General features: G+C 43.1%; 3 protein-coding genes across 4 annotated transcripts; 2 read left to right on the plus strand and 1 right to left on the minus strand.

Moving 5' to 3' along the window:
* Positions 1 to 14,913: 14,913 nt before the first annotated feature.
* Gpr45 (G protein-coupled receptor 45) lies at positions 14,914 to 16,035 on the plus strand. The gene has a single exon (XM_042695617.1). It carries the CDS (start codon positions 14,914 to 14,916, stop codon positions 16,033 to 16,035), a length of 1,122 nt encoding a protein of 373 aa, XP_042551551.1.
* Positions 16,036 to 31,436: 15,401 nt separating this feature from the next.
* On the minus strand, positions 31,437 to 95,790 carry Tgfbrap1 (transforming growth factor beta receptor associated protein 1). 2 transcript variants are annotated; one of them, XM_042695518.1, is made up of 12 exons: positions 95,772 to 95,790; positions 67,987 to 68,688; positions 63,056 to 63,250; positions 61,781 to 61,935; positions 54,240 to 54,322; positions 50,404 to 50,745; positions 47,911 to 47,968; positions 45,260 to 45,403; positions 43,027 to 43,173; positions 41,960 to 42,119; positions 35,292 to 35,725; positions 31,437 to 33,208 (listed from the first exon to the last, which is right to left on the minus strand). In XM_042695518.1, exons 2-12 carry the CDS (start codon positions 68,672 to 68,674, stop codon positions 33,032 to 33,034), a joined length of 2,583 nt encoding a protein of 860 aa, XP_042551452.1. In that variant the 5' UTR covers positions 68,675 to 68,688; positions 95,772 to 95,790; the 3' UTR covers positions 31,437 to 33,031. The 2 variants fall into 2 exon arrangements, with proteins under 2 accessions (XP_042551452.1, XP_042551451.1); XM_042695517.1 differs by lacking the exon at positions 95,772 to 95,790 and adding an exon at positions 90,948 to 90,973.
* Positions 95,791 to 96,190: 400 nt separating this feature from the next.
* Positions 96,191 to 109,052, plus strand: CUNH2orf49 (chromosome unknown C2orf49 homolog). The gene is made up of 4 exons (XM_042695485.1): positions 96,191 to 96,335; positions 99,219 to 99,385; positions 102,285 to 102,657; positions 106,064 to 109,052. Exons 1-4 carry the CDS (start codon positions 96,237 to 96,239, stop codon positions 106,118 to 106,120), a joined length of 696 nt encoding a protein of 231 aa, XP_042551419.1. The 5' UTR covers positions 96,191 to 96,236; the 3' UTR covers positions 106,121 to 109,052.
* The last annotated feature ends 7,464 nt before the right edge of the window (positions 109,053 to 116,516 follow it).

Consider the following 116,516-nt stretch of genomic DNA (forward strand, 5'->3'; position numbering starts at 1 on the left):
ATGTACAGGACACCATGTTGAAAACAAACTTTACAATGTCGGGGTAGGGATGGTGGAAGGAGTTGGGGAGGTGGGGAGGAAAGTGATGGTAGGGGGAAAACAAAGGAGGTAACATAACAATACTTGCTACAAAATGTACTCATTACCCTACTCATGTAACTGTAACCCCTCTGTACAACATTTTTACTATATATATATACATTATATATACACTACTATATATATATATATATATATTTATATATACTATATATACTATATATATATGGCTGAGATCTGAGGATAGTGGTTCAAAGCCAGCCCAGGCAGGAAAGTTCATGAGACTCTTATCTCCAATTAACCATCAGAAAACTGAAACTGACTCTGTGGCTCAAAGTGGTAGAGTGTTAACCTTGAGTGAAAAAGCTCAGGGACAGCACCCAGGTCTTGAGTTTAAGCCCCAAACTGATAAAATAAATAAGCAAATAAAATTATATCAAGTCAATGATGAGTGGATAGATGCATGACTTCAAACCTATAAAGCCATTCCTTGCTGATGGATGCAAGAACTTTCTTGACCCAACAATTACCCTGGCCAGACTAGCCTTGCTCTAGCCCCTTTCTTCCTACTCAGGATGATAATGTGGTATCCACCTTTATCTTAGTCAAGGTTATCCAGAGAAACTAAATGAATAGGATATGGCCTAGACTCTATCCATAGATAGATCTATTTATCTCTAGCATCTATAATCTATCATCTGTCAATCCATCTACCTATGATCTTTCATCTCCCTGTCTATATCTATATCTATTATCTATTAATCTATCCATCTTCTATCATCTATTTATATCTCTCATCCAACATCTCTATCTTCATCTGTCTCTATCTGTCATTATCTAATTATCTATCCACCTATCTGGAGAGATAAAGAGAAAAAGAACCAGAAAGAATGAGAAACAAAGCAAGAGTGTGTATAAGAGAGAAAGACCAAGTCTGAGAGAGACAGACTGATCATGGTCTAGCCAAGTTGATCCATATAATTTGCCACCACCTCCTACCTCCCCCTGGTGAGCTGAAATGAGGGTCTACCCCATCCTCAACTCCTTCCAGTATAACCCAACCAGCCTTTCACTACTCTTTTCCCTAAGGTGGATGAGACTCTCATCTTCCTTGTTTCCACAAATTTCTTATCGAATGCCCCCCAAAGTGCCCCCCCAGACTTTCTCTGGAGATCACAAAACTATTTTTCCTCCCAAGCTCAATGAATATTTTATGCATGTTTTATATTAAATGTTTGAGTAATGCAAAAGGTTCCTTGCATGGCTTTTATTAACTTCCTCATTTTGAACAAATGCATTGGGTATTGGGTTTCTCTGACTTCAGCTGGCCTTGCCTCCCCCTTTCCTGCAGGTCAGGAAATCGGGAACATGCTGTCCTCTGATACTCCCAGGCGAATTTACATCAGATAAACAAAATGACTGAGGCCAGCAGGGAATAATAAGGCAGGTGGTGTCCAGTGCTTTAATTACTTCCTCCAAGGAACAGCTTTCCATTGCTGGGGGGATGCTGTGTGGACATGGGACCTCATACTGTTTAGAAAGGGAAAATGAAACAATGCAAACAGTGCATCATCCAGCCTGATGGCTCATAGGAATATCGCTATGTCCTTGCTTGTGGGCAGTTAAACTTTCCATTCTTACATGACAGCACTCTGGCTTATTCTGTTCTTATCCCCACCCACGAAAAGCCCCAGGTTAGAGCTGAGACCATTCCCTCTGTGGTGGAGAGCCCAGGTTTCCTAACTTCTTCCCATTCTCCCTGGGCTTTTTCCACAGGCACTCTGAATGGAGAAACTAGACTGAGAACAAGTGAGCTTCCTGGTGCTGTGTTTATTTTCCTTTCCAGGAGTGCAGGCTCTTACAGATCAGTAAACTCTGAAGCATTGAGGCTGAGAGCCCTGGCTAGACAATGGGCCCATAGAGGCCAGACCATCAAGGATTGGGACTCATGTAGGCTTACTCCCAAAGCCTTGAGTCTCTACTGCTCTGAGGATGGCGGTGGGTGGTCACCACCTTGTTTCCTTCTTTTTCTCCCTCAAACAATCTGCCTCCAGGACTGGAATTCTCTACCCTACACCCTTCCCCCTCAACCATGTACACACATCTGTCCTGCATCTTCATTCAGAATAAGATGAATTTTTATTTTCTTTTTCTTTTTTCTCCATTAATTAATTAATTAATTTTGGTGCCCATACTGGGGCTTGAACTTAGGACCTGTGTCCTGAGCCTTATTTTATCCCTCAAGACAGATGCTCTACAAACTTGATGCTCTACAAACCACATCTTGCTTTTTGCTGGTTAATTGGAGATAAGAGTCTCGGGGCCTTTTTTGCCTGGCTTTGAACCAGGCTCCTCAGATCTCAGTCTCCTGAGATCTGTAGCTAGGATTACAGGTATGAGCCATAGGCACAACTTTGAATTGTTATTTTCATGAAGTAATTCATCCAGAATGAATAAGTAAGGTTTGTCATGCATTTCTTCTCTTCTGAATCTACTAAGGCCCAAGGAATGACACCAATTCATTTGCCCTGAAACAATAAATGTGTGGCTATTCCAGGACAGGGCAGATTGGGTAATGCCAGGTGCCATGTAGGTGGGAGTGTATGAGTGGGAAGAAGTTCTGTTGCTTTTTTTTAAAGAGCCTTAGAAACTGTTTTCAGGAGGGCACCACTGTATTCTAAGACTTACCTGGGAGTCATTTCCTGGGGGAGAGACCTCAGATCTGTTCCCTCTGAATCTGGGACAGGAAGTCTGTCTCATTGTTTCTTTGTGTGCATAAGGGTCTGGCACATGTGGAGAACCCCCCTCCTCAGTGAATCCCCATGATTCAGTGAAGGTCCCATATGCTCACTCTACACACGGTTACAGAGTGAATCCAATATGCAGAAGCCTATGCTGTGGGCTACGAACCCACAGATGAAAGGGAAATGGATGTAATGCCTGCTCTAATGAAACCCCTAATGAGCTTAGCAGAAAAGCAGGCACTAATTCGGGAATTGCAGGACAGTGTGAGTGTGACCTGTGGCAGGGGACTGACCCCTGCCTGGGGCCCAAGGAAGGATGGGTTGAGGCTTGGTGGGATAGAACAAGCTAGGCACTTCAAGGAAAGAGAAGAGCATGTACAAATTACTGGCGGTATCCAGAGCTGAGTGTCTAAGATATTCCATGTGGCTGGAGAATGTCACAAATGGGAGAAGGATATTTGGATATTTGGGTTATGTCCTAAAAAGTCATGATGACTAACTTTACAAGCTTGTCTTCACTGCACCCCACAGTAAGAACTAGATTTCACATCAAGCCCAGGACACAAAAATGTGAAACCACATCACAGACCTCACTGGTCCTGATAGTACACAAAAGATGCTACTTACTAAGACTCCATTCTATTGGAGGAAGGTGGTTGTGTTTGCTGTTGTTGGCAATTAGTTTTGTTTTGTTGAGGCACCACCTCACTTTGTAACCGTGGCTGGTCTTAAACTTGCTATTCTTCTTAGTCTTCTTCCTTAGCCTCCCTCGTATTGAGATTGCAGATTGCAGGCATACACTACCGTACCCAGCTTCTTTTTTTTGTTTTTCTTTCTTTTTTTTTTTTTGTGGCCAGTCCTGAAGCTTGAACTCAGGACCTGGGCACTGTCCCTGAGTTTCTTTTGCTCAAGGCTAGCACTCTACCATTTGAACCACAGTGCCACTTCTGAGGGTTTTTTTTCCCAATATTTCATTGGAGATAAGAGTCTCATAGACTTTTCTGCCTGGGCTGGCTTTGAACCACAATCCTCAGATCACAGCTTCCTGAGTAGCTAGAATTACAGGCGTGAGTCACCAGTGCCCACCTTTCTTTTCTATTTTTAACATGTTGTCTATGATCAAATAACCTGACTTAAGAATCTTCTAATGAATTTCTACACCATTTTGTAAATCATAGTTCAAAATGTGAACTTGATTCCAAGATTAGAAGGGAGTTCAAAGCCAGGAGTAACTTAGTTTCCTTTTCTTGATAGAATGAGTGACACTGTAGCTGATACAGAGGATGGTAGGTATTTGCAGGGACTATCTGGGACTGTAGATGGTTATAAGCCAGTTTCAAGATGAGCACAGATGAAAGCAATAGGTTGGTATTTGGGGGTGGGAGGTAGTACTGGAGCTTGAACTCAGGGCCTCAAGCTCTTGCTTAGCTTTTTCTGACAAGGCTAGCACTCTACCACTTAAGCCACAGCTCCACTTTCATTGTTTTGCCTCCACTGGCTTCAAACCTTGATCCTCAGATCCTAGCCTCTTGAGTAGCTAAACTTGTAGGCATGAACCGCCAGTGCCTAGGTTGGATTGACTTATGAGGTTCTTATTGAAGAAGTATACCTACAACTCCTCATATTTCAGCTGATTTGCTGGAGGAGTGGAGATGGAAACAGGGGAGACGTTGGGATAACTGTCCCAGGGCAATTGCCAAGGTGCAGCAAAAGGGAGAAAAATCCCTCTTTGGCATGGAGGCGCTGGATTCCATCTGAGAATTGAGTCCCACGGACTTCGGAATTTAAGAAGTAAAACAAGATTGGGTTCTTGGACTGTGGGCTGAGAAGATTCTAGAACCTTGGAATCAAGAGGTCTCCTGGGGAGTATAAATGAGAAATGTAGGCAGATCCTGGGTCTCTCTTGGTTTCTGCTCTGGAACCATCTTTCAATGCAAGTAAAGCCAGTAAAATCTGGACATAATCCAGGTCTGGTCATCATTTTCTCTGTGCTCCAGATCTTTAGATAATGTTACTCAGTGGAGGTTAACTCAGAACAGGTGTGTGTTAGACCTGATCGTCAAATGTGATCCCAAGCAACCTGGCCTGAGCCACTGTGATGGCAAATGAACCTTTTCTCCTGGCCAAATTGTGGGAAACCCATATGAAAACCTGGGGGGATGGCTTGCCCTGTGGCTTGGCTGTGGCCTGCAAATGTTTCCCATCTTGGCTCCTTTTGAACTACATGTGTTCCACATTCAGGCAAAGACATGTGTTTGATGTTATTAGAAATCTGAACGATTAAAATACATTGGAAGTTATTAGAAATTGGAGCAGCTGGTATTGAAATATTCTAGCCCTAGGTTTAAATTAGTAAGTTGGTTTACTTGATAAGGAGTGGTATTAAATTCCAGCTTCCAGTTCAGCAAAGGATTTGGCTGCTGTCCAGAATGTGGCCTGCAGTAGTAGGTCTGCCTCCCCCTCTTTCTTCTTTCTTCCCTTCCTCCTTTCACCTCTGTTTTCCACTCCAACACATCAAATCCAAGAAAGTCCCAAATAGAAATTGTTAGTCATTTTAAAAATTGGTTTTTCTTTCTTATTAGAAAAATAAGATATGTTGATGGCAAAAAGCTTACTGCATATTTATCAGAGTAATGGATGAGTAAAAAAATGCATCTATTGGTAATTACTGAGTGACTACTGATTTTCAGAGACACTTACGGGTCCTATAGCAACAGTCATGAACAAAAGCAGCAAGACCCTGCCTTCAGGCCCATTGGTGTTAAGTACTAAGAGATAGAAGGGGTAGTGGGTGGCTATTTATGCCTAATACTATTTCATCTCAGGACATGGTATGGCTACACAGAAGAAGCAGAAGGAAACTGACTGTACAGCTCACCCTATTGCAGGCTCTATCTTGGAATTGTATTAGTAGCTTTCCATCATTATATCAAATACTCAAAATAATCATCCTAAAAAATGAAAGGTTTACTGGGGTTCCAAGTGTTTGTTGGCATTGTTGTTTTTAAGTCTGATGAGGTAACACACCATGGCAGCAGTATATAGCGGACCAAAGTACTCCTGTCATAGATTGTAAGAAAGGGAGAGGAAGAAGAGACCAGGGCCCTTAATCCACTTCAAAGTCATCCCCAAAGATCTAAAGACCTCCCTCCTGCCTAGGCATGTGCTCCCTCCATGTCTACAACCACCACCATCACCACCACCGCAGATGGAAATCTCATGATGCCCATTTTCAAAGGAGGAAATGGAAGCTAAAGAATGTGCCCAGGTTCCAAGAGGCTTACCAATGCAGAGTCAAGATTTAGCCCAAGAGCTGGGCACTGGTGGCTCACGCCTGTAATCCTAGCTGTTCAGGAGGCTGAGATCTCAGGATCGCAGTTCAAAGCCAACCCAGGCAGGAAAGTCCATGAGACTCTTATCTCCAATCAACCTCCAGAAAACTGGAAGTGACACTGTGGCTCAAGTGGTAGAACACTAGCCTTGAGCTGAAGAGCTCAGGGACAGCCTTCAGGCACAGAGTTCAAGCCCCACAACCGACCAAAAAAACAAAAATGTTTTAACTCAATACTGTGACTTCAGGTACCAAGAGCATCTCTTCTGCCCCTGAATGGCTGGCTGTTTGAATGGCTTTGCCTTTCCTCAAGCAGAAGCTTGCTTGTATTGAAATCTTTGTATTAATAATTACTTCCCTAGGATGGAATTCTAGGGTGGAATTTCTATGCCAACTCTTGACATAACAAAAAAAATTATTTCAATTATGAACAAATTGTTTCAGATGCTTAGAGGACCGACATACATGATGGGAGTCAGTTTTAAAGCAGTAACTGCCATTGGTCTGATGGGGTCTTTGAAGTGGGACCTTTCCTCCTTCCTCCTCATATAGTTTCTCAGGACCTTCAAAGACCTTCAGCCACCCCTTACTCTAGACAGACAAGTTACGCCATCTCTAAATACAAATAACCTTTACCTCTAGGTTGCTGTGCAAGTTAAATCACACAACCAATTATGTGAATATCTAGCCCACATGACGTTCTTGGCAGAGTGTGGCTAATACCATCATCAGCTCCATTCAAATTATCATCCTGAGCTGCTCTCCTCTTCCTGAGCCTGCTTTCCTCCTCCTTGCCCTCTGATACTCAGATACAGTCATGCATCACTGACCTTGAGATGCCTTCTGATTACTTAATGCATGGGCCTGTGGGGGCCATTTAAAATTCAAAATATAGCAAGAATCACCTGAGTTGGGGCTTGAGTTGCAGCCCCTGGGACCTCACTCATGGTACTGATCTAGCAGGAATCTGCTCATCTAAAATGTACCCCATTTTTCTATTCAATCCCCATCCTGTGGCTTTCTTTTCTTTCTCTGCTTCCTTCCTTATTGAATCAAACTACCAGAGGAGATCAGATGTTCTGATAAAATAAAAAATAAATGTAGACTGGGTGTGTGAGGGCCTGCCTAGCTTTTTCACTCAAAGCCACTTGAGCCACAGCTCCATTTCTGGTTTTGGGATAGTTAATTGGAGAGAAGAGTCTCAAAGACTTTCCTGCCTGGGCTGGTTCTCAGAGCTCAGCCTTCTGAGTAGCTAGGATTACAGGTGTGAGCCATTTATCTTCTTAAACTTGAGATACTTCACCTCCTATCCTGGCTGATTCCTACTGTGGCTCCCTTTTCTATAACTGAAACCCCACAGTGCTGAGTATAGTGACTCAGAGAGCGGCCGAGGAACCTATCTTCTTTAATGGTCACCTTTATTTTGCTCTTCAGTGTCCCTTGTGATAAAAGCACTGTTGATCCAGATCAACAACAGAACAGTGACTGAAACACTAAATTAAATCACTTAAAACAGGTTGCTACCAGATGCCAAAACATCTCTGATCAGATTTACCCTCAAGATAACACATATTAGGGGTTGGGAAGGTGGCTCGGTGATAGAGTGCTTGCCTTGCATGTATGAGGCCCTAGATTAGATTCCTCAGCACCACATAAGCAGAAAAAGCTGGAACTGGCACTGTGGCTCAAGTGGTAGAGCGCTAGTCTTGGGCTGAAGAGCTGAGGGACAGCACCTAGGCCCAGAGTTCAGACCCTATGACTGACCAAAAAAAAAAAAAAGATAACACATTAAAAAAGCAAAATATTTTGCATTATTTGTTCCTTTGTTTAAGCATGTAATTAGTCTTTGTAATGATCATTGTGGAAAAACATCCAATTTTACAGCTTAGACAGGAAAACAGAAGGAGGATTCACTGGCACTAGTGAATACACGCACCAGTGTGTTAACATTCAATGTAGCCTAATCCATGAGGATTCTTCTATGTGTATCAGAGTTCTCATCCTCACTGGATTTATGGTGAAAGAGACAGAACCCCTCAATGAAATGTATGAACTTAATTTATTAATGCCCTTCTTTTTACTGGCATTACCTGTGATTACGTATGATTCTAAGGGGAGGCAGTATGCTGGTATTGGGGTTTGAACTCTGGGCCTTGTGCCCTCCCTTGGACTTTTACTCAAGGTTGGTGCTCTACTACTTTTGCCAGTGAATTGGCAATGAGAGACTCACAACGTTTTCCACCTAGGCTGGATTTGAACCTCAGTTCTCAGATCTCAGCCTCCAGAGTAGCTAAGATGATGGGTATGAGACCCTAGCCTCTGGCTTCCTGTGATATTTTGTCATTCGAGGGCAGATATAATCACCTCAATTTCCTAGATCAGAAAAGTTAGATGCAAAAGTACTCTATGATACTTTGGTCTACATGAAGGATATTTCTGAATCAGAAATCAGATTGCTGATTTTACAACTCAGTCTGATGAGTTTGGATAATTTCACTAAAAGATGAAGCCATTCTGGACTTGTGCAGCCAAGTCAGTTTCTAGACCTGGAAAACGGAAGATTGGCTGGGCCTAGATGTCCTGGTAGCATCACTTAAATATTGACACTTGCAGAGCAGAGCCTCTGTCCTAGCTGGTCTGCTCTAAGACCTCCTGGCTTTTTACATTGCCTGTTCCCCTTTCAATTTGATATATACCACACCCCTGGTATGGGAAGATATGTGATATGTCATTCTATGATGACTGCCTTTAAGGACAAACTGTGTATGCTTAGGAGTTCAATGCTGTCATGTAAAGGCTTGACCCATTTTACTCATACCACCACCCAACTTTTACTGAAGATATGCTGCTTTTTACCAAATCAAAAATTTTCACTTTATCACTTCAGTTAAACATACTCACTTTTACCTTTGTTTGAGGGCACATTTGCTTCTGTGTGTGTGTGTGTGTGTGTGTGTGTGTGTGTGTGTGTATCTGTCCATCTGTCTGCCTGCCTGTCTGTTTTGTGTTTCCTGAGGTGTTGTGCCTGAGCTTTTTTTTTTTGTCAGTCATGGGGCTTGAACTCTGGGCCTAGATACTGTCTCTGAGTTCTTCAGCTCAAGACAACCACTGTACCACTTAAGCCATAGTGCCACTTCCAATTTTCTGGTGGTTAATTGGAGATAAGAGTCTCACGGACTTTCCTGCCTAGGCTGGCTTTGAACCACGACCCTCAGATATCTCAGCCTCCTGAATAGCTAGGATTACAGGTGTGAGCTACGAGCGCTTGGCTCCTGCCTGAGCATTTTTACTCAAGACAAGCATTATACCAGTTGAACCACAGCTCCACTTCCGGCATTTTGGTGGTTGATTGGAGATATAGTCTCATGGACTTTCTTGTCTGAACTACCTTCATTCAAATTGGGATCCTCAGATCTCAGTCTTCTGAGGAGTTAGGATTACAACCATGAGCTGCAGGCTCCTGGCTACCATTTACTTTTGGGAAGGCAGATTTTCACAACATTAAGAACAAAGAAACATTCGGCAGGTCAAGCAACTTATTCCATCTGCTGATAACATGGGATTGACTGCTCCTCTCTGTCATTTTGCTGAGCTGCAAAATGTATGACACAGGAATTTTAAATTTGGGGCTTTGATTTTTTTTTTTCATTTTTTTAAAAACTGAAGCTAGGTGCTGGTGGTTCATACCAATAACCCTAGCTACTCAGGAGGCTGAGATTTGAGGATTGCAGTTCAAAGCCAGCCTGGGTAGGAAAGTCCATGAGACTTTTATCCCCAATAAATTACAAAGAATGCTGCAAGTGGAGCTGTGGCTCAAATGGTAGTGCACTAACCTTGAACAAAAAAACCTCAGGGACAAGACCCAGGCCATGAGTTTAAGTCCAGGATTGATCATCAATACTACTACTAATAATAATAATAATAACAACAACATGTGATTTTACTTTTTGACTATGCCTGGTCAAAACCATATGTTATAAATGCATGAATAAGGTGAGCATACTGTAATTTGACCTTAAAGACCTTAACCAAAGAGAAGTTTCCTGTAAGCACAGAGGAAAAAAATGAGGTTATCAAGTAGAAAGCAGATAGGACTTCCAAAGAAGAAAACCATGAGCTCAAATATGTCCTCTTGGTGGTCCTTTTTATCTAACTCATACACAGTCACAAGCCATATAGAGATATTTCACATAACAATGGACCATATATATGATGGTAGTCTCATAAGTGTATCATCTAGTGACATCCTAGCCATCTTTGTACAAGTATACTACATGATGATGCTCACAAGACAGCACGGCCAGGATTCATTCATTTCTCATTGTTAAGAGACACATGACTACTTTAATATAGCTGAAGGCAAAGCAATGAGAAAATAATCTGTGTCCCCTGGGTGCTGTGGTTCTGGAACTGTTTCCTAGGGTAGAAGTCTCTGGTTAGTCAGGTGTGCTATTCAGCTCATCTTGAGCCCTTGCCCACAGCATTCCTAAGTGATTTCTGCCTGTGCTACTGCTCACCAGGACCAATGGATATTACCCAGGTAACATCATTGAGCCCAAGCTGACACTCGCCTCTCTCTCCCGATTCAATGGTCATTCTAGTCACCTTGCATTTTCAACTATCATGCTTTTTATTGAAATCATTATATACCTATCAAAGGGAAAATAATCGGGTGAATATAAGAAAATTTAGTCAAGTGGTTGATTAGCGTGATGTTTGTAATGTTTAAATTTTATTTTACTCTTCCATAATTTTCAAACATAGTAAATGTCAAATGACTAACAACTCGAAAGCAACTCCTGCTTGAAGGACCTGTTGCCAAGCTAAATGAAGCCTGCACCCTTGAGCTGAAGATAAGTTAGCAGCTAGCCTGTGTGGATATTCCTATGTGCATCCTTCAGCCCATCTTCCAGGAACATTTCTTAATAATCCTCCTCCACTTTACAAATGATCACAGGCTCCAAGACATTCAGTAATGAAACCATCAGTTTATAGGAGCTATTGGGATTGAGGACTGGACTTACTGACCCTACTAGGTGCTTAGCATTTCTCAGAGATGACTGAAGGATGAGGTTAGTACCATTCTTCTGTGAAATATTTAACATCTACATTGGAAAAATCATAAACTCAAACAGGTTTGAGAGAATCATCCTCCATGAAGTCCAGGTTACTGATATTTATCTCTCCTTCCCTAAGCAAACAAACAGGTGTTAATTGGAGAGGGAATATTGAGGACTTTGCTGCCTAGGCTAGCTTCAAGCCAAGATCCTTTGAATTTCAGCCTGAGCAGCCAGGATTACCTGTGTGAGCCACTGACATCTGGGGGTAAATAATGATCTTCACTAGGCAAAAGTAAGAGCACAGCTGATGTCAGAATAGATGCAAAAGGGTGAGAGCAAAGTGGGTAAAGAGAAAAGGTACTGATTGTCTACCTCATAGCGCATGAGGTACCCTCCAGTCTTGAATAAATACCTTGTAGACACTTAAATATATTGTTAAAATTGCAATGGTGCTCAATTTTTTTTCAAAAAGACTGTTAAGAGCAGACTAGTGAGGTAGAATAGAGCATGCTAGCCTATCATCTTTTCTGTCGTGAGGCCAATAGATATTGTCTAAAGTAAGTAAATGAAGAAATGAGATGCAGTCCTAGCTACTTGGGAGGCTGAGATCTGAGGATTGTGATCCAAAGCCAGCCTAGCTAGGAAAGTCTTGAGACTCTTATCTCCAATTAAACACTGAAAAGTTGAAGTGGAACTGTGGCTCAAGCAAGTGGTGTGTGGAAAAGCTAAGGGATGCTGTGTAGGCCCTAAGTTCAAGCCCAAGTACCAGCACAGAAAAAAAAGGAAAGAAAAGAAATAAGAGGCAAGCTAATCAGTCAGAAAATAGGCCAAGAGGTCACCTCTGAGGGGTGATGGTAAAGATGAAGATAAAAAAAAAAAAGAGAGAGAGAGAGAGCCGGGCGCTGGTGGCTCACGCCTGTAATCCTAGCTACTCAGGAGGCTGAGATCTGAGGATCGCGGTTCAAAGCCAGCCTGGGCAGGAGAGACCGTGAGACTTCTATCTCCAATAAACCACCAGAAAACCGGAAGTGGCGCTGTAGCTCAAGTGGTAGAGCGCTCGCCTTGAGCTGAAGAGCTGAGGGACAGCGCCCAGGCCCAGAGTTCAAGCCCCACGACCGACAAAAAAAAAAAAAGAGAGAGCGAAAAAGAAATCCAAACATTCCAATGAAAATGAAGGCAGGACTAAATACCATGAATGTACTTGTGGAAATATAATTGTGATTGTTTGAAAACTTGATAGAATTTGACATAGATTTCTGCATTCTCTTCCCTGCCCCCTCTCTCATATGATGGGGGCCCAGCCTCCCAGGCAAGGGCCTAGTAGGGAGAGGACAAGAGACCTGGAGGTGCAAGAGGAATACCCAACACATCTTTGTTGCCTTTGGATGTACCTGGAGCTTCTTTCTACACACCCCTTACCACCTGCTGCAATTGTGTGCTCCTTCCTAGCTAAGGTTTCTGGCTGAGTGACTGAGGGTTCTGGGGCAGCACTGGTCAGGGTGTTGGATTAGCCTTCCTGGCTGCCCGGCATGACCAGTTATAATAGAGAGGTGGGAGAGAAAAAGACTTCAAACATTCTTACTTCACCTGCAGGCAGATGTAGTGCCATGCAAATGTGTATGTGTGCATGTTTACATCACATGCATCAGGCAGGATCCATTGTACTACTCTAATTGGTTTACCTCAGGCCTCAGATGATAACAGTGCCATTTTCTGAGAAGCCTCTACCATTCAAGCATAATAACATTGCTGTGATTCCCACAGCTGCTTGATATGCAGGCCTGATTGGTGTCTGTGTGTTCTGGATGAGCGAGTCCTACTGCAGAGATTAATCAATGAGCCAGAGAATGTCCAGGCCAGGATGGATAGATGAGGCAGATTACATTTCGCCACGCTCTGGCAATCTTACTACAGACTAGAGCTTACTGAACACCATTATGGCCACGTCTTTGAGAAAGATATCTCCCTTGTTGTGTTTCCAAGAACACTATTTGAGCTGCACTACAGTTTCCCAAAAAAATTACCACTAGGAGAAACTGGACACAGGAGCTAACATTTTTCATGTGAAGTTACACTTATCTAGAAATAGAGATTAAATAAATATGCTTAAATTTTTAAAAATTAAAACACACAAATACATGATGAAAATTTCCTGAGAGGGTAGAGCTTAAGTGTTCTTACCACACATGCACACACAAATCTTAAGGTGAAATGCATATTTTGGAAGGTGATGGGTATGTTTATGGCCTTGACAGTTAAGGTACATACTATCACCTGTGACCAGTGAGATGTAAATATGTAAAACTTTTTCATACCAGTCAACCCCCAAAAAACAGTTTTATTAAGCTAATTAGAAGCAGTATCAACTGACATTCATCTACTCAACAAGATCTACTGGGTAAGTCCTATCTATCAGGCACTGTCATAAGTGTTGGAGACAGAATAGAGAATCAAATAAGCAAAAGCCCCGCCCTGCCTGAGCTTCATTCTATAGGAAATTGCCCTGTCCAAGGCCCTGTTTGTCAGGCAGTTTAGGGGTGTGGGGGGAGATGGGAAGGGATGGGAAGGGTAAACAAAGGAGGAGGCAACAATGCTTGATAAGAAATGTACTCATTATCTTGCCCATGTAATTATAACTCCTCTATAGGTATTTTCACAATAAAAAAAAAGAAATCAAGTCACTGCATAAATGCTAATTATAAACTAACTTACTTCCTTAATCTTCTAAAAGATTAAGATTCCAAGGCTACTTGACAAGATTCAATGTTTGTGACCAAACTCCTAAATAATGACAGATAAATGAGTCATTGTTTCTACTCTACTATACTTCAGTATTTACCATAGATTGGTTCCCAGAACCTTGTAGAGGCCCAAACCCCTGAAGCTCAAGTCCCTCAGAGAAAATGTAAATAATTGTTGCTGGGTTTAGAGAATGACAATAAGAAAAATATATATATAACCTACACCTGCTGAGTTAAGAGGAGATGTTTTCTTCCAAATGTTTCCTATTCTGATTGGCTAAATATGGAGATGTGGAACCCATCAAGGAATGTCTGTTTGTACCTGTCAAATTGAAATGTGGGCTGAATTCGTTGAGTCTTACAAAATCTAACTCCCTTCTCTCTTGTACTCTAGCTCACTCTAGGCTACAGACAGTGTCTGTGTAAGAAGCTGAGAACGTCATAGGCTGCCACAGAGATGATCAGGATATGACTCATGAATCCAATATCCCAGCTAGTGCTTCCAAAGAAAGACTTCTCCCTATGGACACTGGCAACTGGTGCCTGTAACCCTAGCTATTCAGGAGGCTGAGATCTGAGAATCACAGTGTGAAGTTAACCTGGGCAGAAAAGCCCATGAGACTCTTATCTCTAATTAACCAGCAAAAAACTAAAAGTGGAGGTATAGCTCATGTAGTAGAGAGCTAGCCTTGAACAAATGAAAAGCTAAGGAAGAGTGTGGGGCCTTGAGTTCAAACACCAGCACTGGCATAAAAAAAGAAATAAGAAAGGAAAGAAGAAAGGAAGGGGGAAAAAAGAAAAAAAGGGAAGGAAGACAGCAAGACAGCAAGGAAGGAAGGAAGGAAGAAAGAAAGGCTTCTTCCATCAACTCCAAGGCCTTAGAGATCCTCGGACATCAAAGAAGAGATGTACCTGGCAGACAGAACACGAAAGCCACCCAAGCGCTGAGGGACACCCAATGCAGCCATTTCTGTCCCCGGTCCAAGTTTCTCTCCATGATGGCCTGTAACAGCACACCCACCAAGACTTACGAATATCTGCTGCTGAACGTGAGCAACGCTTCGGACTCCCAGCCCACCCCGCTGTCCACCCCGCTCAGGATCTCGTTGGCAATAATGATGATGATGATGATGGTGGTTGGATTTCTTGGCAACACGGTTGTCTGTATCATCGTGTACCAGAGACCCGCCATGCGCTCTGCCATCAACCTGCTGTTGGCCACCCTGGCCTTCTCAGATATCATGTTGTCCTTATGCTGCATGCCTTTTACCGCCATCACTCTTATCACTGTCCGCTGGCACTTTGGGGATCACTTTTGCCGCCTGTCCGCCACGCTCTATTGGTTTTTCGTCCTGGAGGGCGTGGCCATCCTGCTCATCATCAGCGTGGACCGCTTTCTCATCATCGTCCAGCGCCAGGACAAGCTGAACCCCCGCAGGGCCAAGGTGATCATCGCGGTGTCCTGGGTGCTGTCCTTCTGCATCTCGGTGCCCTCGCTCACAGGCTGGACGTTTGTGGAGGTGCCCGCGCGCGCGCCGCAGTGCGTCCTGGGTTACACCGAGTTTCCAGCCGACCGCGCCTACGTGGTGACGCTGGTGGTGGCCGTGTTCTTCGTGCCCTTCGGGGTCATGCTGTGTTCCTACATGTGCATTCTCAACACCGTGCGCAAGAACGCGGTCCGTGTGCACAACCAGTCCGACAGCCTGGACCTAAGGCAGCTCACCAGGGCCGGCCTGAGACGGCTGCACCCGCGCCGGCAACAGGTCAGTGTGGACTTGAGCTTCAAAACCAAGGCCTTCACCACCATCCTCATCCTCTTCGTGGGCTTCTCGCTCTGCTGGCTGCCACACTCCATCTACAGCCTCCTGTCTGTGTTCAGCCGGAGGTTTTACTACAGCTCCTCCTTCTACACCACCAGCACGTGCGTCCTGTGGCTCAGTTACCTCAAGTCGGTCTTCAACCCCATCGTTTACTGCTGGAGGATCAAGAAATTCCGCGAGGCCTGCCTGGAGTTGCTGCCCCAAACCTTCCAAATCCTTCCCAAAGTGCCTGAGCGGATCCAAAGGAGAATCCAGCCAAGCACAGTTTATGTGTGCAATGAAAACCAGTCTGCCGTGTAGCGGAGCAGGGTAGAGCCAGCCAGCCACCTGGTGGGTTCCAGATCCAAGCTGGGAGTTCCTGCACTTTAATTGTTGTCTCTCTTCTGTGTCTTTGTGTGTGTGTGTGTGTGTGTGTGTGTGTGTGTGTGTGTGTGTGTGTGTGTGTCTGTGTGTGTGTGTGGTGATTCTCGAAGCACAAAGGTATTCATTCGTTACCAGATGAGCTGGGATATCCAAAGTTCACATTTTCACAAGGTGAAGTTTTGCTCCTCATGGCAGAAGCATGTGTGGGTGGTTAGACTAGTTAAGGGGGAGGTAGGGAGTGCAGAAGTTGGACAGAAGATAAAGGAAGAGGAGGAAAGGAGGAGTGAAGGGCAAGGCAAAAACTGGGCATATTTTAAAACAACCCAGCTTTGTCATCTAAGGGCCTCACCTGCTCAAGAGTAGCTCTTTGGTGGCGGATTCAAAGCGTAAGTAGGTGTCATCTCATGGTCACTAATAACTCTGTTTGGCACCAGAGTTCTTGGAAGCTGTTATGTTTATGAGATCTGATATCAAATAGTGATTGACAACTCTGCTAATTATCCTTTCTAAAGAGGCCACCTGCAGCTGACTCACACCTGTAACCCTAGCTACTCAGGAGGCTGACACCTAGAGGATCATGGCTTGAAGCCAGCCTGGTGAGAAAAGCCTATGAGACTCCATCTCCAAAATAATCAGTAAAATGACGGACTGGAGACACAGCTCAAATAATAGAGTACGAGCAGTGAGCAAGAAAGACAAATAAAGAAAGCCAGGCATCAGTGACTCACACCTGTAATCCTAGCTACTCAGGAGGCTGAGATCTGATGATCATGATTCCAAGGTAGCCCAGGCAAGAAAGTCCATGAACCTCTTATCAAAAAGCTGAAAATACAGGTGTGGTTCAAATGGTAGAGTGCCAGCCTGCAGGGAGTATGCTAAGAGACAGAGTCCAGGCCCCAGTGCCAGTATAGAAAAAGACAGACAGAAAGGAGGAAGGAAAGAAGGAAGGAAGGAAGGAAGGAAGGAAGGAAGGAAGGAAGGAAGGAAGGAAGGAAAAGCAGAGCAAGAGCTCTAGACTAAGTTCAAGCTGTAGAACCTACACACACACACACACACACACACACACACACACATACATATAAATAAAAGAAACCAAAATCACACTGAGAAATAGAGTGATCCCTGTACTTTTGAACTCCTTAGTGTGACAAATAAAAGGTCTCAGTAACACCAAGCTCAGAGGATGTATAGGGCAGCTGTAATGAGAAGCCCACCTGAGCACCTCCCTGGCTAGCCTGACCATCTGCCCCACCCTCTCGCTCCACCAGCCTTCCAGCCTCTCTTCAGTTATCTTTTCTGGTGTGCTAAAACAAACACCTCATCCCTTGAGCAAGTATTTGTTGTCGTTTGCTTTCTGAATCAGATGCTGCCAGTCAACTGGGCTTTGTTCCTATGGATACCTCGGCACTCCAGAGCCTTTGTAAGGCACTAAACCCACTTTGGTACTACAGTTGTTGCAGAAGCAAAAGTCCCCTCTCCAAAATGGCGTCCTCCATCACTGCCCTTCCTCCCAAGTTGCGTCCTCACCCTCACTACCCTCTTCCTTTGTTCACATCCACTGCCATCATCAGAGCCTCCTTCCCTGAATTGGACCCCGGGGAAAAGCTATTGAGAGAGTATCTTTTTGTTTGTTTCTTATACTCAGTCACACAGCACCATCAGGGACTTCTGATGTGGGAGGAGACTTCTGAGAGTCCAGAGCACAGCACTGGCTCCACTGAGCTCTCTTTACTGAGTCGAATCTGAGGAAATTAAGTTAATCTGATTCTAGGTTTGATCCTCCCAAGGTCTAGTCAGTGACTTTGCTTGCGTTGCCTCCTCCCATGGGTCTCAGTTTTCCCATTTGCCAAGTGAGAAAGCAATCTAGATGACCTCAGTCTCTCTCATTCTAAAATAGTTCTTTTCTACCTGCTACCAGATCCCCAGCATTCATTTACTCTGCCACGCAGTGAGCATTTATTAAGTGCCTGTGAGAAGTAAGGCCCTCCCTGTGTGAGGACATTAATTGAGGACTGGGATGTGCCCCAAAGCAATCTCAGGATAGTGATGACCAGTCTAAGAGCACAGAAACTCCATTTTTGCTTCATTTCTTCTTTATTTCCACGTTGTATTCTAAGGCCAGGACTCCATTCTAGCTCTCCATTCCTGTGGGACAGAGATGTAATGAAGGCATGAAAAAGGGGGAAGTGAAGAGAATATAGTTTACATTAATCACAGTCCCACAGAGGGTCTTTCAACAAAATAACTGACACTTATTCTCACCCACCATGGAGTGGAATGGGTTGGGAACAGACAATGAGTATGTGGATGATGAAGGCTACCCATCATCCTGGGCCCCTAGCAAGGCCATAGGACAAGGCTCAGCAGTGCATAAGAATACAATCAGACCACTAAGAGGACCACACCCGTGGCATCTCCCCTCCTGCAGTTATCTGAAATGGTTTTTCTTCAGGAGCTTTGAGCAAAAAAGAAATCACAAAACTAAATGAATGAAGGTACCAAAATTCATATCCATTCACGTTCTGTGCTATATGTTGGACAATAACATATATGTTTCAAAGTAATAATTTTGTATATATTTTAAATAAAGTATAATTACTGTTTTGGTGTATAAGACCATGTTCTTGCCAAAATTCACCAGCCAGTCAGGCTACCATAAGCACACTTTGCCTGGGTAATTTATAACAATAGAAATGTATGTTTTATAGCTTTGAAGCTGGGAAGTCCAAGATGAAGGTTGGTATCTGTTGGGTAGGTCTCTGCTTCCTACATCAGCTTGTCACTATGTCCTCAAGAGAGCTCCCCCACATCACATTTGTGTGTGTGTGTGTGTGTGTGTGTGTGTGTGTGAGAGAGAGAGAGAGAGAGAGAGAGAGAGAGAGAGAGAGAGAGAGAGGGAGAGAGGGAGAGAGAGAGAGAGAAAGGTACCATGGCTTGAACTCAGGGCTTCGTTCTCACTCAGCTTATTTGCCTACCGCTGATTCTCTACCACCTGGGCCATGCTTCTAGCCCAGATTTTGATAATTATGTTGGAGATGAAGGCTCAAAGACTTTTCTACCTGAGCAAGATTTGAACTGTGATCCTCTGATCTCAACTCTTTTAGTAGCTAACATTATGGGAAAGAGCCACCAATGCCCAGAACAACTTTATTAATAGGATCTTAATATGTTGCCTACCTACCTTAAACTCCCAACAGTCTCTTGAGTGCTGTGATCACAAATGATGCACCACCATGACTGTTTCAAGCATCTTAGATAAGTATGTTCATCCCATCCACAAAGGTGGACCCCTTCATATCCTAATCATTTCCCAAAGGTTCCTCCCCTTTAGCATCATCCCATTAGATCTGAAGTTGAATTTTGGAGATACCAACAATTTGGCTCCTATGTCAAAATGCCTTCAAGACGTTTAGGCCCTATAGGTTAATGGAAATGCTGAAGTTTAACCACAAAGCCAGGCACAGGTGGCTCATGCCTGTAATCCTAGCTACTCAGAAGACTGAAATCTAAGACTCAAAGTTCAAAGCCAGCCTGGCAAGGAAAATCTGTGAAACTCTTATTTCCAAGTTAACCATCAAAAAGCCAGATCAGAAAAAACTAAAGGGTAGCACCCAGGCTCTGACTTCAAGCCCCAGGACCGGTACACACAAAAGAATTAAAGATAGATTCATTATGTCACAATATAAAGACCTTTTCCTCATCCTTGTGTAGATTAATGTTTCAGAATTCAGTAAAGGTAATACCCACTGATGTCAGGAGCATGGATTGGGCTTTAAAAATTAAAAGGCTGACCAATGGTCTCACCTGCCCACCTTCACTTCATTCAAAACTCTGCTGGACTGTGGGCTGGCTCTCAAAGCTGAAAGGAATTGGATGTATGCAGGAGTGCCTAGTAAAAACAGCCTTATGTGCATATCTGCTCTTCTGAGAGTCATTCCATGTCCACAGCAGATACAGGAAATCAGGAAGGATATTGGGAGCTGTTGATTGATTAAACAGATCAAACTGCAGTAGCAAAGACAGCCAATACTACTACAGAGACTATGAGCAAAGCAGATAGATACACATTAAAACTCCAGGGCTGCTGTATGGACTCTCTGTTAACTGGCTGTTCAGGACCCAGCTTCATTCTGTCTAGTTTCCCATCATCCTCTATGGCAGTGTCTTTATAGGATTATGGTCAGTCCAAGCTACAACCACTTCCATGCTCCATTAACATGGCAGGGTGGGGGTGGGGGTGGAGGAGGAGAGTCTCACACATACATCTCACAACACACAACCCACAAGTATGGGGAAGCGTGTGCAAATGACAATTTCATACAAAACTGGTCCTACATAGTTGCATGACCATGCCTATAGGGCTGCAAAGGAGGCTGGGAAATGGAATGACTGTATGCCCAACTGCAACTTGATTTCCCTGGAATAAGATGAAAAAAATAGATTCCCAGCAATGTTTGTGAATGAATTGCATAATTTAAAAAAAAAAAGCAAGAGCTGTGGAAATAGCATAGCCTTGAGTGGGAAAAAAAAAAAAAAAAAGCAAGAGCACAAAGTCCTGAATTCAAACTTCAGTACTGGCACAAAAGAAAATGAAAGAAAGAAAAATCTGTTCTCACATCCAATATAGCTAGGTGGCAGGGGCTCACACCTATAATTCTAGCTACTCAGGAGGCTGAAATATGAAGATCATGGTTCAAAGCCAGCCCAGGCAGAACAGCCTATAAGACTCTCTTCTCCAATTAATCACCAAAATGCCAGAGTGGAGCTGTGGCTCAAGTTGTAAAGCACCAACCTTGAGTTAAAAATCCAAATAAGAAGCCAGGTGCCTGTGGCTCACACATGTAATCCTCGCTGCTCACGAGGCTAAGATCGGAGGATTGAGGTTCAATGCCAGCCCAAGCAGGAAAGACCATGAGACTCTTATCTCCAATTAACCACCAGAAAATGGGAAGTGGTGCTGTGGGTCAAGTGGTAGACCACTTGCTTGAGCTGAAGAACTCAGGGACAGCGCCCAGATGCAGAGTTCAAGACTCACAACTGACCAACAACAACAACAAAAAAAGCCAAATAAAAGCAAAAGACCCTGAGTTCTAACCTCAACACCAGTACACAGGCCCATGTACACACACACACACACACACACACACACACACACACACACACACACAAAAGGGGGGGAAAAAAGAAAAAAGGGATTCTAGAACACACAGAATTCTGAAGTCCTAAATACAAATTTTGCAAATGAACCTTTCTTCCTGGCAAAATAAGCGTACTTCTGTCATGTCAGTTGGCCTCTCTTTTTATCCTTCAATCTCTATAGATAAAATCCGAGGTACAATCCAGGTGCCATTGGCTCATGCCTGTAACCCTAGCTACTCAAGAGACTCAGATCTGAGGAGTGTGATTAGAAGCCAGCCCTGGCAGGAAAGTCCATGAGACTCTTATCTTCAATTAAGCATCAAGAAAGCAGTAAGTTACACTTACTGTACCTGTGGATCAATCGGTAGAGGACTAGCCTTGAGCACAAAAGCTCAGGGACAGTGCCCAGGCCCAGAGTTTAGGACTGGCACACATACACACACGCACACACACATACAATCCTAGGTGTAGAAGCAAAAGTTGCATGCATTTACATCCTGGAGTAAGGAGTTAAAGGCACCACATTCAACTTTTTAGACACAAATAAGAGGAGACAAAAAAAGGTAAGCTGACTGAAAAATGTGTAGCCACAAAGGGATGAACTTTGCCAAGGTAAAAAAAAAAATAGAGAGAGATAGATATACTATTTGTAGCAACACTGATTGCAATACATCCTAAAAATTTGATTATGTTAAAGGAAAGAATAACTTCAGAGGTTCGGCTATTGATTGGTGGAGACTAGTTGTTTGCCTATGGTGGACTGGACTGGGGACACACCAGCCCATGGAAACGGAAACACTTAAGCAAAGGAAGGATCTGGTGATCATTGTTGTTAGCATCTAGAATCTATACACGTGAAAGGAAGTTGAATGCAAAGTGTAGCAGGTGCATGCCTCTTCCTTGCCTCCTAGTGTTCTTCATCCTAGAGGTGCCAATACAAGGCATCTTGGGAATAGGAGAGGTGTCCAAGAGGAAACCAATAGGGGGCTGCAAAACACATTTGTAGAATCTCATTAATCTCATAGGAAGAGAAAGAACTTAGATGTATGTGGAGGAACAGCTTAGATCTGCCAGAATATGACCTAGAGCTCCTGGTATACAAGTTCAGCCTCTCCTGGGGTGTTCAGATAAATGTCCAAGGAACCCCCACAGCTCAGATTCATTAAGAAAAACAAATTACTTGTTCTGGGTCTTCATGTTCCCTCTCCACACCCTTTGCTGCCGCCTCTGGCATCTACTGTCCCTTTGCCAATCACTTGTTTAGGGGGAAAAAAATGACCAAACTCATTTAGCATTTTTTATAAGAAAGCTGCCTCTTATGCAGGGTCCTTGGGGGAATATATTTCCTGTTTCCTCCCTAATTGAAATGCAGCTGCCATAGTTCCTCATTTCAGAACTTTGTGGTGCATCAGGAAGCCTTTGAATGCTTTATTTGCACGGCAAAGAGAGAGGTCACTGGTTACCACAAAAGACAAAGACTAAACACTAAAGAATGCATAACAAAAAGTGGGAAGCTTCATTTGCTTTCAAGAGTGTACAGAAGACAGGAGAAACCTTATATGAAACTCGAAGCTTTTTCTCCCCAAGGCTTCCAGATTGTCCCTAGGATATGGTGGGCCTCCAGGAAGTAGGTAGTCGAGGCTAATAAAAAGCACTTCAACCCATACAGGGACTTGGGAGGCAGCCAGAGGCTAGCCCCTTAACACCTGCCCAGGTGGCTGTGGGAAGGGAACTAGCCAGGCCCTGATAAGTGCTAGCTGCTTCCTCCAGTCTCTGGAGAGGTGCTTCACAAAACTATGTCACATTGATTTTCCTTTGTTTTTTCTTTTCTTTCCCTCCTTCCTCTTTTTTTTTCTTCCTTTTTCTTTCTAAGAAGTTCTGGGGGATGAATTCATGGCCTCACCCACACTTGCTTGGCTTTCTTAGCTGGCACTCTACCACTTGAGCCACACCTTCAGTCCTGCTTTTTGCTGGTTATTTTTCGGAGATGGAGTCTAGAGAACTTTTCTGCCTAGGATGCCCTCAAACCTCAGTCCTCTTTATATTTCAGCCTCCTGAGGAACTATGATCAGATGTGAGCTACTGGCACTTGGCTGCCACATTAATTTCTAAATCTCTTCTACACCCCCATGGGAACCTACTTCTATGTATGCACCCTCTTCATTTCCCAACCCTCTTCTTTGGTATCCCATATACCAAATATACCAATATATCTCAGATTGGGTAGTTTATTAGGGAAAAAGCTCATTTTGGTCCATAGTTCTGTAGGTTGGGAAGTCCCAGTGCATGGCCCCAGCATGTGGCTGGCTTCTGAGGAGGGACCAACTCATAGTGGAAAGAAGGGCATGCAGAAGACACTAAGGTAAGGGGAAGCCTAGCTCTACAACTACCTGACCCCATGGGAGCAAGAGGTTACATGCAGAGGATGACTCACAAGGCCCACAACCCAAACATCTCCCACTAGATCCCACCCATGGACAGCCTCTCTGCCCTAGGACAGCCTTACCTGTTCCTTCCAGTAGAAACTTCCATAATGGTTCTTCTCCACGTTGACCACCTCTCCTTCTGCCTCCAGACAAGCTCTAATATGTCTCTGTGTGGTCCCTCATGGCATGTAGAGTGATGAAGAACCACTGGCCTCCCCCATATTGTAATTATTCTACTGAACACTGTTTTAAAACAAAGTATTCTCCAAATAAGTAGGCCAAACCATTTTATATTGCATGCCCCACTCCCAAGTCATTAAAAACTCTTGGTCTTGGCTTTGTAAAGGCTAAAATGAGTAGGAACATGTCTGTCAGGTGGAAATGTTGACACCTTGAGTGGTGGGCTTTTTGACCTTTTCTACAGAACATATACTTACTGTTTTCTTTATCGTTCAGGCCAGCCTGGAACTCACTACGAAGCCCAGTTCTGGCCTTGCCTCCATCTTCCAAGTGGGAGGATAGCAGTTGTGGACCACCACACCCAGCTTCACAACCACTTGTTTACTCTTTTGTTCATTACCCTCCAGTCCCAGCTAATACCACTCTCTGATTCTCTCTCAGCTCTGATAAAATTGATATTCTTGACCCATTTCCAAGGGTCTGTAATCTCACCCTCCTCCAGGCCGGGCTCTGGTGCTCCCTCTTCCTGGATGGAGCACTTTCCTTCCACCTCCCATGCTCAGGGCTCCTCATCAGTGCCTTTCATTTACCCACACCTCCTGCTTTCTGACTTTGTCCTGCTCTGCGGGTGCTGTTTCCTTGGGCTGGTAGCTTACCAGAAGACTGAATGTGTCCTCACATAAGTTTCCATTTTATGGAACAAATAAATGAATGCATGAATATATAAATGCATGAATATGTGAATAAATGAATACACTGATGGAAAAGGGAAAACTGGTCCTTTCCAGTTGTACTAGCATATTTGGTGAGTCCTTTAATTCCTCCCTGGCCTCCCTCTGTAACAAAGCTATTTCTAATCCTTTAGTTACAAGGATGTGATAGAAAGGTTGGATTAAGTCATGATTGCTTCAGCTCTGCTCCAGGAGAGCACACAGCCACGCCACACTTAAGACAGTCATCTTTCTGCTCACAAGAGCTTTCTATCTATTTATTTATTTTTGCTGTACTGTGGCTTGAACTAAGGGCTTGCATTTGCTAGGCAAGTACTTTACCATTTAAGCCATACTCTCAGCTCTTTTTGCTTTATTTTTTTTTGATATTTCACACTTTTATCCCTGTCAGATTCAGACTGTAGTCCTCCTAAATCTGTGTTCCACATAGCTTAGAATACAGGTATGTGCCATCTATACCCAACAACAAGTGAATTTTCTATGTCAATGTAACTGGGCCACAGAGTACCCAGTTTAAACATCGTTTCTGCAGATGTCTCTGACAGGGTTTCTAGGTAGCATTAGCATTTCCACTGTGGCACCAGTAAAGGGAATGACCCTTCCCTGTGTAGGCAGGCGCCATTTAGTTTGTTAAGGGCATGAATGAATAATGGCAGAGTAAGAAGGAATTCATCCCATTTTCTAGGCCCCTTCTTGCTTGACCTGAGATGTCACGTTTCATCTTCTGCTCTCAGACTGGGAACTTGCACCATTAGCTCCCCTGGGACTAGCCTTTGGACCCAGATTGAATCATATCATCCACTTTCCTGGGTTTCCAACTTGTAGATAAGTTGTAGGACTTCTAGACCTCCAAAGTCATGTGAACCAATCTCTCAAGCTCTCTCTTTCCCTCACTCACTCTCTCTCTCTCTCTCTCTCTCTCTCTCTCACACACACACACACACACAAAACACACATGAATATGTCTTATATGTCCTCATTTTCAACAGAGACCTGACTACTACTATGAGCATCCTAACATTGCAATAATAGGTTGGAGACAATTGATCAATTCTGTTCATTGCTGAAGAAGCAACTCATTTTCCAGTATTTGTTTACATGCAAAATATTTTTTAAAAAATTACAAAGTAGGTGTGAATCAAGCACAAAGTAGAACATTCCACAAACTCCTGTCTACTTCCCACATTCAGCAGTGTGAAATCACAATTATGAAGTGCAGATAACGGTGGCTTTTCAGGATGTACTCACATTCTGTGAGACAGGACCACCAGATCTCCATTTCTGTGGTGTCTCCCACAGAGATTACTCAGGCCTGCAATGCAAGTTCCCCATGGTAATGTGGAAAGGAAACAGACTAGCTTTAGCTTGCTATGGACCTATTCTTCCCTTATACACAGAAAAATGGTGCATATTAGCCCTTGTCACCCCAGACCTGGGTAGATACAGTCAATACTACCTGCAACTTCTCTTCCTTCTTTCCCAGGAGAAGTGAGGCAGAGAAATAACTTATTATGGTCCTGCAACCAGGTCTTCAGACTGTCAGCACTCACTCCTGGATACAAATATGGGGTAGGGCTCTACTTGAAAGCAGAAATGGGAGCCATCATAGCTGGAGAAACCATCCAAACCAGAGAGCTGGGAAGAGTACATACCTTCGCTCCCCAAAAGATACAATGGAGATTTCTAGAAAGAGGTTGAGAAAAGCATTAGGCAACATGTAGACTCTTGCTAAAAGATCTGCCATTGAAAATACCTGCTTTCCTGTAGCAAGTTTGGGTCTGTAGGTACCTGCCCTAGTTCTGACTCTTTCTTGTGGTACTGTGGCCCATTACTGATTCAGCTCTACACAGCCCTCTGTCATCAAGTGTTACATTCTAGATGGGGGAGGGGGTTGTGCCCTTCCTCCATGGCAATCACTTTGTGCTGATTTTGAGCCCATTTTCTAGCGCTTGCATCAGACCATTTATGAGCTTTATTGGTCTGTTTTAACCCGACAAAAGTAATCAGTCCAATGAATGGGTGGGTGTCCTTTAGATGGGTGGATGGAGGGTAACGTGTTTATAGGAACATATAAAATAGCAGTTTTGATTTTATATATAATGAACACATGTAAGTAGTATGCACCTGTGCAAACTTGGTTATCTATAGTATTTAAAAGCCATGAAATGGAATGAGATTGATCACTAGAAATCATGTCCCATGCTACAATGTAGGGATGAGCCTTGAGGGCATTATGCCAAGTGAAAGCAGCCAGTCATGAAAGAACACTGAATGACTCTACTCAGGTGAGGCATCTGGAGTACGCAAACTCAGACAGACAGGAAGAGGAATGTGAGTGCCAGGGGCTTGGGGAAAGGAAACAGAAAGCTTTGTGTTACCTGAGAATAAATTATCAGTTTGGGATGATGAGAAAGATTATGGGGATGGTGAGTGTTCCCTGTTGCAAAACAAGGTGGAAGCATGTATGCTGCTAAATGGCTAATGAGGCTTGGCGCTGGTGGCTTACAACTGTAATGCTAGCTATTCAGCAGGCTGAGTTCCGAGGATCACAGTTCCAAGACAGCCCTAGTAGGAGACTCATCTCCAATTAATCACCAAAAAACCAGAAGCAGAGCTGTAGTCAAGTGATAGAATACCATCCTTAAACCAAAAAAAAAGCTGAGGGACAGCACTGTGGCCCTGAGTTCAAGCCCCAACATAGGCACCAAAAAACAAAAACAAAACAAAGTTTATAAAACCCACATGGTTCTAATAAATAGATAATGCTTTAGAATACACCCATGTCAGCAATAATAGTCATCTGTTTTTTAGATATGACAGTGATTTCCTGATTTTGTTTATCCATGTAAAAGCATATATTCTTGTAAATTAACTGACATAAAAAAAGGATAGAATATTTCAAAGTATATTTTATTCTGCAAGTAACAGCTGAGGAAATACTCTGAATTCTCAAGAAAACAGAAGTTCAGCATTTTGGTCAATGTTAGTGAGCTCAGGTCAGTAGTCTGTAAGCCAGTGGCATTATAGAAAAGATAATTTAGGGAAAACATACTGGGGTTTCTCTATGACAAGCTGATTATGGAGGTGAGTGAGAGAGGAGAGGGCCTGGCTCCCCAAATCCCTCACACACATCAGGTAAAGCACCTGGCATGCTGGAGGACAGAGGCAGACAGAGCCAGCTCCCCAACAGCGACACGCAAACATCGGGCATCGGGCATCCGGGCTCCCATCCCACCGAGAGCAGCGGGGAATCTGCTCCCAGAGCTTAGTGGGACACAAATGGAATTGAAAGGAGAAAATTGGCATTTCAAGTGAGACAAGTGAAAAGCATTCTGTACTGAAGGAGGATTGTAATGGTGAAGAGCTCACAGAAGTCAGAGATTGAAGCAAAGGGACTCTTAGGCTGGAGGGGGTGCTGAAGTATGGAGTGGTCGGAACACAGCTATAGAAACTGGTGTGTGTAGACTAGCCCCGCCAGCAGAGCTGGAACAGGCATGTGGCAGTATTGGAGTTCCTCTCCTCATTATGGACGATGCAGTAAAATCTGGGAATGCTAACGCTCCTCAGGGACACATCCACAGTGATACTGAACAGGATCCCCTGAGCTGGGTACTAGGAAAGCTACCTTGAGGCCCCAGATCCTAGTATTAAAAACTGAGATTAGGGCTGGGTGCTGATGGCACATGCTTGTAATCCTACCTATTCAGGAGGCCCATATCTGAGGATCACTGTTCAAAGCCAGCCCGGGCAAACAAATCAAACTCTTTTCTCCAACTAGCCATCAATAAGCTGGGAAGTAGAGGAGTGGCTCAAGTGGTAGAGTGCCCACCTTGAGCAGAATAAGCCAAGGGAAGAGAATGAAGCCCTGAGTCTAAGCCCAAGTACCTGCACATACGCACACGCAGATGTGCAGACACACACATACAGAAAGTTGAAATTAGGCCTACTTTCTCTCCTCAGAATTCAGAATAGAACACCTTTTGTTTATGGATGAGATTATCCATCAAGGTCAAGGGCAAAGGTCCGGCCCACAGTTGAGTGTCAGAGGCCAGTGGTACCCAGGTTCCCCAGCATCTAACATTACCTTTCAAATCACTCTGAAGCCCCTACAGTTGCTTTTTAATCCCTTCTTACCACATGATCTCATTTAACTAATTTATGACTACAGGCTGCAGACTGAATTACAGCTATTTGTTTCCTTTCCCCAGTTACAAGTTGAAGAAAAGCAGGCTTCATTAATTCAAGTGCTTATCTCCAAACAGCATGTTAACAAGCTTTTCAATGGTGCCCCAGCCACTGAGTTTTCTGAGAAGGTGAAAAGGCTCCTGGTCCATATGGTCCCAATTCTTGTACATTTTCATTTGCAAGCGCTAAGGTTGACAGATCTGCTAGGAGCAAATGGGGTGTTAGTTAATATCTAATTACTCCTAACACGAGTCACAGCCCATTTAACTGAGGCAGACGCCAGTCTTAGCTTCCACAGACTATCTAGGATATCCATTTACACTGTCAGCCACATGGCCTTGTCTGCCTACGTAAGTTTTACAATGCAATGTGAATCCAGGTTGGTTTATAGTCTAACCACTCCCTTATTCCCTAATATGCTAATGGGCCTTGGGATAGCAGTGAGTTAAGATGAGAGACTATAATTGCTGGCTCATGGTTTTCTAAAAGTAGTAATACTAAGATTTGAATAACAGAGCTTATGTCTGGTTATTACTGTTTGGTTGGGAAAGTGCCAGGAAGGGGAATCTGTTGGCTGCTTCTATCTTACTGACAGAGTCCCTGAAGCCCAAGGAAATGTCTGGAACAAACAGCACCTGTTTCTTCAGTTTGAAATACGTTGAGTCACGACAGCTTGGCTCAGAGCATATCTCTGAGACATACTTGGTCACAGCAGCTAGAATGGGGTTAGGATAGTCAGGAAGTCACTTGGGTTAACATAACCTTCCCCCTTCCTCAGGGGCAGAAGAGATCCTGGAACAAGACCATGAGGAAGTGTTGTAAGATTCTCCAGAATTGCTCAGACCTACTTTGAACAATGTGCTGGAAGAGAAGGAGAATGAATAAGCTGAGATCTGATTATATTCCTTAGATATACTTAGGGCTAAAAATGCATGGCAACTGATTTATTTAACCTTTTGCTTAAAGGGGAAGTATGGAAAAAGTCATCAGGAAGCTCACCACTGGTAGTTCACATCTGAAATCCTAGTTACTTGGTAGACTGAAATCTGAGGATCATAGTCCTAAGGCAGCCTGGGCAGGAATGTCTACGAGACTCTTATTTCCAATTAACCAGCAAAAGCCTAAAAGTGGAGCTGCAGCATAAGTGGTAGAATATGTGCCTTGAGTTTTTTTGAAAAAGTTAAGGGACAGCGCCCATCCCCCAGTTCAAGCCCCAGGACACACACACACACACACACACACACACACACACCCATCCCCCAGTTCAAGCCCCAGGACACACACACACACACACACACACACACACACACACACACACAGACTCAACAGGAATCTCTCCTCAGCATGGGATTAGGCATTGGCTAATTCATCTGAAGGCAACAAATGACTAGGAGCAATCTAAAAATATGTAGGAGATAAAATGGTGGAGAAGTTCAAATTCCATCCAGTCTGCAGCTATGTTCTAGAACTTCTCAAACTTAGGTACCATGTGCGTGAAAACAATCACTCCATCAAGATGATTTTATTTATTAAAAAAACACTCCAGAAAAAAAGCAAAGAATTAAAAGGATTTTAATAAAATCAACAAGTTTACATTTGTACATCTTGTATATTGGAACCCAGTGGTGGGGAAGGGGTTAATGATAAGAGTTGCAGACACAAAAGTTTCATGGACAGCAAGCAAAAAAGCAAGGGCTAGTTTAGCTGCGTAGGGGGTACCCATGGGAGAGCGAGACCCCATGGCTGGGACCCTGTGGCCACCTCCCTGCATTCCTGAAGTGACAAGGCAGCTTACTGAGCCTGTCAGCATGAGAAGTGCTGGCTCAGTGCTCAGGTCCAATGCCACAGCCTATGTGACACTCCTACATTAATACCTGACAGGCAATGGTGGATAAACAGTTCATAAAATAGTACTGCCCACAGAATATTAATGTAAGCCCGAGCTCCACTCACACGGTTTAAGCCAGAATGGTTCCGTCAAGCTAATGAGAGGGAAAAGGCCTCAGTGTCAGTTCTAATTGCTCCATTCAATGGCACAGTTGCAGAAAAACAGCAAGAGAAAGAACCATGTATTAGTTTTACAAAACAGGATTTAAGAAAAGAACCTCGTGAGAGCGAGGCAGGTCAGAGAACACAGATTTTAGCATGAAATGATTTTGCACATTTTCACAGGGTTCTGTTTGTGTTAAAGGATTTGGTTGGTAAAAAACTCCTCCACTTTAATTCTCATTCTTTGAATGGATGACAGACGTTTCAAACAACTGATCAAGGTCCAGAGAAAAGAAAAGGGACTAGTGTTCCCGAGATTAAAAGTGAGCAAGCATGTGCCTTTTCTTTATTTTCTTTTTGTGCTGGTACAAGGCTTGAACTCAGGATTCTCACACTTGCATGGCCTTTCCACTCAAGGCTGAGGCTCTACCACTTGAGCCATACCTCCACTTCCTTGCTCTTTACCCAACTGCATCATTTTGTGTGTAGGGCAAACAGTGTTTTTAAAAACACAACACTGGGCTGGGAAGGTGGCTCAGAGGTAGAGCGCTTGCCTTGCATGCATGAGGCCCTGGGTTCAATTCCTCAGTATCACATAAGCAGAAAAAACCGGAAGTGGTGCTGTGGCTGAAGTGGTAGAGCGCTAGCCTTGAGCTGAAGAGCTGAGAGAGAGCACCCAGGCCCAGACTTCAAGCCCCATGACTGACAAAAACAAAACAAAACAAACAAACAACAACAACAAAAAACCCAACACCGCAAGTACAGGTAGCTTGTCTTCTTTGAGGGTCATTAGCCCTAACCCACAGGTCACAATGGTGACATACACCCAGATATACCTTGGTGGGAGCAAGGGACCCTGCTCTAGATCGACACCAGTTTACACAGCACACAGGTGCGCTAAAAGAATTCTTTAGCCAACTGAGACATAGTTAGGAGGAAATGACGTTAATCCCCTCCCAACAATGCAGGGAGATTTTGCTTCTTGGCTCACTTAGAATCCCAAGAGGAAAAAAAAAAAAAAATGATTATTAAAACAGGAAACATTTTCTAACGAATGAGCAGTGAGTGAGCTCTGGGCTGATGGAAAGGCTCCTCATGTCAACTTTCTGATGCTTATTCCGAAGCATCACTGCACGGAGTGTGTTGTCTTTACAGAGGGGTCCCCGAGGAGTCTACCATCCCAATGAGGAAACTCAGAGGAGGGCAGTGGAATAACAAGAGCATGACAGGAATCCCACATGGTGATGGTTACACAGACATTTTCTTCTGAGGGCTCAGGAAAGCTCAAGGCAGGGGCAGAAAGTTCTGGGAGGTAAGGAGACCTGACAGGACCTCCTTATCGGGTTGTGCTGGGAGCAATGGCGCCTTGGTCAAGGGCACAGGCAGCTACGAGGGAGGCCAACATCAGCCTCTCTTCAGGAAGCACGCTTGATACAGCTTATCACATTTCCCTTTTAATTTCCCAAATCTTCAGTAGGAGGTATGTTTTAATGAGGGAAAAAAAAATCCCTAATGAGTATGAAAGAGGAATTTCTAAATGACAGCAAAACTGCAAAGACAGTATGAACTTAAATAAAAAACGTTTAGTGGAACATATCCATCATGGTGTTTCCAACTGGCAGCTGATGTGATTGGAAAGAACCCGCCCTCGCCCTCACCGTTCCTTTCTTGACTGGCTTTTAAATAGATCTCCATTTGCCAGGCAGCAGGAAGCACAGGAATTTACCCCAGAGTCAATGTTTAGGTAAACAGGCAGCAGCTTCAGAGGTTGAAAGCTAGGTGGGACAAAGGAACAGAAAATACAACCCTAAGTTCAGCCCCTCCAGGGGCAAGTGTGGAGCCCATGTGGACGGAGAATGCTGCTCTTCAGGAAGGCAAGGTGCCCACTTCCAGTTTCTGCCTCTGGACGCTTCCCTGAGCCTGATAGGGCTTCTTCTCCAGACACACAGAACAACACCTGTCCAGAGCACAGGCATGACTGGAAGTGTGTCTGCACTGCCCAGATTCCCTTCTTACCAACACTTGTGCTTCCCATGACTGTTACCTGGACAGGCGACTCCCTATCTGTGTGTTTGGGAAATTTGCAGGGATTTTCCATTTACATTCATACCCAGGGTGGTCAGCAGGGAGGTGTCCTTGCTTCTCAGGGGTCGGGATAGTGTCTCCTAGTACACAGATGTCTCTCTCTGTCTTCATGCTGCCACGCATGCAGCTCTCTACACTTGCATCCAGCAGGCTGGGGAAAGAATTCAGAGTCCCCCTTGCACCCTGAGGCCAAGCTTTTCAAGTCCGGGTGCCAGGGCTGGGGGAGCTGGGGGTGGCGTGTCTGCTGGCAGCACAGTGGGTGTGCACAAGCCCTCCATTTGGGTATCTGACAAACACAGGTTCACCAAAGGGGTTCTGGCAGAGCTGGCAGAGCTTTTTGTCTGAGAGCTTGATTGCACTTCCCTTCAACTTCATCTGGAAACAGAAACAGACAGTGAGTATGCCAGTACGGAATTTACCCACCAAGACCGTTTTATATCAACTTCTTGAAACAATCCACAGGAAACGGAAATAAACAAAACTATTCTTAGTAACCTGAGAAGTAAAAAAGCTACAAAACCACTTTTCTTAGAAAATTTACCATGTTGCCAGGTGCCAGTGGCTCATGCCTGTAATTCTAGCTACTCAGGAGGCTGAGATCTGAGGATTATGATTCAAAGCCAGCCCGGGCAGGAAACTCCGTGAGACTCATCTCTAATAAACCACTAGAAAACCGGAAGTGGTGCTGTAGCTCAAGTGGTAGAGTGCTCGCCTTGAGCTGAAGAGCCAGGGAAACCGCCTAGGCCCAGAGTTCAAACCCCACGACTGACCAAAACAACAACAACAACAACAACAACAAAAACTTACATGTTGCTGGGCACCTGAGGCTCACATCTCTCACATCTGTAATCCTGACAACTCAGGAGGCTGAGATCTGAAGATGACAGCTCAAAGCCAGCCTGGGCAGACAAATTTGAGACTCTAATCTCCACTTAACAGGCAAAAAGCTGGAAGTGAAGGTGTGACTGAAGAAGCAGAATGCCAGCCTTGAGTGAAAAAGCTAAGGGAGAGAGCTTGGCATACACATGCACAACACGAAACCTTGCTTGTCTAGCCTATCTACTTAGACGTCACCCTCCAACATTCTCAAAGCTGTTTCCACCACGCCTCCTGACATAGGTATCAGCCTACTGGATCCCTATATGTCACCTAATGTCCTGGCCTTTCCATTTACAAGTAAGATAAGTAAGGCACAAATTGGGGACTTGGGCAAAATTATTAGTTCATTAGTGCCACTTTCCTGATGGACCCTGGGAAATACAATTTCTTTTGGAGGGTCATTAATACAACTGAGCCTAACGCTGTCTATCTTATCTCATCTGCTAAATAGGACTGGAGTTTGCAAGTTAAATCCTTCTGTATAATTCACTTGTGTCAACTCGGTAGCACTTAGTGACTTCTGCATTCATAGTTACACTTATCATTTAACAAACATTTATGTAATGCTTTCAACACACCAGGCCTGGCTCTAGAAAAACTAAGACATGTAAATGCCCTTTAAGAACTCAGAGTCTAACAGCAAATAGAAACAATTATATGTAAATAACAACAAAAATATGAACACATACACACAGTACACAGGTTTTAACATGGAGAAAAAGGGCAGCCCGTACTTCAGGTTGAGTATTCATTAAGCATAAAGGAAATGGTAAGGGAATTCCAAGTGGTAGGACAGGGCTAGGGGGTAGGAGACAGCATGCCATGTGCTAGGAAGCATGGGGAGATGGGAGGGTCAGAAACAAGGAAGTAGACTGCATCTCCCAGGCCAAGGAGCAAATGAAGGACTTAATGTGGCAGAGAACATGATTCTCCCTTTGCTAGCTATGTGGAGCATTCACAAAGGCTACAGCTCAGGGAGAGGAAGCAGGTTTCTTTCTTTGTGCCAGTTCTGAGGCTTGCTCAAGCTATCCCACTATTCAGTCAAAGAGAGTGCTCTACCACTTGATCCATAGCTCTGCTTATGGATCTTTGCTGGTTAACTGCAGAGTCTCATGGACTTTCCAGCATGGGGTGGCTTCAAACTGCAATCCTCAGATCTCATCCTACTGAGTAGCTAGGATTACAGGTGTGAACCACCAGTGCCTGACTGAACATGGGTTTCCGAATCAGCCCAGAATCAACCCTGAGCAAGTCTACGCACAGACCATCTGACTTGTCTGTGCCTCAGTTTCCTCTTAATGTAGATAAGACTGATAAAGGGCAACAACACAATGCCATGCAGTGTTTGTTCAGCAAGCGCCACTCTTCTAGCATTATTTTCCTTCCCTCATCTTTCCTCATACACTCCACTCCTTAGCCAAAGTGTCAAAGCAGGAGGAAAAGGCAGCCCAGCCCAGCCTCAGTCTGTGTCCCCAGACCTCAGCACCTAGTGAAAATCTCACAGAGACAGAAACAGAGAAATTAACCAAGACCATTCCTCAGTAGCTAAAAAGCTGACCTCCCATGAAAGGCCACTCACCTTGTCATATGTGTAGATCAAGTTTTCCGACCTTGCCAGGCCAAGGGCTACCTGTGTGGTCCTCCTGGTATGGATACTGTCTCTCACAGCCCCCATCAGGAATGGGCAGAGCAGCTGCACTGACCAGGTGCCTGGCAGCAGCTGCAGCACTTGGGTAGCGTCAAATTCCCTGGCATGACGGTTGAGCAGGTCCACGGCTGGCATGGCCAGCTCATGGGCAGAGGGGCCGGCGTGGAGGTACATGGCGAGCAGCATGTGGAAGAGGCGCTGGCGGCTGGGTGCGTCCTGGCCCTCGGAGCCCCACAGGCAGTAGTCTTCGGCTGCGGAGAAGTCCCCCAGCTCGTGAACCAGGATATGCAGGGCCTTCTCGTGCTCGCGCAGCTTCCCGTGGAGGATGGCGCGCTCCATGGGCAGCCCAGCACCCTGGATCTTCTCTGTCAGAGAAAAGTGTTTCTCAGAGATAGGCAGGTTTGGTGAGGGCCTATCACGTATGTACCCATGGGCCCACAGCTCCCAGCCTCAGAAAGGACAGGCGAGACACTGCTAAATACTGCCACTTAGACCATCAATTGAAAGGCTGCCTTGTGTTGTCACCTTAAAATTCTGGGTCTTAGTAAAATAGAAGATAGACTCCACTGTGAAGTGTCGGGAATAAACAAAACATCGATGGTCTTGGAAGGCCACAGTGAATCAGTGTGTGCAGCAAACTCATCACTCACTCCCCTTTCCCCAGTCCCATACATATCCTTTGACTAATGTAGGAGGGCACTAAAGCCACCAGTTATCCGTCTGTGACCTAAGATTGGGTCCCAGAACCTCTTCCTGTGGATATCAAAACCCCAGTGCTCAACTTCTTCACAGAAAATGGCAGGGAGTTTGCAAACACCTGCACCGTATTCTACACCTTTTAAATTATCTCTATATTGCTTACAACATTTAACACAATGTACATGCTAGGTCAACAGTTACACTGTATTGTTAGGGAATAATGACAAGGAAAATCTCTACTTGTTCAGTTCAGTCCTATTTCTTTTTGGAATTTTTCTTTTCTTTTCTTTTTACAGGTACTGGGATTTGCGCTCAAGGCCTCCAGGTTGCTTAGCTTGCTTGCTTGGCTGACATTCTACCACTTGAGTCATGCCTTCAGTCTGGTTTTTTGCTAGGTAATTGGGAAATGGAGCCTTATGGCCTTTTCTGCCTGGAGTGGTTTTGAACAAAGAGCATCTGGATGGGCTGGGAAGGTGGCTCAGTGGTAGAGCATTTGCCTTGCATGCATAAGGCCCTGGGTTCGATTCCTCAGCACCACATAAGCAAAAAGAAAAAAGCCGGAAGTGGTGCAGTGGCTAAGTGGTAGAGCGCTAGTCTTGAGCTGAAGAGCTGAGGGACAGCGCCCAGGTCCAGAGCTCAGGCCCCATGACTGGACCAAAAAAAAAAAAAAGCATCTGGAAGCCTCTTGAACAGCAAGGATTACAGACATGAGCCAATAGTGCCTGGCTCTGGAATATTTGCTATCCAGTTGGTGGACCTATAGCTGTAGAGCCCATGGGTAAGAAGGGCCACCTGAGTATCTCCTTAAATATAGACATATACTCATTTCTCCTCCCCCCCATTCCCATTAAAAACATATTTCACTGAAGGGAATGTAGGCTCATGGTATAAAAAATTTCCATGTCTACATTATTCAACAAGAAGTTGAAAAAGAAAGAGTCCAAAAGGTTTTCTTGTATTTGTCCTGTAATTAAGCTTCTAGATTATAGGAAAATGTAACTTATAGCAGAGTCAGTCCTGACAAAGGCCCTGCATAGTAGGCCGAGGCTGGCCAAGTTGTTCTGCTTGCTTCCTGCCACACCCCATCTATAAAACAGAAGGCTAGCATAAGATCCTTACCTACTGCTAAGTGGGTATTCCACGGCTGACTCTTAGTCCAGGTCTAAGATTAAACTTATAGTTACAGGCATTGAGCATGGAAGCCTGGCTACATAAGGGCAGTCCTTAGGCCTGATGCTCAAGATAGACATCACCTGTCCCAAAGCAAAAGGCTGGCTATTTACAATGCTTCACCTAAACACTAGACGAAGCCACAACAGGTATCATCACCCCGTGAAATGTCAATGTATAACTACCACAGCCTGCCTTATCTGAGGCACAGGGGAAGGTTCAAAGATGGATAAAGTAACTGTGGTGATTCAGTCATCTATACTGACTGCTGGTCCCCCTGTGTAGATAGATTGGACAGGAATCCTATCCACAGCTCTAAGCCTGACACAGCTCCAGGCCACCTATAACCAGCCTGGGGTTCTGCCATGGCATTGACATGGCTCCAGGATGTCCTTTGCCCTTCCCAGGCTCATGTGTTGGAAGCTGGGACCTTACTCTGGGAATGTGGGAGGTAGTGGAACCTTTATCATCCAGGGATCACTTCCAGAAGAGATTAGGGTTACGTCTCAAAAAAAGAAATACACTAACCTCCCAACTAAGAAAAGTCCAGGACCGGATGGATTTACAGCTGAATTCTACAAGGCCTTCAAAGCAGAACCCACACCAATACTCCTCCAACTCTTCAATGAAATTGAAAGAGAAAGTTCACTACCAAACTCTTTCTATGAAGCCTTCGTAACCCTCATCCCCAAACCAGGCAGAGACTCATAAAAGAAAGAGAACTATAGACCCATTTGTTTGATGAACATTGATGCAAAACTTCTCAACAAAATTTTGGCCAATCGACTTCAACAATTAATCCAAAAAATCATACACCACGATCAAACAAGATTCATTTCAGGGATGCAAAGCTGGTTCAATATACGCAAATCTTCATCACATCAACAAGAACAAGGATAAGAACCACATGGTTATCTCAATAGATGCAGAAAAGGCATTTAACAAGTTCCAGCACCCCTTTATGATGAAGACTCTGGAAAAACTAGGAATCCTCGAACATTCCTCAATACAATAAAGGCTGTAAATGAAAACCCTACAGCCAACATTATACTTAATGGCGAAATACTAAAGTCATTTCCTCTAAACTCAGGAACGAGACAAGGATGTCCACTCTCTCTACTTCTCTTTAATTTAGTATTAGAATGCCTAGCTACAGCAATAAGACAAGATGCAAACATAAAGGGGATCCAAATAGGGAAAGTTGAAGTAAAACTCTCCCTCTTTGGAGATGATGTGATCTTGTATTTAAAGAATCCCACGGACTCCACTCCCAAATTACTCAAGCTGATTCAAAACTTTGGCAAAGTAGCAGGGTATAAAATTAACCCTCAAAACTCAACGGCTTTTCTGTATGCCAACAATGAGAACAGCGCAGCTGAAATCAGGAAAGCCCCACACAAAAAAATAAAACACCTAGGAGATAACTAAAGAAGTGAAGGATCTCTAAAATGAAAACTTTAAAAACCTGAAAAAGGAAACCAAAACAGAACTTAGAAAGTGGAAAACCTCCCATGCTCCTGGATTAGAAGGATCATCGTGAAAATGGCAATACTTCCCAAGGCTATCTACAAATTCAATGTGATACCTATCAATATTCAAACCTCATTCTTCAATGAAATAGAAGAAGCAATCCAAAAATTCATATGGAACATAAAAGACCCCGAATAGCAAAAACAATCCTCAACAGAAACAACAGTGCTGGAGGAATATCAATACCAAATTTCAAACTCTACTATAAAGCCATAGGAATCAAAACAGCTTGGTACTGGCACAAGAACAGACCTCAAGACCAATGAAATAGAATTGAAACCCAGAAATGAACCCACAGATCTATAGCCATCTAACCTTCGATAAGGGAGCTAAAAAAATTGGTTAATCAGTTGTAGAAAACTAAAGCTAGATCCTTATATATCATCCTGCACCAGAATCAACTCCAAATGGATCAAAGACCTCGGAGTCAAAGCAGACACCCTGAAAACATTACAGGATTGAATAGAAGAAACCCTAGGTCTCCTTGGCACAGGCTGAAATTTTCTTAATAGAGACCCAGAAATACAACAAATCAAAGAAAGGTTGGACAAATGGGATTGCATGAAGTTGCAGAGCTTCTGCATGGCAAAGGACATAGCTAGCAAGATCAATAGAAAGCTCACAGATTGGGAGATCTTCATTAGCCATATAATGGATAAGGGTCTCATATCTAAAATATACTTGGGACTCAAAAAATTTAATTCCCCAACAACAAATCCTCAAAGAAGCAACTGCCCAATAAATAAGTGGGCTAAAGATTTAAAGAGAACCTTCTTTGAAGAGGAAATAAGAATGGTCAATAGACACATGAAGAAATGCTCAATCTCTCTAGCAATAAAAGAAATGCAAATCAAAACAACATTGAGATACCACCTCACCCCAGTTAGAATGGCTATAATCAAGAACTCTAATAACAACAGATGCTAGGGGTTCCCCAAAAGGGAACCCTTCTGCATTGTTGGTGGGAGTGTAAACTTGTTCAACCACTTTGGAAAGTAGTATGGAGGTTCCTCAAAAGACTCCACATAGAGCTCCCCTAAGGCCCAGCAATCCCACTTTTGGGCATTTACCTGAATGATCACAAACAAGACCATACTAAAGATACCAGCACAACTATGTTTATTGCAGCATTATTTATCATAGCTAAGATATGGATCCAACCCAGATGCCCCTCAGTAGATAAATGGATCAAGAAAATGTGGTATATATACACAATGGAATTCTATGCCTCCATCAGAAAGAATGACATTGCCCCATTTGTTAGGAAATGAGACTAGTAAAAAATTATATTAAGTGAAGTAAGCCAGGTCTCATGGTTTCTCTTATTTACAATAACTAGTGTATGTCTGAGACAAGCAGAAAGGTCAAAGGTACATATGACCAGATAAGATGATGTTAAACGAAATGAACCCCAAGATAGGGACATGAGTGGTTTTTTTCTTTTTTGCTCGTTTCTAAGGTATTTATAATGTACCATGTGATTTTTTTGTTGCTTTGTATATTCCTCCCCCACGGTATAACCTCTGCTTTCACTGTATTTGATGTTGGTATAATTTGTGGAGGGGAAGGGAAAAAACAAAATGTTTAAATAGGGATACAGGTGGACCCATTGTAACAATGAGATGTACAAGACACTATGTTGAAAAACGAACTTTACAATTTAGGCAATGGGGGGGGGGGGTGTAGTTGTGGAGGTGGGAGGGAAGGGATGGTAGGGGGAAAACAAAAGAGGAGATAACAATTCTTGATAGGAAATGTACTCATTACCTTGCTCATATACCTGTAACCCCTCTGTACAGTATTTTTACAATAAAAAACTTATTTTTTAAAAAAAGAAATACACTAGCTCCTCCCTCATCTCTCCGTCTCTCTGGCTTCATGTCTTTCCATGTGACTTTTCTCTTTCTCTCCTTTCTACTGCTCCCATTTCTCTTTCCTTCCTTGTCATCACCATGAGCTCCTGCCATAATGTCATCTGTTATTAGACTCCCACCAGAGGCCAATTAATTAATGAGGTCATCCAATCTTGATCTCATGGTCTTTTTTAAAAAACTGTGGCTAAATGAGACTCTTTGCTTTAGAAGGTAGCTAGCCTCCAGTACGTTGCTATAGCAATGAAAAAAAATCTAATACAGGTATAAATATCTAATGTTCTTCCTACAGTGCCTTGGGGCATACTTCCATTTCCCAGTCTTTGTTTTGTTTTTGAGAAGTATAGGGTTTCAAACTCAGGGCCTCTAAGCACTCTACTACTTGAGCCACACCACTAGCCCTTCCTAGCTCAAGTTATTTTTCAGATAAGTATTACGTTTTTCCTCAGGGCAGTCTCAGACTTCAGTCCTCCCACACCTATCTACCTTACAAGTAGCTAGAATTGCAGGCATGTGCCACCAAGTTATCAGTCACATATGCTAGCCTAGATTTATGCTCTATGACTACTCAAACAGTCTTTCCTCTAGGAGGTTCCCTGAAACCTCCCAACCCAAGGTGTGGTTTGCAGATCCCACCTACCAAGGGGTGCAGACCTTTCCTACATCCTTGTTAAACAAGTCTCTGAGGACCAGAACCAAGCCTCATCCATCTTTATATTGTCAATGCACAGGGATACACTCTATGGACTCAAAAGCTGGCAAAGTCATGGAGAGTATGTGATTTTTATAAAGAGGTTTATAAAGCAAAGAGTACAATTGAGGAGGATATATGTGGGTTTATGCAATCACTATGCTATGTCATTTCCCACAAGAGACCTGAGCATCCACAGATTGATACCCTAAGGAGTTTTGAGGGATGAGGGTAAAGCTCAGTAGTAGAACATTTAGCCTAAAATACACAAGGCCCAGAGTTTGCCTGCACTACAAAATACCAAAACAGAATACCAACTCCTTAGAGCTTCTGGAACCACTCTCTAGAACACTCAGGGACAAGTGTACTGGAGTCACCAAAAAGGCTAAAGATGCATGAGAGCTTCACAGTCAAATGCACCAAGTTAAATGAAGGTAAGACTGGCACACCTGCACACATCAGGGCAGCTCCAATATCCCCAGCGCTGTCCCTGAGAGCAAGGGTACAAGAAGCTCACGCCTTCTAGGAAGGCTGACTCCAAGTCAGCACACTCAGGATTCATCCTATGCTATCAAAATGATGAGCTCCACCAAGACCAATCTGTCTGCACCTGGGGAGAAGGATGAGTGCATCCTCACCTATGAGAAAGTGGACTCGGTACAAGTCAGATTTCTGCAGCAGGTGCCGTAGCTTTCTCTGTGTCTCGGTGGCTTCGCCGCCCTTGTCGCTGCCAGACATCTTTTGCTGAAGCACCTCTTCCAGGTAGAGGACAGCCAGGTGAGTGTGGTACTCTTCTTTCTGCAGGAAGCAGGGTTCCAACAGACAGCATTTGCCAGAGGGAAGACTGTGGATCTCACCCTCCAGCCAGTATTCCCACAATCAGGCCACTGTAGAGGAGGGTTGGGCAGATTCTCCATCATGGACATGATACCCTTACTGGACTAGACATCTCCAAGAAACCTCCACACCGAGAAGCTGAGTTAACAACCTATGTTGCTGTATATAGTTGAGATGCTGAATGACTCCCAGAGCTGCCTTTGTGGTAAAGACTTGGTCCCAAGGTAGTTGAATCTTCAATAGATGAGACCCTTGAGGAAAGTCTTTAGGATCATGCAAACATTCTGGTTTCCTCTTCCTTTTCTTTCCTGGCTATGAGCTGAGCAGTTCTGCTCCTTCACGTGCTGTGCTCTGGCCTCACCATAGGCCCCAAACCAACAGGACCAACTGATCACAGATTGTAACCTCTTAAAAACCATGAGTCGAATCACCCTTTGGTCCTTATAAATTAATTGACTCAGGTATTTTGCCATAGAGACAGAAAGCTGATTAACACACATCCACATATCCACATACACACAAAAGGATTACTTTGTGAAAGGGCCGAACATGGGATGTCGGTGTTCTACAAAGAGGGGCAGCTTTTCACACTTCCTTTGAAAATAACAAGATGGGAAAGGGAGAAGGAATGTAAGTGGAGTGGACATGAGATGAAAGATCCAAGATCTGGCCTGGCCCCTTTGGTATCTTTCGCAAAGCCTCATATTCCCTCAAGACTATCAACAAGTACACTGAGTAGTGAGGAAATTAAAACATGACATTATCATTTCTGGAAAGCTGATAGGCAGGTTCCCTCTTCTACATTACCCGTACCACGTCCCTGTACCCGTACCCGTCCACACTTTGGTCTAAGTTCTAAAGAACTCACCTGTAGATTCCTGTCGATAACGAGGTGTTCCAGATATTTAACCAGAGCTTTAGGGTATTTTTTAAGGCAACTGATAATATCATCTGGATTAAAACTGGTCTTCTGCTGGTCATCTAAAGGTCTCTTGGTGAAGACTTGAACTCCAATCTGAAGGAAGAACAGCAATTCAGTTAGCAATTAAGCTTTTAAGTTGCCTTTATTCATCTTTATTTTGGTCACTGGACATTCATGCTTTGGATCAAATCATCATGGAAAAAGGCAGTGGCTATAATACATAGGAACAGTGTCTGCCATGCCAATCAGGCCTCAGCAAGGTGGTTAAACAAGGTGGCTATTGAAACAAACAACCCAGCTTCAAGTCCTGACAAGGACCACCTTTGGTCCTTTGCAGAAAGCAGACAGAAAAGTGGCCTACACTAAGAAATTCTCTGTTCTTCAAAGATAATTGGAAAATTAAAGAATGCATTTACTGATAAGATTTTGACAAACTACAGAGCACTCCTCTGCAGTAATAAGATCATCCCAAACACTAACTGTTCCTTCTGAAGAATAAGTGAAAAAAAACAGAGAAAGCACTGGAAACTCAACACTTGCAGCGAATTGTTCTCTGAACAATGACCGTGTACTTGGTGGATTCTTTATTCAATTTAAGCCTCTGAACAAGTTTCCTGGTTGCCTTCCTGTGCTTTTCCCATGCAGTGCCCATCAAATTCTGCTTTCTAAGGAAATATAAAATAGAGAATGAGATCCTTCTTTGCTCTGTGGACACTTAGGTGTGCACATCCTATCACATGCACATATGTGTGTGCATGTATACATACACATCATAATACTAAAAATGAAAATATGCAACAGCTATTAAAAGTATGCATCTGGGGTCCTATAAGCCTAGATCTCTATCTCTACCATGTGAGGTCCAAAGGGACTGTTTCTTAACCTCTCAGAGACTCAGTTTCCTCAACTGTAAGTCATGCCCAACTTGTATATGTGTGTGTGTGTGGGGGGGGGGGGGTTGCTGTGTCTTTCACCCAGGCCAGGTGACAGGTCCATCCTTTGGTGCACAGAATTCCATGCATGGGTCAGTTCTGTCCTCTGGGAAGGAACTGCTACTTTCAAGGCACTAGACAGGATGCTGGAGTGAGGGTGACAAGGTGTGTTATGCAGGTGTGTGAAGAGACTAGGAGGGGTGGAGCAAAAGTCCACCAAGCAACATCCCTGATTTCCAGTGGCAGCAGAATACAGGACAGAGCATTCCTGGGCTGCCTCAGGCAGATGGATACCAAGCTCTCCATTTAAGACAAAGACCCCTCAACATCAGAGAGCTCACTGCACCTCTCCCAGAAAACAAAGGATACATGTAATTTTAAGATGGTGAAAACAGAAATGTCTGCTGTTTTTGCCCAGGTTATCTATAGGACATCACTAAGGATTTTGTTATTCTGGCCCAACCAAGCTGCCTTCCCCAACAGCCCACAGGCAAGGGTTTTTTTCACTACTCTCATTTCTCAGCCTCTAAGGTGGATGCTTGTCTCCATGCCCCAAACTTCCAAGTAGAGGCAGTAAGAAAATGGAGAAGAGGACAACAGTCTTGTGGGCCTGGTGAGGCCTGGGGCTGCCACCTGCCAAGGCAATGGCCTGATTCTGCTCCAACAGCAGTGCTAGCCTGTAGCTGGGGGTGGGGAAAAGTGGATTGGAGAGAACTGTGTTTTCAGGAAGACACAGGCAACAGAAGCTGGCGGGACTGCTGGCTTTCCACCATGCTGGCCTCTTCAGAAAGAAGTTCCAGCTGGCATCTCCTAGAAGTTCAAAACACCCAGTGGGATTCACACGGTTCAAAGGGAGGCATTTAAAGAAGACTACAGAAATGTAAGCTTCTTCTAATTAATTCAGTGAAGGGTTCTCTGGGTCTGTTTCTAGGAAGCACTGTGAGAAAGAATAGATTTATAATAGCCATGTGCAGGTGGCTCACGTTTATAATCCTAGCTACTCAGGAAGCTGAGATCTGAGAGTCGCAGTTTGAAGCTATCACAGGAAGCAAAGTCCATGAGACTCACCTCCAATTAACCACCAAAAAGCCATGGAGCTGCAGGCTCAAGTGATAAAGTGCTAACCAAAAAAGCTAAGGGAGAGCACCCAGCCTGAGTTCAAACCCCAGTACACGTACACACACACACACACACACACACACACACACACACACACACACACACAAATGCATTTGTAAAGCACAAACCTCCTCACTTTTCTGCAAGACCCAGTCTGCATAGGTCCATACCAGCTCTCGGTCTAAGCAGAAGGTTAAAAAATCTACAATATATTCATACAGATCTGAGCGTGTGGAGTCCTGGACATCCCCATCCACGATGTTCACCCACAACTAGAACAAATAAAAAAAAAAAAGAGAAGGGAAAAACCTTAGGATATTGTATAGCTTCTAACATAAGCTTAGAAAGGTACTATCTGAGCCATATCATCAGCGAAAGACTTCTTAAAAGAAGCCCACTAAATAGGGTAGGAAGTACAAATCTATCATTTTCACATCAGTACCAAAATTTTTATGATATGGATTGAGTCTCCCTTGATGGAAAGAAATGCTTGTGATCACAAATGTTTCAGGTTTCAGACTATTGTAAGATTTTAGAATAGAGGCATGCACACATGAGGATTCTTGGGACTAGGCCCCGAGTCTAAATATGAAATTCATTTATGTTTCATGAATACACACATAGCACAAAGGCATAATATTTTATAAAATGTATAAATATTTATACAGTATTTTACACAATTTGGGACATAAAACCAAGTTATATGGTGTGACCTTTTCTTTTCTTTTTTTTGGAAAGGGTCAGTCGTGGGGCTTGAACTCTGGGCCTGGGTGCTGTGCCTCAGCTCTTTAGCTCAAGGTGAGCACTTTGCCACTGGCGGCACAGTGCCACTTCCAGTTTTCTGGCGGTTTATTGGGAGATAAGAGTCTATGGACTTTCCAGCCTGGGCTGGCTTTGAACCATGATCTTCAGATATCAGCCTCCTGAGTGGACAGGATTACAGGCGTGAGCCACTGGCACCCAGCCTTAGTATGGCCTTTTCGACTTTCAGCATCATATTAGTACTCAAAAAGGTTTGGATTTGGAAGCATTTTGGATTTTCAGATTAGAGGTGCTTAACCTCTGCTAGTTCTTCAACACTAAATTCTCCAAACCAAATAACTGAATTTTGCATACATTGAAAAATGCTGGGTTTTTTTTCCCCCTAATAGAATGCTTTCACATATGGCGATTTATTCCATATAATTTCAAGTTTGCAAGTATCTCTATATAGCTATGCTAATTTTATTACAATGCTTTTATCAAGCTGAAATTCTAAAAACACCACCATGTTTTCAAAAATGAAAATTTTATCTGTGATACACAAATCTATTCTTGGCCTTGGGGGTATGTGTTGATGGGAATCGATTTTCTTTTTACTATGCTCTCCAATTACATTACTATGATAGTTCCTCAAAGCAACCGAAGACTAAATACGTGTCTGGCCTGGCCAAAGTCATCGGGTTGGTGTTACTTGGACTCATGTGGCTGGTGTTATCTTCCTTCACAAACTAAAACTCTAAGGAAACTAGTGCACAAGCAATAGAGTTGGGAATGAAGAACAGAGGGAGGAAGAAGTCCCTTGAGGGGATGGGAAGATGCTTTTTCTTTTCTTTTCTTTTCTTTTTTAAGATGCTTTTTCTTAAGATCAGTGAGAAGCTGTTAAGATGCAAGATGAGAGGCCAGGCTACTAAATGAAATCATGCCATTAGATAAAGCAGAGCATTCTGCCAGTCTCCTCGGAGTACTTGTCCCAACATCCCAGCTCCATCACTGAGCAGGGTGTGGCCTTGATCAGCTTCAGTCCTGCCATTTAGTTGCCCACAATGGTTATTGTCATTTATTATATATTTAACTGTCATTTGTTGTCCCAATTTTCTGATAAGGCAGGGATGTCATATGCCTTGTAGCTCAGGAAGAAATCACAATTTGAAGGGGCATTGGTGGCTTATGCCTGTAATCCTACTCAGGAAGCTGAGATCTGACAATAATGGTTTGAAGCCAGCCTGGGTAGGAAAGTCCATGAGACTCTTATCTCCAATTAACCAGCAAAAAGCTGAAAGTAGCTCAAGTGGTAGAGCACTAGATTTGAGCAAAAAAGCCAAGAAGCCCTGAGAGCAAGAGGCTTTGAGAATGAGAGGGCCCTGAGTTCAAGATTTAATACCACCACCTCAAAAAAGTCCTATATTCAAGTTGAAAGAAGAGTGGTTATTAGCAGCTGGATAGGGAGAGGAAAGTTGGGGTCAGAGGCAGGCTGCATATGAAGAACCAAATGCAATTAGAGACAAGAAACATGTCTTAGTGTTCAATAGCCCAGTTGCATGAACTATAGTCTATAACAGTTTATATTTTTTAAGACTAAAGAAGAATTTGGAGGTTTCTAACACAGAAAATGATAAATGTTTAAGGAGATGGAAATGCTAATCACTTTGATTTTATCACTACATATGGTATGCATGTACTGAATTATTATACTATATCCTACACATGTGTACAATTATGTCAATGAATTATTTTTGCAAAAGAGATCAATATTTTCTGACTTTTCCAATTTTGAAAAGTTTTATCTTGATAAATGTTCATTTTACAGAAAGACAAAGAAAATCCTTAGCCAATATTCCTCAAGAAATTCACTGCCTAAAACATTTATTATTTTTGTTCTACATAAAGTTCTAGATTAGGCAAAAGTGATCTCTATCAACCTTGTGCTTTTTTTTCTTTCTTTTTTTTTTTTTTTTTTTGGTAAGTAACAGTCCAAAGGTACTGATTTTAAAGTGATGCTAAAATACTTAAGACTCACCTGAACTGCAGCAGCATCTTGGTTATTGTAATGATAGAGTAGTCCAAGTGCAAAGTACCTAGAAGAGAGTAAGTTATTCAGCACTGTCCCGTCCCCTTTCTGCCACAGGTGGAACCCACCCCACATCCCATCCTCAGCCCCTGGTTCTACTGAACTTAGAGTAAAACAACCAGTTCCAAACAACAAAAGAAACCCTGTTTGTTTAACTTATTCACTAAAAAGTATAATCTAAGGCAGGTGCTGATGGCTCATATCTGTAACAGGACTCTGAGAGCCAAGCATTACAGTTCAGAACCAGTCCAGACAGGAAAGTCCATGAGACTCTTATCTCCAAGAAACTTCTAAAAGTTAGAAGTGAAGTTGTGGCTCAAGTCGTATAGCACTAGAGTTGAACAAAATAGCTGAGGGATGGCACCCAGGTTCTAAGTTCAAGCTGACCCCCCCACCCCCCCCACACACACATGAAGTATGCTCTATTGATCCTCAAATAGGGTCTGATTCTAATCTAAGAAAAGCCAAAACAGAAAACCATAATAACAACATTAAAAACAACACTGGAGGCAGCGGCGGTAGTTGTGAAGGTGGAAGGGAAGGGATGGTAGGGGGAAACCAATCCTCAGTAGGAAATGTACTCATTACCTTGCTCATATAACTGTAAACCCTCTGTACAACATTTTTACAATAAAAACCGTACAAAAAAACCCCACTGGAACTGTCTTACAATTTGCTTCAAATATTAATTAAATTTCCTCCCCCAATCTCAGCTTCTTGTATAGCATGGGATGATACATGTATGCTACTTTATTTAGATATGAATTGAGAAGGAGTTTCTAGAAATTTTCTGTCTGGGGTGGCCTAAAATTGAGATCCTCCTGATGTCAGCCACCCAGGGTATCTAGGATTGAAGGCGTGAACCACTGGTGCCAGGCAATTATTTCAAATTCCTACCAAAAATCATAGACCAAAAAAAAAAACCCATTATTGCTTACACAGGACTGAAGCTCACCCATTCCATGCCCCTCATTTTAAGGGGAAGAAAACCCAGACCTACAATGGTTAGGCACTGTGGCCACCTGCCACAGAAGAAGAAAATGCTGGTCCCAATCAAGCCAGTCATTGTGAATTCACTCCCCATGGACACGAGGCAGCGGTTGTAATGAAGGCAAAGTGTGAAACCAGGACTTTGTATCAGGGAGACTAAGCAGCTCCCTTTTCACCTACATGTACAGGTATCTACCTCATCAATTTGATTATCACAGACTTCACTGCACTGCATGAGGCATCTTTCACAGGTGCAATGTAGGTTGACAATAGAGGCAAACATAAAAATCCCTTTATTTAAAATGAATGCATTTCCTTACTTACATAACTGTAGCCCCTCTGTACATCACCTTTACAATAAAAAAATTTTTTAAATGGATAATGACTGAAGAGATGGAAGGCTCCATTGAGGGTGATGGGTACCCCCCTGGGAGGGGAGTGGCTAATGAGGGGATAGTAAATGAGGATAATTTATTTTTGCATATTTGAAAACAGATCAGTGAAACCTGTTAAAACTGTTTGGGGAAAGGGAGCAGGATGGGGAAGAGAATAGAAGAAGGGTGACTGACACTCAAAGCGTGTGCAGAAATGTCACAAGAGAATCTCTGTACAATTTCTACGTGCTAATAAAAAAATCTGTTCATTTAATAATAAAGCACATGCAGCTTCCACAGTCTCCTACATTCTTTAAAAAATGAGCAGGAGTCAGGCGCCAGTGGCCCATGCCTGTAATCCTAGCTATGCAGGAGGTTGAGATGTGAGGATCATAGTTCAAAGCCAGCCTAGGGAAAAAACTCTGGGTGATTCTTTTTTTTTTTAATTTAATTTTTAATTTTTTTTTTTTTTGTCGGTCGTGGGGCTTGAACTCTGGGCTTGGGCGCTGTCCCTCAGCTCTTCAGCTCAAGGCGAACGCTCTACCACTTGAGCCACAGCACCACTTCCAGTTTTCGAGTGGTTTATTGGAGATAAGAGTCTCATGGACTTTCCTGCCCGACCTGGCTTTGAACTGCAATCCTCAGATCTCAGCCTCCTGAGTAGCTAGGATTATAGGCGTGAGCCACGGGCGCCTGGCTGGGTGATTCTTATGTCCAATTAACCAGGGAAAAAGCCAGAAGTGAAGCACTGGTTCAAGTGGCAGAATGCTAGCCTGAGTGAAGAAAGATAAGGGAAAGCATCATGGCTCTGAGTTCAAGCCCCGGGACCAGCACACAGAAAAAAGAATGGGTAGGAGACCCCTAAGATAGAATGATAACAAGGTTTTCTGAGGAGTACAAGCTGCCTGTAGTCTCTGTCTAGTCACCATGGGGACCCCTGGCAGACCAAATGTCACTGGCTAAGCCAGCTTCCCAACAGTGTTACCAGCAGAAGGCCTGGCCTCCACACTGGATGCCCATGAGCTGGGCTGGAGCCCTTATAACCCTCCCTGGGAGGAGAGGGAAGGACTACACTCACTTTTTGTGCTTTTCCAGCCAGGCAGCACTGTCGGTGAGGAGGCAGAAGTTTTCAGTGACCAGGAGGTCCAGCAGGCTGTCGTGGTCTGCCTCTGCATAGAGCTTGAGCAAGGCTGTGTCGATGTCTTCTTTGTAGCCATTGGCCACCTCTGTGCTGCGGACCTCATTCAGGTAGCTCATGAGAAAACGCTTGCACTTGGCCATCTTCTCCTGGTCGCCTTGGGTGAGCTGGTTCAGGTCTGCGTACTCATGAAGAGGAGGGTGAGACCGGGTGAATGAAGAGGAGGTGGGCAACAGGAAGGGGTAGAGAGAGATCAGCTCCCGGACATCAAGCTGGCCGCTTCTGCAATTACAGTGTCAAACTAAATGAAGCAAAAAGAGAGAAAGAGTACACATAGGCACACAAACGACACTGGAGGGCGGTGCCATGGCACACAGTCATGGGGTGGATGTAGGGGTGCATGTCAGAAAGACAACCTAAATTGCAAGTACCATGAAGGACTACCAAACTGGATGCCTCCACATAGTTCCGAAAAAGAACAGAGGGACAATGGGGAAAGACACGTATACATACAATGTGGAAGTGCAACACCAAGATATCTAGGCCACTGGGAAGCCCCTGATTAGGCCTGGGCTCCCTCAAAGCCAAGGCATAAAAAGCTACACCGAGGATAACATGGTATCTGAGTTTGAACAAGTCAGTATCATGATTCCTTCCAAACCAATGCTCTCCTAACATTAAATTGTTAACAGATTGCTGAACGGTTTTTTTAAAAGGTACTTCATAAGAATCTAACTTATAGGGGGGCTGGGAAGGTGGCTCAGTGGTAGAGCACTTGCCTTGCATGCCTGAGGCCCTGTGTTCGATTCCTCAGCACCACATAAGCAGAAAAAAAAAAGCTGGAAGTGGTGCTGTGGCTCAAGTGGTAGAGCACTAGCCTTGAGCTGAAGAGCTGAGGGACAGCGCCCAGGCCCAGAGTTCAGGCCCACGTCCAGATCCAAAAAAAAAAAAAGAATCTAACTTATAATGTTCTCAGTGACAGTCTGAACATGAGACAGAAGTATTCGTGTGGCCATTTCTGTTACGACATCTGATAGAATTTCAGAGCAAAACAACGGACAACACTTTGAAATGGTCTCCATACAGTTGTACACATTGTAATCCCAGTCCCTTAGGAGGCAGAGCAAGGAAGATCAAGGCTAACCCAAGCAAAAAAATAGTATCAAGCTGGATGTGGTGGCTCGTGTCTATAATCATGGCTAATGGGAGGCATGGGTAGGAGGATCATGATCTGAAACTAACCCTGGGGAAAAACTCAAGAGATCCTATCCTGGAAAAAAAAAAAAAAGTAAAAGGGCTGAGGAGTGTGGCTCAAGTGGTAGAGCATCTATCTAGAAAGCACAGGGCCTTGAGTTCAAAGCCCAGTACCAAGAACATTAAGGAAGGAAGGAAGGAAGGAAGGAAGGAAGGAAGGAAGGAAGGAAGGAAGGAAGGAAGGAAGGAAGGAAGGAAGGAAGGAGAGGGAAGGCAGGGGAAAGAAAGAGAGGAAGGATGGGTAGAGTATCAACCTTCCCAAGGCACAGGAAGCCATATTAAGTGACCTCCCTGTCTCTAATCCATCGCTAGGTCCTTTCCTACCTCCTCTCCTCCAGCCCATTGGTCTTGTCTAGTCTCAGCAGTTAATGGTAGCAAGCTATAGCTCTCTACCTCAGCCAATTTAGACTCATCTGGGGGAAAACTCTTGAAACAGAAGCAAGAGCTGTCCCCACTCCAGATGCATGGGAAGATGAGGAAGGCCCTGTGGCCATCACTGCCTGCAAAGTTTGCTACACATGTCTTCAGTCCATCTGACTTCATCCTCCGCTGCACCAGCCTCTGCCTCTGGCCTCTACTACCTCCATTCCTCTCTGCACCCTCACCCTCTCCTGACCTGCAAGGGTTTGGATAAACTTCAGAGCCCTCAAGACAGCAGTCAAAGCTCTTTCTACAATGATCCCACACTAGCTTTCCACTTGTGCCCCTCTCCTCACAGCCAGCATATCAACTACATCTGCTGACCTCACCAAGACTGATGTCATCTCTCAGCTTGGGCTGTTCCAGGGCCTTTGCCTAAAACAGAGGTTCTTAGCAGGGCTTGAAGGACCTCCAGCACAACTGAAAACTTTTATCACGACTTGGAGTGTGCCACTGATGTCAAGTGGACAGAAATCATGGCTGCACCTAGCTTGGCCCCATGAGATCTGAGGTGCCCTGTGCTTCTTGTTCTGCTTAGGCCAAGTTTGCTAAATGAAAGATGCGCTACACCTAACTACCTACAGAGTGAGGCAGCTGCAGTCTCCAGAAGAGGAGATGGCATAGGGCCCACGACATAAAGGATATATGCTTTTCTTACTGGTATCAACCATGACAAACTGGCAGCGTACCTTCTGGTTCAGTCTTGGAAAGGAGCCTGAGGACAAGTCCCAGGGCAACAAGGGAAGAATCCTGACTTACTAGCAACATGAACCTTGGGCATAGGAAGGGGACTCATCTTTGTCTGAGGAGTCGCTCAACCAAACTCCTGACTTATGCTAAGCAGTCAGTGTAAAGATAAGCTTCTAAGAGTGCGGAAGAACCTGGACTTTGTAATAGAGCAAGTGATCAGTCACTGTGGACAGCAGCTCATGCTGAGGTCAGATGTGTAGTGGATGGTGCTCCGGAGACAGCTCTGCTCAAGTCCTTCCCAAGATACAAGTGAACTATCTGGTAACCCTTTTCTTGGTTAGATGGCTCTACTCTACATTGCTCAGTCAGCTCTGGTGAAGCAATGTGAAAAAACTTTTTATTCTAAAGGCAGAGCTCTAGTGAGACATGTGAAGGCTATGGTAGCCGGTGTAACTTCCTCTCCAGCAAGGACTTGCTGAGCAGTTTCCCATCTCAGGGAGCACCAGGAGTAAGAAGCAAGGGCAGCAGGAAGACCAAGTGTAGTGCTGAAGGTGACAGGTGAGGGTGAGGAAAAGCAAGTAAGAGAATGAGAATAAGAAGACAGTGAGCAAGAGAAGAGAACTCACATGAGATCCCACAGGGCAGCTCTCTACAGGTGCAACACGAATCAGAAGGCCAGAAGAATCTCCCTAAGACTAACTCAACTCCCTACGAGAACAGATCAGGAATATTATTATTTGTAGTGTGTGTGTGTGTGTGTGTGTGTGTGTGTGTGTGTGTGTGTGTGTGCGAGCACGTGTGTGTGCGCTAGTACTGGGGCTTGAACTCAGGGCCTGGATACTCTCTTAGTTTTTTTCACTCCAAGCTGGCACACTACCACTTGAGCCACAGCTCCACTTTCAGCTTTTTGGTGGTTCACTGGAAGTAAATGTCTCACGGATTTTCAAACCACCATCCTCAGATCTCAGCCTCCTGCGTAACTAGAATTATAGGCATGAGTCACTGGTGCCCAGGTGGAATATAACATTTAAAGTCATCATTTCTCTTAGCTTTTTCTGAACTCAATTTCTAGCAAAAATCTCTGGATAGGATTCCTTAGAATCCTTCCTTCGTGTTACCAAATTCACTCCTCTGAATCATGTTGTCCTGGCTCAGCAACCTGTACCCTTTGCAGCCTTCCTGGGGCTCTCCTCGGCCCGCCTCCTAAGGACTGGGGATTGTTGGATACATAAAGGGTGGGGTGGATCCGAGGAACTGGTGAGGGCGATGTGAGCTGAGGTGAGCCCCACCACTCTTCCCCGCAGCTCCATCTCACCATCTAACTGTCCATGTTTCCCATCATGACATCACAATGAGACTCTGGGCACAGGGGGCACTGGAGTGGCAGGCTTGCTACCAACACCCCAAATTACCTGAAGAGCTCTTTAGCTTCCAGGAACTGAAGCTGTGCAAACTGTATAAAGCCCGCCTGCTGTAGGATCCTTCTGTACATTACCTGCAAGGAAAGACACGTTTGATCTCTGAGCCATCTTAAAACCATTACCAAAGGGGGACACCCACAAGTCAAGCTACTTGATAATGACTACAAGGATATATGATGACATTATGATTTTCAAAAAGAAGTATATCCAATTATATATAGTCATTCTCTAGCATTAAAGAGGGACTGGATTCGGAATCCCTATAGATAGCAACATGCAAGGATACCTATGTAAAACAGCACACTGCCTCCACACAACCCCTACACATCCACCAGCGCTGTCAATCATCTCTACATGAAATGCAGCACCTAACACAATGGAAATGCTCTGTAAACAGTTGTTACACTGTATCATTTGGGGAATAATGATAAGAAAATTATCAGTACACATGTCATTTTTATTTATTTTTGCAATACTCCAGATTGAACCAAGGCCTTCATACACACTAAACAATCTCTGAGCCACATCTCCAGTCCCCCACAATTTATTTTTTTCTGAGTATCACTGATCTGCCGTTGATTGGATTCATTGCTCTGGAAGCTACAGCTGAGGAGAGGCTGATTGTTTTTTGTATACACACACAGACACACACACACACACACACTTCACAGATTTTTTTTCCTGAGTCCTTGTGTATACCCTTCTCCTCTACCTTCCTCCTCATTGACCCACAGGGTCTCCTTGGTGGCTTCTACCTCTAGCTGCTCAGTTGACTACCACAGCTCCGGGGGCCTGGTTGTCCAAGTGCTGCCCATTCCCCCACACTTCTGGAATAGACTCTTCACAGGAGTATTTCTCAGATCATCCCTCAGACACAAGGCTGGGCTCACATAACCACTGAAGAGATACAGATATCTAGACTTTCTCAGCCGAGGCTGGGCAGGTGCCATACTTCGAAACGTCCTATTTCCTGGTGACATCTGTGCTATGCATATAGCTGACTAAAGTTCCTGCTATAAATGTGCCAGTCCACCTGAATCTGACCCACCCAAGACCATGCAGTCCTCAACCACAGGACCCCTGTTCTGATAACACCCAGCAACAGCCAAACACACCTCAGAGACTTGCTTGTGGTACCAATCCAACCTCCAGTCTCAGTGCCAAGCTACCATGTCTGAGTTCTACCCAAGCCTGATCTGAGACAGCTTCTGCACATGTCTCTTTGCTCTGTTCTCATAGATTCTGTCGCCACCACTCAAGCTCTTGCCACCTCCCAACAGAGTGCCTGCGTTTCAGCTGCCCTCTCATCATGAATTCCTCCCCTGCAAATGTGGGTTTCATTAGCTATACAATCCTTGAACACATCATGAATCTTCGTACCCATAACACTGGCCTCACCTCTGCCCTATACGCAGGGTGTCTGAAGGACTGACTGCCTGGTTTGCTGCTAGGGAACCCCACATGCTCATTTTAAAGACAAAAGTTCTGCTCAGAGATGATGGAGAAATTACAGTAATAAATGGTTTCGGTGTGTTTTGCTGTGGCTGGGTGTTACCATGGGTGAATGCTAGAATCATATCCAAACCACAACATAGATATTCTCAACTTTCCCACCCACACAGAAACGGTTCAATTTACATTCTTACAAGTTACGTACAAAAACTCATTTTCCCCACACTCTATTCAAACTCATACATCAAACTCTTGCTCTCTCATTATCTGATAAATAAAAAATATATGGGTGAATTTTTAATGTGCACATGAGTGAATCAAAGCATTCTTTCATGTCTATTAGACAAACAATTTCATTCTAGTTCTCTGTTGGTCTACTCATCTTTCACTTCAGTATTCTAAGAAAGTTCTTCACATCCTAGAGAAATTTGCCTTCTTTCTCTGCTGTAAATTACAAATACTTTTGCTTTTGGACTTGTTTACAGTAAGTTACCTTTGACAGTAAGGATAAAGCCCTCATGAATAGGATCCATATGCTTCTAAAAGTCCCTGGACAGCTTGCTTCCCATCTACACAGCTATAAACTAGGAGCCTCACCAGAAACCAAGCCTACTGGACCTTCATTTGGATTTCCAGCCTCCAGAATAGTCAGAAGTAAATTCTTGTTGTTTAACTGACCCCCAGTTTCTGATATTTTGCTATAGCAACTTGAACTGAATGAGAAGAAGAAAATATAAATGGCTAATAGCCCCATGAAGAAATGTTCAACATGCCATAAAGGAATTGCAAATCAAAACCACACTAAGACTCCTTTTCATCTCTGTCAGAATGGCAGTCAGCAAGAAAAGAAACAACAAATGCTGGAGGATTTAGGGAAAAGGAACCTTCATTCACTGCTCATATAACTACTATGGAAATCAATATGGAGGGTTCCCCAGAAAACTAAAAATAGACTACTTATGACCAAGGCATACAACTTTTGGACATAAACCCAAAGAAGTATAAAATGCAGATATAAGAAATATACCTGCATACCTATGTTTCTTGCAGCACTTTACAATAGCCAAATGATGTAATTAGATAAGGTACCCAATAATGATGAATAAAATAGATCTAACATATACACATATACACACAAACTGGAATATTACACAGAAATAAAGAAAAGTAAAATCATGTCATTTTTAGGAAAATGGATGCTACTGGAGATCATCATATTGAGTTGAGAAAAAGCTAATAGGAAAAAAAAAACAAGCAAAACAAGATACCCTGTTTTTGCTCAGAGACCTAAACACATAATACATATTCATAGACACAAACATAGATATATGTCTTGTATACATAACTATACATGTATAAACACAGAACATAAGTTCAATTAAGGAACTACTTAGGAGTAAAAAGGGAAAAGAAAAAGTGAATAACTTTTTGTAATAAATTACAAGTACAGAGGAAAACAGTATACAGACCTCAATTAAAGCTGTTTATTAATAAGGGGTTGGGAGGAAGGGAAAGAAAACCTGGCTGTGTTGGGGGTAGATACATTAGGAGGAAGTTGGATTAATGAGAGTAAAAGAAGATGAATATGGCTAAAATAGATTGCCTGCATGTATGCAAATAAACAATGAGGAAATGGAGTTATGGCTGAAGTGGTAGAGTGTTAGCCTTGAGCAAAAACCTCAGGGACAGCACACAAGCCCAGGTACCAGGACTAGCACAAGGGAGGGAGGGAGGGAAGGAGGGAATGAGGGAGAGAGAAAGAGAGAAAGAGCGGGAGAGAGAGAGAGAGAGAGAGAGAGAGAGAAAGGGAGGGGGGAGGGAAAGGGCAAATGAAGAAAGGAAGGAGGGAAGAAAGGAAGGACAATAAATAAACTGAAACTGTATTAGGAGGGAAAGGGAGAGTGATAGAGGAAAGAAAATTAATTAGATTACATTGTATACACGTGTGGAAATGCCACAATATGACCCTTCCCATACTAACAGATAAGAAGTGGTGGTGTAGTTTTTTCCAATTTTTATTCCCTTCCTATAGAAAAAGGGAGTAATTAGTTCACAGCATTATTGGTCATAAACAAAAGGGAGAAGCAACTCAAATGCCTATCACAGGTGACCTGGATAAGCAAAATATGGTATTGTGTCCATAAAATATCCTTCTTCAGAAAAGAGATTCTGACATATATCACAACATGGATGAATCCTGAAGACATCATGTGGAGTCACAAGCCAGTCACAAAAGGAAAACAGCATGCCAAAAGCCTACAAATACATAACCAAATACTCAACAAGGCAGCCCTACAAATCCGAAAACAGGAGCCAGGAGGGACAAGCCAGCGCCAGTGACAGGGCCTGGGAGGTGCCCCACACTTGGGGTAGGGAAGCAGAGAGAGCAACAAAAGACTGAGATAGGGAAAGTCAGAGTCCCCACGCCCTCCTGGAAACTGCTAAGAAGCTGGCAATTGTACAAGGACAGCAGTGGAAAGTGGAAGGAGAACCACATAGACGCTCAATGCCACCCCTGGACAGTGCAAAACAGAAAATAAAAAAAAGAAAGCAAAGCCCAAATCTAGGCATCGAAGTTGCTACTGGGAAATTCAGATGATTATTATTGTATTATATTGTGGTGGTGGGGCTCTTCAACTCAAGTGGAGTGGTCTACCACTTGAGCCACAGTGCCACTTGCAGTTTTCTGGTGATTATTTGGAAATAAGAGTCTCATGGACTTTACTGCTGGGGCTGGCTTTGAACCACGATCCTCAAATCTCAACCTCCTGAGTAGCTAGATTATAGGAATGAACCACTGGTGCCTGACTATGCTTTTTGGTTTTTTTACTACAGTGCTTTATAATGGTGCACTGTAGAAAGTTTCTCAAAGGTAGGTGAGTCATGAATTTTATATGTAACCCAAAGGGTCTTCAAGGTGATTTCTACAGAAGCTAAAATCCCAGAGGATTGAGGTTTGAAGCCAGCCTGGATAGAAAAGTCTATGAGACTCCATCTCCAATTAAAATGCCAGACAGAGGCCTAGCTCAACTGCTGAGCAAGCAAGCTCAGTGAGAGCAAGTTCAAACCCTGGAACTGGAAAAATAAAAATAAAAATAAGGAAAGTGGTACTGGTTAGTACTAAGTTCTTCTGAGGAGAAAAAACAAAGTTTTCCAGTGTCACACAGAGTGCCTGACACAGGGCAGGTCCGCAGCTATTTTCCTTGGTGTCACCTCCTGAGGCAGGTTAGGCACACGTCCATGAGAGAATACTAGGCCAGAGAAGTAGCTGGACCAAGCTATAAATCCTACCAGGATATGAACTTCCCATGGGCACCAATGGGCCTGAGGTATGTTAATCAAAGAATCTGGTGTGTGGGGAAGACAATCATTACACAGTAGTATGCAGGACGAGCTGCAGACACACATGCAGAGACAGATCAATCCCACAGCAGTGTCATGCGGGATGCATGCGGGAGAAAGGTCATCCCACAGCAGCACACAGGATGAGCTGCAGGAGCACAGAGGCGGCTGTCAAAACAACTCAGGGAAAACAGAAGAAGGTTCTAAATGCCTTCATAACAACAGAACTGAGACTAAAGACTGACCTGAATAGACTTGTGAAGAAGTGTCTCTATAGCCCAGGTATGAGTGTAGAGCAAAACAGGGAGAAAGCAGCAAGCAGCAAGAAGGAAAAAGAAACAACACAGAGCTAGTAGATGGGACAGAAAAGGGGCTCGTTGCTTCAAGTACTATCTGTGCATCTACTCTTGGAAAAAAGAGTAGAGGAGGAAAAAGCAAAAATCAGATAGAATACTGAAAGCCTCTATATAAGAAAATGTTACAGACTTAGAGTGCAGCGCACGTGATGTGTGTGTGTGTGTGTGTGTGTGTGTGTGTGTGTGTGTGTGTGTGTGTTCTCGGGTGTGTAATGAAGGGTGGTGTCTCCCCATGTACATCATGGCCCTTGAAGGACCTACATGGTGAGGGGGCACTGAACACAACCCCTCTTTACAAAAGAACATTAGCCAGATGCAAACAGTGCAGGAGATCTGACTCCGACCCTGTGTCTGCCCCCCAAGCAGGGTAAGGCTGCCACTACTGCCCTAAGTGCAAGTGAACCTCTGTAAGTGCCCTGCACAAAATCTGGCCCTGCACTGACAGTCACTCTTCTTTTTGCTTCTGCTGCCCCCTGCTGGATGCTCAGATCAGTTTTCTTCGGCAACAGTAAAGAACACAGGAAAACTTCATCAGTGTTGACAAACAGATAAAATACCTTCTGTCCAACCCTAGCAACAAGCGACACACCTTCTTTGTTAAAACCTGCCCTGCTAGATATAAAATTCAATGTCAAAATCTGCCCTTTCCTTTGCAACTGAGGCCTAAACATATCTTCTGTCCAACAGTATTCCCAGAACTAACTTTATTCTGAGAACTTTTAATGACCAAGTAGTAAGTCATATGAAGTGCATGCACACATCAAGATTATGTTTAATTAGTCTCAAATAATAGGTAGAGTAACCTAAATGTGCCAACATCTGAGTGAGTAGCAATTTCTGCAAAGTTTGATTTCTATCAGTTATATTTAAAACACCAATTACTCTTTTTGTTGTTGCTGGTCTTGGGGCTTGAACTCAGGGCCTGGGTGCTGTCCCTGAGTTCTTTTTTGCTCTACTACTTTGCCATAGGTCCACTTCTAGTTTTCTGCTGGAGATAAGAATCTCATGGACTTTCCTGCCTGGGCTGGTTTCAAACCACAATCCTCAGATCTCAGCTTCCTGAGTAGCTAGGATTACAGGTATGAGTCGCTGGTGCCTGACTTACCAATCACACTTTTAAAGGTAGTTTCTTATGCATATTTTCTCCTAGGGCTGGTATGAGTAGTGGCTCATGTCTGGAATGCCAGCTACCCAGTAGAGGGAAATTGGGAGGGTCATATTTTAAGGCCATCCCAAACCAACAAGCTGGATTTCAAGGTGCACATCTATCATACCAGAGATACAGGAGGCCATACATAAGCAGGAAGGTTTTGATCTGAGATCAAACTGGGAAAAAAATGCAAGACCCTATCTGAAAAATAATTAAAAGCAAAAGAGGGGTGGAGGCATGGCTAATATAGTAGAATACCACCTTAATGTATACAATGTACTGATTTCAAATCCAAAGTCTCACCAAAAAAATTTTTTTCTCCCCACTGAGCATGCTGCTGTATGCCTATAATCCTAGCAGAAGACTGAGGATTCCTAAGGCAATCAATCAGCTGGGTTCCTGAAATCTAAGGACTTTGTCAATGTAATGGGCAAAGTACTTCTTACAAATGACAGAGCTCAAAATTTTAACTGAACCCCATCCAAACAAATACAAATTCTGAAATCAAAGACCAATTAACCCAACTTCATTCTTCCATTTATAAGAACTACATCATTGATTCTACTCAGAAGAATGTTGATTAGAAATACATTCAGCTTGGGCTGGGAATGTGACTTAGTGGTAGAGTGTTTGCCTAGTATGCATGAAGTCCTGTATTTGATTCCTCAGTACCACATATACAGAAAAAGCCAGAAGTGGCTCTGTGGCTCAAGTGGTAGACTATTAGCATTGAGCAAAAGAGGCTCAGGGACAGTGCCCAGGCCCTGAGTTCAAGCCCCAGGACAACAACAATGATGAAGACAAGAAGGAGGGGGAGAAGGAGGAGGAAGAAGAGGAGGAGGGGGAGGAGGAGGAGGAGGAGGAAAAAGAAGAAGGAAGGAAGGAAGGAAGGAAGGAAGGAAGGAAGGAAGGAAGGAAGGAGGGAGGGAGGGAGGGAAGGAGGGAGGGAGGGAGGGAGGGAGGAGAAATGCATTTAGCCTAACAAGGACCAGAATCACATTCAAAGTTGAAACCTGACCTATCTGCCATTGCTGTGCAACCTTAATGGAGCTATTTAGCTGCTCTGCAACCTGTTTCCTTGCCTCTAAACCACAGATATGTTGAAAGAAAGAAATCATAGAAAGCCATGTATAGACTGTGTAGAGTCTAATGTCGAATAAAGTCAATATATGTGACTTAATTCCAGATGTTTTGTAAATGGCATGCTTTCCTGGGACTAGTCAATTACCAACCTGAAATTTTTCTTTTGGAATGTTCCTCCGGGCTCCTTTCGCTAAAACCAAAGCCTCCTCCACTCTGTGGCTTGCTAGCAGATCCTGTATTTGTTTTTCCAGAGGCAATGGGACCAAGATATAAACTCCTTTACTTGTGGCAACAATCACTCTTCCTGGGAAGAAATGTAATATTACTGGAAAGGAAAAAAGCACTGCTTGCAAGAACTCATGCAGCTTTCCTCAGTCTGGATCATTATCTGGCTTGCTTATCAATTTCTCCAGTTTTGCCAATAGAATTCCTGCAGAAACTGTAAGTTAATGCCTCCTTTTCTCCTATAAACTTGTCAGGAAAAGAAACACTCTTAGAATTACATTTCCTTAGCATTTTTTAAATAAGTACTAGTAAATTTAAACTCAGTGTAGGAGATATGCAACACAGACTCCGCACAAGTTTCAAAGCTAGCCTCATACAAAATTTGTTAGAAATTCTTTTCCTTTCCTTCCAAATTAGTTTACATACACTAAGCTTTATTTCAATATTCTGAATGATGAAATATTTCATGCTCTCCTTCCCCCCACCCCAAATAGTTCCAAGTCTTGCTATTTTCTTTCTCATTTCTCTACCATCCTACCAGATCACCTGGCTCATGGCCAGCATCGTCACCTCTGTACCTGTGAAAGCCTCAGGTGGCCTGTGGAAGGGTCAAGACTACAATGCAAGACTAACTCCTGCTATTGAGCTTTCAAATTAAATTTGAAACTTTCAGCTAAGTATTAACTGTTCACAGGAAGCAAACAAGCTCATCGGCAAAGGTGTCATTCCTTGATTCCCCTCTGTACACACCAAGCACTGTGGCCCTACTCTGCTGCTGGGGGGCTGGAAGCTCATATTGGTGCTTGTTCACACACACCTTTCTACCAGACAGGTCTTCACATCACACTGCTTGCCTGACTCTTACACAACCTGAGTTTGGCTCAAGTACCATCTCTCTCATGAGGCCCTTCCTGCTACCTCCAGGAAGTGCATCCTCCTCTGCTCTCTTAGGAGCCTTATTCCATGTCTGTTGAGATATAAGCCATTGTAACAGTGCATTCGAGTGTCAGTCTCCCTGTAACCCTACAGTTGCTGCAGCTGCTGAGACACAGGGACTGTGTTAAGAATCATTCATTTGTGGATCTTCCATGCTCAGCATGAAGCCATTCCAAATGGGTCCTTAACATCATTTACTGCAGATGTATCAAAAAAAAGGTTTAATATGTAGATTTCATTAACATGTCTATGTCAACAGGTACCTTCAAAGTCCTGCAGGATATGGCCCTCCTTAAAGGGCAGGGTCTGTTTTTGCTGTTGATCCAACATGCTATGGACTGTGATGAACTCAGCATCAAGCGCAATGACATATGGGAAGCAGATGGCTGCCCCTACCACATTCTCCGACCAGTGCACGGGGGCCCGCTGAGAGATCCCAGCCACCGTTGCAAACATGCCTAAAAAAAAATCAGGACAAAAGCGTTAGCAAATATTCAAATAACACTAACTTCTTCCTAAAGATACATCTGAGTGCAGAATACCTCCTCCCCTGCTTATATTTCAAGAAAATCAATAAATCCAGGCATCTATTGCTCATGCCTGCAATTCTAGCTACTCAAGAGGCTAAATGTGAGGGACATGATTCAAAGCCATCCCAGGCAAGAAAGTCTGTGAGACTCATCTCCAAATAACCACCAAAAAGTCAGAAGTGGACAGGTGCTCAAGTGGTAGAGCTCCAACCTTGAGTGAAAAAGGTAAAGGACAGCACCAAGGCCCTGAGTTTAAACCTAAGTACAGCACAGAGACAGAGAAAGACACAGAAGGAAAAAAAGGAAAAGGAAAGAATGAAGGAATACACTCAGGTACAAATAACCCTATTGGACTTTGGCAAAGATAACTACCTTACCTAGAACGTCATATCTGCTTCAAAAATAACAAGGTTTAAAATGTTTCCTCTTAGCCAACATGCATTTAAAGTACACATCCTCATGGGGGGGAGAGGGAGGGAAGCCACTTTCAACCATATGTGATGCTTTCTTTCAGCTGGCTAGCCCTGTGTTCCAGTTCCTTGTCCCTCCCATATTCTCCCACACACTTACTATGTGCTCAGCACTCCACCAAGTGTTCTTTCGGGAACTGGCCATACACTGAGTAAAGGTTTAACTTTGCATATAACTGGGTATATTCCTTTACTATGGAATAGTTGTATAACCTACCATAATGAAGGAGTTTTACAATGCAAACAATGAACATGGTTTTACAAGGAAGCCTCATAGCTGAGGCTAATAGGACATGTCTAGGCAGGAAGATAGATGGATTAAAAATAATAAATCCAGACACAGATCCACTAGCATCAAGGAATAAAGCCATCTAAATAAGTGAGGAAAAGATGGCCTTTTCAATACTTTGTGAGATGACTAGGAAGCCATATAAAATCCATACTTTATGTAAGAAATGAGACTGTAAAGTAAGAAAACAGAGGTGAATTTAGAGGATGAGGAACTATTCCTAATGGTACCAGTCCAGAAGGAACTGAGAAGGGCTCTGGTGGCTGACTACTGTCATCTTAGCTACTCAGGAGGTTGGGATCAAGAGGCTCATGGTTTGAAGCTAGTCTGGGTATAACAGACTGCAAGTCTCCATTTCCAGCTAGCTAGCACAAAGCTTGACTGGAGGTTCAAGTGGTAGAATGCCAACTAAGTGACGCCCTGAAGTCAACCCTGACAACAGGAAAACCAATAATAATAATAATAATAACTTTAAAAATTGAAATATTTAAAAAATTGAAATGTTAAGATTATATTATATAAACTTTTTAAAGCAGCTTTGGGCCTGGCACCAGTGGCTCATACCATAATCCTAGCTACACTGGAGGCTGCGATTTGAAAATTGCAGTTTGGTGAGACAGAAAAGTCCCTAATTAAACACCAAAAAAGCTGGAAGTGGAGCTGTGACTTCAGTGCTAGAGAACTAGCCTTACCTAGGCCCCTGAGATCAAGCCCAGTGTGCATGTGCACGCATGCGCGCGCGCGCGCGCGCGCGCACACACACACACACACACACACACACACACACACACAGCGCCAAAGTGAAGCTACCATTTAGCTAAGAAAGAGGAAGATATATTGACATACTGTTTATAAGCTTTCTTTAAAAATGAAAGATAAACCCACAAAATACAGGTCATGAGTGAGAGAAGGAGAAAGCAGGTGGGCAGAACATACATTCATCTTCTTTTGAGTAGTCCTTGCTATATCTACCTACTTTAGAAATCTGTTTTATGTAATGAACAAATAAACAGAACTAATTTCCTGAAATCTGAAGGTAAAGTGAAGGGAATCAATGTAACTGCAGCTCCAGTTGTTGGCAAAACCACACAGAAGGGAACTAGTCCAAGTGACTTGAAACACAGCAACTCTTGATTGCTAATGTCCTAAGGACAAAAGGCACCAGCACCAATCAGCCTTTTCCCGGTAATTACATTGTGGGGACAGCAGGCTGGCACTGCAGTTCTGATCCACGCACTGTGGGGTCAATCAAAGCAATGCTTACAGGGTAGAAGGAAGTGGGATTTTTGATGTGTGTGGCTGAAAGGAGACACCAGGATGCAGATGGGTCCTCTCCACATGATGTTAGGATGGAGTTATCTTCAAAGTATGGACTTCTTGGCACTGACTTCCAAAATGCCTGGAAACCAGCACCCTGGCACCCAGAACCCAGGCTGTAACAGCAAGCTCCTGGGAGGAATGGCTGGAACTAGATCTAGGGTATCAAGTACATGAAAAGAACAGCACACACCAGAGAGCCAGGGAGCTATAGGATTTCTAGACAGTCAATGGGCTCAGGAGTCCACCTGAATAAGTCCTCAGGCACTGATGGAAACAGCACACCTCCAGCACTAAACAGTTCCCAATGAGGCTATTAAACAGACAATTGTAGAAGACAGAAGTGATAGCCTCATGCTGCCTTTTTATAACAAAGGACTTGGGGATAACCAAATAATCAAAGAGGAGAAAGTTTGCTTAACTGAAGCATTCTCAAGAATACACAAAGGAGGAACCCACAGAAACACAATGTTGCCCATTGGCAGACCCAATGGGTCTAGGCCATGACCATCAATAGCTTCCCTCAGCATGAAGGGATCTGAAAAGGCCTTGGGTAACCCCTGACAGAAGTACAGTTGTCTTGGCTCCCCACAAAGCAAGCAAAGAAAATCTCCTAATTACCCATTGCAAAATCCCCCACAGAGATCACAGGGCCTAGAGAAGCTCATTGAACAATACTAGGGGCCAAACCATCAAAAGCCAGAGTCTGAAAAACCATCCAATTTCGTCAGCTAAAAATTAAGGGAAAATAAAGAGGGAGAGGAGGAACCTAAAGAACAAGAAAATTAACATCAGATCTATGAACCAATGGCTACATAAGGCTTTGGTTGGAACTGCTACAAATATATGGGAAAAACACAAATACTTAAACATAAGTGTACATGTGTATTATGTACATCTATTATCCATGATAAAATAGAATAAACGCAACATGCCTTGTACATTAGATAACAAGGAACTACTATCATTTTTTAAGTTAGAATTAGTATTATGGTTTTCCTTTCCTGCATGGGTATCTGATTCTTTGAACTATATACCTTGTCCACAGATGAAATGCTAGGATGTCTGGGGTCTGCTTCAACATCAAGCAGGGGGAGTACAGCAGACAGATGTGTAAAGAACTGACAGTGACTGAAGGAGGGTGGTGGCTATCTCAGGTTTATTATACTATTCTCTGTACTGCGCTGGGAAGGTGGCTCAGTGGTAGAGGGCTTGCCTTGCATGCATGAGGACCTGGGTTCAATTCCCCAGCACCACATAAGCAAAAAGGAAAAAAGCCAGAAGTGGCACTGTGGCTCAAATGGTAGAGCACTAGCCTTGAGCTGAAGAGCTGAGGGACAGCGCCCAGGCCCAGAGTTCAGGCCCACAACCGGACCTAAAAACACAAACAAAAACTATTCTCTGTACTATGTAAGTTTATATAGCTTTCCATAAAAAAAACATAATAAAAAATCTGCACTCTTTTGAAGGAAAGCGTGGTCAGAGCAAATAATTTTTTCAAAAAGTAAAAATCTAAGCTGGGCATGGTGGCTCATACCTGTAATCCTAGCTACTCAGAATGAACAAGGTTCCAAACCAGTCAGATCAAAAAGTTCTTGGGACCTCATTACAACAGTAAAAGCTAGCCATGATGTCATGTGCCTGTCACTCTAGATAAGTCGGGAGGCTGAAATGAAAGGCTGAGATTGGAAGAATCATACATCGGACAAAAAGTTCATGAGACAACATCTTAATGAAAAAAGCAAGACTTGCAGTCAAAATAACAATTATGTATTCTGACCCTGACAAATGGAGCTTTGACTTGGTAGTAGAGCACCTGCCTAGCAAAGCCATCAAGAGACTGGGTGACCATCACTCATGGTTATAATTCTAGCTACTCAGGAGGCTGAGTTCTGAGGACTAAGGTTTAAAGCCAGCCTAGGCCGAAGTCTGTAAGACTCTTATCTCCAATTAACCAGAATAAAGCTGGAAGTGGAGGTATGACTCAATTGATAGAACTCCAGTCAAAAGTGAAAAACCTAAGCAAGAATGTGATACCCTGAGTTCAAGCCCCAGAATACTGGCAGAAAGAGGGGGAAAAAAAATCTTAGGAAACAGGCTTGTAAATGTTTATTCTTACAGTTATTTACCTAAATTTCCTCTCCACTTTGGCAAAAAAAAATACACCTGTCTGTGCCTAGTCTGTTTCTGTTCTACTGAATTCACATGCACTGGTGGAGCTGCAGCACTCACTAGTCATGAGACATTGGCCAACCACATGTGGTCCTGCCACAGTCTCACCACACAACCCAACAAGGCTTGAACTCGAAAGGATGTTTCAGTCCTCAGTAGATTTCAAATCTGACTGTGGTCAGCTCCTTCTACAAGTGTGCTATGCTACTTACTGGTATCATAGCTGACATAAGTACTCCGGGACTACCCAACACTTATACAGCCTCACAATGGGTTTCTTAGAACTTGTCGCTAGGCAACACACACAACTAGTAACTTTTCACAGTTGACTGCTTGCTTCCACTGCAGAATGCAGTTGGAGATATTCTGCACCCCCCAACCCCAGGGCAGCAGGCAGAGCTCCCATCCCTCCTCACCCAGGCCTCCGGGGCCAGCCAGCAGGAACTCCTGTCTGCCTATCCTCTTGACAATAGGTGGCTTCTCCTCACTGCAGTAGGGAAACAGGTCCTGGGAGAGGCCCGTGCTATAGTTCAGGATGATGTACTGTGTGGTCAGGGCCAGGCACAGAAAGTAGCCATCTACAGCCACAGCCAGGGGCTGCTCTGGGGTGGACACTTCCTTGACGATCTGAACGCGGTCCTCGTACACCAGAAACATCTGGATGGTCCTACGTTTCACTGAGATGATGCACACTTCCACACAGAATGGGTCCCCACTCACAGGGTTCTCATTCAGAGCAAATGTCACCGCTCCTTTGATGCGAGCCCCGGAGGGGACAGGCTCCAGGTTCAGCATATTGACCAGGGTTATGGAGTTGTCGCACAGCACCAGCAGCCTGTTAAGGGCTGAGGCTGCTCGCAGCTCATTCACGGGCTTCTTGAAGCCCAGGTGCCTGTGCAACTGTTTGGTGGCAGTGAATGAGGATGTGCCGGTGGGCAGTGTCTTCTCCTCCAGCAGGAAGTGGTAAATGAAGCAGTCAGCGGTGCCGATGTAGAGGTTCCTGCCGCAGCATTCCACGCACTCGATGTGGATGCGTTCCTTGTCGCCTGCCAGCAGCTCCTGCTCCACAGCAGAGACCAAAGTGAAGGCCTTGATGCTCATCATGCCGACAGGGTGGTCTGTGGAAGAGGGAGAAACTGAATCCCGGAGGAATGAGGAATGCACAGAAACATCAGGTCTCAGTCCCTGTTTAGCATTTCAGCTACAAAAAGAAATCTGAATGAGATCTTCCTATGATCTGCACTACTAGCTAACGGGGGACTCTGGGTAGCACACAGGATATGCACACACAGCCTAGTGGTATATCCCACTAACTCCCGACAAAGCTGAACACTAGAGGAAACTTCCTCCATTGCTCCTGGGAGAAATGTCTACAGGCAGGAGACCTGTGTTCATCCACAGACAACAAGACAGAAAGAGTAGAAATAGTGCCCATCTTTCCCTCTTACTTTCTATGATTGACAGAATGGCATGACACAACTGCCAGAAACACGGAGGCAGAAAGCACATGCAGGATTCCCATGTTCCTCCCAGTAAGTCCGGGAAGGCACCTTGGGGGCACATCTGCCTCCCACAGCAATGTGCTGTAAAACAGCAAAGCCGTTCTTCCAAACATCTTCCAAGTGGCACAGTGAGCTGCTCCAAGATTTGTAAGCACATCCCTGGCATTTCACCACTGATGACCCACGGGTCATCACTACTCTCTCCTATCACATCTCACAAAGTCAGAGACAGAAGAATCCCAAGACAGCTTGTCTTGGCCTCTCTAAGCAGGAAAGGACCTTCCCAAAGCAAATCCCACACCTGTGAGGGCAGGAATCACAGAGAACACAATCATGTCTATTTCACAGAGAGGACCATGAATTACAAGGATGTTTGCCTCTCTTCCATTGCTCAAGCAGTCCAGAGATGGAACAAGATTGTCTCCTGACAGATTAAATTCCTTAATCCTTTGAATCATTCCTGTGAAGGCTAGAACAACTCATCAATTTTCAAGAAAGGTTCAGACATAGGGAAAGAAAGGAATCACACTGGTGTGTATCACCTCAAACATTTTAGAACCCCAAACATTTTAAAACCCCATTTTCCATCCATACGAGTAACAGAAGCTACACATAAGTGAGAATCCAGATCCCTTCCCTGAAACAACAAATCCTCAGACAGAGGGCATCCCAGGCCTGAGGTCCTGTGGTCTGAATGTTTGGGTCATTGTCATCTCCCTTCCACGGCTCCCCAACTTTCCATGAGTTTTACTCACTGCTCCCCTTTCATGTGTTCAGTGGGGCAGGTCCTGATGGTGAAGCCCTCAAGAAAGGGATTAGTGACCCTTATCAACGAGGACAAAGTGAGGAGAGGCCAATGCTGCTTACAGCTTGTTCATGGGCATCTTGAAGCCCTGGTGTCTATTATCCTGAATCAACCAGTATATACTAAAAGTATATAATACGGTACACTGGGATGCAATACTCCTATAAGGTAAGGAAATCTGTTGGTTTAATTTGCCACATTTACAAATTAAAAAAGAAAATCATATTTCAATAGATGTGGAAAAGTATTAAATCGAATTCAACAATCATTCACAACAAATACAGGTATCATGTTATCCTTCTAAAGCAAACAGATAAAACCTGTAAGAGCAAAATTTCAAACTTATTTCCTTTAAAATAAGACAAAAATGTCTATTATTGTCTATTGTTACAGGAGCTGGGTATAGTGGTATATGCCTGTAATCTCAGCTATTCAGAAGATAGAAGCAGGAAGATCAAAGTCTAAGGTCAGTTCAAACAGGGAGATTCAATCTCAACAAAGTACAAACCAAAAAGGGCTAGAGGATGTTTGGCTCAAATTGAAGAACAATTTTTGAGGCCCTGGGTTCAATCTCCAGTACTGCAAAAAAAAGTATAAATAAATAAATATTTACAGTTACCAGGTATAACTGGCTAAATTAAGTTCCAACCAAAATATGCTGAAGCCCCCAGAATCTGTGACTGTGACCTTGGGTGTAATCAGGATCTTGATAGAAGATCAAGTTCAGATGAGGTCAGGCTGGTGAGTGTCAGTACAACTGCTGTGCTCACAATAGGGGAAGTGAGATGCAGACATACACAAAGAAGAAACAGACAAAGATATGGGAGAAGACCAGGATTTACAAGCCATAATCTATGGATACTTCCAGAAGTTCTGTGAGAGAAAACAGACTCTCCCTCACAACCCTGCCTGCCATATCCAGATGTCTATACTCTGAAACTGTAAGAGGATGGTTCTGTTTAAGGCAGCCAGACTGTGGTATTTTGTTATGGTAGCTCTAGCAAAATATCTGTACTCAACACAGTGAAAGTCTGTCAACACATACACACGTGTGCACACACATGCATACTCACACACAAGCGCCCCCCGCCCCCAGAATAGTTTTTAAAAACTGAAAACAGGCAGTGGTGGCTTATGCTTGTAATCCCAGCTACTCAAAAGGCTAAGATCCGAGGATCACATTTTAGTTTTTTTGTTTTTGTTTTTTTGCAGTTGTAGGGCCTGAACTCTAGGCCTGGGTGCTGTCTCTCAGCTCTTCAGCTCAAGGCTAGTGCTCTACCACTTGAGCCATAGCGCCACTTCCAGTTTTCTGGTGGTTAATTGGAGATGAGTCTCATAGACTTTCCTGCCTCGGCTGGCTTTGAACCCTGGTCCTCAGATCTCAGTCTCCTGAGTAGCTAGGATTACAGGCATGAGCCACCAGCGCCTGGCTTGAGGATCACATTTTGAAGCAAGCCAGACCAGTTAAAACCATAAGATTCTTATTTATAATAACCAGCAAAAATCTGGAAGTGGAGGTTATGACTCAAGTGGTAGAGTGCCAGCCTTGAGACAAAATCCAAGTCAGAGTGTTGAAGTCCTGAATTCAAGCACAAGGAAAAAAAAACCCTGAAAACAGAGTCAAAATTATAACTACTCACAGATGATAGTTTATAAGAAGGACCATGAATCAGCTATTAGAATAAGAGCCTAAAAGTATTAAAAATACAAATATATCAAAGCAATCTGCACTTGTATATATAAAAATAATTAGAATTTTTAATCTTAAAAAGTACTAAAACCATAAGATAAACATAAGATATAAAAAGAAGCTGGGTGCTGGTAGCTCATGTTTACAAACCTAGCTATGAGGAGGCTGAAATGTGAAGATTACAGATCAAAGCCAGCCCAAGCAGGAAAGTCTATGAGACTCTTTTTTTTTTTTTTTTTTTTGTCGGTTGTGGGGTCTGAACTCTGGGTCTGGGCACTGTCCCTCAGTTCTTCAGCTCAAGGCTAGCACTCTACCACTTGAGCCACAGCACCACTTCCACCTTTTTCTGCTTATGTGATGCTGAGGAATCGAACCCATGGCCTCATACATGCAAGGCAAGCACTCTACCACTGAGCTACCTTCCCAGCCCTATGAGACTCTTAACAAACCAAAAAAAGCCAAAAGTGGAGCTGTGGCTCAATTGGTAGAGCACTAGCCTTGAGCAAAAAAGATCAGACAGCGCCCAGGCCTGGAGTTTCAAGCTCCAAGACCAGTACACACACAAAAATAGTTATCAATGATGTACAATATCCATATGGATAAAACAATATTTCATTGTTGGACATCAAGGAAGACCTAAAAACACTCTCCACAGGCTTTTCTGCAGAAATCAACAAACCGGTCTTAAATTGTCAAAGGACATCAAAGGAATTCCTAAAACAATCTTGAAAATGAAGAAAACTATAGATCTACACTCATAGATTTCAGGAATCACTATAAACTAGAGAGTAGATAATTACAATTTGGGTTTATACATCTGTAGTCTTAGCTACTTGTGAGTCTGAGACAAGAGGATTGCTTGATTTCAGGAGTTCAAGGCTATCTTGTCTCAAAAACAAACAATGGCAGGCATTAGTGGCTCACACCTGTAATCCTTATTACTCAAGAGACTGGAATCTGAGGATCACAGTTCAAAGCCAACCTGGGCAGGAAAGTCCACAGGACTCTTAATCTCCAATTAGCCAGCAAAAAGCTGGAAGTGAAGCTGTTCCTCAAGTGGTAGAGTGCCAGCCTTGAGCTAATTTTAGCTAAGGGACAGCACCCAGGCCCTGAGTTCAGGCCTCAGAATCAGCACAAAAACAAAGACATAGTAACAGTTAGGTCAAGCCCCAGATTGGGAGAAAAATTTGCAATGCATACATCTGACAATTGACTCATATGCAGAATATTTACAGACTATAAGCCAATAATAAGACAAATTTATGTTTTATAAGAGCAAAAGACTCCAAGAAGCACTTCACAGACAATGACAATGAATGACCAAAAAGAGTAACAAGATGTTCATTAGTCACCAGAAACATTTATTTTAAGGCATAATAAGATAAGACTTCACATTTACTAAGACCAAATGTCAAGGAAGCAATCTCTGATTTTGATGAATGGTACTGCTGCTTTGGAGATTTGTTTGGCAGGTTTTTACAAAGTTAAACATGCATCGATCTGTTAACTTCTTCCTCTGATACTACATCTCTTGGATGTGCTTCTATAGCCCAAAAAAGGTTCATACAACATATACTCAGCAAGCTTCTTCATAATTGCCTAAAAAACACAAAGCAGTCAAGTTGTATCTATTTTTATGCATTTAGTTGTGACATGCAAAGGAATAAACTAATGGATAAAGACAAAAAGATAGGACTACTGGGAGAATACTAGGGGTGCCTGGAAAAGCCCGTGGTTCTTGGAAGAAGGAAAACGAAAGAAAAAAAAAAAGGGATAACTCAAAAATCACTGAATGAAAGAAACCATATTTACACTGTGTGCTGCCAAGCACAAGGTTCAAAGATAGGCAACACTAAGCTATGTCGCTAGAAATCAGAAGCACTTACTTTGAAAAGAATGGGGTGACTAAGAATAGGGTGGAAAGGGACAAAGGAAACTTCCACTTTCTGAATGACAGAAATAGTCTATAGCTTGTTTGAGTTACTGGTTAGACAAGTGTATAATCTGTCAAAATTCATTCACTTATAGACTTAAGTTGTATGCATTTCATTGTAGGCAAACTTGCTTTACAATGAAAAATTTGTCTTGAGAGACCCAGAGAAAAATGCCATTCCAGTACAAATTCTAACCAGTATGGATCTTTGTGCTTAGAACTCAAAAACACAGATTCTAAAATTTGTATGACAGGAGCTGAGATTTAGTTCAGTAGAACTTGATTAGTACAAGCAAGATCCTGGATTCCATTCCCAGTACAAGATAATGGTGGGCTAGAATAAGGCTCCTGGAAGATGACACAGCTGGAAATCAAGATGAAACCTGTACATAAACAAAACTTAAAACACAACAATGGTGACTGTGCATCATAGGCTGACACCATGCACATACATATCCAAAAAGCAGTATGCAGAACACCTACCCCTAGCTATGGAGAAGAGAAAATGGATTCCTGTGATTGAGCACATGTGAAAATGATTTCAGATCCTTAACATTCTCAAATATAGAATGCATAACTTTAAAATGTTTACAAGAGAACAATGGAACAATAAGCCCATGATCTTAGAGTAGGGGAAATTTTCTAAAATAAGATTTTAAAGTAGCAAACCCTAAGAAATAAACTGATCCATAGTGAAATGAAACACTTTTATTCTTCAAAAGACATGGGGTGAGGAGAGGGTTGGGGTGTGGCTCAGTGGTAGAGCACTGACTTGCCTAGCATGTAGGAAGCCCTAGGTCCCATCCATGGTAGAGGGGGGAAAAAAAACACCATAAAGAGGAAGAGATGAAGATAAAAGGGGGAAGGGAGCTGGGGGAGAAGACACTGACCTGACTAAAGATCTGACATCTGGACTACATGGAGATTCCCTTGGTAAAGAAACTTAATAGCCTAGGCAAACTACAAGACCAGGGTTTTCCATGAAAAAGAAAGGTAATTATCCAGCAAATACAAGACATTTATCCAGATGAATCACCTGGAGTATAAATTATAACCAGAAGAGATTTCATGTTATACTCACGGAGCTAAGAACATATTTGAGGCCTGATAACTTCCAGCAATCACAGAGAACAGGTGCAATGAAAACTACACTAGTAGGGTTAGCTTCCATCTGGGTAAGACCTTGTAGGAACTGTGATGACCCAGGCTTCCTCACCAGAGAGTTAACAACAGCTCCTTTGGGGATGAATCTTACAGAAGCCTCCTAGGTACAACCAAGACAAATCCAGGGGGCACAGGCCTGTGACATACCCAACACTAGCCTTCTCAGGCAGCAATAATGCTAGGTTTCTTAAGCTGAGCATGGCTTTTATTATTGTTTGCTCTATCTTACATGGGTTACATGTGTCCTTTCATAGATATTAAGCAATTTTTAACTTTATCTTTCAGGTAGACAGACTTAACTGTTAAGTTTTAGCTGAAGTATGGTCATGTTTCTCCAGTATTACCTCAAATGAGGAGAGAGATCAGGTCTATACACTGAACAAGTATGACCCCAAGGGACCACAGACCTGCTCAGATTGTCCTGCTCCTGGACCAGAATACTCCACTGAATCATCATCAGAAAAGCTCAAGGTGCTCATAACTCAGCAGACCTGTCTGGCCTTCCTCCTTCATCTGAGCCCTCTGAGCATCGACTGTGAGCCTGAAGGCAGACTCCCACCTTTGAGATAATTTCATCATGATCTTTGATGCTGGTATTTGAGGCAATCATGGTTCACTCACCATAAATAGAACAAGTTTAATTTTTGTGTATGTGTTTTGAATTATTGCTGGGTTATTAAACAGAATGATTTGGGGCTGGGAAGGTGGCTCAGCGGCAGAGCGCTTGCCTTGCAATGCATGAGGCCCTGGGTTCGATTCCTCAGCACCACATAAGCAAAAAGAAAAAAGCTGGAAGTGGTGCTGTGGCTCAAGTGGTAGAGTGCTAGCCTTGAGCTGAAGAGCTGAGGGACAGCGCCCAGGCTCAGAGTTCAGGCCCCACAATTGGACCAAAAAAAATAAATAAATAAACAGAATGATTTGGAAATATATATATATATATATATATATATATATATTCCATGCATTCATATGTGTATATATGTGCATATAGAGAGAGATAGAGAGCATTTATTTTCCCAAACTTGGCGCTGGAAATGCTCTTAGCTTAATAAGCTTGATAGAATGCACAAAGTGCAGGTCCTTGTTTAAAATTTCATTTCATGGAACATATTTATCATATGTATATATATATATATATATATATATATATATATATATATATATGTGAATTTCTTGTAATGTCTTAATTCATGTAAATTCAGTATTCAGTTTACATTACATCTACATTTAGTGGCCACTTTTCAGAATATAAAAGCCCAGTTTGTGGTATCACATCAATTACTTCCCATAGAAATATCCCTTAGAAGCTGGGCGCTAGTGGCTCATGCCTGTAATCCTACTTAGGAAGCTTAGGTCTGAGGATTGTGGTTCAAAGCCAGCCTGAGAAGGAAAGTCTGTGAGCCTCTTACCTCCAATTAACCACCAGAAAAACAAAAGTAGAGCTGTGGCGCTTTGAGCAAAAGAGCTAAGGGACAGTGCTCAGAGCACAAGCTTTAAGTTGCAAGACTGACCAAAATTTTTTTTTTTTTAAATCCCTTAGGATATTTGAAGACAAAGGACAGAATACCTGACCTGAGGTGAGCTATCCCCCAGTGTAATTGCAGGAGAACAGCTTCTGTGAGGCAGTTTCTGAGGAGAAGGCTTCCAAGGGACACAGATTGCGGTGGGCAGCTTCCAGAAGGCATGCATCTTACCTCCTGGGCCTTTTTCCACCTCTATGCAACCCTCAGGAACATATAAGTACCTGCACACTCTCTTTTCAGCCACTGGGGATGGTTTAACCAGCAGCCTGCTTTTTTTTTTTTAAAGTACTTTTTTTTATTGCAAAGATACTGTACAGAGGAGTTACAGTCATGAGTAAATATATTTCCTTTTATAGTGACTCTGTATACAACTTACCCAGGCCAGCCTTCATGAAACAAGTCACAGCACAAAGAACAGACTTAAGGATATTTCTAATGCAGATAGATTATCTAGATGCAGAAAGAGGTTTCTAGATACATACTTAAATATTTTAACTTATATATATACAAAATTACATGAATATATTTTACTAAAATGAATACATTTTACTAAATACTATAACAAATCAGGTACTGACATAGGTAGCCTGTAATCCTTGCTGCTCAGGAGGCTGAGTTCAGAGGACCACAATTCAAAGCCAGTCCAGGTAGAAAAGTCCATGAGACTCCAATTAACTAACAAAAAGCTAGGCTGAAGGTATGGCTCAAGGGGTTAAATGTCAGCTGAGCCAGCATAAAGCCTTGAGTTCATGTCCTGATACTGAAAAGAAAAAGAAACATTGTAAGCCCAGCACCAGTGTCTCATATTTGTAATCCTAGCAACTCAGGAATCTGAAATCTGAGGATAAAGGTTCAAAGCCACCCCCAATAGACTCATCTTCAACTAATTACCAAAATGCTGGAAGTAGAGCTGTGACTCAAATGATAGAATGCTAGGTTTGAGCCAAAATAAGTAAATAAATACACACACCAAAAGACCCAAAAAACTCAGAGACAGTGCCTAGGCCTCAAGTTCAAGCCCTAGGACCAGTACTCAAAAAAACTAATCTAAAATAAAAAGGCATGTCTAAACTGATATGCTGAATTGAAACCCCTTTGCACAACTACTTAAAGATAATTTAAAAAAAATACTCTCTCCCAAAGAATGTGATGGCAAAGTGGCATCTATTAAGATGGGATTTCTAGCAGTAATATTTCTCTGCTGCAATGTCACCTGTTATACCACAGAATATATACTTGAAATGAGGGTTGTCTTTAACATGGACCTACATCTGAAAAATACATCCTATGCATCTGAAACAAACAAAATAACTCACAAACTTATATTCTATAACTACCTCATGACTTTCAAATGAGTCTTCAGAGCCCTAGGCAGCAGAATGTGCTTCAAAGGAGAAAAACTAAAATAGGCAAAACTGAATAGGCATCATCACAGCCCTCTAACTGGAGTGTTTTCCTTCAATAAGCCATACTCGTCATGTATATTTTGAAAAGATGCTATCTCAGCTGGGCACTGATGACTAATGCTCATAATCCTAGCTACTCAGGAAGCTGAGATCTGAGGATCTTGATTCAAAACCAACCTGGGCATAGAAGTCTGTGAGACTTTTTTCTCCAATGAACCAGCAAAAAGAAGAAGAGGCATGGTTCAAATGGTAGAGTGCTAGCTTTGAGAAAGAAAAAAAAGGCAAGTGAGAGCACAGGTTCAAGTCCTCCAGTAACATCTCTCTCATACACACACACACACACACACACACACACACACACACACACACTATCTAAAGTTACATTGGCTATTTCTTCATCTTACAGGAAGGTGTTTGTTTTGCTATTAGTTTATGATAGTTCATCATAAGCCAATAAAGTAAGTGGTCATTTAAACATAGACGAAGAGACAGGGCAGATGTGAAGCCAATAGGGGAAGATCAGCAGCATTACCTCCTTCTTCCATGTCATTGCCCTTTAAGTGTTTGGGAAAAAGACAAAAACAACTCTGCTTTGGAAGGGAAGTCACCATGTGAAAGATGGACTCAGACTTGGCACACAGGCAAATCTCAAACACTCCACCCCTACCAGCCAGTCCTTTACTGAGGAAGAAGTGTTACATACAGCTATCAACCTCTTCCTATTACTCCATAGCAACAATCATGTGTTTGATAAGCTTTCCGAATTCTAGAATGCTGAATTGGCTAGTGTCTTGTGCTATAAAGAGCCTAAAAATGAGCCAGGCACCAGGGGCTCTTACCTGTAGATCCTAACTACTTAGGGAGGCTGGGATCTGAGGATCTCAGAAGTCAGCTCAAGCAGAAAGTTCTATGAGACTCCAATTAACCGGCAAAGAGATGTTGTTCAAATGTCAACCTTAGCAAAAAAGCTAAGGGACAGAATCCAGGCCCTGAGTGGTACTCCACAAACCAACCAGGTTTCAAGACTGATCTTGTCCCAAACTACCCTCTGCATGCCTTCTTGAGGGATTAAAATTATCAGTCCACAAGGAGTCACCATAAACTACCAGGGTAGAATTTAACAATATAACCTCAAAGGACAAACTACCACCTTGTTCAGTACAGATTCCCACAGGGTCCCCTGAGTAAATGGACGTGGTTTGTGAGAAAGAGGTGTAGAGGATTGGCAATGTCCCCACAGGCCAGCTACTGGGGCCTGGTCCTAGCAACTCAGGCATTAGGAATATTCTTTCTTTGATCTCTCAGCAATGTGCAGTGACTTTAAAAAGCACAATGTACAAGTTGTAATGTTGAAAAACTAACTTTCCCCTCTGTATGGTATTTTCACAATAAATTTTTTTTAAAAAAGCACAATGACTTTTTTTTAAAGCTTCTATTCTGTATTATTATTATATTTTTGGTCGGTCGTGGGGCCTGAACTCTGGACCTGGGTGCTGTCCCTCAGCTCTTCAGCTCAAGGCTAGCACTCTACCACTTGAGCCACAGTGCCACTTCCTGCTTTTTCTGTTTATGTGGTGCTGAGGAATCGAACCCAGGACTTCATGCATGCGAGGCAAGCACTCTACCACTGAGCCACCTTCCCAGCCCCTCTATTCTGTATTTTAATAAAGGAATTTCCTTTTATAGAAAAAAAGCCTGTTTAAGAAGGCTCACTTAGTAAACATATTTACTAAGACCATAGACAACAATTTCCATTCAAAAGGAGAATCTTTGAGAAAAAAGACTGTGTAGTGTGTTTCTAAAACTGAGTCTAGCAAGGAACCAATCCAAATTGTGGTGGTTCTCCCCACCTTAAAAAGATCTGGGGGAGTAGGCCGAGCCTGGAGGGCTTCATTGGTGGTTCACAGCTCTGGAACAAACAGTTACATTGGTGCTACAGCATCAGGAGAGAAAAGGAAAAGCCCAGGGGACAAAGTGAAAGCAAACCAGCCAGGGGAGGAGGCAAAACAATCTGCAAGACCTTTGCCGTGATGACCAGAATGTCTTAGGCAGTCCAGAGATGACCAAGGAAACCAGTACATGCAGGAGCCAAGTGTCTCCTGATCTCAGCATGATGCCTGGATGGGAGGGTCCAAGCAAGTCAGGGGATGGCCCTAGTCAGGTGGAAGCAAGTACCAAAGCAGAAACAGCACCCAGTCTTCACATTTGTTGACCCTTTATCCTCCTTCAGACAAGTACCAGCCCCAAGCTTGTGATGCTTCTCTTGGTGTGCTGAGGTTCAAAGAGGTCAAGTGGATATAGCTGTGTACACTTTTCTTTTGGCCTGCAGAGGGTGTGTGTGTGTGTGTGTGTGTGTGTGTGTGTGTGTGTGTGTGTGTGTGTGTGTGTGTGTGTGTGTGTGTGTGTGTGTGTGTGTGTGTGTGTGTGTGTGTCCTGGCCTGCATGGTGTGTGTATGTGTGTGTGTGAATGAGTGTGTGTGTGTGTGTGTGTGTGTGTGTGTGTGTGTATGAGTCCTGGCCTGCATGGTGTGTGTATGTGTGTGTGTGAATGAGTCCTGGCCTGCATGGTGTGTGTGTGTGTGTGTGTGTGTGTGTGTGTGTGTGTGTGTGTGTGTATGAGTCCTGGCCTGCATGGTGTGTGTATGTGTGTGTGTGAATGAGTCCTGGCCTGCATGGTGTGTGTGTGTGTGTGTGTGTGTGTGAATGAGTCCTGGCCTGCATGGTGTGTGTGTGTGTGTGTGTGTGTGTGAATGAGTCCTGGCCTGCAGAGGGTGTGTGTGTCCTGGTGGATATAGCTGTGTACACTTTTCTTTTGGCCTGCAGAGAGGTGTGAGTGTGTGTGTGTGTGTGTGTGTGTGTGTGTGTGTGTGTGTGTGTGTGTGTCCTGGTGTCCTGGAGCTTAAAATCAGGGTTTGGGCACTATTCCTGAGATTTTGTGCTCAACACTGGTGCTTTACCACTTGAGTCACAGCCCTACTTCTGGACTTTTGGGGTGGTCAAGTGGAGAGTCTCACAGATTTTCCTGCCAGTGTTGGCTTTGAACTTTGATCCTCAGATCTCAGCCTCCTGAGTAGCTAAGATTATAAGTATGAGCTACAGACACCCTGCTATTTCTTATACTATTGTTGGAGCTCAGAAACAAAACAAAAAGGTGGGGGAGGAGTGTAGCTGAGGAGGTGGGAGGGCAGGGATAGTAGGGGAAAAACAAAAGATAAGAAATGTACTCATTACCTTGCTCGTGCAATTGTAACCCCTCTGTATGGTATTTTCACAATAAAAAAAAATTTTTTTAAAGCACTTGCCTTGCATGCATGAATGGCCCTGGGTTCCATTCCTCAGCACCACATAAGCAAAAAGAAAAAACCCGGAAGTGGCGCTGTGGCTCAAGTGGTAGAGCGCTAGCCTTGAGCTGAAGAGCTGAGGGACAGCACCCAAGCCCAGAGTTCAGACCCACCACCAGACCCCCCCCCCAAAAAAAATTAAAAAACAAAACAAAACAGAAAAACAAACCTCTGAAGTATGGTGGCTTGGTGTGCTGATTGGAAATAGGGAGGAAAAGCAGCATTTTTCTCTGAAGGTATTGTCCCTGCTTAGGATGGACCCAGGGAAAAAGACTAAAGATTAACACAGACTGGCTACAGGATGAGGCTTACTTATCTGAAATGCATGGGGCCACAAGTGATTCGGATTTCAGGTTTTTGGACTTTGGAATATGTGCACATGTATAATGAAATGTCTTGAGTGGAACTCACATCTAAACATAAAAATTCTTTTGTCTCACATGCAATTCGTTCACATAGCTTGAAGGTGTTTTTGTACCACACATATAACACACTTGAGCTTTGACTGAGACCAGTCACAAGAGATCAGGTGTGGAATTTTCCATTTGCAATGTCATGTGGACACTGACCAGACTTTGGATTTTGGAGCATTTTGGATTTCAGATAGGGATGCTCAAACTACCTTGTAGTCTTCTAAGGAGGTTACCTGAGAGATTAATCTGTATAACAAGACAACCAGTATTCACCATGTTTCCTTCCCCTCACCCTCTCATAATCTGCCTTGCTTTCATTAGCTCAGGTTGCAACATAAGCTTCCACCGTATGACCTCTCAGCCGTATATTTTGTGTGGCTCTTGTACATATTCACATAGAAAATCTGCATCCCTTTCACCTGTTAGTCTAATGTTGGACTCAAGCCCTAACCTTCAAACAGTAAAAGACCATTTTAATTCCTTACATTATACTCTTGACAAGGACTAAAATTGGCTGGGTCCTTTGATAACGAAAGTCTTCCCATTGCCAGATAGCTTCAGATGTGTACTTTGTGACAAGCTAGCAAAGTAAAATGTTAATAGGTAACACCTACAAAGCCACCTCCCATTCCTCCAGGTTCCTATGAAGAATTCAAAAGGTTCACATAATTACCTGCACAATCTAAAGAAACAGTACATTTCATGCTGCCTTCTTTTCGTCTCTCCCTCTCTTCCTTCCATGGGCTTTGAGCATGTTAGGCAAGTGTTCCATTACTGAGCCACACCCCCAATCCTAATAACATATGTAATAAAAACCCCACTAGTAATGGCCCGCATCCTAAATTCAGCCAACGACAAATGCTGGAGCGAATGCAGAGAAACAGGAACCCTATTGCACTGCTGGTGGGACTGTACACTAATACAACCAATTTGGAAAACAGTCTGGAGGGTCCTCAGGAAGCTAAATATAGACTTCCCCTATGACCCAGCCTTATCACTCCGAGGCATCTATCCTGAACAACAGGAACCAGGATACAAGCACACATGCACTTCCATGTTTATTGCAGCACTATTCACAATAGCTAGGATATGGAAATAACCCAGATGTCCCACTACAGATGAATGGATCCAAAAATTGTGATATCTATAGACAATGGAATATTAGAAAGAACAAAATAATGGCATTCACAGGGAAATGGATGGAACTAGAACAAATCATGTTGAATGAGGCAAGCCAAGAGCAAAGAGACAAATGGCACATCATCTCCCTGATAAGTGGATGTTAAATCCAAAACTTAAGGAGTTATAACAAAGTAAACAAGATTCAAGAAACAAAGGACCTCCACTCATCTGGTCAAATCATTACTAAATGACCCCAAGCTGCTGACCACATATATGATGTGCAAATCTGAGGAAAACTAGGAGGACACAGAAACAGAGGGAAACGGGAAAACATACAACAGCAGGACCCATCAGTTACACTGGTCATTGATCAAAACAAACTAAGCAACTGGATGGCAGCTATGGGAGGGAGGAAATGAGTAGGAAAGAGGGAACAGTTGACACTAAGCAAAAGGAAAGAAATGTATTTATCACCAAATGTGGAAGAAATAACTGTATTATCAAAGCTCACAGAACTCATAAACTTTATAGACCACGATAAAGACAATTTGCCCCGTGAAGGTTAGAATGTGTTTGTGACTTTAAGTATCACTATACCGTGAAATTTATGTAATCACTTAATCACAATAAAAAAAATTGCTTAAAAAAACCTACTAGTGTCTCAAAACTTCAAGTCATAACTACAGGACATATTGAGGTAACTTTAAGTGACAATTCTCTCTTCCTAGGATATGAATTGACTAATCCATGAATATGGCCTCAAGATCAAGAAAAGTATTAACTGTTGGGGGCTGTGAAGGTGGCTCAGTGGTAGAGTGCTTGCCTTGGATGCATAAGGCCCTGGGTTTGATTCCTCAGCACCACATAAGCAGAAAAAGTTGGACGTGGTGCTGTGGCTCAAGTGGTAGGGTGCTACCCTTAAGCTGAAGAGCCGAGGGACAGTGCCCAGGCCCAGAATTCAGCCCCCACAACTGACCAAAAAAAAAAAAGTATTAACTGTCTAGTCACGTGAAAGAATGATTTAAAGTCTCTATGGTCACACATATAGTTCTTTCATGGTAAGAAGGCATGGAGTTGTTGTTTTTCAAACAATGGCTGGCTCCTAGGTGGAGAAATTTTTTTTTCTCTTAAGTCTCAAGGTAATCTAACAGGGAAATGTGAAGTATATAGACATGCAGAGAAACAAGAAGTGAGGAAAGAAAGGGGAATTTTTAGGCAAACAGGGATAAAAAGTGGCAGACATAATACAACATATGGTAGATAGCATGTGGCTCATCATGGTGCTTCTTGTTTCCATAGTGCCTTGAGCTCCTGCTCAAATGCTTCTTCCTATAATATTGTGAGTTCCCATTCAAGTTGCTGCTCAACCAGTAAGAAGGACCAATCGGTGCAAAGCCCAGGAAAGGAGGTAAGGGAAGAGCGCAATACTATGGAAACCCTGTTTAAAGAGGACTCCATTGGATTCCTCTTTGGGGCCCTGTTCTTAGGAGAATCCTTTCATGGATTTTTCACTTTCAAATAAACTTATATTTTGACCTTAAACACTTTTCTGCCTTTTAATTCTTTAATGGCAGAGACAAGGAATCTGTACTCCCAGATAGCATTGAGGGTAACAAAAGGACTCAGTTCCCACTCTGGCTCACCAGGGCAGAGAAGAGAACTGCTCACTGGGCCTGTAGGCCAGTGATCCTGGGGACAGTGGAGACACAAGGATCACAGGTTGCTTCATCTGAGCTTCTCCTCCCATCTGGTAGGGGAGGTGACAAGTAACAAGTCCCCAAATTTAAATGTAATTAAAATGTAATTGCAGCATGTCACCTCTGTGGAATTTTTGTCAAAGTACATGGCAGCAACCTAATCATGAAAAAGCACTAGAAACACTCAGAGACTTTCTACAGAATCCCTCAAACCCTTCAAGAGTGCCAAAATCATGGGGGGGGGGGGGGGGGGGGGAACACAGAAAAAACTAATGATGAGAGGTCAAAGACTCAGTAACTAGATGTAATCAGAAAAAAAAGGGGGGAGGGAGGATCAAAGAGCAGGGGGAAAAGCTATTCATGCATAGTTTAATAAATGGTATTATTCTAATGTTAATTTCTTAAGTTTGATCAGTACACTAGGAGCAAAAGAGTATTTGAATGCTACTGTTTTCCAGCTCTTCAGTAGGCCCAGAATTACTTCAAAACAAAAAGTTGAAGTGAAAAATGTAATCACAGTTTACTGGTTATTTTACTGCAGAATAACTGAGTAGAGAAGAAAGAGCTGGTATAGTTCAGAGGTAGAGCACTTGCCTAGCATGTGTGTGGTCCTGGGAATCATCACCAGCATAAGAAAGGGGATGAAATGCTAGCAGGAAAGGAGGTGGTTGGTCAAAAGGTCTGAGTGTTAATGTCTCAAAATATAAGAAGAATTGAAATGTCAAACCAGCTAAGACTCTCTGAGTGTCTGCATTAGCTCCTTTTCCTATGACTACACCAAAATACCTAATATAAAGATTTCAGGAACCCTTTTCCAAGGTTTCAACTCTTCATGGCTAATACAGCAAGGTAACAGAAAGCAGCTCACATCATGGCAGACAGGAAGCTGAGAGACAGGAAGGAGCTAGGCAGATAAAACCCCAAGGTCACACCACAATGACCCAATCCTCCATCTATATCCACCTCCTACTTTTCATGGCCTCCCAATAACACCAACATATTGTGAATCTATCAAGAAACTAATGCATTGATTAGGTCAGAGATTGCAGGATCCACTCACTGGAACAGTTGGCAGCCAAGCCCTAATATATGAGCCTAGAAGGGACATTTCATTCTCAAACCATAACAGTGAGCTACTGGAGCGATTTTATGTTCTTTTTATTGAGAAGCTTGCAAAATGATTAACATTCCAGGTATGAATAAGTCCTTTAAGAGCATTGCCTTTTGAGAATGCATTTCAAAGAGGAGAGCTTAGAAGCTCTGTAATACTAGCCACTTGCAAGCTGAAGTGAAGGATCCCTTGAGCTGTGACAAGTTCAAGAACAGCCTGGGCAACATAGTAAAATTCTATTACTTCCTCCCACCCCCCGGCCAAAAAAAAAAAAAAAAGAGGTGTTGTTTGGGCTTTTGCTCCTTTGAAATACTTCCCACATAAGGGCTTAGGCTAGATGGGGATAATGGGAGCTGACTCTTGCTGGGGTCAGAAGACTATGAACACTGGGAGACTCTGAGGATGAGCACTGGGGCTGGGAAGCGTTGAGGCCCTCTGTGAAGACCAAGGCCTTAGAGCTCACCTGGGCCGTCCCAGCAGTGAGTCACAATAAATGGTGAGCACAGTACATGACAACATTTCAATTAACTAGGAATTCTGAGTTCTAGTTGTGGTTTGGGTACTCCTTAAAATCCTAGATGAGTCAATGTCTCCTCTGTACACAGGGATTTGGACTCCATCATACACTTCTTCTATACTATTATCCCACTGCTTTTGGCCCACAAAGAAGGAAAGTGTATCTAGAAGGTTTGAAGGCCACAACTAGTAGGTGGACAGCTGGGATTCCAATCTAGGAAGCTTAACTACAAGGTACATGCCCTTAACTAGGTGTCACATTGCTTCCAAATCTGGACAGTAGACACACCAGATATACACACATTAGCTATACATACTATCTGTATATGTACCATATGTTTGCAAAAGCAGCTCAAAGCCTGGAATGGCAGATGCTAAGATGTACCCATAACATATGTATGTACACCATTCAGACATCTATCATATACAGACAAAGGCTGCTTCAAGCCTATAGACATACTGGATGTATTCATAGGCTGGTGGCTCAAAAGCATCATATGACAGCATCCCTGAAGACCCCTTAGCTGCCTCTCCTGGAAGCCCCAGAATGATGTGTTAGATCAGATGTTGACCCTCAATATTGCCATTTGCTTTCTTTCGTTCAATGACACTGCAGAACAGACACTACTATGGAGGGATGGAGATAACGTGCCTTGCCCAAGGCTACGAAATTACTCGTCACGACACAAGGATTTCTATTCAAGTTCTCTAATTCCAGAGCCACATTCTTTCCAGGGTATCAAGAGGGAAAAGTATGATTTCAGATCCTCTCTACATATTTGATCCTCCTGGTCAAAGCAACAACTCCAAGCAAGAATTTGGGAGGGCCCTTAAAGTGACTGATAAAGCTCATCCCAAAAAGGACTAGAGATCAGCAGAACTCTTGCTTCTCTAATGTGGGTCTAAAAGCAGAATCTTACTGCTCTACATGCCTTGCTGTAAATCAGACAGAGACAATCTATGTGCTTATAGATTTTCTACCAACATAGAATAAATATGTTTATGTAACATCAATTGTTGTTATTGAATGGCACTCCAGGCTGGCCTGGTGTTTTCCAAGTCTGATAAACATCTGTTTAACGGCATAATCTTGAAATTTATTAGAAATCAACAATAAATTTATTGGCCTGTACCACTTTTCCTTTTCTGAAAATTAAGGCAGCACTTGACCAGCATGTGAGTGAGTGTGAAAGAGATAATAACGCTTTCATTAGTTTAAACACAACAAACCATTTTCAAGAGGGAGAGGATAGGAGAGGGGAGAGCTAAAGGTCTAACATTTTAATATCTAACCTGTCATCTTGATGACATCATGAAATAAAAACTATAAGTAACTATTTGTGATTGGTATCTTTTTTCTGGGGCATAATGACTAAAATTAATTACTGTGCCCATACTAGGGCTCAGAATCAGGGCATTACACTCTTCCTTAGCTTTTTTACTCAAGTCTGGCACTTTACCACTTGACCTATGCCTCCATTTCCAGATTTTAGCTGGGTAACTGGAGATAAGAGTCTTGAGTATTTTCTGCCTGGGCTCGTTTCAAAACTTGTTCCTCAGATCTCAGTCTCCTAAGTAGCTAGAATTAAAAGTATAAACTACCAGCATGCATATGTGTGTGTGTGTGTGTGTGTGTGTGTATGTATTTAATATTGGGGTTTTGAACTCAAGGCCTCATATACTTGCTAAGCAGTTACTACCCTGAGCCATACCTCCAGCACCCCAAAATTATTTCATATAGAGAAATATGCACAACCCAACATCCTTGGGTTCCACATTTGTGGATTTGACCAAGTATCAGGAAAAAAAAAGTCTTATACTAAACATGTTTACTTGTCATTATTCCCTTAACAATACATTATAATAATGTCTTACATAGTACTTACTGTTAGGTTTTTAAAAAGAGGTAGGCAACTAAGAACAGCACCAGCATGCACGTGGTATTCAGGTAAGGGGTAGGTTTATTCAGTAGACCTGCTGGGACCAGGCAAGGTTGGCACTCCACGTGACTGGCAAGAGAGCTGGGAAAGAGAGAGGAAAGAGAGAGAAAAGAGCTAGAAAAGAGCAGAGAGAGCAAGAAAAGAACAGAGAGAGAGAGAGAGAGAGCATCTGGGCCTGGGCTAGCCCCTATCTAGGGTATGGGCAGAGAAAGGTGTGGCCACATCAGGTTAAGATGTGACCTCAGAGGATGCAGATGTGACCTCTTCCAGGTGTCCCAGTTGCCTAGGTAACGCAGATACTGGGTGGAGACTTTGCTGCAAGGAGGGTGGAGTCTGCTGGCCATCCAGGAGCAGACCTTACACTTACATTGTATTAGATATTGTCTATCATCTACAGATGGTTTAAAGTATACAGGAAGATGTGTGTCTATTTTATGCAAATACTATGCTATATTTTATATCAGGGACTTAAGCATCCACACACTTTGCTATCTGTAAAGGTCCTCAGAATCAATTCTCCATGGAGAGTAAAGGATGACTGTATGTGTGCTCACACACACACACAAAGGTACGCAACATACACATACCATAAATATGCACTACACATATATTGTGAATATGTGTTGTATGCAAATGTGTAGATGAATGTACACATCATATACATGCTAAGTTTTATCAACAGTTATAACTGAAGGAGACTGAGGAGGCGAAAGCTATAGAGTGAGAACAGAGGTCTCTAAGGAATTTATTTCATAACATCTTTCTCAGTACTGAGCCTGCAAACAGCAACAAAAAAATCGCCACCTGCATATAAGACACCAGGAAGGTATCCTCATTCACATACATTATTTTTCTTGAATCTTTAATTTACTCAGCAGCAGCTAATTGACTATGAAGATCTTGCTCTCCAGTCATCCATAAGATTTCCGAATACAATCTCATTTTGGCAACCCCGAGTTGAGTTGGTTATTTCTACATTCATTGAGTAGTTACATATTTTTTAATAAAGAAAACGGGTCAGGTTTGCCAGAGGAGCTGAGTCGTAAGGCTGAGCCAAATTATTCAGCAGAATCCAAACACCTGGCTGCCACAAATGATTACTTTAATGTATTTCTAATGAGGTCTGGATTCAGACCAAGATGAAGATGATGCTTAAACTGTTAGTAGAATTTCCTTGAGTTTTCTTAAAGGATCACAAAATTTTAACATTATCATAAAGGAACAGGCCATAAGAACTCCTCCCTCCCTTTTTAAAAAGGAATCAGAAATGTTTGTTGCAAATAAAGCCTAGGAAATACAGTATTTTTAAATAGTGGGTTCTATGCTTTTTCAATCCTTTCAACTGGATGGAAGCCAGGTGCCAGTGGCTCATGTCTGTAATCCTAACTACTCAGAAGTCTAGGACCTGAGGATCAAGATTTGAAGCTGACTGGTGCAGAAAAGTCTATGCCACTCTTATTTTCAATTAACCACTAAAAAGCCGGAAGTGAAGCTATGGCTAAGTGGCAGAACACCAAGCTTGAGTGAAAACGTTAAAGGACTGTGCCTAGACTCTGAGTTTAAACCACAGTATCGGCGCGTGTATGCGTGCGCACACTCAAAACTGTATGCAATAGCATTCGGTTGAAGAATAAGTCCCTTAAAAATCTGTCTCTGGGAAACTCAGGCCAAAGCTAAATCCATCCTGGGAGCCTATGGTGGTAAACAGCTCTGTCCCTCTGACCAGAGGAATACCACTCAGAGAAAGTGCAGATGTGTACAGCCAATTGGAATTCAGAAGTCACAAGTCCAACTACTCTAGGGCAAAGCATTCATTGGCTTCAAAGCTAATCACAACATAAAATCATAGCTCTCTACTCTCATTTATAGTTGGTAACAATTTTTTATGCCCCTAGCAAGTGCCAGGTTCTAAGTCAGGTACTGTCCATATACATTTTCTTATTAGAATTCATATACTTTGTGTAATGGCAGCCTTGTTTTGACCAGTAAATTGACCAAAGGTCAGAGCTGTGAAGGGCAGGAGTAGGATTTGAACTCACAGCCCTCATCACAGCTGGAGCAACAGTTCCATTTCACAGATGGGGGAGGGCAGGTTCCAGGGAATTTTGGTCAGTGCTGTGTCTTGTATCCTAAGCAGCTTTTTATTACACATGGAGGAGGCAGCTGTGACGACTGTTGAAGTTGCTTGGCTAGCAGAAATGAAGGGAAAAAGAAAAGGAAACAGCTGGCCCAATGTTCCTTCCTATCTGACCATGACCATGAAGCTGTGTGTCCTCAGCTGCCCACCAGGGAAGTAGCTGGCACCACACAGCCTCTCCACAGGGCTCTCCTGACTCCAGGTGGACCAGCCCATACTGGCAGCAGGATCCTCCTTCAACACCTTCTCAGGGCCTTAACTTGCCACCACACTCACCACCTCTTCTGCCTTCTTTCCTAATGGCCAGACATCTGCCAAAAGCACCTGATAAAATTCTCTCAGGATACACACTTAAGGCATACTCTGTGCTCCCCAAGGTAGGGCCCCAAAGTAGCCAAGATTGGAGTCACCCACCAACTCTTGCACAGAAGCACGCGCGGATTCGGACTAATGGACAACCCCCAGTCAAAAAATAACCAACCATCCCTGTGTAACACAGAAAAGGAGGCAGACCAACTTCCACCTGCCTGCAAGAGCCGTGAGGGGTACAGCTGACCCCAGCCTAGATCTTCTGGGGTAACACTCCCTAGCCTGCCTAGTCTTTCCAGTTCTGGGAATAATTCGTGCCTGAGTGTGACCCAGAATTTCAGCTCTTTTAAATCCAGGGAAGGAGGAAGGAAACCTCACCTCCACACCGAGGATTGGAGGAGCATGGGTGCAGGCACGGGGGTCTGTCCTTCTGTCCCTCTCTCTCCAGAATCCCAAATCAAGGACGAGGGCTCGGGACTCTGCCCCGGGACACACACACACACACACGTTACACCCTCGTTCACGGCCGCCCATCGCACTCCCGCGGGAACATTTCGCTCGCTCACCCCAAAAGGAATACCTGCCTCCCGCGCCGCGCGCCCGCACGCCCGCACACCTGCTCGGGTCCTGCAGACGCGGGCTCCGCGCCGGCCCCCCACCCCACCTGCCGGGGCGCGCACGCCGCCGCGATCGCCCCCCACCCCCGGCCCCGAGCCCGCCGCCCGCCCCCTCCGTCCCAGCCCGACGCTCCCCTCCCGGCGAACTCACCGCGCCCGACCCCGCCGTCCCGCGCCGCCCGCCCGCCCGCCCGCGGCCTGGGGCCCCGCGCCCGCTCCGGCCCGCGGCGCTCCTGGGCTGCCGGCCCAGCCGCCGCCGCTTCCCGTCACGTGGGCCGCCGCCCGGCGCCGGCGGAGGGCGGGAGCTCGCCGGCCCCGCGCCGCCCGGCCGCCAGCCCGGCCGTCCCCGCCCCGGCCGCGCGTCCGGGACCCGGCGGCCGCGCCCGCGCCGAGCCCTGCTGCTCAGGGAGGGGGAAGCGTGCGCGGGGGAGCGTGCGCGGCCCGGGCCGGCGGCGGCGGCGGCGGCGGCCTGGGGTCACGGGGCGTCTCCGCGCCCGCCGGCCCGAGCTCCGCGCACACGCGGCCTGGCCCCCTCCGTCCCCCGCGCCATGGCTGACGGCGCCGCAGTGGGCGAGGCGGAGGCTCAACGCAGCCCCGCGGGCGGACGCGGGTGGACGAGTGAAAGCGACGGACCGACGGACGGACGGAGACCCGGAGGTTGCGTCCCGCTGCTGCCTAGCAGCGCTGGGTCCCGACCGGGCTGCGCCTTGGGGACCAGCAGGCCCTCCGCTGGTCCAGGCCCAGGGCTGAAAGCCAGTCCCTGAGGTTTGCAGGGTATTATTTATGCCGGCCCTGGGGCTTGAACTCCCGGCCTTAGCTTTTTCACTCAAGGGTGGGTTCTGCCGCTTGATTCACAGCTCCACTGGATTCTACCTAAAGACACCTACCAAAACTTACTCAAGAGTCTAAGTCATAAATGACAGGCACTACTAGGTAACCACCTAGATTACACAACGTGCTCAAACATCTGCATAGGCTCATTTCATTCATTCATTTATTTATTTTTGTCGGTCATGGGGCCTGAACTCTGGGCCTGGGCGCTGTCCCTCAGCTCTTCAGCTCAAGGCTAGGGCTCTACCACTTGAGCCACAGTGCCACTTCTGCCTTTTCTACTTAAGTGGTGCTGAGGACTCGAACCCAAGGCCTCATGCATGTAAGGCAAACACTCTACCACTGAGCCACCTTCCCAGCCCCTGCATAAGCTAATTTTAAGTTGCTCATTTTTCTACTGTTACATTTAAGAACAAGTATCAATATATATGGTTTTCAAAGGAATTATTAATTTCACCTATTAATATTTGTCAAATAGCTTCTGGGCCCATGCCAGATATGGTAGAAGTATTTTATGTGAAAAGGATGAGCTCTAACAGAAAATGGAGGCTGATGAAGAGATGCACAGACACAAGGGATTCTCTACCTTTGCTACTTTCCACCTTCCTACCTTCTTCACACTTCATGTGAGTGCATAAGCTTCAGGCAAGGAGTGGCTCTATCTGGCTTTCTGCTATTTTCTTTGTCATATCTATAAAACATTCAACCATTAAAAAAAAGTGTGTATATGTGTGTGCACACACACAAGCCAGTACCAGAGCTTGACCACATGGCCTATGCTTTCACTCAGCTTCTTCAAAGCTGGCCTCTACCATTTGCTTCCACTTCTGCATGTGTTGGTTAATTGGAGATGAGTCTCCAATTTGTCTGCTCCAGCAGATTTCAAATCAGAAACCTCAGATTATTATCCTCCTTCCTAAGTAGCTAGGATTTACAGGCATGTGTCACCAGCAAATGGCTTTTAAAAATATTCTTGACAATTTGGTGTTCAACGCTGATGAAATAAATTATTAAAACTGGGTTGTTGTTGTTGTTGTTTGGGGGGGGGGTGCTGGGGTTTGAACCGAGGGGCTTATATGTGCTGAGCATACTCTTTAACAGTGAGTCCCAAAGATAACTGCATGGGCATCAGTGGCTCACACTTCCTAACTACTTAGAAGGCTAGAATCTGAGGATTGAGAATTGAAGCCAGTGGGGGCAAAATAATCCATGACACTCTTATCTCCAATTAACCACCAAAAATCCAGAAGTGGAGCTGTAGCCAAAGTAATAGAGCACCAAGCTTGAATGAAAAACTAAGGGATCCCCACTACAGATGAATGGATAAAAAAAATTGTGGTACCAATATACAATGGAATATTATGGAGCCATTAGAAAGGACAAAATAATGGTATGCGCAGGGAAATGGATGGAACTAGAACAAATCATTTGAACGAGGTAAGCCAGGATCAGAGAGACAAATGGCACATAGTCTCTCTGATAGGTGGATGTTAAATCCAAAATTCAAGGAGATATGATGTATATCTCATATATATATATGCACATCTGAGGGAAGTAGGAGGAGGGCACAGAATCAGAGGGAAACAAGGAGAAATATATAAGAGGGCACCATCAGCTGCACTGGACATTGAAGAAAACGAACTAAGCAACTCAAGGGCTGCGACAGGAGGGAGGGAATGTGAGGGAAAGAGGGAACAGCTTACACTAAGCAAAAGGAAAGAAATGCACATATTACCCAATGAGGAAGAAATAGTTGTACTGTCAAAGCTCATGGAATTCAAAAACATAGACCAGGATACTGACAATTTGCCTTGTAAAGGTTAAAATGTGTTCGTAACTTTAAATATCACTATCTCACAATACTGTGAAATTTATGTAATCACTTAATCTCAATAAAAATATTTTTTAAAAAAAGAAAAGCTAAGGGATACTGCCCAGACCTGAATTTAAGCCATAGTACCAGTATGCATGCACACACAGACACACACCCTGGATGAAGCTGCATCTGGTTGAAAAATTGTTCCCCCCCCCCTAAAAAATCTCTCTGGAAAGCTCAGGCCAAAGCAAGAAAGACCTCTTAAACCAGAACAAGTTAAAAAAAAACTAGAAAGAAAAAACATCTTATCTTTCCACATACCAGTCTTGGATGATGAACATTTGAGTTTCAGGCTAGGTGATAGGTTCAGAAAACAAAGGAAGCAAGGACTTGTAGTCGGATTTCCAGGCTATTAAACTGGCTTCCTGTTATATCACCACCCCTACCACTTCTCTCCTTGGATGACAACAACCTGATGGAAGCAATGGGAAAGGCATTTGACCTAATCACCTTAGCTCCACGTTTTACAAAACTGTGAGGTAACATTTTAATTCAATCTCAGGGATAAGGAGGCTACAGCAAGGAGGGATGAAATATTTATCCTTAGAGTGCAAATGGTGTTATAATCCAGATCTGGGCCACCCCAAAGTGTGCTATTTCTCCTGGTCTCAAGACTGCTTCCTATGGCCCAATAACTTTCTAAAACCTAGATATTGAAGCAATAGTACCTACTCCAAGCCAAGTATTTACCTCTATTTGATCATTCTTCACAGAAGGTATTAGTTCGACATTTTCTTCAGGAAGAGAAGAGCTGAGACACAAACTTACCTATGCTCTCCATGTAGCCGAATAATATCTGAACGTAGCTCTGGTTACAAACCCAGGCTTTTTCTAAGGCAGCGGCTTTTGCCATGTGCCTCCACTGGAGGGGACAGAGACAATGATATCACGCATGCTAATTTTAGTATTGTTATAGTGACAGCAAATCAGATTTTTAATATGGAATATCAGGTTATACCATGAAGCTACGATACTTAATTCCAACTTAGAACATTCATCTCAGTTTCAATATTCTAGTGAAGTTAGAGTCACAATCTCTTTCAGATCAGCTCCTGGTCTGAAAGTAATCAAGCAAATGCCTTTTTTTTGGAGGACTGCCTCTTTTTTTTTTTTGGGTCTGTATGTGTGTGCATGCACCAGTTCTGGGACTTGAGCTCAGGCCTGAGCACTGTTCCTTAGCATTTTTTCTCAAGGCTGATGCCCATCACTTGAGTCACAACTCCACTTCCAGCTTTTTGGTAGTCTCAGACTTTCCTGCCTAAGCGGCCCTTCATACTTCAATCCTCAGATCTCAGGCTCCTGAGTAGCTAGGATTACAGGTATGAGACATCAACACCTGATTCTGAGAGAGACTTGTTTCCCTCAGCTCTGAAATTGTTTCTCTATATCAAGTTTCACATAAATTATTAAGGGAAATATAAAACTTCTCAGCAGTACCTTATTTCAAAACTTCACTTACTTTTCCAGTACTGTAGTCATGTTATCTGTTGGATCAGAGTTCTTCACTTTTTGTAGACAATGCAATGGTTTTTTTATTATAGAGGATTCTAACAAATATTCAGCACATGTCTTCAAGTATAGCTTTTACATGTGAAAAAATTGGGGATATATGACTTCCCATTAATGATGAAAGAGCAGATAGGATCTCAAGTCAATTACTAGGAATTAATCATAATGGGACACATACAATATATTCCAAATACTTTTACGTCAATGTAGTTAATAGGTAGGGAAAATTTACTCTTCAGATCCGACTGCCTTCCTCATTGCGACCTCAATGATCAGGAAATTATCCTTTCGAACTCCCATTTTTCTTATCTGAGAAATACTCTGGTAAGACCTCATTGGTCCGAGGGATGAGAAAATCCAACAATAGTAAATATATCTAACAAATGTTCGGCTATCACGACCAGTTTCACGTGTAATGATTTTTCACGTGTGAGCTGGTTATTCAATGTATCCTTTCAAGGTGCAACTTTCTCTTTTGTTATTGGTATTGGCTGTACTCAGAGGGTTTCATGGTGACCTGTCTCTATAGTTATACAATACCAGGATCTGATTCATCCCTCTTAATCCTAAACCGATATTAAACAGGGGACAAATATTTGAGCGTTGAAGTCCCGGGCACGCAAGTTAACAGCGAATGAATGCGACAAAGTGTGTAGCTTACAGGCCAATTAGGTGGTAAACGATACAAAAGACAGAAAAGGAGAGAGGGAGGGAAGGTGAGGGAGAGGAGGGGAGGGAGGGAGGGAAGGAAAGACGGACCAAGGCAATTCAGACATAAGAGGACCCTATTGGCCCGACACGCTCCAGGCTGACCCGAGAATCCCTTTGGGAAGCCCTTGGGCCTCGGCCCCAGGGCCCTGGAACGTCACAGGAGGCGCGACCTGGCAGGACAGGGTGGCGGAACTCGTCTCTCCCTCTCTTCCCGCAGGATCTGACTGACAGGATTTGGCAGGCGGAGTGAACTTCGCCCTCCCCGCCCCTTCCTGGCACACCGATCCTTTCTTCATCTAAAGTCCCGCTTTCCCCCCTCCACACTGGAAAGCGCGGGGCCGGCCGGCGCCAGCTCCCCCCCAACCCTCCCACCATCACGAAAGCCGTCACAGGGCGCGCGGCGCGCGGCGCGTGACCTCACAGTAGAGGCCCCGCCCCCGGACGTCACTTCCGGGACGCCTCCTCCGCGGAGCTCTGTGGGTAGTCGACGGGGTCTCCAGGCGACTACAAACCATGGCGGGGGATGTGGGCGGCCGCGGCTCCACGGACTCGGAACTGCTGCTGCACCCGGAGTTGCTGTCCCAGGAGTTCCTTCTCCTCACCCTAGAGCAGGTTGGACGCGCTGGGGCGGAGGACAGGGGGAGCGGGCGGGTCTGTTCCAAGTAGTCCGCGGGGACGACAGGCCACCCGCCCCGGGCGCGCCCCTCCGGGTTTGCGCCGCCCTCCGCCCGCCCCGACCGGTCCGGGCTGCCCTGGGCCCCCCCGCGCCCACCGAGGCGCGCCTGGACGATCGGGACCTGCCGGGATTCGGAGTTCATCCATCAGGGTCACCCCCGTAGTCCGTGGGTGAGGGTAGGGCCGGAGGACCGGCGGGGAACGCAGCACGGAGTGGTAGGAATTGGACCCGGGCGCCCGAGGGACTCGTGTCTGTAACCCTACCGACCCTGGAGGCGGAGATCCTGGGGGATCGCAGTTCAAAGCCAGCCCAGAGGCAGGAGAGCCCACTTAACTACCAAACAGCAACAACAACAGAGCCGTCCGTGTCGCTCCCGCTCAAGTTGTAGAATGCCAGCCTCCCGCACAAAAAGCGCCCGGGCAACGGGTTTCAGCCCCGGCAGCAGTATGGGGGGAAAAGGAGGGTAGACTTGGAGAAGAGAAATCGTGGGCCCTCGAGGCTGGAAAACATCTGAGAAGCGGTGCATTTCGTCGCGTTTAAAGACATCAGTCACTAGGTATAAATGTCAGAGTTAGGAGAATTCTGGGCTCTCCATGCCGTGCACGCTTGTCACCAGCTGTGGCCTGTGATAGGGAGCAAACACAAAAATGTTGCTGGGTGTTGGTACGGCTCACTTCTATAATCTTAGCTACTCAGGAGGCAGAGATTTGAGGATCGTGGTTTGAAGCCAGCTGGGTCAGAAAAGTACACAAGATTCCGGTTTCCAAGTAACCACCAAAAGCCTGAAGTGGAGCTGTGGCTCAAGTGGTTGAGCGGTAGCCTTCAATAGAAAAAGCTGAGGGTTGGGGGGGAAAAGCTAAAGTGGTAGAATTAAGGAAAGTTTCCATAAGGTTTTATATGGTATATTTTGTTTTCCATGTAGTTTTCCTTCAGTACTGTATCTGAAGCTTTCTTGCTAAGTAGATCATTTTAAAAGTGACCTCCTACCTATGGTTCTCAAGCTTTGAAGCATTTCAGAATGGTCAAGGGCCTGTTGCGAACCCACAATTTTCTGGGCTCTGTCCTCAGTTGTCATTGTTAAGTAAATTTGGAATGTAGCTAAAAAGTTGCATTTTTAAACCAGTATTTGGCTGATAGTTCAAGAACAACACTTGGAGAACCATTGTTCTAAAGCAGTGCTTTTTGAAGTCTATTTCCTGCCTGTCAATCCTCTGGGCATGCTTTCCAATAGAACCTCCAGAGCCTGGTGCTGGTGGCTCATGCCTGTAATCCTAGATACTCAGGAGGCTGGGATCTGAGGGCTGGTTTGAGAAAAGAAAGGGGATGAATATGATCCTGGTGTTGTGTGTGTATATGGACATGTCTCCATGAAACCACCTGTACAACTAATTCATATCAATAACCAAAAGGAAATTTGCTCCTTGATAGGATACATTGAATAACCAGCTCACATGTGAAAAATAATAATCAGCTGAGAAATTCTGGTAGTGACAGCCGAACATTTGTTGGACACTTACTGTTGGTGGATTATCTCATCGCTCGGATCATAGCCTTATGAGGTATTACGAGAGTATTTCTCAGATGAGAAAAATGAGGGATGGAAAGGATAAAATATCCTGATCATTGAAGGTCATAGTGAGGAAGTCTGATCTGAAGAGTAAATTTTTCCTACTTATTAACTACACTGATGTATGTGTCCTACTGTTGTATGTGTCCCATTATGATCTTATTCCTAGTAATTGACTAAGAGATCCTATCTGCTCTTTTATTATTCATGGGAGAGACATAAATTGGTCAGTTTTTCACATGTAAAAGCTACACTTACAAGTGCATCAAGGTTTGAAGTCAGGAAAGTTTGAGAGACTATCTCCAATTAACCAGAATATTTGGAAGTGGAGGTGTGGTTCAAATGGTAGTATGCCAGCCTTGAGTGAAAAAAATCTAAGGGACATCACTTAGTATTACCCAACTTCGGAGTGAATGCTAGATGAAAATCAGCAGTAGTACTCTGTATGAGCAAAAAGAAAATTTTGTCTTAAAACTAAAAAAAAAAAAAAAAAAGGACTGAGGACATTTCTATGTTTTCTCACTTGTTCAGATATGTTCCGGATTGTGAGTTGTAGAACCTGTTGTATTTTCATTGTCTCCACAACTATTCCTCTGCCTTGGCTGCATGTTTTCCTTGATACCCAGAAGAAATTAGGACAGGAGAATGGTTGAAGTTATTTTGGTAGGAATTAGTATATAGAAGGTACTTGGAAGGGAAGGGAAGGCTGTTGGAAGGCCTTATTTTTCCTGTCATCAGAAAGTGAACTGCAGTTTGCTTCTGTGGTATTTCAAATCTTGGTTGTGACTCTCTATTTAAAAAGCAAAACAGGAGCTGGACTGTACCTTACAAAGACTTCTGCTTAACATATACAAAACTCTGGCATCAATATCTACCCCCCCCAAAAAAAACCCACCCCCAAACAACAACCTCTACATTAGAGGTTAGAGATACATATAGCATAGCATATAGGATGAGACAGCCTCCATTTCAGCAATCTGAGGGGAAGGCTGACTAGTTTCTTGCATAGCACTCTTTGTTAGAGTGAGGAAATGTGATCACTGTCTTTAGATGAGGCAGAACCCAATATTTTTAGTACTTTATCTTTAATACCACATCTAATAGTGCCTTAGTGTACTTAGGAAAGTGTGTGTAAAAAAGATTCAAGATTGTGAAAATGGTTTTATCATCTGCTATTTCATGTTTTACCATGTTAGGTAATTATTTAAATGAAGATTTTGTTTTGAAATTATTTTTGTTTCCTTTCCTACAGAAGAACATAGCTGTTGAAAATGATGTCCGAATAAACAAAGACAACCTTACTGATCTTTATGTCCAGCATGCTATACCATTGCCTCAGCGGGATTTGCCAAAGAATCGATGGGGGAAAATGATGGAAAAAAAAAGAGAACTACATGAGATAAAAAATGAGACTAAAAGGTACCTTTAGTGGTTCTAGTTTTTATTGTACACATGTAAAGTTTTGTATTTTTCCCCCAGTTAAACTTAAGGAAAAAAAGTACTTATTGTTTAAAATGAACCAGGCACTGTACTTTTAGCAACTAAAAAAAAAAATAAGGGAAAATTCCTTGCTTAGTTGGTGAAAAAAACAGTGTTAGTGTGTCACAACCTCATGAGTTGTGTTGCATATACCTTCTGTTTTTGGTTTTTATTCAGGCAATATTGTCTTTATCAGCACATTGTGAGAGTAAGAAACTGTGTGTGTCTGTGTGTGCATGCACGCGTGCACGTGTGCGTGCGCAGCTCTTAGGGCTTGAACTTGGGGCCTGGGAGATGATCCTGAGCTTTTGTGGTCAAGGCTAATGCTCTACTACTTGAACCACAGCTGTCCTTCCAGCTTTTGGGTAGTTAATTGGAGATGAGTCTCAAAGATTTTCTTGCCCTTCACACTGAGATCCTCAGATTTCAGCCTCCTTAGTAGCTGTGATTATAGGTGTAAGCCACTGGAAAGAAACACTCTCAGTGCTTAGGTAGAGGTTCCTTCAAAGCAGAACTTCATATAACAGTCCCTTAGTATTATTTTTGAAAGAATCTTTGGCTCTATGTTAAACATTTGTAGTTTGGAGGTCTGGAGCTTAGCTCAAATGACAGAGTGCTTTCGTCACATAGATAAGGCTCTGTTTCAGTCCCTCAGCACCACAAAACAAAAACAAAACCACCCACACAAATTGTAATTTGCTCCTTGAATGAGACTATTCAAGTTAGAAGGATCTGAGATATCTTGTATCGTTGAGCTGGTTATTATTTGCAGAGAAATTGGGATTCGGGGAAGTGCTGTAGCATGCTCATGGTCATGTCAGTTAGGACCATATTCCTCCAACTTCAGTGTTAAACCTTGGGTTGAACCTATATGAGCCAATTTTTTATTTTCTACCAAATGATACTCTGGTAACTCAAGACTTAGTGAGCTTGGCAATTTATGAATCTTGCTAAAATGTTGGTTTTAAGATGCTGATTTATCTTCCTAGACTTTGCATTTCTTAAAGCTCCCAAAGGGTGCTGATGTTGGGGCTGGGAATGCGGTTTAGTGTTAGAGTGCTTGCCTAGCATGCATGAAGCCCTGGGTTCAATTCCTTAATAATGTATAAACAGAAAAAGCTGGAAGTGGCACTGTGGCTCAAGTGGTAGAGTGCTAGTGAGACCCTGAGTTCAAGCCGCAGGACTAGCAAAAACAAAAAGGGTGTTGATGTTGTTGTTCTTGAGCAACACTTTGAGTGGCAAGGCTGATATATTCTTGTTGAATGGCTACTCAAGTTCTTTTAGCATGTTAATTTTTTTCATAAATCTGTTGTAAAAAGAACTATCTGATTGAGTAACACTGGTACTCACACCTCCTGAATACTCAGGAGGCTGAGAATCTGATGATTGTGGTTTGAAGCCAGCCGAGGCAGGAAAGTCTGTGAGACTTTTATCTCCCAACTACCAAAAGGCAGATGTACAGCTGTGGCTCAAGTGATAGAGTGCCAGCCTTGAGCATGAAAACTCAGGGACAGCTCCCAGGCTCTGAATTCAAGCTCCAAGACCAGAGCCTTAAAAAAACAAAACCCAAGAAATCTATAATAGCACAATTGAATGCCTTTTGCCTTTACTGTTAAAAAAGGAAATGTGATTTTTTTTTTTTAGAAGCTAAACAGAAGACTTACATAGCTTCCTATTAAAGTTGCTAGTCTTGATATATTTATGTAGGTTTTGTTCTTTCTATTTGGCTTTTTCTTTTTTTTTTTTTGGTTGTGGGGCTTGAACAAGGGTCTGGGCATTGCTCCTAAGCTCTTCACTTTGAGCCACAGCTCCATTTTTGGTTTTCTGGTGGTTAATTAGAGATAAGAGTATCACAGAGTTTCCTGCCAGGGATGGCTTTGCACCTCAATCCTCGGATCAGTCTCCTGAGTAGCTAAGATTACAGGTATGAGCCACCAGCACCTGGCTTCTCTCTGGCTTTTTTCTCCTATGCCTGGTGCTATGCTACTTGAGCCACACTTCTACTCCTTGGTTAAAGAGTCTCATGGTCTTTTCTGCCCTGACTGGCTTCGAACTGTAATCCTCAGATCTCAGCCTACTGAGTAGCTAGTATTATAGGCATGAGCCACCCCTGCCTGGCTGGGTTAATATTCTAAAATAATTAAAATGACATGGTCAAGATAACCATATCATTAATCCATTATTGTTACTTGGAAACTCTTTTATGCTTTAGCTTTTAGTGGTTAATAGATGTTTCAAAAATAGCTATACCTTATGTATATAATAAAGTGCTTTTTAAATAAATATTTTATAATTTAAAATAAATTACTAGAATTTTTTTTTTTTGGTCAGTCATGGGGCCTGAATTCTGGGCCTGGGCACTGTCCCCTCAGCTCTTCAGCTCAAGGCTAGTGCTCTTCCACTTGAGCCACAGCACCACTTCTGGCTTTTTCTGCTTATGTGGCGCTGAGGAATCAGACCCAGGCTCTCATGCATGCAAGGCAAGCACTCTACCATTGAGTCATCTTCCCAGGCCCAGAAATTTATTTTTTTTACAGAGGACATCAAGTTTCTAGTAGTCCCACTAAAAAGACTCTCATCGGGCTGGGAAGGTGGTCCAGTGGTAGAGTGCTTGCTTTGCATGCATGAGGCCCTGGGTTCGATTCCTCAGCTCCACATAAGCAGAAAAAGCTGGAAGTGGTAGAGCGCTAGCCTTGAGCTGAAGAGCTGAGGGACAGCACCCAGGCCCAGAGTTCAGGGCCCCATGACTGACAAAAAAAAAAAAAAGACTCATCAGTAAATCTAAATTGTTTTTCCATCCCAGATGGTATTTTTCAAAGGTGTATTTCTTTGATTTCAGGAGTAACACTGTAGATGGGTTAAGGAAAAGACCCCTTATTGTGTTTGATGGAAACTCAACAAGTACATGCATCAAAGTGAAAAGGACAGAGAATGGAGACAATGAACGACTCAAGCCTCCCCCTCAGGCAAGCTTTCCCAGTAATGCCTTTCAAAAATTATCAAATTCCTCTTCAGGTGTTTCACCCCTAATTTTGTCTTCCAATTTGCCTACGAACCATAAGGTGGAATACAATAATGACAATAAACCAAACCATGACTTAACGCATAGGAAAAGTCTTTCAGGTCCTATGAGGTCACCACCTTTGTCCCCTGTTGCAACTACACCTGTGAAGTTGAAGCGAGCTGCTCCTAAAGAAGAAGCAGAAGCTGTGGTAAGTAGTGTGTGGCTGCCATACAAAGTATAAAATTAGAGCAGTCCACCTTGTAGCCCAAGATGGGTCAGCTATGTTGCTTGCTTGCTTTTGTTTGCTTTTGGTTTGGTAAGTTGAAGATAGGTTTATTTTCTTTGGTGGGCCATGACTTGAAAACACCCAGACATGGGATCCTTTGTATAGAGATTAAAACCTGTCTCCTCATCAAACTGTAACAGAATTTTGATAATTAACTTCTCTTTCTGGTAAGGGCAAGAGGGGAAAAAAGAAGCGTCACTCTGATGGTACAGTTTGAGAGATCAGGTGGCTCCTCTGTCAGGAAGGCAGTACAGCTAGTTTAGGCACTTCCTTCAGAACTGCACTGATTTTTTTTTTTTCTTTTTGTCGGTAATGGGGCTTGAACTCTGGACCTGGGCGCTGTCTCCTAGCTCTTTAGCTCAAGGCCAGTGCACTACCACTTGAGCCACAGCACCACTTGAGCCACAGCACCACTTCTGGTTTTCTGGTGGTTTACTTGTGATAAGAATCTCACAGACTTTCCTGCCCAGGCTGGCTTTGAACCTCCTGAGCAGCGAGGATTACAAGTGTGAGCCACTAGCACCTGGCAAAACTGCACTGATTGTTAAAGGCCATATTAGGATACTTAGCATGTACAATTTCCAGTAGAACTATTATACACTTAATTATATGTTTCCCAGATAAAGGCTGACCAATGGCCCTGCAAGCTATTTTAAAGCAAGTAAAATATAAGACCCCTGTGCAGAATAATCAAGACTGCAAAATCCAGCCACCTCCAAGAGGATCCAGAGTAAATATGTATGCATGAAATAAACAATTAGATGCTAGATGTGCTTCCTGCAGCTCCCATACCTGTAACTAGGGCATCTGTGGCCAAGAGCTGAGGTTCCAGCCCACAAGTTGGGGCTCCAAGCCATGTTGATCACCACTGTCCAACCCAGGTATAACATTAGTGAAGGACTGGTTATCCAGTAAGACCTATCTCCACAGGGTATCCTAAGAGAAGGCATAATGGCTCTGAGGGCAGAAGTACTCACTGGAGCCTAGGAGTACTTCAGGACTCCCTAGACTCACTTGCTTTGCTACGCACCTTGACTCCTTCACAGCCTCTTGAATTGCATCAGCAGTTACTGCCCAACTCAGAGCCTATGCAATGTTTACCCCTCTTCAAACTGTATTGGAGACCCAAAGGGTCAGGCCTCAGGCTCACCAGTGCCCAAGAGAAAGAGTATGTGTGGCCCATTTAACTTTGCAGTTTGAATGCAATGCCTCTTGAACCTTTTAATAATCTCGTGTGTGTGTGTGTGTGTGTGTGTGTGTGTGTGTGTGTGTGTGTGTGTGTGTGTGTGTGTGTGTGTGTGTGTGTGTGTGTGTGTGTGTGTGTGTGTGTGTGTGTGTGTGTGTGTGTGTGTGTGTGTGTGTGTGTGTGTGTGTCTCTCCTAGGGCTTGAACTTAGTCCCTGGGTGTTGTCCCTGAGCTTTTGTGCTCAGGGCTACCACTGTACCATTTGAGCCCCAGCTCCACTTTGGCCTTTTGGTGGTTAATCAGAGATAAGAGTCTCAGGGGACTTTTCCTACCCAGGCTTAGCTTTGAACCACAATCCTTAGATCATAGTCTTCTAAGTAACTAGGATTAAAGTCCTGAGCCACTGGCACCTAGTTTTAATTTGTCTGATTTCTATGTCTAATTACTTATATGTTTGAGCCCTAGAATTTAAAAATCCATGATGATTATTGGTTTTGAGACTGTACTCAATTTATTTCTGTTTACCCTTTGAGCAGAAAAGCCAAGTAAGCAGCAAGAGGATCTGAATTTAAGCCATAGGCCTGGTGCATGCATGTGCGTATACGCACACATCTCACAAATTCACGTGTCAATTTATTTCTGCTTAAAATACTTAGAGTGAGGTGCTTTTCCTTGGTTTTTTTCATGAGCTCCTCCCACTATCTTGGGACTGAAAAAGAGAAATACTTAGGAAGTGGTGCTGTGGCTCAAGTGGTAGAGTGCTCACCTTTGAACTGAAGAACTCAAGGACAGTGCCCAGGTCCAAAGTTCAAGCTCTACACGCAACAAAAAAAAAAAGAGAGAGAGAGAAATACTGAGAGTAAAAAGAGAACTTGACTAGTGAGGCTGATGATGTAAGTAATTTGTCCAAGGTCATACATGAAGTAGTATTTGGTCTTTAACCTTAAGTCTGTTTGAACTTACCTTAAAACCACACCAGATGGTTGAGATAAGGTTCATCTGATAAGAGTATTTGCCTAGCAAGCTCCAGGCCCCTGAGTTCCTTCTCCAGAAACTCACACCAGAGCCAGCCACCAGGAGCTCATGCCCACAATCCTAGCTACTCAGCAGCTGAGATCTGAGGATCACCTTTTGAAGCCAGCCCAGGCAGGAAAGTCTGTGAGACTTATCTCCAGTTAATCACAGGAAAAGCCAGACGTGGAACTGTAGCTTGTGGTAGAATGCTAGCCCTTGAGCAAAAGGAGCGTAGGGACAGTATCCAGGCCCAGATTTCAAGCCCCAGTACCAGCAAAAAAACCCACACTAGGATCTCCTCTAATATTTACCACTTTCCTGTTTTACCCTGCACACATACATAGCTTTGGAGAAAGAGAAGTTAAGGGAATCTGTTATTTGTATTCTACTGTATTGAAGTATTTGGATGCTGGGATCTCATATGCTTAGTATAGGATATCAGTTACTTAGTATACAAACTTGTTCAGGGTTAATAAAGGACCAGAATGTAGTTTGAATACAGGTCTGTTTGATTCTAGGCACACATTGCCTCCATTCTTACTTCAGACACTTTTGTGGGAGATAGGAACAGTATATGAAATGAGCTAGAAGAATAAGCCTTAATTCAAATACTGTAATGAGAGAGCCTCAAAGACTTTTTGAGATATAAGCACACACATTTTACATACAATGTGAATTATTTCTCATACTGTCAAGATATCTCAGTGGGTATGGATTGTAAAGTTGAAAGAGGAGGTGAGTAGGCAGAGGAAATGGGTCTAGAACAATCAGTACTTCTTAGCCCCCATGTGGCTCACCTAAGGATACTCCAGAAAATCAAATCAGAGAATTCACAGCCTCATACCTCTGCTTCTTGTGTATTCTGACTTTACTAGTTGTGGGATAAGGCCTAAGCCCAGGTATCTTTTAAGTATACAGTGATGTGTATACATTTGTAAAAAAAGAAACATGGAAACCAGAGGAGGCTTATTGTTTCCCAAAACTTGCAACATATAATCCCACTAGGTGGCAGCAGTGATCTTCTATTAGTATAGTAGTAGTAACCCTTGGTGGTTTAAATGTTTATTAGCTGTCCTTGAAATGAAAATGAACTGTAGGAATGAACTGTTTTCTTCTTATATTTTACTAGACTATCCTGAAGCCCCCAGAAGCAAAGAGGAAGATACAACATGTTACATGGCCATGAAGGGATGTTTCCAAAAATGTAAATATAACTGTAACAAGTTTTTCAAACAAGTGCACATACATTTGACAGTATTGACAGAGATTCTGATTATTGCAGAATTTTCTTAAGAAGATAAGGTCTTTTTTCCCTCCCTTAAAAAAATTTCTTGCCTCTCACATCTTGATTAGGAATTTCTTTGTTAAATAATGGTTTTATATACATCATTTAAATTGGTCCTGCTCAAATCATTAACTGCAGACCTGGCATAAAACATTTAACCGACTTTAGGAATTACTCTTACTAATTTCCTTCAGAGTCTTTGAAGAAGTTTGAGATTCTTTTTTAATGCAAATACTTTAGTAATTTACTACCATTTCTGTTAATTTGCTTTCCTAAGCATTATAATAGTTCATTACAGCATTTTAGTAAATATTACCATATGCATCCTCAAGGATTCACCAAAGAAAGCATCTTGGTAAATACTGCTAGAAAACGATTGCGAATGTACAGATAAAATTGCTTTCTTCAATTGCTTATATTGCTTCTTCCTGTAAAAAGCAAAAGGAAAAGCAGTGCTTCCTCCTTGCTGCTGCTCCTCCCCCTGAGATCATATTGTAGGATTGGCTGTGAGCTGTCTGGAGCATCCCTTGTCTTGTAGCAGCCCTGCCTACTCTATTGTGAGTAGCCTGTGATCTCACTCTGAGTTTAGCTATTATTCCCTTCTGGGAGCTTAACCTCTTAAAAAATGAAGTTGATTTAAAAATCTTCAGGCTGAGTAATCATGTTAGAGCATATGGCACTTGGTAGCAGAAAGTTTAGAGAATTGATGGGGAGCCATAGAATTCTACTTGGGAGAGTACAGAAAGTGTGGTAGTGAGGGGCAAAAGGTCTGCTCTGATGTATGCAGTAGAGAGGCTACTGGAATCCAAATTCACTGCATGGTGCTGCAGAGGAGAATGGACTTCTGGTAGACTGAGGCCTCCTGTTGTGTAACACATACAACTTCCCACACAACTATCCCATGTAGGAAAGAGGTTTTCTTTTTTTCTTTTTTTTTTTGTGCGTGAGACTGTCACTTCCAATATAATGGAAGGCAATGAGAAAATAGTATTCACATTATGTTCAAGAGTTTTAGTATCTACTTTTCTGCTATGTATTTCTAACCAAGAGCAAAAGATACTTTGTACTTTTTTTAATATATATATATATCTTCAAATTGAGGTTGACTCTTTTCCAGTGAGTTTTAGAGGAATCTCTTTCCTCTTTCAATTTGTTAAAACAACTTGTTCAGCTAGTGAGTAGCCTTACAAAAAATTAATTCAGCCTTACAGGTAAGTTCTAACCCTAGAGTTTTTAATCAGCTCTGCCTTTATTCTGGACTAAGTCTATAACACATAAGACAAAATGGATATGTATATTAGTGTTACATAAATTATTGATGCTATAGTAAGTTTTACTGTATTATTAACTTGATGGCTGACGCATATTGTGGATGAGAACTGTGATTCTCTCCGTAAATATTAAGATTTAAAAGTTCAGGTTTTAGGTAGAATGACAAATTATATTTTGTATTCAGTTATCCTTCAGCTTCCACTTGTATTTCTCTCTTAATTAGGAGAGAGTTAGCAATTTGACGATTTTAAGTCAGTGAGAACTTTTAGTTACTCTGAAATTAATTTTTAATTTGTATATTTATAAACTTACAGAGTAGGTTGATAATAACAGCTGAACTGTGTAACATTGTTGCTTCAAATTGAAGTTTATATTATGAACATCAGAGTCAGTGCTTTTCTAGCAGCATATTATTGAACTGTTATGAGTTTGAAAGGTGAGAAGTGCTGCAGTGCACTGTTTGACGTGTTTCCCCCATCCTAGAGTGAGTGCCATGCCTTCTGCAGCATGTGGAAACTGCTCATCCGCCACTGGCTCTCTCACATAGTGAAGCAGGCCTAGTGCTACAAATCTGGGGCGCAGCACCACTGCGAGTCTTAGCTTCTAAGTTGTATTTTCCTGTCTAGAAAAAGCTTAGGAAGATTTGATGTGAATGGTGAACCACTTCAGAATAATCTTTGTGTTGCTCTTGGTTCTGTATTCCAATAGAGCCAGTTATCTTATTACTAGGTTAGGCAATGAATAAGATTAAAGTTAATAGGTGACTTGTGAGGTACCACAACTTGGTGTTAGCAGGTTGGTTTATTCTTTTTTAATTCTCTTCTACCTTTTCCTGTCCCCTCCCCTCCCCCATTATATTTTTTTCTTTCTTTTATTCCTCGATTCTCTAGATTCTAAGCATCAGTCTGAGATTTGCAAGTCATATTGCTGGCCCTACACATTCAGTAAAGGGTAGAAATAAACTGAGCCCCAGTCCTCTGAAACTTGAGGGATCACAGACTGCCATGTGGTTTATGCAGTCTCAGGACCTGCAGCCCAGGCACTAAATTGCTTCCTACAGCAGTACAATTTTCCAAGATAACCTTCTTCCTCTAGATAGCTAACAGCCATTTTGGAAAATCGGTTCGCTGCTACTCTGATGCTTTGCTGTATTTGCTAGTGTTAAATTCTTCTGAATTGGAATTTTTGTTTGAAATGTTTTGGTTGACTTAGAATTTGAGAGATGATTCTAAAGCTGATCTAGAGAGTCATTGAATAGCAATGATTTTTTTAAAACTTACATTAAGTAAAACTGCCAGTAGATTAAATCATAAATGTATGTAACAGCTTCCTCTACTACTGTAGAACTTCAGTAATTTTTAGAAGCTAACAAATGGTCAAATGTTCTTAAGTGTGCTCTTTTATTAAATGCTTGTTCAAGTTTTGTAACTCAGTACACAAAAGTTTGAACTTGTACATTTTTGTATGTAAAAGTCTTTTAAGTCTTTATTTAAACTGAATATAATTATCTTGAGTAGATCTGCCATTCATAAAAAATAAAATAAAATGGAAAAATATTCTGCTGATGTGATCTGTCTTTGAATAAACTACATCGTTCTTTATAGCACAGCCTCCTCTGTGTGTCTGATGGGGAGCAGGCAGGGTCCAAATAGTCCAGCTTCATCCTGAGCCCTGCTGTGAGTTCGAGTGGTTTGGTGTTTGGGACTAGAGGCTGACAAGTTGACTGTCTTGACACACTGGGAGTGAAAAATAGAAGTCCTTGAACTTTCCCATGCAAAGCTTCCCTAACAAAATGGGACTAGAGATTTGTTCAATAAACCACTCATTTCTAAACTTAATGTTACTATCTTAATGTTAAATAAGTTGATAACTGAAGCTCTAACTTAAAATCACTTGGAAAAGAATCAGTAATTTTTCTGCTTTGCACCTGAAAAAGTAGATCTTTCATTTTCTTGCCTGTATTAAAAGTCTTATTTCCATTTAGATTGTTTTTCCTGAAATGCAATTATTAAAGTGCTTTTACTATTTGGATTAATAATTTAGTTGTTTTCCCTGTTGTAAAATAAGGTGTGTGAATTGCCTGCATGTTTTTTAAGAGCCTGTGTTCTAGATTTTAGGAGTGAAACAGACAGGTTAGTCCCTAACTCACTGGAAAAATGTAAGTGAACAGTGAAAAATGGATAACTATGGTGATGGGAGGGATGTAAAACAGAATCCTGAGGTGATGGGGGTTGGAAAAGTTCATGTGGACAACTGCAAGCATTAGGGAAGGCTCTGTGTATACGTGTATTCCCCCACATGGGAAGCAGAGGCAGGAGGAATGCGAGTTGGAGGCCAACTCTGTCTCAACCCGGGTGGGTGGAGGGATACACACATATTGTTGTTCTAGTCCTGGGACTTACACTAAAAGTCTTGGCACTATCCTTGAGTCTTTTTAACTTGAGCCATAGCTTCACTTCTGACTTTTTTGGTGGTTAACTGGAGAAAAGCATCTCAGACTTTCCTGCCCAGACTGGCTTCAAACTGAGATCTTCCAATCCCAGCCTCCTGAGTAACTAGGACTACAGACATGATCTACTGGCACTTGACAGAAAAAGGTATCTTAAAGGGTAAATTAATAAAAAATAGCAGTAGGGTCAAATTGAGATGGCTGCATAGTCTTACTTTGTTCTTCCCATCAAAGACGCAACCTTCTTACCTACTACTGGTATGTGGAGTAGTCTTGTAACTTGATCAGATAAATGCTTCTCTCAAGTTTGGACCTTGCTGCAACCATGTGAAAAAGCCCAGACTTCCCTAATGGGAAGACTTGGCCCATCTGACAGCCAGCATTAACTGCCAGATGCATGGCCACTAGTCACCTGTATGAGTCTAACTGATAGCTGACTTTAGATGCATCATTGTCCCAGGTGAGATCAGTCTAGATTGCTGACTTAGAATCATGAGTAAAATGGGAGTTAATAGTCACAAGCGTTAGAGATGCTTGGCTGCCCTACAGTACAAACCATACCACCAGATAAGGGCAGAATGGGAAAGTTTTGATGCTTTATAGGCTTTAGAATAGAAAGCTGTGTGTTGGATGAAGACTGGAAATAGGCTAAGTGTTATAAATTAAGTGAGAAGGTAAGTGGTAGCCACGTTATGTTGGACCCTGTGGTCAGGATTTTGGATTGAATTCTAAGAGCAGTTAGAAGTTGTTAACAAATTGTTTAAAATTTAATCAGGCTTAAAAAATAATAAGCCTTAGATCTAGAGGATTGCCGTTCATGGCCTGCTCAGGCAGAAAAGTTCACTGGAGTCTACAGTATGTCCAAAACAGCCAGCAGAAAGTTGGTCTGGAGATGTAGCACAAGTGGCAGAGCACCAGCCTACAAAGCACAATACTGCCCCTCAAAAGCCTAATCAAATGACAAATAAGCATATAATAGTCCTAAACACCTTTTCCTCCTCTAGTACAGTTTTGTTTTTAGGTCAGTAATTTCAACTAATATTTTTTTTTATTAATAGCAAGAAATTGCCTGTTTTATCTTGCTATATACTTTTCTTAAACTTTCTAATAAATTTAAAACATTAGGATACAGGAAAATTTCCAAGATAGTACAGAGAATTTTCCATGTGCTTAATCTTGAGACATTTCCATTTGTCACTTCATAGCCAGGCACGCAGAGGTGTCCTCATGTCAGGATGAGCATTACCAAACGTAGTTGAGAATTATTTGTATGCTTCAAGTTCTAAAACACTATATTTAACTGATATCTCAGTTAATGCTGCTTGTATTCTGCTTTAGCATAGCTAATTTAAAATCTCTCCCAAGGAAGTTTTTACCAGGGTCCAGTGCTTACAGTTTGGATTACTTGTGATTGTGGCAAGTCAGTGTGTTGAGTGGATGCCAGTGGCTTTACCTGTGTGGTGACAGGATTTCTCTGCTCATCTCCAAGGCTCTGCTCTGCCAGCAGCACTAAGTTCCTTCACAAACATTTCTCTAAGGTGCTCCCCAAGGTGAAGTGTTCACTAAAGATACTGGGGGAACTGAAGGAATGGAGTATCAACTGGGAGTGAAAAAAGATAAGCCAGAGAGTGAGGCCCTGACTTTAAGCACCACTATAGGCACAAAATTAACAACAACAAAAACCCACTATTGATAAGCCACAATCAGTTTTGTTCAGAGACAGACATGACAGACATGTACTGAGCTGTTGACCATGCTCACTGTCCTCAGAGGGACAGCCTGGTAAGTAAAACTGCTGTTACCCCAGTGATTTGATTATCATGGTTTTGGTTGAAGGTAGACTCTTAAGAATTTCACAATAACCGTGGTAGACAATTTGCTCCAGGAAAGTTAGAATGTGTTTGTGACTTTAACAGCATCACTATCCCACAATACTGTGAAATTTGGGAAATTATATAATCACTTAATCAAAATTAAAAAAAAAAGTCTCGTGGACTTTCCTACCCTAGCTCTTTGAGCTTTGATCCTTAGCTTCCTGCATAGCTAGGATTACAGGTGTGAGCCATTGGTACCTGGTCATACTCTACTTTTAAAACAGGAAATCTAGGGGCTGGGAAGGTAGCTCAGTGGTAGAGTGCTTGCCTTGCATACATGAGGCCCTGGGTTCGATTCCTCAGCACCACATAAGCAAAAAGAAAAAAAAGCCAGAAGTGGCACTGTGGCAGTGCTAGCCTTGAGCCGAAGAGCTGAGGGATAGCACCAGGCCCAGAGTTCAGGCCACATGACCAGACACCTCCCCCCCCAAAAAAAAAACAAAACAGGAAATCTAAAATAAAAAATTTAAGTTAGCCCAACTTACTTTAAATAAAAAACACATGTAGTATACTATTAAAGTACAACTTGATTTAAAGTTCCTACTTTATACCTTAATAATATTACTGGAAAAGTGGTATTTTAGCACTTAACACAAGAAGGTAAATTTTGAGCATGATCATCTGGTATATAATAAAAATGCAGCTGAAATATCTAATGAGTCTCTTAATTCTTTTGAATTAAAGCTCCATCTTTTGAATTTAAAGTTGTCTCACACAGCTTTAAAAAGTTTCACAACTACATTATTGTGTATCTTTTTAAATTGCAGGTTCTCAGGCATAGAAAGGAAGTAAGTTAACTACCTAAAAATCAAAAGCTTTTGGGGGCAAATTTGACTTGAAATTATCTATATGTAAAACATAATGTATTATAACATGCACAATATAATGTGCTAATAAATACAACTATAAAAAAGAATTTCACAATATCCTCTGTGACGCCACAGATTTGAGTATTTGTTGTAAGATAGTTTAGATCTACCTTGAAGCTTACGACACTTGAGGTATATAAAAATCAATGTAAACCTCATTGTAGACTGTATTAATGAGAAGTATTACAGTTTATGATAAAGTTTTTCATATGTTCAAAATAGAGAAAAAGACGCTGACTTCTTACTCTGCATTTAAAAATGTTTTTAATTTTTTTTTGCGAGACTGGGCTTGGTACCTGATGCTTTCTTTGCTCATTAACTGGTGCTCTACCAACTGAGACATGCCTCCATTTCCCTCCCCCCTCTTTTAAATTATTAAAAGCACTTCATAGGCAAAACCTAAGAGAATGCCAGAATCCAGAGAAGAGGGCCATATTTTGATGCTTAGTTGAAACTCAGCAGTAGTTTGGTGACTAATGGAAGGAACATTCCAAACTATGACATCAGGGAACAAAACCACATAGATGAACTAGAAAGCAACCTAGGAAAGAACAGGAAAGCAGTAAGGAAGAATAGGGAAGAAATAAAGGACAAAGTGGGATGGGGACAGGCAAGCTTGCTCTCAATGAGCTTGATTTCAACATCTACGGAATGGTAGAAGTAATGCAGGAAGTGACTTGACCATAGTCCCAGCACCTGACAGTGGTGAGGGAAATCATCTTTTCAGGAAGATACATTCTGAGTCTCAGAGACACACACAGAGAAATCTTTAAAGGGCATTGATGAGCATAATTCAGTTGTCCAAGGCTGCAAGGAGACTAGGTAACTTCTCTGTATGAACTGCTACAAAAGCATCAAGGAGACAACCCAAAGTTTTCATATAAGAGTATTCAAGCAAATGCCAAACAAGTTTGCTTTTGGTATTTACAAGAAACTAAAACACAACACACAAGTCAATGTATTTTTATTACAGTAAAATAAATGAATAGTCATTTTTAACTCATATAGCTCAGTGAAAATATGCATGTGTGTGGTGTACACATGCACATGCACACATGTTGGCTCCCATCCACTGAAATCACTCCCCAAACGAAGGTAGACAACAAGGCAGGGCTGGCAAGCTTTCTCTATAAAGGGCCAGATGTAGAAAATGTAGGGCCCCTAAGCTAGGTGGTGGTGGCGGCTCATAGCCGTCACCCTAGGAACTCAGGAGACAGATCTGAGGATCAAAGCCATCCTGGGCAGACAAATCTGAGAGACTTCTTTCTAACCAACCAGGAAAAAGCTGTTAACTGGAAGTTTGGTTCAAGTAGTAGAGAGCCAACCTTGAGTGGAAAAATAAAGTGAGAGCTCAAGGCTATGAGTTTAAGCCCCAGTACGTGCGCGCATGCACATGCACATGCGCGCGCGCGCACACACACACACACACACAATGTAGGGCTTCTCTGAATAAAAGGTATAGCTATAGGTAACTACAGTCCATAGTTTGCTAACCCACAATACAGAACGTGTCTAGCAATCTAGAGGCGCTCATGTTTCTTCCAAAGAGGTAACTACTGTCCTTAACTTGTATTGCCATAGCTTTGTTTTGCCTGTAAATTTGTATACTTTCATATACATGTGCAACACTACATTGTAACTACAGAACTGTATCATTTTATCTTTGTATAAAATTTTGAATCCCAATGGGTACTTGTATCTCTTCTTTATCCTCCTGAGTTTGTTAATCAATACAATAATCAATTGTATTTGGGGATTTTTCAGCTTAGTTAAGATTTTTCTTTTTGGTTCCTTTTTCTCTCCTGGTCTTTCTCTTTGTTGGTCACATGTGGTATCTCCTATTTCTTTAAGGAGCTCTTTTTAAAATTTATAGTTTATATTGTCTTTATGTTCACTGATTTCTTTTTTCTTTTCCCAACTCAAATCTATTATTGCGCCCCTCCCTTCTAAGGGATTTTTTTCGTTTCAGTTAATATTTTTTCAATTCCAGAATTTCATTTGGTTTTTAGAAAACTTTATTGATATGTCTGATAATGTTCAACAGAACTGGCTCTGCCATTTTGCTTTTTGCCTCTGTCATAGTTTCTGTTCTATCAGCACCTACTGAATTGCTTGCCACCAAGATCAGTTTTAGTTTTGACAAGCTCCTTAGACACAAGGTTTTCTGTTCTTGGTACCTAGAAATAATCCCCTCAGGCTGACTAGAATTGTGAGGCCTGCCTCTCCCTGGGGGCTGGGCAGCAACCTGCTTCTGGAGTGGCATCCCCTCTTTGTACATTGGTAGTCCTGGGGCTTTTCACACTGCTTCCTCCCAATAGGGAACCTCTACCCTATGATCAGATTAGGGCAGAGCAGTCAGAACCCCAGGCCTGACACCCCTAAAGCAGAGCCCTAGAATAGCAGCTGGGAGGAAAGGAAGCCCTTCTCTTCTTGGCCTATCCACCTAGAGGCCAGCTTGCCCATGGAGCTAAGAGTAGTATGGGACAGGTTGGCTCAAAGGCTATATGTAGACTTTTACTCTTCTTGCTGAGAGTTAGTGGTAGGTTTTTCCAAATGTTTTTGTCTGATTTTATGGACATTTTCAGAGACTTGAGGCTCACCAGTTCTTCACACACTTAATTCCTAGTATACACTCCTCAGGCCCCAGGGCATTAGTTCTGGCCAGGCTGCCTGAAGTGTACTTCCACCCCTGCTCCTGACGAGCTCAACTACCAAAGATTAGAGAGCTTGGGGATCTCTTTCCCAGGATTTACTCCACTGGAAACAGAGACTGTTTCTTCCACATGGGCTCAGGTTCTTCAAGCCAGTGACTTTCTAACAGTTTCCAACAGTCCCACAGGGGCCCACCCTAGATAAAAACAGGAGGGTCACCTAGTGTCATTGTCTCCTCACAAATGTTCACTCCTCTTATCCTCCTGCTTTGGATCATGTTCTAATGCTTCCAAAATTAAAAATATATATTTAAAATATATTTTGTTCAGAATAGGTATTCCAGGAAGGATTGTTCCAGTTAACAGGAAGTGGAATTTTAGGTCAGGTAAGGTGGTGGTATATCTGTGGTTTTAATGAAGAACAGGTAAGCTGTTTTAGAATGAAATCTGGAGTGAAGGGGTAGAATTGACTCAAAGCAAAAACTCTGGTCCATTATAAATCCAGAAAACCCAGCCCACACATTATCAAACATTTCCCACAGTGGCCGCCAGCCAGATTAAGAAATTGATTGTGTAGCTCTATGCTAGCATAGATATGCTAGCACAACTCAGTTCCCACTGGATTTCTTTTGTTGTTGTTGTTTTTTTGTTTGTTTTGGGGTCCGGTCATGGGGCCTGAACTCTGGGCCTGGGCGCTGTCCCTCAGCTCTTCAGCTCAAGGCTAGCACTCTACCAGTTGAGCCACAGCGCCACTTCTGGCTTTTTTCTTTTTGCTTATGTGGTGCTGAGGAATCGAACCCAGGGCCTCAGGCATGCAAGGCAAGTGCTCTACCACTGAGCCACTTCCTAGCCCCTCCCACTGGATTTCTGACTGCACAATTTTTTTTTAATCATATTGTTTCAGGAAGCAAAAGGACAAAGGTCACTAAGGCCACCATTCCAAAAAACAATGCATCCTGCTCTCTCCCAGAAATGGGCTCAATGCTTCCCAACTGTGTACTGCTAAACCAAGATTGTGATTTACAGAATTCTGCTGAAGTAGGAGTGTCAGTTCCACAGCACTATGACTGAGTTTTTCTCTTTACTGGCTTATCTTTTCAGAAATCCTCAAGGCTCCAGTTTGCCCTCACTTGTTAGGGTGTTAAGACGATCAGGATGAGTGAGAGTATGTCTCTGGCTTCA

The sequence above is a fragment of the Dipodomys spectabilis genome, unplaced genomic scaffold, assembly GCF_019054845.1.
Source record: "Dipodomys spectabilis isolate Male_0828 unplaced genomic scaffold, ASM1905484v1 ptg000187l, whole genome shotgun sequence".
Classification (NCBI taxonomy): Eukaryota; Metazoa; Chordata; class Mammalia; order Rodentia; family Heteromyidae; genus Dipodomys; species Dipodomys spectabilis.

Excerpts from the sequence above, each read along its gene's own strand:
- CUNH2orf49 (XM_042695485.1), top strand. The coding sequence starts at position 96,237 with ATGGCGGGGGATGTGGGCGGCCGCGGCTCCACGGACTCGGAACTGCTG. Across the intron at positions 96,336-99,218 it reads TTCTCCTCACCCTAGAGCAG|AAGAACATAGCTGTTGAAAA; the intron begins GTTGGACGCGCT and ends CCTTTCCTACAG. Across the intron at positions 102,658-106,063 it reads AAGAAGAAGCAGAAGCTGTG|ACTATCCTGAAGCCCCCAGA; the intron begins GTAAGTAGTGTG and ends ATATTTTACTAG.
- Tgfbrap1 (XM_042695518.1), bottom strand. The coding sequence starts at position 68,674 with ATGATGAGCATCAAGGCCTTCACTTTGGTCTCTGCTGTGGAGCAGGAG. Across the intron at positions 45,404-47,910 it reads AAGATGCTGCTGCAGTTCAG|TTGTGGGTGAACATCGTGGA; the intron begins GTGAGTCTTAAG and ends TATTTGTTCTAG. Across the intron at positions 33,209-35,291 it reads TGATCTACACATATGACAAG|ATGAAGTTGAAGGGAAGTGC; the intron begins GTGAGTGGCCTT and ends TTCTGTTTCCAG.
- Gpr45 (XM_042695617.1), top strand. The coding sequence starts at position 14,914 with ATGGCCTGTAACAGCACACCCACCAAGACTTACGAATATCTGCTGCTG.